The sequence below is a fragment of the Sorghum bicolor genome, chromosome 6 (genome assembly GCF_000003195.3).
Source record: "Sorghum bicolor cultivar BTx623 chromosome 6, Sorghum_bicolor_NCBIv3, whole genome shotgun sequence".
NCBI lineage: Eukaryota > Viridiplantae > Streptophyta > Magnoliopsida > Poales > Poaceae > Sorghum > Sorghum bicolor.
Window position 1 is genome coordinate 45,320,876 of NC_012875.2, and position 143,480 is coordinate 45,464,355.

Consider the following 143,480-nt stretch of genomic DNA (forward strand, 5'->3'; position numbering starts at 1 on the left):
TGATACCTCAAGTCTTCCCAAAAAGAAAAATCCATGGAGCCATGACCTAGTGATTTCGGGCCTGCTGGCCATGCTAGGCCTTGTTTAGTTCCGAAAAGTGAAAAGTTTTTAGTACTGTAGCACTTTTGTTTGTTTGTGACAAATATTATCTAATCATGGACTAACTAGAATCAAAAGATTCGTCTCGTGATTTCCAGCTAAACTGTGTAATTAGTTTTTGTTTTCGTCTATATTTAATGTTTCATGCATGTGCCACAAGATTCGATGTGACGGAGAATCTTGAAAACTTTTTGGTTTTCAGGGTGAACTAAACAAGGCCCTACTCTAGCGCGCTGTTGTTGGACATGATCAATCTAACCACATTCGTTTCTGTTTTTGGACGCAGGGAGTATTTATTTAGCTAGAATGTCCTTTAATCCTATGGAATCAGGTTGGGTGGCACAGGCGCTCTCCGCTGATAGTACGGCCTTTGTGAGAGCACAGGGTCTGGTTCCTATCCCTTGGAAATGCCACAATGCTCAGCCCGGCTTTTGTAGCCTTGATAAGGCCTTGTTTAGTTGGCAAAAATTTTGTATTTTGGATACTGTAGCACTTTCGTTTGTTTGTGGTAAATATTGTCCAATCATAGACTAATTAGGGTTAAAAGATTCATCTCGCGATTCACAGGCAAACTGTGTAATTACTTTTTGTTTTCGTCTAAATTCAATACTCCATACATATGCCGTAAGATTCTGACGTGGAATCTTGAAATTTTTTGAGAAGCCTAAGTTCAGCTCGTGCCTAGTACAGCCACCGGTCCGTCGTGTGGCGTGGAGGAACGACTGGTCTCCTACCAAGCAAACCAGGCCCGGCCTCGTCGCGTCCAAGCTGTGTGTGACATGCCAAGACTGCAGAGAGGAGGAGAGGAATCGACACGACCCAATGAGGGATCCGTGTCGGATCCTGCCCCGCACCGAAAGCCCCCAACGGCGCCGGCCGCTCTACTAGCCATCCATCATGACCCCCACGACATCAACATCGGCCGGGGCCGGACCGGAAACCGGACGGGGCGACAGGGAGACGCCGAAGTGACGTCTCACGCGCGCCGGGACGCGACGCATCTCCTGCGCTGCGCCACACGCCTCCACCCCCCGGCGTCCACCTCGGCCCCGCCCGGCCGTCGCACGAGCCGACGACCGCCGGTGAAGCAACGAACCGGAGTTGCTGGTGCGGGCGTGCGGCAGCCCCCGGCCTCTGCAACGGCAGGTCGTCCGGCTGGCGGCTGGCTCCCACCACCGCGTCCACCGGCACGGGCGCACGGCCGGGGCGGAGGGCGGCAGGGCGCAAATGGCAACAAAAATATCAGGCCACCCGCCGCTTTGGGACTCCACTCCACCCACCGATCCCAAACAAAGCCCACGCCACGCACGCACGCACGCGTTGTCGCTCGCGGCCACAAACAAATGTGGCCGCCGTTGTTGCAACCACAGAAGGCGAGCGGCAGCGGACCAGAACAAGGCGATTAGTTGTCGTATCAAGAGATGACACGAGCAGATCATAGCGAAATCGGGCGTCCATCCAAAGGAGATGATTTTCCAGGCACTGACTCCGAAGCTTCGTCTCAGGCAGTACGGACGAATACTGAAATCATCATTAAGTCACTGATAATAATAAAGGTAGTAGTACGAGATTAGTAGGAGACAGTAGTGCAGCTACAAGCTGAGCCTAATCATAAGACTGGAGAATGAAAATGACAGATATGACCCTCCGTGGCACGGCCGCGTCACGGGAGGCAAGGAGGTTAACATGGCAACAGAAGGTTCTACTTCTAGGAGCAGTAGTAGTACGTAGCTAGTGAAGGCCTGACGGTTACCTAGAGCTGATTAATTGCTACTAAACCCTACTAGTGATTAAAAGGAGGAGCGCATTAGCGCGCGGAGGAGACTGGAGAGTGGGGAAGTGCCTTGGGTCGGCGGCGGGGTGGTGGCTAGACGCTGATCGGGGACGGGGAGGGGGAGGAGACGGCGGCGCGGGGCGGGGAGTCGTCGGTGTCCTCGTCGTCTCCGTCGCCGGTGATGCCAACGCCGCCGGTTCCAGTGCCGGCAGCGGGGGTCATGCCGATGCCGATGCCCGCGGCGGCGGCCGCGGCAGCGGCAACGGCAACGGCGGAGGTGGGGGAGTTGGAGGCGAGCTGGTTCTTGTGGTTGTGCATCCACACCTTGAGCACCTGGCGCTTGACCCCGATCTCGTCGCAGAAGCGGTCCAGGGCGCCGTCGTCGTTCCGCTGGATGCGCCACCCTTGTTTCTCCGCGAACTCGCGCATCCGCTCCTTCTGCTCCGGGGTGAACTTGGTCCGGAACCGCTTCCGCCCGAAGCTGCCGCTGCCGGTGCCGCCGCCGCCCCCGCCGCTGCCAGGTACGAAGCCGACGCCGAAGTCGTCCAGCTGGCGCGGCGGCGTCTCGGAGCCGGAGCGCACGAGCCACGGTGGGGGCGCGGCGACGGCGGCGTTGGGCACGGCGTGGTACGGCAGCGCGAGGTGCGGCGGCGGCACCGGCACCGACGGGAACAAGGCCTGCAGCGCGGCGGCCGTGGCATGCTGCTGCTGGTGCTGGTGGTGGGGGTGGTGGTGGAAGTGCTGCTGCGGCGGGGACGGCGGCCCTGGTGGCGCGGGCAGCGCTAGCGGCGGCGGCGGCGGGCGGAAGAAGACGGGCGGCGCGCACGACGAGCCCGGTGGCGCGAACGCGGCGGCGCGGCGGTGGAAGCTGCGGTGGCACCCGCACGCGGCGCACTTGAGCGAGTCGGGGGAGGACGCCATGTACTCGCCGCAGCCGTCGAAGGCTTGGCCCCCCATGGCCGCGGCGTGGTTGCGCATGCACTCCTTGTACTTGCCACCGCCCCCCGCGTCGGCGCCCCCGCCGCCGCCGCTGCCGGCCCCATCGTAGTATGGCACCAGGCTCAGGTGATCCATCATGTCCTCCGTCTTCGCAACCCAACCGAGCCGCCCGGTGGTGGGGCTCGCCGTGGTGGCCCCTCGCGCGCGCGTGCCTGTGTTGTCCTCCCCCACACCACCCCGGCCTCCGCCTCCTCCACCTGGCTCTCTCTCTCGCGCTCGCAGTCGGCAGGCAGTGGGCGGGGGGCGGCAGGGGCAAAGGAATTTATCCGCGCGTGGCGTGGCGTGGCGTCGCGGGGGCCGGTCGATCGGTCGGTCGCTGTCTCTCTGGGCTGAGCATCCGCGTGCCCGGCACGAGCACAGCGATTAACCTTAACAGCCAAGCCACGAGCACTTGTGCGGTTATATTAATTTAATTAAATTAAACGCGACTAGGAGAAGGGCAGGACGATTAAGCGGCGGTGTGGCGCCACGTGGCGTGCGGGAGGGGCCCGCGGAGCCCTGCCCCTGCGCGCGCCACGTGAGGTCGGTTCGGGACACGGGACGAAGGGAAGGAGGACGGGACGTGTCGACCGCCCAGTGGTGGCGCGGTAACAGTAGCGGCCGTGCTGGGGTTTCGCTTCGCCGCCGGGGTGGGGGGTCCCGCCACGTTGGGTGCGGCGGCGAGCGGTGGTGCACGGTGTACCCGCGGTGGCGTCAGACGAGCGAGCGAGGCTTGCCGGACTGACGGACGGACGGACGGCGCTGCTGATACGATCGGACGATGGAGGAGGGCCCATGCTTGGCTATGTCATGTCCTGAGGATCCTCTGCGCCGTGCGTTGCCGGGCGTGGGGCGGTGACTGACCGTGCTCTCGTGGACGGACGGAGACGGACTCGTGATCAGTCAGTGATCAGGTTCTCTCAGCTGGCAGTGCAATTACGCGCGGCATGCAGGTGGATGGGATTCTGTGACGAGAAGCAAGCATGCGTGATGAAAGTGAAGAGAAGCTGGGTCTTCTCTCTCTCCCGGCGGCAGGCAGGGCGATGGATGGATACATAAATTGCAGTCTCTGGGTTCATTGATGGTGATCACACGACGCTTACACCTGCATTGATCGCGGGCTTACTATCCCCCACCGACGTGCACAGTACTAGTACTAGGGGATCGGGTATGCTCGCTGCTGCTGCGCTGCGTCCGTGAGAGATGGATCTCTTCGTCGTCGCCACCAGGGCCACTGCCCGTCTCGGCTCGGGTACTAGCAGGGCACTGTAGCACAGCGCTCCTGCTCTGGTCTAGCCATGCTCCATCGCTCTCTCGCGTACTACGCATGTTGGATGGATGTCTCGTCGCCTTCAGTGGATTTGAGAGGTGAAAGAGGCGCCGGAGCCGGATAGGAATAGGAATAGGATTCCTCCCCACGTGCACGTGGTGGCCGCCAGTTTTTGTGCTCGCTGCCGCTGCGTCCGGTCGATCGCGTCCGAGTGGAGTAGGGGCAGGAAGAGGAGTATAGGCAGTAGGCAGGCAGGTGGTGAGCAGAGCAATCATGCGATGCTTATCTCTCTCCAACGGATATTTGCCGCTCACGTGGTGACGCTGGTGATCCTCTGATCTGATCTGATCCTCTCAACCGAACTCCGCGTGGGTGGCGCCAGCGGCAGTTGATGGAATTGGGCCGCCAATTAATGGCCCGCCCATGCGTCGTCCTCCTGAAAACTCCTTCCTCCCCCCACCCCCCGGGGTTCCTCACGGAGGCAGAGGCAACGGCAATGCCTGAGTGAGAGAATGAAAACACGGTGCTCGCGAACGTGATCACTGCTTGCCTTGCCTAGAGATAATAACATCGCTACAGTGCTGAGCTTGGAGCTTGGAGACATAAGCAGCTTTTCGTGTACACTCCTGCCTACTGTACCGGCTAGAAAAACAAAACAAAAGAATACTCCTAGGCGTTCCGAAATCGGTATGGTAGCAGTTTCGTTTGTTTGTGACAAATATTATCCAATCATGGACTAACTAGGATCAAAAGATTCGTCTTGTGATTTACAGCTAAACTGTGTAATTAGTTTTTGTTTTCGTTTATATTTAATGTTTCATGTGTCATAAGATTCGATGTGACTGAGAATCTTGAATTTTTTTTTTTTTCAGCTGAACTAAACAAGGCCCTACTGCTAGTAGAATCCTGGATCAGCCAGACAGCAAAGGGAATCAACAAGCGCACGGACACATATAAAAGAGTGTGCTTGTTGCTGTCACTCTCCGGGGCCGGAGACGACACGGCGCTGCGGCGGACCATGCCGATCAACAGGCGGATGGAGACGGGGCAGAGGCAGAGGCAGCGGCAGTGCTACAGTGCTCAGTTCTTCTCGTCGTCCCGTCTACTCGACTCCCTCGGCACCCGTCTTGTCCGTCCTCGCTTTTTACCGGGTAGCTCACGGTTTTGTTTTTGCTTGTTGCGATCAAAAAGCTGCCGCGCGGCCATCATCTCGCCACCAGCACGGGCCTCCGGCGTGAATTCGCTTCCAACACTGACGGACAGCTTTTGCCCCCTCGCCCGCCTGGCTCGGCCCGGATAGTACGACGGATATTGATATAATATTTATTTTCATATTTATGGTTGAATTTAGATTTGAATATAAATAATATCAATCATATTACATATGATGGATATCGACATCATAAGTATACGATTTAAGTATTCGAATACAAATACAGTATCAGATATTGAATATTCAAACTCGGATACGGACCGTACTCTACAGCCGGCTGGAACTGAAGCTGCTGACTCGTCGCTGGGCACGTCTTGCAACTTGCAACGTCGCGCCCTCTTTGATCGATCTACATGTTTCACAATACGATTTTTAGAATTTTGTTTAGTTACACTTGAAATTTTTTAAAAAAAAAATTCCTATCACATTAAATTTTATAGTACATGCATGAAGCTTTAAATCTTTTAAGCTTAATTAGTCTACGATTTTATAGTACATACATGAATTTTATAGTACATGTACGAAGCTTTAAATCCTATCACCTAGCCCTCGATGCTGATGTGGCGACAATGCTGCCGCGCGCAGATCTTGGCGCGGTAGTGCCCCGCCACGGTCCATATCACGTCAAGCCCACGTAAGGGTCTCGCTCGGCCCTCCTTGTTTTAGACTTTGTCCACTCGCATTTCACATTAGACCTGTGTCGTCGTCACCGTTACCGTCACCCGTGCCCGTGTCGCCTGCCCCCGTGGCCCCCCTCATCCACCACCATTCGCACCTCCCCACCTTTTTCTCTCAGCATTCCCCTGCTAGAAAGGGTTAGGTCAGCCCCTTGTTTCCTTACACGCCCCCCTGGTGGCCGGCTGTTGGCCCGCCGCCGTTGGAGAGGGAGCTAGTCGCCCTTTGCGTCCTCATGGCTGACCCCGAGGACCTCTCCACTGTTGTTAAGGTAGTCCCCTCCTCTAAGACTTTTTTGTTGATTAGTTTTAGAATCAATTGATTATTGTTATTGATTTGGTATAGTGAAGTACTTATGATTTAGGGTATGGTTAGGTAGTTAGTTTAGTATTGTGTTAGTTAGGATTTAGTGTCTGGTTAGTAATTTATGGTTCAAGTTTTTGTTAGTTAGGATTACAAGTTTAGGATTTAGGTTATTGTTAGTAATTTATGATTTAGGGTAACCGGCTCAATGCTCTAATTGTGTCCATGTCCAAAGGAAGAAGAAAGAGGAAGAATAAAAAGATACTGACGAGTGGGTCCCTTCTGTCATTCTCTCTGGAATAGGTTTGGGGGCCCAAATTTGGATGCTATTGTTGGAGTTGAAGCAAAAAAGTTGAGCCCCAAGAAGTAGGGGGAGCACCCAAATTAAAAGTAGGGGCTTAGTTTTTGGGGCTACTGCTGGAGTTGCTCTTAGCAGCGTCTCAGAGGATTCTAATGATGAGCAAGGAGTTATAGATGTCATCCCAACATCAATTGCTCATATGCTAGTACTAGTTCATGCTAGGCCATAACGTGTTCCAGCTGAGGTACTTTATGCCATGCCGACTAAGGAGACACTAGTCCATGATCTACCAGAGGGTGATACTCCCTATGACTCATGGGGTAGGATTAGTGAAGCACAGTAGTATGTTGCACCACCACCTTAGAGCAACTCCAACCATTATGCAAATGGACTTGGCATTTACCAAAATGCATAAAACTCCAAAAAAAAACCCCTCCAATCGTTATGCATTTGGACTTTGCATTTTACATAGCTATGCATTTGGAGGGAGTGGCATATATGCCAAAGGAGTCTGGCTATGCAAATAGAGATCACGGGATTCTCGGTTCCACCTCGCGGGCTTTTTTTCTTCCCTTCGCGCAGTTTCCCTTCGCGCCGCCACCACTTCGCGCGTCCTCCTTCGCCAGCTTCGCGCGCGCGTTTGGACGAAGCAACGCACAATAGGACGACGCAGCGCGCGATAGGACGAATCTACGACGCCTTCCTCATCAACGCCGGCCAGGTACGCCTTCTTTATCAATGCGATATCTAGGGTTTTGCTGTTGGCGGCTTGGGGATTGGATCATGGTAAGCACAGTACGATCGGTACTGCGCGGCTGTTTGGCGCGGGATCGATTGGCCGCGCGGGAAGGAGTGCCACGAAACAAAATTTCCGGAAAAAAAAAGATGATGGACTTGGCATTTTGCATAACGGTTGGAGATCACTCGATTTTAGCCTTGCCATTTTCATTTAGAGGTTTGCAATTTGCCTAAAATGCATAACTTCAAATGCATAATGGTTGGAGATGCTCTACACAGCGACAAAGCTTATGCAACGGAGGGAGGGTAACCTGCCTTTCAGTGGCGTTCCGAACTACTAAGATGTGAGCACGATGATATGGACACCAGTCTGCACATGTGTAGGCACTCATACAAACAAGCATACTATAAAATTATATTTTATAAAAATATAATAATAATAATAATAATAATAATAATAATAATAATAATAATAATAATAATAATAATAATAATAATATGATATTTAAAATTATTTGACTTAGTACTGTAGTATTATTATCTTTTAAAATGAAAATACTGTACTTGAGTTCAATGCATGAGCAGTCCCCAAATTATCAAGGGGTATTATCCACAAACTTCTAAGGCCTTGTTTACTTCCATTTTTTTTGCAAAATAGGAATAGTAGCACTTTCGTTTGTATTTGACAAATATTGTCCAATTATAGACTAACTAGACTCAAAAGGTTCATCTCGTCAATTCCGACCAAACTGTGCAATTAGTTTTTATTTTCATCTATATTTAATACTCCATGCATACGTCTAAAGATTCGATGTGACGAGGAATCTGAAAAATTTTGCAAAATTTTCCGGGAACTAAACAAGGCCTAAAATATATTTGTGTCACTAAACTTGTTAAGTGATGCACTATGATCCATAACAGTCACATGAACATTTTATCCGATGTGACATTTGGCAAAGAGAGGAGGGAGATGAGGAGTGAAGAAGGGAGGATAGGTGAGGGCCAGATATAGTCAACGCCACAATGGTAATGCTACTTCGGATAAAATGTCCATGTGGTTGATATTAACTTGCTTTGTACCGCTTAACAAGTTTAATGATGTTAACATATATTTTTAAAATTCATGAACCAAGTGACACCTTTTGATAAGTTTGAAGGCCGCTCATACTTTTAGTTTAAATTAGAGTCACACATTGGAAACCAGTACTGATGTTTTTTTACCTCACTTAATGTAGGTTGCATGGGACAGATATTACAATGAGTTGTTCAAAGTTTACCATTGATTAGGGCCTTCTTGTTTCCCTGCTAAACTTGTATAAGGTGGCTTATAGTTGGTTGTAGGTAGCCATGAACAACAATGCTCTCAATTGTTAGTTGTGAATGGCAAAACCAAAAAAAGAGAGCACCTTTTGGCAGCATTCGTTTGTTTAACATATGAATATGAATTTATAGAAATCTAAGGGTAAAACAGGGCCTTAGGTACAACTTATAGTTATTGTGTTTAGAAAAAATTTAGCTAGAAAGATCGACTCTATTGTTTGGAAAAAGTATGTTTGGTAGGTCTCCATTTCAAGAGCTTGTGTGAAAAAGCCAGAGCCACTTTGGAGCGATGCTACTCTAGAACTGCTTCGATTTAGGTGTAAGCCGAAGATGAGCCCTACCGCACGCCAAAAACTTCTCAAATCTTACCTAGGCTGCCAGCCGAAGGCACCTGGTTTGGTGTCCCATCACTGCTCTTAATTAGGACTATAATGCTCATACAGACTGACGGCTATTATCATTGTCACGTATTTAGGCTATCTCCAACAGGACCAAATTCAAAATGAATACCTATAGCCTCCAACAGAGTACCCATACAGAAGACTCATTTTGGGTATCAGGAGAGGCATAACCCAAATTTAGGTATCCTCTCTCCTCGAGACTCATTTGCAGAGAGTGTTGTCTTTTAGGTCTTGTTGTTGGAGAAAACTAAAAATAAATATGGAACCTTTTACCTGTAGCGCTACCCAAATGACAAATAGGTCTTGTATTTTGGATGACGATTGTTGGAGATAGTCTTATAGGCTATGAGTGAGAGACTTGCTCCGCCAGGAGACCAATTCGGACGCTAAAGGTAAAGGTTGTTACTCTTAGTGGACATACGTAAGTCACGAGACTACGAACACATTCGCATCTATCGTTGAGGAATGAGGAGTGTGCTTTCGTCCCCTATGGTGGACGATACGTAGAGCCTGATAGTATCGTAGGGCAGCTGTGAAACCAGCAAGGATCATGGCCTCGTTTACTTCCACGCTAAAACCTAAAATTTTTCAAGATTTCTATGGACATCGAATCTTTAGACATATGCATGGAGTATTAAATATAAACAAAAATAAAAACTAATTACATAGTTTAGTCGAAATTTGCGAACGAATCTTTTGAGCCTAATTAGTCCATAGTTGAACAATAATTACACTAACAAACGAAAGTGCTACAATTTCATGAATTTTTTCTCTTAAAAAACTAAACACGGCCCATACGAGGAAATCGAGCTTTGGATTTATTAGTACTCTTTTTTTTATAGCAGAAGCATGGGATTTCTTTAACGCACCATTCCAAAGGCCAAAAGCACACGGACCTGGAAAAGGGACGTGGCACTGTAGCAAACAAAGACAGGACGGGCAGCTCCTAAAATCCAACCTTTAATTTGGCCCTTAGTATCTGACATGGGTCAAAGGTTACCAGCCACTAGTTGTCACGACAGCCATGATTAGCCGCTGCACTGAAGCTCAACCGGGATTCCCAATCGGCAGCCCGTGTCGTCAAATTGGAGAGCCCTTTTTCATCTTGTCCCGTTCCTGGCGAGTCTGGGACAGAATTATAATCCGCTCAGCCTTTCGTTCTTCTTTTTCTTTGAACGGATTGTTCATGTAGCTTCGACTTGCCTGCATTGCCATGTTGTAACCTGGTTTCATCGAACCAGTAACGGTGTACCAAGAGCTTCCAGGCTCCAGCAATGGCCGGGACCATGGACGCTACAGTTTGTACATGAAAGCTACAGTTACTCCTATAAGTACTCGTTATACAGGAGTAGGAGTACTCGTATAGCACGGAAAACTGCGCAGAAGATGGCCAGATTCCTATAAGTACTTCCATGTAAAGTCAAACCACGACGTCGTCCTCCAGCCGCAGGATTGGCCAGAGAAAAATCTTGTCGCCGGCGAGGACGACGTGCTCTGTACCCTGGTCAGGATCCACAGCAGCTGGGAGCAGTTTGTAATGGCGGAGATTCGGAGCACGGGAACGCAATCCCGTGGGACATTCGCAGTGACACACCACATGATAATCCGTAGCTTAATAATCGCAGATCCGTGTGGCAGCACACCGCTGCCGTGCTCCCGGCTGAAGTCAACCTTGCGATTCGGGCACGCACGGCGCCAGGTGCACGGCAGTCATGCATCACATCAACAGCAAGTTGCCAAAGCTACATCAGCGTCCGTTCGGGGTTTACTACGGTTTGTTTGGGCAGAGCACGGTCCAGGTACAACAGAAACACCATCTTCGGGTTTTCCCAGCTCCTATATTAGCAGTATAAATACAATCCGGTACTACTACTACAACAGTCCTACTGCTACTATCTTTAATAAGCTGTACAAGGAGGCGAGTATCTGCATGCTAACTAGTGATCATCAGCGCCTGCTATCTAACCGTATTTTGCTTCGTTTTCTGCCGGTTAAACGCAGGAATCAGTGTCCAAATGCGGGTTAATCAATAATGTTGCCCCGGTTGGGGTAGCAGCAACGATGTGAAATTGTGAGTGAAACATCAGAGCGACGGGCTTCAAGGGAGAACTGAGAAAGAAGCTCTAGCCTGCATGAAAGCGGCTTCTCGTCTCAGGCAAGGCTTTTGCTATAGCGCCTGACTTGCCATCTGCAGAGCACGATAGAGGTGTGTTAAGGGAAACACATAGCACGTTGGGAAAGAGTCAAAGCTTGTTGATTACTACAATATGTTCAAAAGATCCGAGCTTTTGATTAAACACATGTGGATGTGGGGCATGTCGTGTGCGTGTTCAAGTACGTGTACGTAAGGGTGTGGTCCGTGAGGCGTCGCAGGTGGAATGGCATACCTTCTCTTGGCAGATCCTTGACAGTGCTTCGACATGGAAATTTTGTAGCTCTTCAAGGACTTTAATATCTAGGCCCCTGAGGTCCTCACCCTAAAAGACAAAAATTCCTATCAGAAACATGGAAATACAAACTAAATAGCTAAATTTCAGTACATTCTGTCAAGTGACCCAAGGCAAGGCAACCAGCCAAAGAGAAATATTAGCCCACAAAGTGGATTCTAACAGGTAAATGTGGTAAATCCCTATAAAAAAAAGTGGTAAACCCTATCACATAGAGCTCTTCATTATTCTTTCCCCTTCTTTTTATTCAATTTTTTTCATTCTGCTTATTTGATTGTTTTTCATTCTGCTTTCTCAAGCTGCAAAAGCTAGTACAATTATAAATAGATTATAATCACCTTCAATCTGGACACGACGCTTTCCAATTCTTTGCAGCGCATTCTTTCATAATTGTATGCAGCTCTTGCTTCTTCAAAAGTACTGAGGCCATCCCAGCTCCCATTATCTGAAGCTTGCATTTCACTTGCCAGTCTGCCACTATCAGTCTTGGATGAGTGAAAGCCGTTTTGCTTTGCTTTGAATTCAAACACATCCTGTTGAGAGTTTTCTTTCTTTATCTTCGAAACAAGGGCCCACATGCTTGCCAGTTCGTTTTCCATCTCATGCTCACGGCATTTTGCATCATCAATAATCTTTAGAAGCTCAGTCTCTCTTCGGTCTTTTTTAGATAGTGTGTCCTCTAACACAGCCTCCCTTTGACAACTAGCAACCAACTCTTTCTGCAACTCCTCAACTAAAATTCCGCTCTCATGATCACGTCGCTTTGGATCAGGGTGAATGTTACTTCTTGACATTGATGCATTTAGCTCTTTTGCCGCAGCTAAGTCTGCATTCAGCTTTGCGTTTTCATAAGAAAGCCTAGTGACTTCTTCTGCCAAATTCTTTAGTTCAACTGCAGCAGCAGATGCCAATTCTTTAGCATAGGATGATTCCTCTGCCAGCTTATGACTATTAATTTCCAGTCCATCCTTCTCTTCCACCAACCTCAGATTTTCTTGCTTCAAACTTTCAATTTCTGAAGCCTGGAGCACCGCTTTTATGTTTCAATTGGCATATCAAAAGAAGATGAACTAAATAGGAAAGTGACAATTAGGGGCATACAATCTTTACCTGCTTGAGCACTTGAGATACAAATCCTGACTCATTTAAGTCAGTTGTTCTAGAAGGCATATTTGCACGGTTTGAGATTTCATTTGCTTGATCTTGATCCCTAGCATCAGTGCTAGCCGTTGATGGTTCACTAGACTGCACACTTGCAAAACTATCCTCACTTTTTGCAGCCTTCGATAAATTACTGATTTCTTGCCTCAAGTGTGCAACTTTTTCTTGGAGTTCTGCATTTTCTGTAACCTATTTGAACAAAAAAAATGGAGATCAGATTGATCTGTTGAGCATCAAAAGATTCATGCCCCACCCTTGCCCCACCCTTTGCTCACCTTTGCTTGTAGCTGGTCTTGAAGAATTCTATTATCAGCAGACATAATCTAGACAAGTCACAGTCAGATAGAAAACAGTAATTAGTATGGCATAAAAAATAGAATAGTACTCCCTCCATACCCATAAAGGAAGTCATTAAGGGCAACGACACGGTCTCTAAAGCCTAACTTTGACTCCTTATTTTTATAAAAATATTTATCAAAAAGCGGTATATGTATACTTTTATGAAAGTATTTTTCAAGACAAATCTATTCATATGCTTTTCACATTTCCAAATTCAACAACTTAAAAGTTATTCACGATTTATATTCCCAATGTTTGACCCAAACCTTATCCAAAACGACTTTCTTTATGGGTATGGAGGGAGTATCTGACAGAGTGACTATGGACCAACCTCCAGTTCAAATGTCTTCTCACTCAGCTGCGTGCTCAACTTTGAAAAGGTCTGTGAGAATATCAGATTGCATGAAAAATTCAGATCATTTATTTGTAAAAATGGCCATCAAAAGACAACATCTAGCATGTGACACTGGCTCATGCATTAGCAAGTAAAATACTAGAAAAGGTATATGATATTATAACAAATCAGGGAAGAATATAACTACAATAGGCCCAATGATAATTGGTAGAAAATTACAAGTAAACCAAGCTAAGATGACGTTACACTTCAGCTCGTCATTTCATAGCCTTATTACCTGGGACAACTCTGTCTTAATTGCTGGGTCTTCTGTAGTTTCCAGTGATTGCACCATCCGGTGCTCTAGCATATGTATATGTGATTTCTTTTCTGTGATTTCATCTTTCAACTTCTCAATTTGCTCCTGCAGAAGAAATAAAAGAGAAAAAAAAACTTCATAAAGAACATGACATCTCCGTAGTTGGTTACAGGACAAACAGAAAATTTACCTGAATTTGCAAATCATCAGGGTTGTTGGTTGCTTGCTCTGTCAATCTTTTGAGTGAGCTGGTACAAAGTGCAACTTCCCCAGCCAGCATTTTGACCTGCTCTTGTAGAAGATCTATTTGATCCACGATGGTCGTTCCACTCTGCAAATGCAACAAAGCTGTCAGTGTCAACGGATGTAGCAAATACCCACCAAAATAATACACAGGTAGAACAAGATGAGACTAACAAACTAACATGACTGGATGTTTTTAGCAAGGAAGGGATGCCATACTGTTCTTGGCCAGATGCAGTCAGGGAAAGAAAATTAAGGAATAAGGAATACCATCCAAATTTCAGAGCAAAAAACATGAATTCAAAGTCCATCAAAACTTCAATCTAGATCTGTGCCCCCCACCCTCCCAACCTAGTTTGTCATGCTAAGTTGCTTGTTGGGATAAAAGGAATGCTTGCACAGGGAGAAAAATGGAAAAGAGAGAGATGTACAATCAATAGAAAGCCAACTCACCGGCAGAGGGTGTCGTGCTCTGGGCGCAGCACTAAATAAATCACCAGCTTGAGTCCTTTCAAGAAAAGAATCGGCAAGTGCTGGGTCATCTCCTTTCCTAGTCATAGATTTCCTTCGACCATCCTTCAGGTCAAGCAGTAAGTGTTTTTGTTGTGATGATTTTGAGCATGAAGGTGAGCCGCTAGCAGTGCTATCACCATCCACACTGGATGATAGCCCTGATAATTGGTCAGACTTCTGCATAGGTTAACATATATTAGCATATATGATTTAATCATATATTCCCCATGTATAGCTAATGTCTTCATGATATCCACAATTCATTGTACAATAAAAATACCTTTAGTTTAAACCACCCAAGCATTCCACGTTTGCGGTTCCTTCTGCCAAACCTGGATGACTCATCTGGATTGTTCAGATCAAGTTTCCCTTCAAGCGAAAGCTCTGAATCAAGACTAACATCATCATCATCGTCTACAAAGTATTCCCGCTTTCGATCAGGCAAATACACAAGCTGCAATTGAAAACAGAATGTGAACAATAGGTATGTCTACAAAGTATTCCCGCTTTCGATCAGGCAAATACACAGGCTGCAATTGAAAACAGAATGTGAACAATAGGTACACTGCAACACACACAGGCTGGCCTAATCTTCAATGGTCAACACTAGCTAATATATATACATCACAGTAGGAATTTTTCATCTTCAATCAAGTTTGCTATACACCAATTTCAGGTGAAACAATCATACTGTGAATATCTTAGGCATTACATCATCATAAGCACTAAGCACTTCCACAAAGGATTCATAAGGTGCCCCAAAAACACCATAGCGCATCAGTACATGTACATTGCAAATCCAGTACCAAAAGTATCGACAAAAACTGAACACCTCCTTTGATGTGCAATTTTATAAACTTAGTGAACCAAGTACTATCATTATGCATATACCATATATGATATTTTATATTAGGTATATTTATATATATTACTATTTAAGTCTAAAACGGTACTTACAGGTTTTCGTTTATTCAAAACATGAAACATGTGACACAAGTTTTTTTTTACATGTGTATTGTGCAGCAGAAGTGTAATCTCAGGTAGTTGTCTCACTATGAAACATAGTTGGAAAGAAATCCTGAACTCGCTAAGAATTCGTCGGTGAACAAGAAAAGCAACATACTTAGCGTCCAAAAAAAAAACAACAGAAGAAAAGCAATCCTATGTGTTCTTGCACATTTGCATTATATTTCACTTTCTAGAACATGCTATTGAGAATTTCAGTCTACTGTTCTGGGTTGGACTAATAGAACAAAATGCGGCAACCAATCAAACAAAAAGAAGGTTCAAACCTCATCTTCCCCAAATGAATGCCGTCGACGGAAGTTAGTCTTTCCAGAAACATTTGAGGATATCGAACTTTTGGTTGATACCAATATTAATTTTGTTAGCCGCTGAATCCTACCCATCAGTGCTGCTTTTGCTTCCTCTTCCTGTTCTAGCCTCGATTGAAGTTTGACTTGCCCAGCTTCAAGCTATCACACAAAAAGAATAGAAAAGAAATAGTTTAATCTATTTGTATCAAAATATGACCAATAAGTAATGTCCAAAGGGGAAAGGTTCATTTAATCTACCAGGATGAGGATGTTATTACAAAAGAACATGGTGATATTACGTAGCTTTAAAGTATGCCAGATGAAAATGAAAACTAGTCATACAGCATTCTCATTGGCATGTTCTTACGGTTGTAAAAGTAAAATCCAGAGCTCAAGAAAGAATAATTTGCCAACTGTCGAATAAGATATATAGCAAACCTGAAGTTTTAAATTAACAAGATCCTCTTGATCCGTAGGGAGAATACCACCATTTCCCATCATACCACGCCTGAGTTGCTGTAGCTCTTCTTTTAGGCTGGATATCTCCTTTTGATACTTCTTTATTAAGGACTTCTCGTCTATTATCTGGAAACAAAATCTGTCAACACTAATAACAAGCACAGACAATACGGATTACAAATTTATTGGTTATTACCTTGTTTTGGGAAGCTTTTATCTCAATATGCTTGCTCCTGTGGGCAAATTTTAATGTATTATGTGTCTCCTCACTGTTGCTGGATGCAGGTGTAACTGTGCAAATGAGCTGCGAAAATGGTAGAACTTAGAACGTAGCGATACAGGCTGCCATATGCATTTAGTACGACATGTATACATGGGAATATTCTCCTCAAAGCAAGCAACATATAAAGATAACTTATAAGAGCTACTCACAGATATGCGTCCATGCCCACTCAGAGAAGACTGAAGTAAGCGTGTGAGCTTTGAGTCTCTATAAGGAATATGAGTGGCCTTACCATCTGTAAGTTTAGCAATTACCTGCAAGGAGAAATAACAATTTACCAAGAAAGGAAAAACCAAATAAATGAACAAGGAATGACCATTTTCCCAGTATTCCTTCCTACTGGACAGTCGTATTCGAGGGGTAGCAACTAAATCTAGGTCTGCCGAATCACTGATTAGGAGCAAGAAGTTGATCTGTTCCCCATCTAGGTCCTAGAGACAAGAGGAAGACTGGTTGCCAAGCTAATCATTTCTATATTTATCAATAAGTCATAGTAATAAGAAAAATTGTTAGCACTTAGCAATATAGGATACTCACGGTTCCAAGGGTGAGCAAACTCTTGTTTATATATGAACCTTCTTTGCGTCGTAAACCAGTTGTTTCAGTTTTGGAACTCTCAGATCCAGCAAGGTCAATCAAGTTCTGATAAAAGGATATAAAAGAATACCGTAAGTTAGGAGTCAAGAAATGATACCCATGTCCTGTACTTCTGTATGCCAATGCCCAAAGAATCAAAGATGCAATAGACTGAATGAGAAAAAAAATTGGGTATACTGGGGGAGAGTACTCACCAACTGAGACAACTTGACTTCTTCTTCTGCTTCATTTTCACCAGAGGGGCTGCTCTCGATGGTCTGCAGTATTGTTATGGAAGTGTAAGCTTAACAGGTTTAACTATTGTTATGAGTTTATTAACCTAGCATTTATCAAACAAGATTTCTTTTTTGAAAAATAACAACTGAGATCTGAGATGATTAACAGTAATCCAGACTTAACAAGCATTAGTTCCCGTACTTGTTATCTGGAGTGAGTAAATAACATGTCATAAAACTAGCATGGTGAATTCAAGTATGCCCATAAATCAGGCTGGGCACTTTTCCACCGAAAACCACAAACCGAACCGAACCGAATAGTCGGTTTATTCGGTCTTCGGTTGCGGTTGCGGTTTCTGTATTCAACCAATTCGGTCGGCTTCGGGTTCGGTTTCCTACCCCAAACGAACCGAAACACCGAATCAACCGAACCTGTGAGACATCCGCAGGATTCCAGCCTTCAGGAAGTCATCGCCACACCGCCTACCCAGTCATCTGGCCCACCAGGCATCAAGGCCCAACGCGAGGCTACGCCCTCAACCTCCCTACGCATCTGACTCCCCATCCCTCTCCCTGTCTCCATCCGACTCCCCCTCCCTCTCCCATCTGACTCCCCATCGGAAACCCTAAAATCAAGCGGCAGTGCAGGCGCGACTGATGCGAGCTGCAGCGGCGTGAGCGCGGCACGAGGCGGCGCGGGCGACTGCTGCCATGCTGCGAGCTGCGGTGGCGCGCCGCGATGCGAGGTGGCGCTGGCGGTGCTGCACGACTGGAAGGTGGCGCTGGTGGCGCATCTGCTGCTCAAGGGCCAAGGCAAAGTTCTGCATGTTGCAGATTCGAGCAGACTGCGAGGCAGTGGAGGTAGGTTCTGTTTCCTTGGTTTAAACCGAAAAACAGAAGTACAACCGAAACCGAAATGGTCAGTTTCACGTTCTCTGATTAACCAACCGAATTTTTGAGGAACCGAATAGACCGAACCGAAATGTCGGTTTAAACCGAATGCGCAGCCTGCCCCATAAACTTGTTTACGTGACTACCATACTTAAATCCTAACGAGAGGGAGGGGCATACCAGCGTGAAGATAGTGTGACTCCTGCTGCTGACAAGATTGAAGTTGTTTGATCCAACATGCCTGTGTTCTGCAAGAAAGCAATTGGGTCTTCAGAACAAATACTACTTTGATTCCACCATGGAAAAAGTAATAAAGGAACTGCCAAAACACATTCCACGACATGCTAGGACACAGGCACAAGCACTCTTGACTCTTCAAGTTTACATATACAAAAATATCAGACATGTGAAATGAGGTCTGCTATGACCTAGGGAAAAACACCAACCTCCATAATTGTAGACCTAGAAAGGGAAATAATCGAAAAAATAATACAACGTAGACCCAAAACATAAACATAATGCATGTACATTAATAAAGTCAACAGCACAGAAACTGGGAATCCTTTGATGCAGTTGGTGATAATTTGAGAGAGCATCGAGTTTCATGTACCAAATGGTGCATCCAAAAGCTTAGGCTATTGAGGAAACGGATAGTTTACTTCAAGACTCCCTATTATGTCTAGGATCAACATACATACAACATACAATCAAAGTACACCCCATGTTTATTCTTCAAACTACATCAGCCAAGGTTCTGACTTAGATCTCTTGGATTTATACAATATTGGGATTCATACACCAAACAGTGTCATTGACTCATTGTACTTGTACACCCGTCTTGCCCAATTGAACCAATGGTTAAAGCTACTGAAGCAAGGTGGGCAGATATAAAGGGTCTTCTCTAGATAGAAAGAAATACCTTCTCCAGATGCTATTAGAGAGAGCGCATGTGCAGGTGATAAAACAACCTCTTCTTTAATCCCTTCCACATAAGTTCCCTGAATGATTGAATCAATAGAAAAAATAAGGGTGCAATAATTTTATCAGTTAAGAAAGGAAGACATGATCGACACTAATGGACAAGATTATTTTTCTCTAGGATGATGAAAAAAAAGGATCTGGACAATAGGGAAAACAAACCAAGATAAGTAATGAATATGGAGAATTCATAACAAGTAGGTAAAACAAATCCAATGCAATTTAACTTTTTGAGCTATACAAAATTGAATGGGCATGAGTGAGTAATCACAAAATAAATTTCAATAAATAACACTGCACCAACCTGTGCGTCTTCTCGAATTCTGAGATTCTGCCCTGTTGGATCTAGTAAATCATTGATAACCTGCAAAGCGGTAAGATTAAAAAAAAGAAGTATGTGAACAATACTAAACAGCGAACAGTTGTTAAACTTTGCTTCCTTTTAAATAAAACTTTACAGTGGAGGCCTCCCTTGCTGTATTTTAGGGTAAAAAAACAATCCTAGACATTTTTACCATTGAGTTCTCAGTCAGTTCATTGAAACACATCTACCACTTTGAATCGGTCTAGATTTCATTACTAGTAAGCGGTTCATGTTAAATAATAACATCAGAAATCCTTTCATATCAATTGCATCATAATCAAGAGTAGCATGGAATCTAATCAAATGACAATATATGCATATGAGTAGGAAATAAACAGGCATCTGGAGGTACCCTGTGTATGCAATCAAAGAAGAGATGAAATTGTAATTGGTCTTGGTGTTGCTAAGCTGCAGCAAGCAAATGCATGGCTTGAAAAGAGATGTCACCTCATTGTAAATTTCAAGATACGAAACCCGCAGAAGAAACTCTCGTCCAGGTGTCTGTTGTCAACAAAAGAGACAAGAATGTCATGCTACTTTGTCTTCTTTTTGTATGTGCGACTGTGGGGGTTGGGGGGGGGGGGGGGGGGAGGGGGGGAGGGGAGCACAGTGGATAGGAAATGAGCTAATTACATCTTGAATAATGCTGAATACATCCTTCACTGCCAATGGAATGATTCCAGGTGACTTTTGTTCTCCCTACAACAATAACCCAAGTGTAACATAAAACGAAATTAAATGTTGAAAATTAATAAAAACTTCATGCCCATGCTTGTAGGGTGTGAAATCTCCATTTCTATAGCTTCATATCGACAACGATGGTGATGATAGACATAGATTAAATAATAAAGGGATGTTCTGTCTTGTGCTGAACAAACAAATCCACAACAGCACATAGCTAGAATCATTAAAGGCATTATGCATAGGCATAACACTGAAGCATAAACATACATGCATGGTGTGAGTTTTCCCACTGCTAGTTACACCATATGCAAAAACAGTTCCTGCAGGAACAGAGAAATATCAGCAAACTGAATAAATCTCAGAGTACACATTCTAGCTATAGTCAGGTTCACTTGTCATTTAGGGAATTGTTACTGTCTCTAACTCACAATCATTAATCTTTCTAAGTACAAGTTTAACAAACTTATGATGCCATAGAAGTTCTGATGGTGAATCAGAGCCATTTTCGATGTACCGAAGTTAATTACTTTTATATGTCATCATGGTAAATGTTTTCAAAGGTTGAACCTAAGCATTCTAGGCTTCTAGCACACAACTATTTTGGGCCAGATTAAAAGAAAGCATGCAGCACCATTGCACCAGAAACCAACAGTGAAGTCCTAATCAAAAGCAGAGATCGAAGTAACAAGAAACATGTCTCAAATTTTATATGATCAAAAGAACAGGTACTGATCGGAGGATATAAATCAAATAATCCCCCCCCCCCCCCCGCAACAAAAAAAAAGGTTCAATCAGAAGGGCTACTGACCCTACCAATCTGCACTCAACATACCTTTTCCGCATTGTCCATAGCCCACATCTGTTGTTTACAGAGGTCATCGGACATGTGGCTACTGGCTAGCATAGGAACTGACTACCAATAAGTAATACGATACTAGAATCCTGTCCCACTCAAACTTCTAATAGGCATGCAGTAACAATTCCTAGTCTCATAATTAGTTAACAGCACTTATTTTAAAATAAGTAAGAGAGCTTACATACCATTGATTCCTTGCATGGCACCACTCACAACATGCTGAGCAGCAACATCATATACATGGCGAGTTGTAGTAGCAGGGCCAAACACTTTATCTAATAGTTAAAAGGAAAACACAAACAAAAAGGATGCATATGGTTTAGTAAACTCTATGACTATGGTGAGTACCTCTGGAACTATAATGTATATAGCTTATCTCTGAGATAAGGTTCTTTGACTGGAATATTAATTCAGATTCAAAATAAGACCAGAACTAACCATCCGTAACAGGATTAATGACATTAATTTTTTACCATTGGCTGCTGCTTTTACTGAAAAGGATGAAGACGTCACCTTGCTCTTTCAAACAAATCACGTCTTATAATAAGAAGAAATCTTTCTCGGTATCAATCCCTTTACCCCTTGTTCTTTGAGAATCAGAAGGATCCTTTTCGATTGCATAATGCATACTATACATAAGTGGCAAATAGTACAAAGAAGATATCTGATTTTCTACATTCATTAGGAAGCTGAGCCTAGGTTAGGTAGTAGTTACTCTTAAGCCTCTATGCTCTATTCTGACAACGTGCCGACATTCTCATGCCCAGCAGCCCAGGTATACCATAGAAAAGGAATACAACTTTCTAATTCCACTCCATTCCCAAATATGCCATAACCAACACGCTTTTTCCTCAACAACCCGACAGGACTCGAGTCAACCAATTTTATCCCCTTTTTTGAACAAACAGGCATAACTCCTTCGTATCATCACCCGTTCCACAATGTACTATTGCACTGAAATGGGCTCAAGAGCACTCACCGAAAGCATAGGCAATGCTGAGGTTATACTCGTTGCGTACCATGTTGTCGCCGTCCGCATACCACGCCACCTCGTCCCCCTTGTTGATCTCTCTAGGACTGCAAAATGAACCACAAAAAAAAAAGCATGAGACAAACATCCAGCTCAAAGACCACGAAAATCCAACGCCTTGTCCCCTCCAAAGCCGGCACAAAGCGTACAAATAAGAGCGCAAATAAGAGTAGAAGCACACCTGAGGGGCCGGAAGCGGACGGTGACCATGATGTTCTCCTTGGCATTGGCCGGGTCCACGAGCGGCGCCCTCCCCGCGGCGCGCGAGGAGATCGACGAGGGCGTGGTGGGCCGCGCGGAAGCGGTAGAGGACGGCGTGGCGGGCCGCGCCGAGGACGATGAAGGGGTGGTGGGGCGCGCGAACGCGGCGGACGGGGTAGCGGGGCGGCCACCGGAGGAGGAGGGGGTGGTGGGTCGCGCAGAGGCGGTAGAGGAGGGGGTGGACGGGCGGCCTCCAGATGAGGTCCTCGCCGGCGGAGGAGGTCCCGCTGCCGACGCCGCCGGAGCCGAGCGGCGGGATCGGAATGGGGAGATACTGGAGCGCGCCGGCCTCGACGACGACATTGCGGCGCCGCGGCGGTGGAGATTGGGAGCGCAGCCGGACTTGGGGAGGGGGACTAGGGTTTTGGGGAGGAAGAGAGCACGAGCTCGTGGGGGGGGAGGTGGGGAGCTCTCGTGTGCTTGCTTTGGAGGGTCGTCGTCGTCTTCCTCCGAGGCGCCCGCTGCCGCCTTTTTGGTGTTTTTGGGCAAAGCTCTGAAGTTTTCTGGGGTTTGGGAACACCGGAGGTGAGCTCACCGCGGCCTTTTTGTCAGTGACTTGCGGAGCACTGTTTTTGTTGTGTGTGATCGGGTTCGCGGGTTCGGGCCTGCAAGGCGCGTACTCTCTTTTCCGTAATAATTGGGCAAAACTGGTTTGAACCACGGGAAACTGACGCGGAGCGCAAAACAAAAGCAAATAGCAAGAGGAAGAAAATGGAAGGTGAGGGTAGCAAGTTTAGAGCCAATTTGGATTATAGTCTAAGCTTATTTGAATTTATTAGCACTAAAAATTACTAGCTAAAACTAGTATTAGGGGATCTAATTAGATATGCTAATAAATCTACTAATTATTAGCTAGATGGCTGCTAACTATTACTTTTATTAGCAAGTTTAAAGTTGCTAATAAGTGCTATAGTTCATATCCAACCACCTATTAGCTGGTGGATCTCAAGCATCATCTTGACATCCTGGTAAAATTTGTTTAGCTAAAAAATAGCAGCTATTAGCTATTAGCTAGCTAATTTTTAGTACTCAAGCATCTCCAACCGTTATTTTGTTGTTTGTCAACTCTTAAAATAATATAGGAAGAAAAAAAAAGATCTTATCTCCAACAATTTGGTAAATTAAATTCCGTTTTCAAAAACATGATAACGAAATAAAAGTGCCCCGTTAAGCATGAGGAGAAAAACTGATGCTAAACATGGAGCCGCGCGTATATTTGCGCGCTAGACAGGAGATACGTCAAGTTGGAAAAATAGAGAATTAGGATGTCAAACTGTTGGAGAGAGTTTTTTTCATTTTGCTAAAAAAATTGTAGATGGGAGAGTCATTTGCTAAACTATTAAAGATGCTCTAATATATCCTAGCAAACCATAAGTAACCCAGACTAATCTGGCAACCACAATTTCCCTAGGTAGAGTTGTAATTTTAGTTATCCCGAGTCCTGACTTTGCCAATTACCCCATTTATCATAAATAAAATACACTTTCTTTTCTAATGATTTTGTTTAAGGCTAGGTTATCAATTTCTCTCGCTGCACCTTAGGGTTTGTTTAGTATCTTTTCTTACTGTACTATGTAACCTAGCTTGGCATGATTATTCATTTGGTAGCAAGCAATGACCTCATTTTGCTCAGCAATCTCGCTTGTCTCAACAAGGTTTTCTTTGCTTAGTGGAAAACATAATGTATTTTTTTTGCGAAAAACATAACGTATATTAACCGCGTAGAAAAACTATGAGATAGTTTTCCAATGGATGGTTTCTTGAAAATACATTGTTTCTCTAATAACATGTTTTCTCTTTACGGTCATCAACCTATCACATCTCCATCTATCTTTATTTTGTATATATAGATAAGATAGTATCTTGTATAAAAAGATATTTACTTAGGCCTTATTTAGTTCACACAAAAAACTAAAACTTGTCAAGATTCTCTATCACATCGAATCTTGCGGCACATGCATGAAGCATTTAATATATATAAAAACAAAAACTAATTACACAGTTTGTCTGTAAATCGCGATACGAATATTTTAAGTCTAGTTACTCCATGATTGGACAATATTTGTTAAATAAAAACGAAAGTGCTACAGTGTCAAAATCCAAAAACTTTTCGCATCTAAACAAGGTGAAATTTTTTTGAATTTCGCTACTGTAGCATTTTCGTTTGTTTGTGGCAAATATTATTCAATTATAAACTAACTAAGATTAAAAGATTCGTCTCGCGATTTACAGACAAACTGTATAATTAATTTTGTTTTCGTTTGTATTTAGTGCTTAATGCATGTGCCGCAAGATTCGATGTGACGGGGAATCTTGAAAACTTTTTGGATTTTGGTGGGAACTAAACAAGCCTTAATGAACAGAAATATAAGCCATTTTAAACTTTAGATCGGGACTTCCCTAGTACAGGAAACACGCACAAAAACAACGCAAAATGCCGAAGCATATAATAAGAAAGAAAAGGAGAAAAAGTTGCGGTGCATTTGGGCGGGAAGGCAGGGTAATAGACACTACGGTCACCGGTAAAGTGACCAGACGCAGACCTCTGCGGGCTCTTTGAAGTTTGTAAATTTGGCTAGTTGCGGAACGGGCCGCTGGTGCCCGGCACGTGGCGTGCACGTGACGCTGATCAGGGTTAATGCGCCTCGTCGCCGTGGCCTATCAGCAACATCTAGTGTCCGATGTGTGATGTGTCTCGGTACGCAGCTGTCCTAATGATGTCTCATTGTCCAGCCCTGTGCTTCTCTCCTAAAATGGTGGGCGCCCACCAGCCCAGACGGTCCAAACGGGCGATACATACAAAAATTACAAATCCAGGTCGCGGGCACGAGTTGGTGGACCGGGGGTCCATGGCGCCAAGTGGCCCATATACGGCTTTAAAGATTCCCCCTCTGCCTGTGACGACAAATCCGGGAGCATGGCCAGATGAAATTTACTCCTGGCTGTGTTGTGCTGGGAAGCACTCTGACCAGCTACCCCAGAGGTAGGGTCGAGATCGACACCCCCCGAGAGTTTTTAAGTGCTGCAGATCCGCTATGGCTAATGCATAAAGCCTAAGCGCAGGCGCGCAGCAGGAGGGAGGCAACAAGGTATAGCAACCAAAGAGGAACCAACCATGGGTGTTAATAGTAGAATATTGACAGCAGCGCAGAGCGTGAAAGGGATAAAATCAAATCTGATAGCAGTATCTTTTCTCAGTTGTCACAATGGCTCTGATATTTATGTAGTGTCACTGTGTCAGTTCTTTTATTTGCAAGCTCGATGGTTCCAAAATCTTGCTAAATTGGAAGACTCATATATAGCATCATGGAAAGCCGGTCCATCTTGTACGATGATGATATGAGAAGAGCAATGAATTGTATGTTTCCTCTTGAATCTTGATCCTGCAAGGGGCAGTAGTGGGGTGGTTTATCTTTGTAGAAAGCTAAATTAACTGCTTTATTTCACTATTTCTGTCAAGCCCCGTATGGAACTGAAGTGAGTTTAGAGATGGGAGCAGGAGGAATATACACCTGTTGAAGGACAGCATTTTCCTGTTTCACGGACTGGAGCTCTGGTGCTGCACTAATCATCCAAAGAGAATCCCTGCAGAATCAATATTAAAAAGGACGATAAGGTTGCCCCAACTTGTTTGAGAAAAAAGAAAAAAAAACAATGATTTTTGAGCAGCCAGTTTCCTTCCCAGAACCAATTAAATTGCCGTTTTAATGAAGAGCAAAGTGTACTTGTAAGAAAACTAAGGACAAAAATGTTAACACTAACCTGCGGTGGTTGGAACTTCGCACCCAAATTGCTCAGTTTAGCATGAGCCTCAGCGTAGTCACTGAAGAATGCGTCTTGGTCCTCTGCATATTTCTCCGCATAGACCTGGTTGTGTTGTGGATTCCCATACAGTAAGCTCAACGATTAATTTCATAGGATACCAACATCATACAGTTGATCATCAGAGATCACCTTGAAGTTTGGGTCCTCAAATAAAGCAGCATCTGTAGGTAGGACCAGAAGATCCTGATCTCGTTTCTCTTTGATATCCTGAAGTATTGGTACCAGATAAGAGATGATGAACTCGGATCGATTTTTCAGCATGTAGTATGTGGCAAAAGGCACGCACCTTGAAGTAACTGTTATCAAATCTCAGCCACTCAACTGTCCATGATTGCCCACCAGGTGCACCAGGACCATTTTTCTGTAAAGAGTAACAAGACATGGTAGATGAACTCACACGATTAACAAGACAAGCCCAATTTATATTCACATAATTCATGTCCCAATGTTTCAATGGTCTGGAGAGGATTTATATATAAGTCAAGCGAGCGAATTAAGAAGATGAAGAGACAATACATGATGCACAGAACTTAGTCGGTACATAAATATTGCACAAAAGCATCCCAGAAAGGTTAAAGACAATCCTTGGAGCTGTGCAGGTGCAATGTACCAAAGCATTAAGAAATTGCAATGTTCCTCTTATTGCAAAATTATAAATGCAATGCAATCCATGATCAAGACAAATTGGATGGAACAGATCATGCTCAAAACAGACTTCCTGCAGAAAAGAACAACTGATGTTCACATAAAGAAGATAAGAACATACAGTATATTTTGTTTCTGGTTTCCCCCAGCCACTCCGTTCAGGCCTGGACCTTCCAAGTGTATGTGCTCCAGACAAGGCAACAATTTCCTACAAACACAATAATTAGAATTCCAAACAGCTCAACAAAGTCAATTAGACACATATACTGCAATGGGTTAAGTGTTGCGATCTGCACACCTTGTCATCAAGGCCCATTCTGTAGAATACCTCCCTCAAGTGGTCAGCAGGTGAACTTGGGCCAGCATCTGTGAAACACAAGATAAATAAAACTTGAGATTTGGCAGGCATCAGATTAGTGGAATTGGCTTATATGCTGGTGCATCTATTCCCCTCTACACAGCAACAGTTTTCTGACACCAATGTGGCAGCGGAGGTATTCCCGTGATTTCTGAAAAAATGTGAAATACATTTAGGGCTCGTTTGGTTCGGGTCATTCCTGCTGGGAATGATTCCTGGTGAAGTCTGGCCTATACAAATTATATAAGTGTTCCTGGCCGGAACGGTTCCAGGACGTGATTCCCTGGGAACAGAACATAGCCTGTTGATATTCCCAGCAGATAAGGGAAATCTCTAAGTATATCTTTGGCATCTAAATTCTTCCCTGCAAACTAACAAAGGGCATTGGTACTGGATGAAGAACACTGCAAAGCCCATGGAATTCTACTAACCAGGAAGCTTCCCTTCAGGTGGGCACTGCTCAGGTCCTGTAACATCAACTCGTCCGTATTTCATCGGAATCTTTGGGCCACCAGCTTCCTGGAGTGAAATTGAGTCGTATTTAACATGGTAGCATATGATTAAAAATAACATAGCCTACTTCAATGAGGGAAAGGTCAGACCTCAATTGCTGTAGCACTTGCCAACTGAAATAGATCTGCATAAGTGATACTCGGGTACTTGTCCTTAATTGGTTGGATAAGCTTTAGAGCATTTATCAGACCTTATAAATTCCAATCAGAGATTGCAATTACTAATAGCACACTTTAGAAGAATAAAACAATGATACTGAGAGAAGTTGAGTAACAGTACCAGCATTGGCTCCATGTTTCAACTCAACATCAAATCTTAAGCTTCCATTAGCTCCACCTCGTTGTGGCCACTCCTCAATATTCTTGTCATATGTACCAGCATCATGCCATCCTAGACGTACCTTCATCCAATCAAACATATAACAATAAGTCATCTTGCATACAGAAACTGAAGACCAAAGGTAACCTGACTCCATACATATATGTCTTAGAAAATACTCCCTCTATTCCAAATTATAAGTCGCTTTGACTTTTCTGGTACATAAAATTTGTTATGTATCTAGACATATGTTATATCCAGATACATGGCAAAATCGATGTACAAAAAAGTCAAAGTGACTTATAATTTGGAACGGAGGGAGCATTGCATTTGTTAGCTGAATCGAAATACACAGAAATTCATTCAGCAGGAGTTTTGTAAAACAACTCCTTGTTTTAATATTTTAGCAAAAAAGAAAAAAAGTGTCTAACAGTTTGGTAAAAGAGGTCCTTAAAAGTAAAAAGTTGCCAAATATTCTCTCCAACTAGCAGTCGAGAAGAATTCCATATCAGCTCCCCACCCAGCTTTTTTCTCGGGAGATAGGAGTAAATTGGACGCATGCGTAAATTAAGAAAATAAAGGATTCCAGATGAGAAAGTGGTAAGACACACAAAAAGGGTTTTGTTAGTTAGAAATAGTTCAGGTTCCCAATGTGAAATCGTTTAGGAAGAGAATGTTGGAGATGGACAAAATTTAAGATTGCTATTCTTCTGTTAATTTGCTAGCTCTATTAGTTTAGCAAGTAAATTATACCAAACACCTGAAGATGCTCTTATCTCAACAAATGGCGGTCCTGTTGTATCTTTAACCTCTAAAACTTAAGACAAAAAGTCATATGATCATGCAAATGTAAAATGATTAAAAATGCAGCATAATAAATGAATAGACTCTGACATAACCCTGAAGCGTGCATTGGATGATGCCCTTCATCAACATAGTACCGTTAGTCATTACTACATCGTTAAGTTTGAACTGGCCAATTCCCTTTGAATTAGTTAATACCATCTTATGAGCAAACAAACTTCCCTAGCATACCACTAAGTCTTTTGAAATTCGTAATGGTAAATTTTCTCACACATTTCATACCATTTCACAACAAACCAACCACTCATGTCGAATCTTATTTGCTTGCCTATATGGGCTACAAAAGAGCCAGCTCCAGCATACACTCATTGGTGTCAAGTGAAACCATTCACTTTGTTGCAAGCGCTAATTAAATCTCTAAGCATAACTAGGGAAATCATTTATAACCGAGCAATGACCCATGTTCTAGTAGAAGTGGCCCTAGTAACATTTTTTTTCTGGATCCACCACTGCTCAACAGTGAATAGTGGATTACATGGTAACAGGCACAAAACGGGCACCCTGCTTGGTCTGCTCACAAACCATATGCTGCAGAGGCATATAAGAATGGACATCACTAACAGAGTTATTAAAAGTGATCACTACCACTATGTTCACCAACAGTGATCTTAGCATAGTAAGATCATAATTTAAAGCCTTGCATCTTCTACTGTAGCAGTGTGATTGTAATAAGTTTTCTACTCTATCTTTAGCTTTGTAGCTCAGCAAGGTGGCTGGCTGTCTTTTTTGTACTCGCTTTGGTAAACTGGTATCCCCAGTGTGTAAAACCTTATTGCTTTCTGAAAAGCAGAGTTAATTCTCCTTTTTTAAAAAAAATGTAGCAGTGTGATGGTAAGCTCGCAAAGGGGTTAGTCAAATCCTAAATCACCATCATGAATTCATAATTGACGAAGTTTATGAATAACGTAATTTAAAGCGCAGAACAAGGGTCACCGTACGCACCAGGATGGGGTGGCAGTGAGTCGTCCTGAGAAGCTCCCTGATGTCCTCGCGCGCGGCCTTCACCTGAGCCACGTCAGACGCCGCCGCCACAGCCGCGCACCTCACTGCCCTCGCCTTCTGCGATCACACAACACACGTAAACACGAGTCAACAGCCTGTATGCTGCTGCTGCTGCACCATTTCGATCTCAAGATCAAGGCGCACCCGCCCTATCAGATACGTAACGGAGGCGGTACACGGACCTGCGGGAGCGGAGACGGCGCGGCGCGGAGGCCAACGCGCGCGCGAGCCGACGACGCCGGCGAGGGCGGGAAGAACGCGCGGCTGGCCCGCGCCGCGCGGCGCGCGGACGGGGTGGCGGCGGCGGCGGCCGAGGCGCGGAGGGTGGCGGCGGATGCGGCGAGGCGCTCGGCCATGGCGGGTTTGGTTTGGTTGGTGAAGGTGGGAGCAGCGCGGCGGCCCTTGGAGCGAGGAGGGGCTGCGGGCCGCGGCTGCTTGTTGCGAGACAAGTGGTTGGTTCCACCACGGCGCCTCGCCTGGGTTTCGAGGGGTTTTGGGGTTGGTGCGCGGAGCGTGCTCTGCTCCTGCCCTCGTCGGCTTCTCGGGCCTGTGCGGCGTGGGCTTCTGGGGTTGGTTCGTTGATGGTTGGTGGTCGTTTTTTTTTTTGGTTGTTGATAAGATGCACGGTACTCAGTTTTTTTTTTTGAAAAGGGTCGCTAGTCAGTTTATTACGCGGCGGCCAATGAGCGACGCGCGCGTTTGGGGACTCCGGCGGACCGGCGGTGTTTGGTGGTCTGGTGAGTGCTGAGTGGTGACGGATGCGTCGGCGTCCCCGGCAGGTGGTGGTTTTACCTTAAGGCCCAACTGGTGCCTACAGCCCACCTGCCCAACTGGTATCTTAGGTTTCCAGCCCAATTAGTTCCACATCCTCAGGCTCATTAACGCGCAGGTAGTGGGCCTACCAGCCAGTGCCAAGGCGCGATAACGAGCGGCAGGTCAGGGGGTCAGGCAGAGGCCACAGCGCTAGCGGCACGGCATAGCCGGCGACAGAAACCAACCGATGCCACTCGTCGGCTGTCCCCGCCGCGGCCCGCCGCTTTCTCCCGCCTGCCGCCACCGCCGCAGCCTGTATCGGGCCCGAGCCGTCGCGCCCAAATGCGAGGCCTCCTCCTCCTCTCCTCCGCCGCTCCTGACCAGGAGACTGTCCGCTGCCTCGCTGCTTCTCGCTGTCCTCCCCGTCCCCGCGTCGTCGCCGCAACTCCCCGTCGCCTCCGCGTCGCAGGCGGAGGCGAAGGAGGCGGAAGGAGAAAGCGGAGCTTCCGAGGGGATAGAACTGGAGCGGTACACTGACCAGGAGCAGGGCTTCACCCTCCTCAAGCCGACCTCTTGGCCCAAGGTAAGGACTAATTTGAATGAACCTGGACGACGTCAATACTTCGTGACAACGTAATGTAGCCGTAGGAGCGTAGGATACTTTGGAATTCGATACTTTGTGTACTTTTGGGGGATTGTGGATTGCACATGTGAATTTGCTGTGCTGAAGTCGCGTGGTGGTTGGTGAAGGTGGAGAAGGCGGGCGCGACGGCGCTGTTTCAGCAGGAGGGCAAAGGGAGTAACAATATCGGGGTCGTCGTCAACCCCGTCCGGCTCAATTCGCTGACGGAGTTCGGGACGCCGCAGTTCGTCGCGGACAGACTTCTGCAAGCAGAGAAGAAAAAGGTAGAAATGCCTGAACAATGTTTTCTTGGCACTGCAAGTATTCTGAATCTGGTCAGGGTCACTTATGAACGCCTGACACTTGAAGTAGACTATTTGTATGGACAACTAATGTGCTGATCATGATTCGGGAGGTTCTCATTGATACCTGTATTCTCTGTACAATTGGCGAGATACTGAGATCTTCTGTACTAGTAGCTTCCTAGCATCTGATTGAATCATTTTGCTTAAAAAACAGGAAAGTACCAAGACTGCCGAGGTGATCTCAGTGGGAGAGAGATCAGGTCATGGTGGCCTGACAGTGTATGAAATCGAGTACACACTGGATAGCACTAGGGGAGGGATGAAACGGATCTTCTCGGGTGCATTTGTTGCTTCAAGGAAGCTCTATCTGCTCAACATAGCCTGTTCAGACACCCAGGAGAAGCCCTTGGACAGCGAGACAAGAATTGTTCTGGAAAAAGTTCTACATTCTTTTGATTCTGTATAGTTGATATTTTTTTACGACAGAGGTATGGCACTTTTTCTTGTTTTCGGATTTTCTCTCACTTGAAAATACAGTTGCAAGTAATTGTTTGTTTGTAAAATGAGTGCTAACCAAATAGTTGCAGTGTCCTTTTGTCCAATACCGTTTCACCTTTCTCAGTGATGTCAGGCTATAAGTAATTTCAGTTTTCAGTTTAGATAATGAACTTCGTCTTCCATAGGTAACATTTGTGTCACAGGCAGTAAAACGTTGTGATCTTAATTACTAGCCTGGCAGTGGCATTACTGCATTCGTAATATATCTTGGACAAAGCATTGGGCAGTGAGCCAGTGACAGTATTACTCCTTGAAAATCTGTAATGCCTCATGTCCTGAAATACAATCATTTGAGCATTAGATAGGATACAGGATGGCAAGAGTTAGAGGGAGAAAGACAAGGCCAAGTAGTATTCTGCCTAAAGTTTATCAGAATGCCAGGCTCAGTTCATTTAAATGCTCGTCTGTGCTGAGTGCTAACTTGAGCAAAATTTTTGAAGCAGCTGTGATATGCGGTTAGATGAAAATAAGGAGCAAGTTAGAACTTCTCTAATCATAGAAGTTGCAGGATTCGTTCCTGTTTTTATGGAATTAGGAGTAAATGGTTTCTTTTGTTATTTTGTAATTCATAAAATCATTATGATACAAACTTTATATGGACATGCTAGAGTGATTAGACAATGTTATAGCAGACTGTATGCGATGGGACTCTAGAGATTAGGCACATCATTATGTGTTCCCGTTTTTTTTTCTGCATTCCCTGATCAAGGTACCATCATGTTATATTTAGAAGCGAAAATCCTTCTTTCTCACGATATATGCTGGAAAATTTATATATTATCATAATAAAATGGAATGTTCAGATATAATTCTTGTGATTATCATTAAGATGTAAGAGGTTATTACACGAACATGTCTTATGTTGTAATCTTGCCATCTAAATCTAATGGTATAGCCATATAGGAATTATCACATTCCCCATCCTCAAACAATCAAACTCTGTAGAGAAATCAAGAACAATGCACACTTGCAGTAATTTCTTTCATATGGATAAAGTATATTCTCAGACTTGAATCGTTAACCATCTCATTGTTCTCGAAAAAGAGACATAAAATTTCTACATTCAAAGAAGCATTACACCTTTCAAAGGGCTCTTTTGGACATTCTGAAATAGGGTTGTTTTGGACCATTTCCTTGACTTTCTCCTTCAGATGACATATGAGGGAGAATATTCGCTGAAATAGAGACTTTTGATTCGGGCAACCGAGAGACTCTCTGGTCCCACCCTGTTGGGATGTGGATAGCATATGATGGTAACACAGGTGCCATGTTGTCAGCGGCTGGAGCTAGTGTCCTATTCTTAGGACTTTTTAGTTCCAAATTTTTTTATAAAATAGACACTATAGTACTTTCGTTGTATTTGACAAATATTATTCAATTATGGACTAACTAGGTTCAAAAGATTCGTCTCGCAAATTATAGGTGAACTCTGTAATTAGTTTTTATTTTCGTCTATATTTAATGCTTTATATATGCGTCTAAAGATTCGATGTGACGGGAAATCTGAAAAAAATTGCAAATTCTTTTGGGAACTAAACAAGACCTTAGGGATAGTACTATTTACTCCCTCCATCCTCACATTTCAAGAATTTTAGAGAGTCAAAGGAATTTATATGATAAGATAATAATATTTATGATACCAACCAAATATCATTAGATTCTTTATTAATTATTTTTTCACAATATGCCTACTTGATGTTATAAATCTTTGTAATTTTTACTATAATTTTGGTTAAACTTAAGATGCTTTGACTCTCCAAGATTCTTAGAATATCTTATAATTTAGAATAAAGGGAGTGTGGAAAGTTGCACTAGATTATTGTGGTTGTGCGAGATGAGTTGTGTTCTTTTTAAGATGGAGAAACGGTACTCGTCAAGAAACACTTTTGTGGCAAATGCATCCAAATTGTCAAGGTTGGTAGTGATTCTCCAATTATACTAGTGGAATACTCAACTATATGCCCTGGAATTGGGCTTTCGCAATAATACTATTGTACTTGGGATGTTGATGAACTGGTCAGAAGCCGTAATCTTTCGGCGATTCAGTCCAGCGAGATAGTCGCATGGGAATATCATCCACTATCCCAGCCGCAAAGTTGGGAGCTGGTCAAAGGAAAGGAGGAGGACTTGTCCTCGTCCCTTTTGCTTTTAAGAATTTTTACTTCGCTGTCACTTGAGAAAACGAAAACCCTGACTGATGATGGTGTCCGAAAAGATTGCGTGCATTGGCAGGTGCCAAGTTGTCCTGAAATCTTGCTGTTGATGGCCTGGCCGTTTCACAACAGCACCATCTGTGTTTGGTTTTATTGGTACAAGTTGCACCATCAATTCTGATTTCTGAATCACGCTCCATTTTGGATGCAACTTAGCATCAACAAACCTTTTGTGTCAATTCCTTGCTCTTCTGGCTGTCGAGAGTCGAGAACACGGGGTCGCATGTCTCAGGCATTGTTTAGTTCACGTATAGACAAAAATAAAAACTAACTACACAGTTTACCTGTAATTTGCGAGATGAATCTTTTGAGCCTAGTTACTCCGTGATTGGACAATGTTTGTCAAATAAAAACGAAATGCTACAGTACTCAAAAACAAAAAATTTTGCGAACTAAACAAGGCCTCAGCTTCTCATTCGTAACAGATTAACAGGCCGACAAACAAGGCCACATGTCAGTATGTCACGTGTGAATGAACCAAGATGTTCTGGACGTGAGCCTTTTGTTTGCAATCGTAGAAAATGATCCCATGCCGGTGCCACCTAAAGTCAGCGAGCGTTACGTGCAGCAAAGGAGACCGCGGGTTCTCTCCTCTGAACGTGGGATGGCTATGGTTTGTTCGCGCCTCGAGATGAAACCATGCCAAAATACCAGTCTAACTCACAATGTATTACATTCTGATTCTGATCCTGAGATCGCATACCTTCATATTCTAGCACCCAGATTCATTTGAGCGATTATTTCATTACTTTCCTTTGAATTATTTTAAGAAGTCGAACTGTTAATTGTCACCTACTGAGTAGTCAACTATTTTTAATTTAACTAAATATATATAAGAAAGTACTCCATATAAATATTTACGGTGCATAATTAATAATTTAGTATCATTGCACGAATAGCCAATTTTCTCATAAAATAAAAATAAAAATATTGCTAGTATTTTATATAAACCTGATAACACTTTTTTAAAAATCTGATCTATAACGATAACTTTTTTTTAGATGTAGGAAGTGCACACGTACACTGCCTTTGACCAACATAATTATTCCCTCTGTATAGAATTTAGAAATCATGTACGACAGCTACATGGTCTTCAAAATATAATTTTGGTCTCTTATTTTTATAAAAATATTTAGAAAAAGCTGGTATATAAATACTTTTATAATTTTCAAGATAAATTTATTCATATAATTTTTATATTTACAAACTCAATAATTTAAAAGTTATTGATAATTTATATTTTAAATATTTGATCCAAATGTTATCTAAATGACTTATAAATCCTATACAGAGTGAGTAATTATTGAGTACTTGAATTTGCATGTCAGTATTGATCACTCCGTATTCGGTGCAGTATAATTCTTTACGCTGAAAGACGCGTGCGTGCGTCTTTTTTTTTTCTTTCTAGAAAAAGGAAAAACTGCGTTCGTGGATTTCCTGTGTCTACAGTCTACGTCGGCATGCGGACCTTTCAAAGGCTCCACTTTTGGACGTTTGTGTAGGAAGGAACGTATGGCGTCGCGTGGGACCCCGCTTGCTAGCCGAGGGGGGAAGAAAGTTTGCTGCGACGTCGCGCCATTGGTCGCTTGGATCAAGTCAGTCAACGGGACGGCCGCTCCGGCTGGCCCGTCCCGTTTGAACACGACGGCAAGTGTGGTACAATGCAACGAGCAACTTGGGCAGCTGATGGCCGACAAATATGCAGCGTAGACTACGCTCGCGCATGAACCAAGTACGAATGAACAAGCATCCTTTCTTAATTTCGCATATATCGTGCACACAGCACACACAAGAAGTTACGTTGAAAAGCGTCACGCGCATGGACGCAATGTATTTGTTCTTGTTTTTAACAAAAATATATATGACGTTTGATGGATACTTATATAGGCCTTGTTTGGATCCTAAAAGTTTTTAGATTTTGACACTGTAGTATTTTCGTTTTTATTTGATAAATATTGTTTAATTATAGAGTAACTAGGTTTAAAAGATTCGTCTTCAAACTGTGTAATTGGTTTTTATTTTCATTTATATTTAATGCTTGTGTCGTGAGATTCGATTTGACGAGAAATCTTGAAAAGTTTTTAGTTTTTTAGTTGAAGTAAACAAGACCATAATAGCAAAAGCTTGCTATAGGAAGATGACACCATCGCCAGCACGTGTAAGGGAGAGGCAAGAAAACCTTGTCGTTCACGAGGTGTGCATGATAGTGTGGTCCTCCTAAAAGGCACACAAACCTGTCACCCAAAGCCTGTGAGGATTGTTTTTTTTTTAAAAAAAAAGCCTGTGAGGATTGCACATTTTTGTTATCTGAACAATTTAGATGTATTCTATTATTATTCACATGCAGCAGTATTAAAATGAGCCTCCACAATCAATCTAAAAAATTGTATAAACCATTAGATTTTTATGATGACCTATTAACCCAAAGAGTCAATAAAAATATGTTAACATTTAATTAAATTCAAAAATAAGATTATGAGAACTTTGTTGTTTGTTTTCCATACAAACAACGAAGCAAAACATCTAAATAAGAATGCATAACAATAGCCCTGAATCTGTGATTATCGTATTTGAGGACCATACTTTCCAAGTGATAATTGATTTCTTACTTCAATTTCATATATAGCATGCCGTGTATTTTTTTTTTGTCAGTTAAAACACACACACCCCAATTCATGGCGTGGCTTGGACAGGCGCAAAACAAGAATAAGGCCTTGTTTAGTTCCCAATTTTTTTTGGTTGGTGTACTGTAGCACTTTCGTTTTTTATTTGATAAATATTGTTTAATCATGGAGTGACTAGTTTTAGAAGATTCATCTCGTGATTTACAGACAAACTGTGTAATTAGTTTTTATTTTTATCTATATTTAATGCTTCATGCATGTGCCGTAAGATTCGATGTGATGGAGAATGTTGAAAACTTTTTGGTTTTGGGGTGAACTAAACAAGGCCTAACAAACTGTATTTCCAAAATTTCAATGCGAGCACCACTACGACAATGCTTCTGGTACACTTGAAGGTGCGCATGTCATTTGCCATGCTGGTACGGCAGTAGAGTCCCAGCTGCGCGAGACGAGCTGTCTCGAAGAAAAGAATCCCGTTAGTCAACCCCGGGGACGCGCGCAGTACACGCGGAGAAAAACCAAACCCAGGAAAATAATATACTCATCATACATATAAATTCCAGATCTCTCGCTGCACGTAAGACGTAACGCAACGAACGCCAACAAACAAACAGAGCCAGCGGCGCAACCGCCGCCGCTGAACCGCGCCGCAACCCGCAGGAGATCGAGCCCCTCCTCCATTCCTCGGCGCCGGCAGCTTCGGTTGTTCGTTCGCCATGGCCGGCGGGGAGAGGGACGACGCGGTGGCGATGGACTCCGGCGAGAAGCGCCTCAACGAGCTCGGCTACAAACAGGAGCTCCGCAGGGAGATGGTACTTTTCGGTTCCCACGCCATTTTTTCTTCTGTTTTCATGTTCTCCTGTTCTTCGTAGTATGGGTTTGTTTCCGGACTTGTGGGAGGAACACGATGCGATCAGGTTTGAATAAACCTGCTTGCAAGCCTGTTCTTTTTTTCCCCTTGATTGAAAAAAAAACGTCGGTAGAAAATGTGTTTGTGATCGGCTTTCTCTGCGGCTGAATTGAGTTTCTTCCTTCTCGGTTCTCAAGATTTTGATACACCCGTGTGCCTGCCTGCCTGCAGACGCTGTTCAAGACGCTGGCCATCTCCTTCTCGACGATGACGCTCTTCACGGGGATCACGCCGCTGTACGGGAGCAGCCTGCAGTACGCGGGGCCGGCGCCGCTCGTCTGGGGCTGGGTCGTCGTCTCCTTCTTCACCTGGTTCGTCGGCATCGCCATGGCCGAGATCTGCTCCTCCTTCCCGGTACGCGTCCATATAGTGGTGCACTCTGTCTGTCTGGGCCTTGCATGATCAGATTGATGCTAGTTGTAGTTGCCTTGCATGGTCAGATTTCCGTGTTGATACAGATTATGCCACCCATATTCGGCTCAAATGGTACCATAGAAATTACTTATGTTTTCTTGGGCAAAGGATTAAATGCCCTGTCATCAGTCATCACTTGCGTGTTCTTTTACTGTTGCCATATGTTAAGCAAGGTTATTATATCTTCTGTGAGTCTGTCATTACTCTGCACATAGTGAACCTTTGTTTTTTTTCTTGAAACATTTTTGCTTACTGATCCCAAAAGAAGACTGATAAATGTCGCACACCAAATCATACAGCTACTTCAATTTGTATTTGTACACAGGCCGGTGGTTAACCCATCGCTTCTCTTTTAAAAAAAAATCATACAAGCTAATTTGTATTGCTAATTTTCTTCAATCTGCGCAACCATCCTAGCGAAGTTGCAACATGGAATTTTACTGTCCTGACTTTGCAATGGCATGGTTGTAAGTTGTAACTGCAATGCGCATTCTTCCGAGGAAGGCGTGTTTGTCTGATTGTTTCTAATCACATATATTTGTAACTGAATACTGACGCGGTTTTCTTTTTTGTGAGCAGACCACTGGTTCTCTGTATTTCTGGGCTGCTCATTTGGCTGGTCCAGTCTGGGGTCCCTTGGCATCTTGGTGCTGTGCTTGGCTGGAGGCCATCGGCCTCATTGCCGGAATTGGCACACAGGTAACCTACTAACCTCCTCTGTTTATTACTAATCTTGCCACATGCTGGAACTGTCTATAGACTGCAGTGACCTTCCTCCATTCTGATGTACAATTTCATTTGATCCTTACATGGCAAAATGAAAACTGCTAGCTGCCCATTTCATTACTCTCAGTTTATAGCAGATCTCTCACATGCTCCAGTTTTCTGAAGTAATCTACCTCTCCTCTAGTGTGGAATTTCCATCTAATCATTACGCGGAAACAATGGAAACTATCAACTGTCAATTTCACTACTCATAGATAATAAATCATACACGCTATGTAGACAACTCATAATTACTCATAACGTACCAAATTAAATGTTCTATTCTACTCTGTAATCTCCTATTTGATCAGGTCTTTCAAAAATTTCAACTTGTGATCTAAACAATGGAAACTTACTGTGCACTTCAGTACTCACATGAACATAACCCCCTGCCTCTGTGTTGCAATTCCAGGCATATGCAGGATCCCAAGTATTGCAAAGCATCATCCTACTCTGCACCGGCACCAACACCGGCGGTGGCTACCTGGCCCCTCGCTGGCTGTTTCTGGTCATGTACATCGGGTTGACACTGATCTGGGCCGTGCTCAACACTTTTGCTCTTGAAGTCATCGCGTTCCTCGACGTGATCTCCATGTGGTGGCAGGTAATTACCTTACCTAACGGCTGCCACATTTGGAGAGGCCAGGCCATTCTTACTCATCTCGTGGCACGCCATGCTCCTGGTTTCTTGCCCGGCTTCAGCTGCTAATTTGCATCGCAGGTGATCGGTGGCACCGTGATCGTGATCATGCTCCCGCTGGTGGCCAAGACGACGCAGCCGGCGTCGTACGTGTTCACCCATTTCCAGACGTCGCCCGACGTGACGGGGATCAGCAGCAGCTCCTACGCCGTCGTCCTGTCCTTCCTCGTGAGCCAGTACTCGCTGTACGGGTACGACGCGGCGGCGCACCTGACGGAGGAGACCAAAGGCGCCGACAAGAACGGGCCCATCGCCATCCTCTCCAGCATCGGCATCATCTCCGTCTTCGGCTGGGCGTACATCCTGGCGCTCACCTTCAGCATCCAGGACTTCAGCTACCTGTACGACGCGAGCAACGAGACCGCCGGCGCGTTCGTGCCGGCGCAGATCCTGTACGACGCGTTCCACGGGCGGTACGGCAGCTCGGCGGGCGCCATCGTGCTGCTGCTCGTCATCTGGGGATCCTTCTTCTTCGGCGGGCTGTCCATCACGACGAGCGCGGCGCGGGTGGTGTACGCGCTGTCGCGGGACAGGGGCGTGCCGCTGTCGTCGGTGTGGCGCCGGATCCACCCGCGGCACAAGGTGCCGGCGAACGCGGTGTGGCTGTGCGCGGCGGTGTGCGCGCTGCTGGGCCTGCCCATCCTGCGCATCAACGTGGTGTTCACGGCCATCACCTCCATCGCCACCATCGGGTGGGTGGGCGGCTACGCGGTGCCCATCTTCGCGCGCATGGTGATGCGGGAGGACGACTTCCGCCCGGGGCCATTCTACCTCGGCCGCGCAAGCAGGCCCGTCTGCCTCGTCGCCTTCCTGTGGATCTGCTACACCTGCTCCGTGTTCCTGCTCCCCACAGTGTACCCGATCAAGATGGACACCTTCAACTACGCGCCCATCGCGCTCGGCGTCGTCCTCGGCCTCATCATGCTCTGGTGGCTGCTCGACGCGCGCAAGTGGTTCAAGGGCCCCGTCAGGAACATCGACGAACACAACAACGGCAGCAAGGTCTGACACACCACCAACGTCGTCGTCGTCAAGCTCAAGCAAAGCCTCGAGCCACTCACGCCATCCTCTCTTTTTGAACACCATGGGTGCTGATGAACACCATGCTCTCTCCGTCTGTGTGTATGATGCTGGATCAGTGGGGTTTAGTTAGTTTAGATTGTGGAGTGAGACCTCTGGGTGACATACAAGGAAACTAGAGGTTGACCCATTGTGGAGAACAGAGGAAAAATTGAGCAAACAGAAAAGGAATATGAATGACCAACAAAGTACAAGCATTGGGGACACTGATGTATGCTCCCTGTGTAACTATGTTATTTTAGGCTTGTTCTAAGACAAACTTCCCAAACAATTTAATTTTGATCAAGTTTTTAGATGTAAGCCAAAGAAGAGAAACGGATACTTTCTTTTTTTGTTGTTGTTGGAAATGAATCAAGCGAAGAGCTGCTAAAAGAAGACAAGGAAGAAACACACAGGAAGAACAAGTAACACATCGAGAAAACGCCGATGCCAAATCTCTATTCTAAACGGTAGTATGAAATTCAGTTCATGCTTTCTCTATGTCCCATTCCTAAAACTCTTAGACATTCTCTTTCTTCCTCTTCCCGGTCTAATGTCTAATCATGTACTCAATCCATCCAAAATTATAAGACGTTTGACTTTTTTTACAATAAATTTGACCACTTGTCTTTTTTAAAAATTTATGCAAAATATCACTTTTTTGTCGTGGCTTGGTTTATTAATAGAAGTTCTTGAAGAATGACTTAAATTTGACTGTATTTATATAAATTTTTTAAATAAGCAAGTATCAAATTTGGGGTCAAAAAAGTCAAACCTCTTATAATCTGAGATGGATGGAGTATATGTTGTGTACATATCTGTTACGCAGCTATGTATATGTTGTGTGTCGAATGGTGGCAGCCATTGCATACTTTATAGGATAGAGTTAAATAATTGATCAACAATGTCATCATTGTTATATAATAGCTAGTTTGACTATCAAGAATATGTAGTAAGAATATGGTGAACAAATATAGAGAGGATGAAAATGAGTTGTTTCCAATACATAAGCCCTCCAATATATAGTCATACATGTGAGGTGGAGTTACAAGAACTGATGCTAGGAGAGTTACATCATTGATGAGTAGTAGGAGTTTGTAGCTTTGATGGTATAGGGGTTATGGACATCCACATTAATATTTCATAACACTCACCCTTGGATGTCCATTAACAGGTGAATTGCATGCCTAGTTAAAAATCTTGCCAAGGAAAAACCCAGTGGGAAAAAACCATGGCCAAGTAAAAAAGAGTACACACGTATTCACTCCCCCTGATGACAACATCACTTGATGTCTTTCAACCGTCGCAATCCAATACAATGTGCCAATTTCTTGAACACTGAAGTAGGGAGTGCCTTTCTAAATAAGTCTGCTAGATTCTCACTTGAACGATTTTGTTGGACTGTTATAATACCATCCTTTTGAAGATCATGAGTGAAGAAAAACTTTGGCGAGATGTGTTTCACTCTATCTCCTTTTATGTACCCATCTTTCAATTGAGTTATGCAAGCCGCATTGTCTTCATGTATAACTGTTGGTTCTTTCTTTTCTGAAAATAAATTGCATACCTTGCGAATATGATGTGTCATATTTCTCAACCAGACACACTCTGCTGGCTTCATGGATAGCCAAAATTTCTGCATGGTTAGATGAAGTTGTTGCTATTGTTTGCTTCATTGAACGCCATGAAATAGATGCATCACCACACATAAATATGTATCCCGTTTGTGAACGACCGTTGTGTGGATCAGATAAATATCCTGCATCTGCAAAACAAACTAATCCCTCCATGCATTTGCTAGCAAAATATAGACCCATGTCTTTCATACCTTGCAAATAACGAAGTATATGTTTTATCCCATTCCAATGTCTTCTAGTAAGACAGGAGCTATATCTTGCTAATAAATTAATAGCAAATGCAATATCAGGTCGTGTATGAGTAGATAGATACATTAGTGCTCCTATAGCACTTAGATATGGCACCTCAAGACCAAGAATTTCACTATCACATTCTGGAGGTCGAAAAGGATCTTTGGTTACATCAAGGGATCTAACAACCATTGAGGTACTCAATGGATGTGCTTTGTTCATGTAAAATTGCTTTAGTATTTTCTCTTTGTAAGTTGCTTGATGCAAAAGAACTCCATCTTCAAGATGTTCTATTTGCACACCAAGGCAAAACTTTGTTTTCCCCAGATCCTTCATTTCAATTTTTTTTTTCTTCAAACAATCTTTGGCCTTGGTGATTCCTTGAGGAGTACCAATTAAGTTTAGATCATCAACATATACAACTATGATCACAAATTCGGTTTCAGATCTTTTTATGAATATACATGGACAAATAGAGTCATTCTTATACCAATTATGTATGGTTGCCTGTTTTTTTATTAATGTTTGATGAGGAAGTGTTGCATATTTCTTTCTTTTCCGGCCCGCCGGTAATGTTGCATGTGTTGCTTGTACTACAAGTAGTCGTTGTACTAGAAGAAATCCTCGGCCAGAGTGTTAAACGGGGACCCTTTATGATATATCAGTTCAATTGTAGTCACATGTAAATATATGGGTTGGTTTGCATGTTTTGATCATGGGTTTAAAGTATATTTTTTTGACTAAACTCGAACCACATCGAGTTCGAAGTATTGACTAGTCTATGGTCCTGTTGGTCCAGACATATTGGCTAGTGGCCAACTAAAATCAAAAAGATTTTAAGATTCTCCGTCACATCGAATCTTTCGATATATGCATTAAGCATTAAATATAAACGAAAATAAAAACTAATTGTACAGTTTATCTGTAAATCATGAGATGAATCTTTTAATCCTAGTCAGTCCATAATTAGACAATATTTGCTACAAACAAACGAAAATACTACAGTAGTGAAATTCAAAATCTTTTCGCATCTAAACAAGGCCCAAGCTCAAAATTCTCCGGATCAGAAGGCATTAAAGCAAGGCCCACGAAATCTGATAGGCCCACCGCCAGTCTCGCCGCGTCCGCTTCCAACCGCCGGCCACCGCCCACCTCCAGCTCCGAAACCGTGAAGCCGGAGGACCGAGACGGCAAGACGGAGACAGGGGAGCCCTCTCAGGTTCGGCGACCTAGAGCTCCGCTTGTGCATTCCTGGAGCGAGGGCAGAACGGGGCGGCAGCCGCTACAGCTCGCGCGAGAGGAGGGCGGGGATGTCGAGGCCTCGATGGTCCGCCGCCTCGGCTCCGGATAACCACATAGAGAAGGCGTATGCTGGGCTGGTTCCGTGAGTGTCCTCTCTTGCTCGTAGAACATGCAGTGACTACTTTATTTTTTGAGTCTTGAAATGTTTATCTCTGACGCCGGTTGCGGATCCAGAATTTATTGGCTGGGCATTCGAACACTGAGGTAGCACGAAGGTTTAATTGAAACATGTGAAATTCAGTCTAAATCTTTATTGTTAAGCTACATGTATATTTATTTTTATATTCCAACAATGGATGTACATAGTCCAAATTCCATAGGAGTTCAGTATTGCTACTACCAATTTTCATCGTTCACGAAGCTACTACGGGATAAATTCTTAGTACTGGTGAAGAGAATTAGGAGAGGGGAAAACTTTCTTCAGCGGATCAGTAGCATATGTTGAGTAATGTCCTGAAAAATTTTGTGGATGCAAATTGGCAGCAGATAAATTTCTATGTATCTGCCTTCGAGCTGCGCTGATCACATCCCGCACAGCACTTCCTCTTGCATGGTTGTGTGCCTGCAGCTCGTGTCCACAGCTGATGGAGCAAGGAGGTGGTGATGAAATCAAGTTTTAAGCAGCCTAGGTCATTGGTGGTTGGACACTGCATAAGACGGTGTAGGGTATGGAGGACAGGAAAAGAATCAAAATAAGCCTTCTTTAGGCGAACTGTGGCTCGGCATGCTGTATACTTATATATCTATCTAGCACATACATTATATGTTTGCTTATGTGCAATAATTTTTGGCATTAGATGAATGACCTTGAATCAAGGCAGGTCCATCCCTGTCTGACACTTTGGATTTCAGTTCACGATGGTCCTACTGGTCATCTTCATCAAGGATGTGGCTTAGGTTGAATCACCACACTGTTCTGCCAGTAGTGTTAAGTTTTTTTACCTAATTGGAATTAGGATGCCATTCTTGATTTCTTGGGCAATTTGATGTCTACATTAGTGAGCTATTGCACATTACTCATGACATATAAGCTTTACCTTGTGATTTTTTAAATGACTGGCATGATGTTGGCCAATTTCCTTAGATAGAGAAGAAATACCTTGTGTGAATTGCAAAGCCAAGATACCGCTACCAACCGGAGTGTGGATTATATTTTTGTTTTATTTTCCAACAATGATTGTGCTAATCCCATTGGAAAAACACTGAAAAAAAATCTCAACTCGACCCCTTTGTGTAGAAAGGATGATTGCACCGGCTTTCCTCAGTGCTTCCATGGACAATGTTCTTAGGTTTTTTGTTTCCTTCTCTTCAAAACATGTGTTCATGGATGCATGTGTTTTGTTTTATCTACTGAAACGGTCATGTAGGCCAAAAGGAAGGGGAAGGAGAAACTAACAACAATAGGCATGGGAGGCATTGGGAAAGAACAAATCTGAACCCCTAGTTCCAGAACTACAGAAGAGAAGAAAAATATGTGCCTTCCCTGATTTTCCTATGCCCAGTGCTCTTAGACACCCGTTTCTTCCCCTTCCCAACATACTTTTAAGACCCCAGCTCCTGAGCCTACACATGTGTATATATTTTGAGGCAACTACACATGTGTATATTTTTTTTCACTAGAACATGGTTTGAAGCCAACGGAAGAGGAAGGAGCACCTAAGAACAATAGGAATGGGAGGCACCAGGAAAGCAATGAGACAAATGCCCACTTCTAATTTTGGAGGTGCTACCAGCTCATAGCTCATGCTTTCCTCCATGTTCCCATTCCCACTGCTCTTAGACAGACTCTTTCTTCCTCTTCCTTGCTTGCATGGGTCTAAGACAACTCAATAAGAAGCTGAACTGTTGTATATTTATACAATGCCTATGCTATATATAATACCTGTGGTGCAGTGGTGTACTGTTCTTGTGACTTAAGATTGAAAGCAGTGGGTACACCTACTCCATGGCACATCAATGGAAGTGTATAGGACATCTTTTCCATATGCACATCTAATAGGTCAGCAGGCAAGTCCTGGTTTTTAGAAAGGCATTACAACATGGAAAGAAAAAGGGGACTATGGTTTAATTTAGTTTTTTTTAAAGAAGGTAGGTGTATGCAGCTGAACATTGCTAGAACCAAGAACAAAAAAATTTAGAATGAATGTTCTCGACTGTGCAATATATGTGGGCATGATATTATCCCATGGGCTTATGAATAGTCTAGGAACATGTAAGTTTAAACTGTAAGAGTTTGGGAATAGGAAGAATTTAAACTTTCTTGTTCTGTTTTTGTGTGTCAATGTGTGTTAACTCATTTGGTAATGTGTGTTAACAAGGGCTCTGTCAATGAAGAACTTAATTTTCATGCGCACCATGTTTGATGTATATAGCTTTATTGAATCTGGATGTTCTTTCTGTTCTCATTTTTGTTTTGTGGACGTATTATGCATACGTTGTTTGATCTACCTTGTATGAGATGGTAGACATCATACCAAACTATATGTGCGTGTTAGTTTTAAACTTCCCGGATTTGAGATATTTATCTAAGTACATGTCGCTGCCTTTGAATCCATCAGATGGGCATCAAATCTGACTATAGTCCACAAACCAATCTTCATATGAACCAAAGAGTCACAAACGCCAACTTGTATTAAAAGTATGAGATAACTTACATATAGAACAATAGGTATATTGATTGAACATTTGTTGATTCGACTTTTATCCCTATACTAGTGCATGTACCTTCGGCAGAATGCAACCGCCAAAGGTGCATACAACTATACAGCCTTACCTTTGACTTAGGTTGAATCTCTGAAAAATTCTAAAACTATTCTTAAATTAACTGACATAGTTAAACCAATTCCTAGCAAATTTGATGCCTACATCTAGTTGGTTATTTAATTTTACATTAGTCATATGCTGTAAATTTAACCATACCTTGACTAACTGAAACCATGTAGTTTATGTCTTGTGTTCTATTTGTCAACAATGAGCCAGAAGGTGGGGGGAAAACAGAGGAACACCTAAGAACACTAGTCATGATATGCATCTGAAAAGTACTGAAACAAATGTGGGCGTTATTGTAGTGAGAAAATATTGTTATAGGCTCCCCCCCCACTTTTCCAGTGCATGCGTTCTTAGGTTCTTTGTTCTTTTTTATCTGTGTTAATGAACACTGTATCTAAACCTCTGTATGCATTTGTTGTGTTAATCCACTAAAACAGTTGCGTAAGCCAAAAGGAAGGGGAAGGAGTAACTAAGAACAATAGGCATGGGAGGCATCGGGAAACACTAAACTAATCTTCACCCCTAGCTGTAGAGGTAAAGAAAAGTTTGGCTTTCCTCCATGTTCCCATGCCCACTGCTCTTAGACACTCGTTTCTTCCTCTTCCTGACTCACTCTCAAGGCCTCACAATCTAAACTTATATGTGTGTATACTGTTTTCTTCAGTAGCACTAATTTCACAGGCCAAAGGAAGAGGAAGGAGCACCTAAGAACCGTAGGAATGAGAGGCAACAGGAAAACATTCAGAAAAAAAACATAGTTCATGCTTTCCTTCATGTTCTCATTCCCACTGCTCTTAGACATTCTCTTTCTTCCACTTCCTTGGTTACCCACTCAACATCTCATCATCTAATCCTTCACTTGGCATTTGTTTCCTTGTCTGGAACAATTTTGCAGGCCAAAGGAAGAGGAAGGAGCACCTAAGAACTGTAGGAATGGGAGGCATCAGGAAAACACTGAGACAAATGTCTGTATCCAATAGTTTTCATGCTTTCCTCCATGTTCCCATTCCCACCGCTCTTAGGTATTCTCTTTCTTCCTCTTCCTGGCTTACTGGCCTAGTACAGCAAGAATAGAAAGACTGAACTGATGAAGGCTGTGGTATGGTATGCTGTGGTATATATAAGGTCTCAGTACTTTAGACCATACAAAATCCTTGTGAGGGGAAATATAAGTGTATGCATCTACTTGCTACAGCATGGTACACTGATGCACATTCTATTCAATGAAAGTGGGCCTGGAAGCATCTATTGGTAAAACGATAGGTGACACATTTGTAGACAGGGGATTATTACATCTTATTCCTTGATATTTCTAGAAGGCCAACAGCTAAGTCCTTGACACTAATCAATGCAACTACAGCACAGGGGAGAAACAAACTGTGATTCATTCATGTTTTCAAAGAATGAGAGATCAGTGCATGCGACTGAAGATCATTAGAAACAAGACATTACTAACTTAGCACTGATGGCGCTCTATGCGATATATGCCAGCTTGATATGACCCCATGAGGTCACAAATATTAGAGGAATTCACATATACTAGAAAACCACATTTATCATGTATTCATTAACTGTGCACCAAAATGATAGGCAGATTGAAATTTGTACAAAGTAACAAAGAAAAAGCAAAATTTGAACCAGATCATTAATTTCACAATTGGTGTGATAAACACAAATACGTTGTCACTAATTGATGATCACAATCTCCTAGAAGACTAATTTTCTACTCTTACATGTATTCTTGAATTCAATTTTAATGTTGATTTAGCATGAAGGTATTGATTTCATCCTGATGCGTGTATGTTAAGTCTCATTGTTATGCACTGCCTTGATATTGGTTCATATCATCAATGCCTGCCAATCAATAAAGTAACATGTACATCAGAATATGAGACAAACTGCATCCTGACCATTTTATATCAACTTAACTTTTCTTTTTGTTCTGTTTCTATCTGTCACTCAACAATTGTAGAAGGCGTGCGTCAAAATGGAGCCTGAGTAATAAAGGACTTAACTTTCATGTACACCTCACCATTTGTTATATCATTTTACGTGTTATTTCTGTTTTATTATCAACTCTCTTATGTATGCATTAGGATCAGGTGCTTCCCCTTGTATAAGATTGGGGGTATCATACTATCATCTCGAAGTATGTGTGTATGTCTGAAGCTTCCTGCTTTAATATCTGTGTCATAGTACATGTCAATGTTTTTTAATCCATCTGATCAACATCAAACCAGACTGTGGCACACCAATTTTCATATGGGACCAATAGTCAAACATTGACCTTACTTAGATATATATAAGAGAACATTGGGTAACTAACATTTAGTGTAGGTATCTTAATACAAAAATTGATTATTATTTATCTCTATGCTGAAGCAGGCATCTTTGTCAGAATGCAGGTCCCTCTACAAGTGGTACGAGCTTGTTTATTCCCACTTTTTCACCGTGATAAGGATCTTAATCCCAAAAGATATGAACAACATTTATATAAACTTGTGCTCATGCAGTTGTAGACTGTACAGTACTTCAGTGACAGGTTTATCTGAAATCTGAAATTTATGAACTATATACCTCATTTGAATTCATCTCAATACTCGTATATTTTATCTAATATGTTATCAATTAGAGTCACTTAATCCTTCAGCCGTTATACAAGCTTTGTTCACATTACGTGCAGATGAAAGCTAAGCATATTAACAACACTGAATAAGTCCGATGTTTGCGGGACTTGGAGATCGGCTATCCCTTCTAGTGTGATCCTTCTGGATGAGACAGAAGAGAAAGGATCCAGTTCTCCAAAAGAAGTAAAATAACTAGATGGTAGCAATCTGGCTCGTCAGTGAGTGCTTGTTCAGCTCTTGCTCTTCTTTTTATGCAATTTGTTTTAGATAAACTCTTCTTCTATTACAAACTGTGATATAGTCACTGTGGGGTACTTTCTTAATCTGTAGTATCATTTTGTGCTAATTAATGCTCAGTTCACAGAAAAATCATTGGCCACATTATAATTATCTAACTTCACTGAAACCATTTAATAATAGGCCATTGGAAATGGAAATTTCTCAGATCCCATTAACGATTTGACATGTGTATGAAGTTTAATTATTCGTATATGCTCTCAAGTTTGTACAACAATGTCCTAGTTCGGCCACTAAGATCCTACAAACCATACTAATTTTTTTGTCATTTATTTGTTTCCTTGATTGCAAGCATTTTGGCAAGTCCCAGGAAGAGGAAGGAACACCTAAGAACAATAGGCATGGGAGGCATTGGGAAAGAAAAAGAACTTGAATCCCCCTTATTGATCATAGCTCATTCTTTCCTCCATGTTCCCATGCCCAACGCCCTTAGATACTCTTTTTCTTCATCTTCCCAACTCACCCTCTAGCCCATGATCGTACTCTCCCTACGAACTCTCAAATCTGTATGTACTATTAAAAGAACTGAGTGAGCTAAATGGAAGAGGAAGGAGAACCTAAGAACGATAGGAATGGGAGGCATTGGGAAAGCAAGATACAACATTCACCTCCAGTTGTGGAAGTGCACATGCTTTCCTCCATGCTCCCATTCCCATTGCTCTTAGACTATCTCTTTCTTCCTCTTCCTGGTCCACCCTCACGGTCTAGGACTTGAAAAGTTTCATAATGAAATGGATGCATGCATTGCTATGAAGCACACATATATAATCCCAGGGAGCAAAAGCACTGTACAGTGAACAAAATCACCTACTACAGCATCTGCATGGTGCACAAAAGTACACTTCATTCAATGGCATTAATATATTGGGCTATGTGACATCTACTATTAATAATAAAGATCAAGTGTGGTGATGATGCCTGGAGATTTTTTTTCATGTGCCCATCAAACGCGAGGATATTGTACAGGTGACAGCTTGGCAAGTTAATGCTTGACTTAATAAGCGATGCAAAATTACTTCCTGGCCTTTTGAGTAGTACTTTTAGGGAAAGATAAGGAAATCACGTTCTCATCATAGGGTACATATGCAAACATGTACTCCCAGTTATGGGTCCAAATTCTTCCCAGTTTAACAGGAAATCAAAACTAAGACAAAAGCATTTAGTTGGTTTTATATATGGAGAATTCCATCAACTATTAGGTAATGATGGATCTGTAGAAGACCACACAATACAACATCAACTAAGTTCTGTTCATGCATAGTGCATTGGTGGTACCCTTTCTGTTGCTGCCCTTTCGGAGTTCCTTGATCTTTGGGATTTGTTGGCTGAGGTTACTTTGCATCTCGAAGATGAGCACAGTTTGAAGCATTTTGAACCTGGGCAGTATACGACCCGGGCATCATACCACCAAGCCTTGGTAACCTGTATGAATTCGTGGGCCCTTCAAGAAAATTAATGCCATTTTTTTCTGTGGCTAGCAGTAGCAGTTCATTGCTGATGTCTGACTGCAGATTGTTTGGCGAGAAGGGGACTGCCACATCTTTATGCAGTCAAGAAAAATAGAGTGTCCAGCACATATGGGCATCATGTGTATTCTCTGATCAAGGCAGGTTTGGTTCTTGTTATTTTGGAGATTGGCCTATATGATCCTTCATCTCAGCCTGATGACGTGTGGAGTTCAAAGTGTGGTACTGTGGTGGATGAGAATTAGCATTTTGGACGCCACACCATTGGAACGGGAGTATGCTCATTACTTTGGGGGCAGGGTTGATATGGAAAAAAAGGCTAATTAATATTCAAGCCTTTGAGGCGAAATTGCTTTTTGTTCTCTATGTTCATTGTCCTCTTTCCTTCATACCCTTTTTTAAGCGACTTCAGCAGCTTGTCTGAACTATTCCGGGCTGTGGCATCTCCTAGTGCTCCCACTGCACAGTTATTAAATGAGGCTTCAAGTCTGTATCTGAAGTTTCATGTCGCTGTAAAAGTAGCTTTCCAGTGTCCGTTTATGTGTGCAGTGCTCCCTCTGCAGCATTATTAAATGAGATATATGTCCTTATAAAAAGGAGAGAGATGTAGTCACTTTGTATATCGAACTTTCTTTGCCAATGAACCTTTTTCAGCTTTTAGAAATATATTATGTTTGGGTTTTCACATCCCATCATCATGATGTAACATCATACACCTTTTTGATAGATAAAAATCTTCTCCCTCTTTCAAACCAGTCGCAGCTTCATAAAATTCGTTCCAGCTAGTGGGTAATCCTTGTACATGCCATGAATATTACATCATTACATGATTAAGGTCAAAGCCTACCTTAACGTGCTTGAAACAAAAGAGTTTGTTGTCATATGTTATATGTTAAGGCTGAATATGCCTATAGATCATATAATTTATTTCACTGTTTTTTAAAATTATCTTCATGGTAGTTTACCATGTGTTTTCATACTAGTAAAAAAGCTAGAAAAAACTTAGTTATTATTCTGGCGGATTTTTAAACACGAACCACTTTTCTTTTCTCCTATAGAGACGCTTGGATATGATCAGTCTCCAAGGAAACACAACATGCCAAATGAAACTCTTACCAAGCCCACATCACAGGGACAGATGGCCCACTGAACCATCCGATAATCTTTTATGCACTCAACCAAAGAATTGTGCTAACCAAAAGTGAGAAGGATCACACAAGGAAAATAGGCATGAGAGGCAATGGGAGAATATCAAAAAGCAAATCTCTTCGTGACTCATTAGAAAAACTCATTTCTAAACATATCATCGAATATGCTTTTTTTCCAATAAAATCTCTTATGCAACCAAATGGAAAATGAAGAAGCATATATGAGAACAATAGGCATGGAAGGCATTATCGGAAAAACCATGGAAACAAATCTTGGACCCTAGCTCTAGGGTCAATGAAGAGTTTGGCTTTTTCGTTTTTCCACCAGGTTCCCATGGCCTTTGTTCTAAGACACTAATTTTCATCTTCCCAAATCACTGTTAAGTAGCTCTCTGAGTCTAACCTACATTTTTTTTCATTAAAGGTACTTGTGTGAGCTGAAAGAAAGGGGAAGGAGTTACCTAAGATCGACAGGAATAGGAGGCATCGGGAAAACACAAGCAAATTTCTACCTCCAATGCTAGAGGAGAAAATGAACCTATCGGTTTCCTCTATGTTCCTGTTCCCACTGTTCTTAGTTCCTCTTGCCTCACGCAATCCTGAAGCTGAACAACTTTCACAATCACAAATACGAATTATTTTCATTAGCTAGATTAGATATCTCTAGATGCTATAATGTCTTTCTTTGCCTTTGTATTTCTAAAATATATGGGAGATTATCTAAGTGGGGAACGAATGTAATTCCTCCTTCATGTATTATAGTGGTCTGTAGAGCGAGAATGCTGCAGAAATATTTATCTAAGATCAAATCATCATTTATCATAGATAGATCTCTAATTGTAACTTCATCTATAATATATTTGGTGCCATTTATATAGGCTTCAATATTATATGCTAATTGATTATGTATGAGGGAGATATGAATAGAATAATAACATATCTCCAGATTTAATGATGCCAGTAAAAGAATTTGCTAAGCTTTGGGTTTCAAACCAAAGGATATGAAGATTTTAGACTATCTCCAACAATCGTCACCCAAAATACAAGACCCATTTGTCCTTTAGGTAGCGCTACAGGTAAAAGGTTACATACCTATTTTTAGTCTTCTCCAACAACAAGACCTAAAAGACAACACTCTCTGCAAATAGGTCTCGAGAAGAGAGGATACCCAAATTTGGGTTATGCCTCTCATGATACCCAAAGTGGGTCTTCTGTATGGGTACTTTGTTGGAGGCTATAGGTATTGTGTTGGAGACCCATTTTGGGTTTGGGTTTCCAAATGGGTGTGCCGTTGGAGATAGCCTTAAAGGAACAAATCTCATGATACCCAAAGTGGGTCTTCTGTATGGGTACTTTGTTGGAGGCTATAGGTATTGTGTTGGAGACCCATTTTGGGTTTGGGTTTCCAAATGGGTGTGCCGTTGGAGATAGCCTTAAAGGAACAAATTTACTAGTAAGCATATAATTCATAGGTAGGTTTACTAATAAAACTAGCTCAAAATATAGAGTAAATGTAAATGATGTCATTGAAAGTATGCAATCTGAGGGTATTCTGAAATATCTCATGTTTATGTTTGCCTTTAATATTAGATATGTATGGCGAGGCTTGATGACTAGTGTGTTATCTAGATGGATTAACGGGAGAATATGAGTGCTGATTACTATTCGGGGATGCCTTTCAATTCCTTTAAAGAGCTTCATAAAGAAGTTATGGATATCTAGGAATATTTTTTTTTGTCTTTCAGCATATTTTTCCCATATGAGATTGGTAATATCTTGGGGGTAAGTATGATAATATTTGCTCTGTTTTGATGCTTCCTCTAGGAGTAAGAAACTCATAGGGTATATCATTATAGTGATAGATACCTTTGTCAATTATTATATATGGCTCATTATATATTATATTATTTTGAATCTCATATGATAAGGGCTGATTCTTAGACTTATCTTCACTGTTTTTGTTGTCCTTCAGACACGAAGAATAAGCTTGTTTTAAGCAAAGGTTACATGTAAGCTTTCCATCGAATATTACATATAAAGGCCTTTTCTTTGGTAACTCAGTGTTTTCAGATGATTTAGACATTTCATTTATCGTACTGAAATATTCAGCTAAACTATTGAATATTGACAACATACATCCTTTGTGTTTCATTTGTTATACTGGAACCAGAAAATATCCATTATGTGTCAAGGGCGTCGAACCCCTGACTGGCCGGACCACGGCTACGTAGTTCGTAGCCGTCGGCCGTCTTCTCCGGTGAGGTTATACCCCTCTACCGTAGGCTTAGATGAAGGAGAGAGAGAATAATTGTTCTTGCTTGCCTTGATCAATCTGATTACAAGGCTTATAAAGCCATAGTCCCAACTAAAACGAGTAACAAACTCCTAGAATCAAGGGACAGATAACAGGGAAGGAAACTAACAATATCTTTCCTTCTAACCTATCCTCCTAACCACCTGACGCGCCTGGGCCAGAGACCTGCGCGCCCCCTGCGTCCCAAGACGCCGTGCCTTTGGCTGCACGTTCAGCAGCCCGCCGTACGTCCCTGGCCCGACGCCTCCTGGTGTAGACCTTTCCCCACATGACATCTCCCCCTCCGTCGAAGCTCAGCTCGTCCTCGAGCTGGAAAGAGGGGTACTTGGCGCGGAACGCGTCGACATCTTCCCAAGTAGACGATGCCGCAGACTCGCATTTCCACTGGATCAAGACCTGGCGGACGCCCCGAGCCAGGCGAGAACGCACAACACGAGCTGGTTCGGGAGCAAGCGCGCCATGGTGCACCGCTGGTAGAGGTGGAGGCGCTGCTGGTGGAGTCCCCTGGAACTTCTTGAGAAGGCCGACGTGAAACACGTCATGCAGACGTGCTCCTGCGGGCAAATCGAGGCGGACAGCGACGTCGTTGATCAGCTCGGAGACGCGGTACGGCCCGAAGTAGCGGGGCTTGAGCTTGCCCGTCGACGCTTGGGGCAGAGAGGCAGCGGGGCGCTGGCGCAGTCGAAGGAGAGCCCAGTCGCCTACTTGATAGGTTACTGGACGGTGGGCTGCATCATAGTGGTGCTTCTGGACTTGCTGAGCTTGCTGCAGCCGAGCACGAATGTCCGCCAGGAACTCGTCACGCTCCTCCATGCTGCGGGCCACAGCAGCCACCCGCGTCTCGCCGGGTTCGTAGGAGCGAAGGGATGGCGGGTCGCGGCCGTACACGACACGGAACGGGGTGTCCCGCAGCGACGTCTGATAGGCAGTGTTGAAGATGAATTCTGCCCAAGGAAGCCACCGAAGCCATTGACGTGGTCTGTCACCTGTCAAACAGCGAAGGTACATAATAATGACCCGATTAGCCGCCTCCGAATAGCCATCGGACTGGGGATGGAACGCCGTCGTCATGTGCAGCTTCGTGCCCATCAAGCGCATGAGCTCTCGCCAAAACGTGGAGGTGAAGACCGGATCGCGATCCGACACCATGGACTGGGGAACGCCGTGTAGACGAACAATGTCGGCGAAGAAGGCTGCTGCTACAGACTCCGCGGAGTACGGGTGCGCCAGGGGTATGAAATGACAGTATTTGCTGAACCTGTCCACGACCGTCAAGATGACGGACTTGCCACGCACCTTGGGCAGCGCTTCAACGAAGTCCAGGGCGATGTCGGTCCAAACGCCGTGGGGAACGGGCAGAGGCATGAGCAGGCCTGCCGGGTGCAAGTGCTCAGCTTTATAACGTTGGCAGACACCGCAAACTTTGATGAAGTCCTGCACGAACTGTTTCATATTAGGAAAATGAAAGTCGCGGCGTAGTCGATGAAGCGTCCGTTGCACGCCCTCGTGGCCGTCCTCGTGCACGGCTTGCACGATCTCCCGAACAAGGGCTGAGTCGGGCGGAATGTAGAGCCGGCCCTTGTACTGGACCAGGCCGTCCACCAGGGACCAGGGAGCACCGCGTGCGCCGCTGGAGAGCTCCTGGAGCAGTGCCCCCAACGTCGGATCAGTACCATGAGCCTGCCGGAGGCGCGTGACGAAGTCGAACCGTGGAGCGGAGAGGGCGAGGATGGTGCTGCCCTCGCTGTCGTCTGTGTCACGGCGGGAGAGCGCGTCGGCGATCGTGTTTGCTGCGCCCGGCTTGTATTCCACGGTGAAATCGAAGCCCAGCAGCTTCGTCGAGAGCCGCTGGTCCAGAAAGAACTTCAGGCTGTAGTGGTCCGTCTTCACCAGGAAGCGACGACCCCAAAGGTACGGCCTCCAGTGCCGTACAGCCTGAACAAGGCCGATGAGTTCGCGCTCATATGCAGCGAGCGTGCGATGGCGAGGGGTGATCGGCCTGCCGAAAAAAGCAATTGGGTGACCCTCCTGGATGAGGACAGCACCGAAGCCGTGGGAGGACGCGTCACACTTGACGGTGAAAGGCTTGGCGAAGTCCGGCATGGCGAGGACGGGCGCTGAAGACACGGCGGACTTGAGGGCGTCAAATGCCGCAGCGGCGTCATCGCTCCAGGAGAACCCCTCCTTTTTGAGGAGAGCGGTGAGCGGGGCAGCGACGGCGCCGTAGTTGTGGACGAATTTGCGGTAGTAGCCCGCCAAGCCGAGGAAGCCCCGCACGGCGCAAGCGGACCGTGGAGCAGGCCAGTCGCGGATGGCCTGCACCTTGGCTGGGTCCATGGCGACGCTGGACGCAGAAATAATGTGACCGAGGTAGGAGACCGACGTTTCGCCGAATGCGCACTTGCTGCGCTTGACGAAAAGCTGATGGCGCCGAAGCTCAGCGAGCACGACCCGGAGATGACGCAGATGCTCCGCCCATGACCCGCTGTAGATAAGAATGTCATAAAAAAATACCAGAACGAACCGTCGCAGGAAAGGCCGCAAGATGTCGTTCATGAGCGCCTGGAACGTCGCCGGCGCGTTGCACAGCCCGAACGGCATCACCAGGAACTCGTAGAGCCCATCGTGAGTCCGGAACGCCGTCTTGTGGATGTCGGCGGGGCGCATGCGGACTTGGTGGTACCCCGACCGTAGGTCGAGCTTGGTGAAGAAACGAGCGCCGTGGAGCTCGTCGAGCAGCTCGTCGACGACGGGAATCGGGAACGCGTCCTTGACGGTGAGCGCGTTCAGCGCTCGGTAGTCGACGCAGAAACGCCACGCACCATCCGCCTTTTTGACGAGGAGGACTGGGGAGGAGAACGCCGAGTCGCTGCGACGGACGATGCCCTGCTCGATCATAGAAGTGCACTGCCGCTCCAGCTCGTCCTTGTGGGCAGCCGGGTAGCGGTAGGGGCGAACGGCTACCGGCTGTGCGTCGGGCTTGAGGATGATGGCGTGGTCGCGGGAGCGCTGGGGTGGCAGTCCGCTGGGTGCTGTGAACACGTCCCCGAAGCCAGTGAGGAGCTCGTCGAGGAGAGGCGCTGCTGTGGTGGACGCGCAGGGCTCCACCATCTCCTGAAGGGACACCCCGGTCCAGCAGGTCGGCTGGCCCTGGTGCATGAACATCACTGTGCCCGCGGCGAAGTCCCACGTGAGGCGGCCTAGGGATTCTATCCACTGCGTCCCGAGCACCAGGTCGTACCCAGCAAGGGCATGACGAACAGGTCCGCGGTGAAAGATAGATCGCCGATGACGAGGGGGGCCTGACGAAGCACACCAGGGCAGGGCACCTTGTCGCCGTTGGCGACAGTGGCTGTCAGCCGTGGGCGTGGCTGGATAGGCAGCCCCGAACGTCGCGCAGCTTCTTCCCCGATGAAGTTGTGGGTGGAACCGGTGTCGAGGAGCGCGATCAAAGACGTCACGCCCACTCCCACGCGGATCTGCATGGTCTTGCCCACGGCCACGCCGGCCACTGCGTGGAGAGAGAAGACGGGCGCCTCCGTCTCCGCGGCCTCGCGGCCGCTGCCCCGGCACCGTCCGCGTCGTCGATCTCGACGCCGTCGATAAAGAAGATGCGCCTGCAAAATCTATTGTGGCCACGAGAATATTTTTCATTGCAATTAAAACACAGCCCTTGACGACACCGTTCAGCCATCTCTTCCGGAGTCAGACGGTGTTGATTTCCCGCGCCGCGGCCCTGCTGGGCGGCTGCGGGGGGTGCAGGCAGCGCCAGCAACGGTGGAGGCGCTGGGAAGGCTGCGCAGGGCGGTGCCCGTGGCGGCGGCTGCACGGGGCGTTCGGCCTCCATGAGTTCGACTTGGCGAGCCAAACTCATTGCAGCGGCTAGGGTCTCCGGGTTGTGGATGCGGACGACGTGGCTGAGAGGTGGAAGAAGACCACCCGTGAAGAGTTGGACTCGCTGCGCTTCGTCAAGGCGGCCTGCGCGCGGCAGTAGGCCCTGGAAGCGGTTAGCGTAGTCCTCGACCGTCCCGGTCCGCCGGCATTCGGCGAGCTCGAACAGTGGAGCCGAGCGGAGGGGAGGCCCGAACCGTAGATGCAGGAGCTCCTTGAAGCGCCCCCATGGAGGTGCGCCCTCATCCTCCAGAAGCTGCGTGTACCACAGCTGTGCCACCTCGTCCAGATGGTAAGAGGCCATCCAGACCCGCTCCTCCGCCATGGTCCGGTGATGGCGAAAGTAAGATTCGCACTTGTTGAGGAAGAGTAGCGGATCAGTCATGCCGTCGTAGCGGGGGAAGTCCCACTTCTTGGGTTTGGGGGGGGGGGGGGGAAGTCGTTGTCGCGCGGCTCCTCCGACTTGCGACCGCCGGCGCTGTCGGAAGACGACGCGGACTTCTCCTTCATCGCGGCCAGATCGGCCTTCATGGTGGACATCTCGGTGGACAGGGTCTTGAGGGACGCCAGGACGTCGGCAAGGGTGGGCTCGGCCATGGCCGGTGACTGGTGGGAGGGTGCAGTAGAGGTGGGGGATATGGGCGGGGTAGGGTTTTGCTGGCCGGCGGCAGTGGAAGATTGGGCGGAGTGGGCAGGGGAGGATCGCCGGAATCCTGATACCAGGTTGTCAAGGGCGTCGAACCCCTGACTGGCCGGACCGCGGCTACGTAGTTCATAGCCGTCGACCGTCTTCTCCGGTGAGGTTATACCCCTCTACCGTAGGCTTAGATGAAAGAGAGAGAGAGAGAGGATAATTGTTCTTGCTTGCCTTGATCAATCTGATTACAAGGCTTATAAAACCATAGTTCCAACTAAAACGAGTAACAAACTCCTAGAATCAAGGGACAGATAACAGGGAAGGAAACTAACAATATCTTTCCTTCTAACCTATCCTCCTAACCACCTGACGCGCCTGGGCCAGAGACCTGCGCGCCCCCTGCGTCCCCAGACGCCGCGCCTTTGGCTGCGTGTTCAGCAGCCCGCCATACGTCCCTGGCCCGGCGCCTCCTGGTGTAGACCTTTCCCCACATGACATTATGCATTCTTGAACCTTCTAAAATAATATGGTTATTTTTAAGTTTAAACTTATAATCCCGTAGATTCCTCGCATGCAATTAGGAGAGCTCCTAATGCATACTTATGACGACGCTTCGTGATTATATTATAATACTAGTCAAGGGCGCGCGCCATCGCGCGCATGAGCAGCTATATGAAAAATTATAAATATGGAGAAAGTGCGTGGATGTTCAAAATACAGATTATGGGATTATTTGCAATTCAATTTGATGTTCAAAATGAATAATTCATAAGGAGATGTATATATTGATACTATTTATAAGATACATATATAATTCGTGTGGTAAATCATGAAGGTGGAGGAATATTATACAGGCATATAACATGAGTTCAAGCTAGACATCCTTAAATAAGTCAACACAATCGATGCTGATGCATGGATTGATATATATGTGCTCGTAGCGTGTTGCCCTTCCAATGTTTCAGTGCATATCAATGGTTGTTTCTGATCATTTCAGAACTGCAAGAATTGGAGTAATCCACGATATAATGGGAGGTCAATATCTGAAAGCAATGGGAATAATGCATGTCAGGTACCTTGAAAAAGGAGGTCAAAAGCCCCTAAATAAGAATATGGAAAAGAAGCATATAGAAACAATAAGGTGGGCAGAGAAGGTAACCTTGAACAGCACAATACAATAAGGATAATGAGTAAACAAAGTCCCTATCTTTGGAGAGCTATAATTGGTGTAATTTAAAGAATTTGGAAAAGGAATATATGTGGATCATGGCATGAAGTGGCAATATGTGGATAGCACGATGTTCTAAGCCTCTAAGCGCATCAGGAAAATACAACATGAAGACATCAAAAGTACAGCCTGTGTAGTAATAAAGGCCACTCCATGGCAGATATAGTTACCGCAGGAACACACAATTTGACCGTGTTAAACAGTAAAGCGTAGTGTGTGGAAATGAAATGTAAAATAATTTAATTTGAGTGATAAGGGCAAAGTATGGCATATATAATTTCAATGGAACACTAAGGAATCTCACCATTGTGACTACCCCAATGAGAGGTAACCTGTCGACAGCAGGAAGTCATCAGAGAAGCCTTTGAAGAAGCTTGAAATTGTTGGCATAGCATGATGATTCGTCAGATCCATCTATAGTGGTCAAAGTCATGGTGTATGGTAGCACAGCCAACTAAAATGCATAGAGCAAATATTTAGCTTAATATATATTTGGCTAGAACAATCCTAAGAACTAAGAATAGAATCTGTACATATGAGCGGCATTGCATCTATGAAAACTCTTTATCATGACTATGAAGTGGCATCAATAAATAGAGCAATGAATGATATAAAAATAATGGATCGCCAATAAGCACAAAAGCTAATTCCTGAAAGCCTAAATGGTCTGTGTAGGAACTAAAATGGCATCTTCATTCTTAAAGCATCAAAATATCTTAACTCAGGCTGCATATGGGGGCTAAATATAAAATATCGTATGTCTAAATGGCCTATTGTAGGAAGAAAAAAGGCTAAAAACATACATAAAACATATTTTAATTAAAATCCTATATGTACGATATATATAACTTGAAATGTGTGGTGAGTACATGGCTTCTGCAACAACTAAAAAGTTAAGAAGACATGAACTCTCTGTGCCAAAACTGTCCTTACATGTATGCCACTATTATAGTGGTGACCCTGATTGGCCAGAATCATAAAGAACCATTCAAGTATTTCAAATTTGGATGATGACAAATAGGTAGTGCTATACATTATGAGACAAGAAGGGTGGAAGTAATACTTGTTACAGGTATACCTAGGCCATCTCTGCCAACAATAGAGAAGAATATTCACTTTAAGGTAATAATTCTAGCTGAACTGTGTGGCGCCAGTAATTACCATAAGCGGCTATTGTAAATAGCCATTACACTAAAAGGCTACAAAAAAGAGGGATCATACATTAGTGTTATCCTGCAATGAATATGCTATTATCACACTGCAGTTGTATTAAAAAAAACTTTAGAATTAGATTGTTGCTAAAAGCTCACAAAAAGAGAAAGCCTTAAATAGGTGGCATGTTTTTGCAATATATGTTTCATGGGAACGTTGAAAGGGTAGTATGTAGATGTATAGCTGTCACTAATAATTAGGTATCCATGAAGTCTAGAATACATCTAGCTAAGTGACATAAGTACTTGTAGGATCAAGTGTATTGACTAAGATAATTCTCTCGAACTGATATGTAGTACTCCCTCCATCCCAATTGTAAGTCATTCGAAGAATCTTGGAGAGTCAAACTTTTCTAAGTTTGACTGAATTTATATAATAAAATAATTATTATTATGATATCAACTAAGTATCATTAAATTCTTTCTTAACTATATTTTCATAGTGTACTCATTTTACGTTACAATTCTTAGTATTTCTCTCTATAATTTTGGTGAAACGTAAAAATGCTTTGACTCTCCAAGATTCTTGGAATGACTTACAATTTGGGATGGAGGGAGTAATTAAGAATTCAGAATGTACCTTAACTTTTAATAAGTCTGAACATTGACATCAGATTATGGGCTGAATGTAATAGTATAATGGTCGTAAACCAAGCAAAGCAAGAACTATTTAATTTTTAATGTTGCTGTTGTCGCTATATGTATATGCATGGTTTTCTTAGCAATCTCTAAATTGGTAGCACCTTCTGCACAAAAGGAATTTTCACTCACCTACACACATAAATGTTGTCGAGTCAAATTGTTGAGAGCATAAAAGAAGTTTAGTTTTGCAAGAAGCATTGAAACTGTAAAAGCTTTATTGACTCAAAGCTTTACTGCTCCAGTTGTTGCATGTATATTCGATCCAAGAAGTGATTAAATGGTTCACCTTTAAATTTCTGAACTGCATGTATATTTGATCCGTAGGGAGTACTGTCAATTGCATGCATATTGATCCATAGGCAATAGCACGTATAACAGCTGAATTGAAACAACACTGAGATTAGTAAGCACAATACGTTGTAATTAGATCATATCAGAGATTGAAGAGGTAGGGTCTGGGTGCTCGGTTTCGAACAGCAGGAAGGGAAGAGAAAGGGTGGGCGTACCTGGAGGAAGAAACGCAGACTGACGCGGCGTCGAGGTGTGCCCATGGAGGGGCCGCCGCGCCTGCACAGCTGCGTGTGCTAGGGTTTCGTCGAGCACAGAAGCACATGCTGATGCTCCCCAGCGGGAGGAGGCGTTGAGGAGACCGCGTGGAGGCTGAGGGAGAGGGAGGGGCCGCCGGGCCACAGCCGCGTCGGAGCGCCGCCCGCGAGGGCCGCCGTCAGCCCGTCACCTCGCGCCCGCCGCCACCTCGGGAGGGAGGGAGAGAGAGATGAAGGGGAGGGAGGAACGGAGGTGCGAAGCAGGCGAGGAGGGAGGAACGGAGGAGGAGGAGGAGGAAGGTGGGCGCCGCCGTCGAGCCCCGGTCCCGGGAGCCGCCATCGCTCCTGCCAGCGTCGGGGAGAGACGCGAAGAGGAGAGAGGAAGGGGTGAGAAGCGGGTAGGAGAAGCCGAAGCTGGCCTATATATTTGATTATATGGATTCGGACGAGAAGCGGTGGAAGCAGGTAAGAAGCGAAAGAATCTGGCGAGAAGCAGCGGAATCGGCTTCCGGAACAATCTGCTTCGAAGAACCGTGGCCATCCGATGGGAAATCAGACGGACACGAGAATTCCAGGCGACGTGGCATCTGGTTCTGGCCGGGAAGCTGGCGGCTTATTTAGGGGAGAATTACTCGTGTGGCAAGGTTAGGTCATCCCATCCGCATGATTGATGCTTTATTATTAAGGCCCTATTTGGTTCCCTCTCTTGCTAAATTTTAGTCAGCTAAAATTATTTTAGTTGCTCTTAGGTGACTAATAGGACTAAACTATTTAACTCCTTTTTAGTCAATGTGTTTAGAATTTTAACTACTAAAATGAAGCTGGCTAAAATTTAGCAAGCTCTAAATCTCATAGTGTAGGGGTATGGTCCATACAAGACGCAATGCCGTAAGGTATAATAAAATATATTAACAGACGCTCGGCCGTGTGCGTATATTAAAGTTTGAATTGGATCTCTTAATCCAACAAATGAACTATGTATTTTTTTAGAAAAAAATGAACTTTTATTCTAGTCACTACAAGAGATTTGCATACAACCAAATAAACTCTGTATTTATGACAGTAGGGAAGCATATATCAGTAATTATTTAGCAAAGCAATATGGTTTTAAAAATCAGCTGTTATGAGAACTGTAAGTGCAATCAAGCCTATTGTGGGTTTTGGCGTTGATGACCACCGAATTAGGGAACTAATGAGTTTTGCTGAGATGACAAGCAGAGAATATAGCAAAGAGGTTGTTGAATACAGATCCCCCATTTCTAAAGAATGGCTTTCCTAGCTCCAAAGGAGGTTTAATTCATTTTCGGTTTGAATTTGAGTATAAGAAAAGCCGTACTATAAAGAGGGACTCCAAGTTTGTTGATCAAATTGTGAACCAAAGGCTCAAAACTCTTCAACATCCTCAGACCCAAACCTAGCCAGCATATCTTTCTCTCCACACTTTGGTGTTTTCAGGCTGGTTCAGGCAAGGGCGGCACTGCCGCCCTACCCTGTGACAGTTGGAGAGCTGGGTATAAATACCCTTTCAGACCGTCTCAAACGGTAACCTGCTCATCTTCCTCGCTCCCAACCGTTGCAAACTGACCAGAGCTCACTTCTCTCTCCCTCCATTGTTGCTCCTCAAGCCCCCAAGCCAATCCTTAATTCCAACCATCAAAACTTGAGGGAAAAGGCAGCAAACTTCGATTGGAGAGCAGATCCATTGATTCCCACTGTCAAAGAGAGCTTTTGGTTCACGTTTGGCCGGCAGCCTTGAGTTTGTTACTCTTGGAGCTTGCTCCTAGCCGGCTAGGCGTCGCCCTAGAGCTTGCCAACGTGTGTGGCAGCCAAGGGAAGGTTTGTAAGGTTACCCTTGCAGCTAATACATTCTTCACTCTTTGCAAGGGGTAAAATCCTTGCTTTGAGAACGAGGAGAAGGTAAGCCTGTGTGGCTAAGCCGGTCCTAGCACTGCTGCATGATCGGGCATTAGCACCGGTCGGGAAGGGCCTGTTGCCCCGGTTCCCGAGCCGGTGCTGCCCTTCCGGGACTAAAGGCCCACCCTTTAGTCCCGGTTCGGCCAACCGGTGTTAAAGGGTTTCTTTTTCTTTTTTTTAGTTCACTTCTTCGGTTCTGTTTATTGTTTATATATAATATATAATAATAGGTTTTTCAATACCGTTTTGCTGATACAATAATATATTTATATTACACGCATATTAAGCATATATAAATGAAAATTATAGGCTAAGCTTAATAGTTAAGCTTTGCCTATAATAAAATGAATAGACCACATCAAAAATTAAATAGATATGTAAAAAGCTTTATATATATATAGTTTTATATGTACAAAATTCGTAACACATATATACATAGAGTTTGTTCTCCCAATGTCTACAAACGATACAAATGATCATCGTTGTTTGGTATAAGAGTTTCGTTGCCGTTGAAGTGAAACTCGCCGTTTGGATTGATCACTTGGTCGCGGAGAAATCCTGCTATCGTCTCTTGGATAGCTTTGATTCGGTCTTGTTGTAGGACCTTTTCCCTCAGCCATTCCGTCTTTAATTTGAAATAAATAAAAAAGGTATTAGTTATCTAAGTTATTCAATATAATTCAGGAGATAATGAAAAGAGACATGTAACGTACTCTGAGCGTCTCTGTGGGTGTTTGATTGACTTGTGCCATCATGAATTTGCACACGTAATATGCACATAGATTGTTCCCTCCTTCTTGTCTTAAACACCACTGTACGATGTATATATATATAAAAATATTCATAACCACGACAATAAGAAGGCTAAAAGTTAGCGAAAGTTTGTTAGCTAGTAGAACTTACTTGTGGATGTATTATGTTAAGCGGCGCTTTACATCCACTGAGATGTTCACGGTCAATGAATCTTTCCCAAACCCTATACACAGCCATTGTGGATCGTGAACTAATAATTACAGAGTCATATTATGATATTTTTGTAGCTGAGATCGACATTACGTACCTTTGAATACTGTTTACCATTTGTTGATAATTTTCTTGTGGTTTTCTCATTGAGTCAAAGATTATCAATCGGTTCTTGGGAATTTCAATGACCATGAGTATCCAGTGAAAGCTGTTTACACACACATATATAGGGTCAGTCCTATAATGTAAAATAAAATATGCATGCACTTAATAACTATATAACTCACTCGAAGTTGAAGGGGAAGAGTATTTTTTGTTTTTCTTTTTGGTTTACAAAGAACCTCATAAGATTGGTGCAGATTTCTGTCTCATAATCTGCTGTCCACACTGCCTGCGGAGCCTTGAAAACAATATAAGGGTCAACGAACCCAATACTATTGTCATTTCTCATTCTGAGCTCTCTCATTTGGTGCCTGCATATATACATACAAATCCTAAGTGTGTAAGGATTATATACATGTAATTAAAGAAGTTAGAAGTATAATAAAAAGGAAAAATACTTACAGACAAAAGCAGCTGACAAGAGATTTGTCAAGAGCGTCGAGGTGGCATAATTGGTGCAATTCTTCGAACTGCACGTATATGAGGTCATCTCCACGGAAGTAGTGATGTTGTCTAATACGAACAGAAATCCAATTCTCTCCCCTTTTAGACGCCTCAATGCACCATTTGTTTATTGCAAACATTTGTGTGCCGAGCTCGTGTAAACGCTTAGGGTCGAATAGACTCCTGCCCGGTTCATATCTTGCCCTCCATTGATCAACTACCTCGGCTTTTTCAAATGTATGACATCCAAGAATGGCGGTAATTTCTTCTATATTTAAACCGCTCTGTCCAAAGTAACTCTCAAGCGAGTCTAGCTCAGACAACGCTAAGGATTTCTTTGGCATCAAGTCTTCATTTGAGCCGTATTGATTTGGCACAATCAAAGGGGGCACCGGTTTTGATACTTCTCCGAGCTGTGGGACCCCCTTTCCTACTCTCTTCTTAGTAGGCTGTGAAGACTTGACCAGAGACCGCTCATAGTCTGAAAGTGCTGGCTTTTTCTGAGCTTCGCGTTGCTTCTTTTGATGGTCCGCCACCTTCTGCCTCAGTTCCGATGGCTTCACATAAAAGTACGGCTTTTCTGGGTTAAGCCATTTTTTCCTTTCCTCCTTTATTTTATCAAAAAATTGTTGGACCTCAGCTTTAGATGTAGCAATTACCTCCTCTTCACTCTTTTCGTAAGGTAATTTTTCTGGCGTCTTAGCTCTCTTTGCTGAGGCAGCCTTCTTTGGAGGTGGGACCGATGACTTCGGTCCTTCTTGGACGGACCGCTTCTTACTACCTCGCTTTGGAGGCGAGGGGACCGACCGTGCACTCTTTGGAGAGGGCGGTGCAGGCGGTGGAGGGGGTGGGGCCGATCTTTTTGGCGTTGGAGAACGCGGTGGAGGAGTTGGAGAACGCGGTGGAGGAGTTGGAGACCTCGGTGGAGGAGGTGGAGACCGTGGTGGAGGCGGTGGCGGGGTCGGTGTGGCCGCCGCAGGTGTTGGAGGAGATCCAGCATTGTCACCGCCCGCAGCACTATGATGCGCTGGGGAGAGAACTGGACTTAGGTTGGAGGAGTCCCTGCAAAGAAAACAATTACAAGTTTTGTGAGTAAACTTTTTTTAAATTTCAATACATAATAAATAATATAAGAAGTAAAATCACACACAAACCTATGCTGAGGAATAATTATGAAGCGCTTGCGCCAACAAATAAATGTCTTCTCAGCTTCACCTAAGGTCTTCTCTCCGTCTCCCCCTTCTATGTCTAGTGGCACATTGCCACAACCTTTCTCAACCCTATCAACCGAGACGCTAGCATATCCACCAGGTACTGGTCGATTATGGATTCTTGGAGTGCCCGTTCGGTCGATAGGGTTGACAACAGCGATAGCCACCTTTTTGGTGGCATTCCCATCTGGTACATGCAGCTCACAGGTAGTAAAAGCCTCTGTGACATCATCCACGGGGAAGTGTAGCTTCGTGTCATCCTGAATGGTTGGTACTTCCGTGGATGCGCAGCTGCTTTTCAACTGGCCTGGGGGGCTAACATTGACCTCAGGCTGTGATGTACCTTGCCCTTTCGTCATTTGACTAAGTGCTGCTTGCACTTGCCTTTGAATCTCTGCCTGCATCCATTCTTCACGAGCTTTCTCGCGCTCTTGTGACTGCAGAACAAAAGCTTCCAGGCGGCGGATCCGCTCTGCCTCCTCATCCTTCTTTCTCTGGCGGCTTCTGTAGGTATCTTGATCGGCTTGGAATGATTGCAGCCACGGAACTGCCCCATAGCCTCTCGTACGCCCACCGTGCTCAGGATTTTCAAGCGCATAGGTGAGTTCATCCTTCTCCCTGTTAGGCCTGAACTCACCAGACTGAACCGCCTCACGTGCACGGACTAGTCTCTCTGCTGCTCTAGAGATTTCTTGGCCCCAAACTAGCGCCCCGGTGTCTGGGTCCACGCTTCCCCCATGACCGTAGAACCAATGCTTGGAGCGCTCGCTCCAATTCTTTGCTATTGTCTCGGGTGTGACCCCCCTAGCAAGCATCTCCTGTTCCATTCGGTCCCACTTGGGAGCAGCACTCTTATAACCACCTGATCCCATATGATGGTGGTATGCCTTTTTACTGGCATTCTCTTTGTTTCTATTGGCTCGTTCCTCGCCCTCTTCTGATGTTTTGTACTGCACAAAGTCATCCCAGAAGGCCCTCAGCTTTACATATTGCTTGAGGTTGAAATCTGGAGTCTCGTTTTTCTTGACATATTTATTGTACAAAGACTTCTTCCAATTCTGGAAGAGTACTGCCATCTTCTTCATAGTCCAGTCATAAATTCGCACCTTCAACTCTTCATCGTTGGTGTCGAAGGTGAAAACGTCTGTGACGGCTTTCCAAACTAACTCCTTGTCACGATCAGAGACAAAACTGATCTCAGGAGCACCTCGCTTCTCTCTCCATTCACGACAACTGATCGGTATTTGATCTCTCACAAGATATCCACAGTGATTAACATATTTATTTGCATGCTCACCAAGTGGTCTGCCTGTAGCTATCTCAAACTCAGAGATTACATAGCGGCCCTCCAACGGCTTCTTTGGTCCTCGTGGAGGTACGCTTCTCCCCGTAGAGGTCGATCCAGAAGGCTACACGTACATATAGAAACAAAAATACTAAATTAATAACCAAGTAATAAGTCTAAAACCTAATGTAAGAGATGCATTATTTATATATGTTTACATTTACATACCTCGCCAGTATTTTCTTCTTGTTGCACGACAAGTTGTTGCTCAGGGGCATTGCCCTCTTGTTGCTCAGGGGCATTGCCCTCTTGTTGCTCAGTACGATTGCCTTGCATGATGTCGTGGTAATCAACGAAGTACTAACTACCGTCGTCGATTATATTTTGAATGGCAGCTTCCATATAATCAGGATCATCATGAGGACGGTCCGCCATTTCTATGTCTGCAACCATACATATATATATATTCTATATAAGATAAGAAATACACTAATACTACTACAAATGAAAGTGTTGGAGTGCTCTAAAAATAATACTAGAATCTTTTAAGCCAAGTAATACATTAGAATAAAAAACAATACTAGAATAATACATACATACAAAAAATATTACATATATATATGTGTGTGTATATGTAAAAAAAATAAAACATACATACATAGTATATATAAAACATACATACATACTATATATATACTAGAATAATATATTAAAAAAATAATACATACATACATACATACATACATACATACATACATACATACATACATACATACATACATACATACATACATACATACATACATACATACATACATACATACATACATACATACATACATACATACATACATACATACATACATACATACATACAAACAATTATAATTCATACATACAAACTATATATATGTGTGTGTATATTTACAAAAAATAATATACATACATACAAAAAATATTACATATATACAAAAAAGTAAAACATACATACAAAAAAATTACATATATATAAAAAAAATATATACAAAAAATTACATATATACATACTATATATACTAGAAATATATACAAAAAATTACATATATATACAAAAAAATATATACATACTATATATAATACTACAAATCAAAACACCATATATATAATATACATATACACAAAAAAAATTACATATATATACATAAAAATATATAAAAAAATAATACTACAAATCAAAACACCATATATACATATATATATATATATATATGTATATATATGGTGTTTTGATTTGTAATATTATTTTTTGTATATATTTTTATGTATATATATGTAATATTTTTTGTGTGTATATATATATTTCTCTGGTCTAGTGTATATAAATACGCAATTAATCAATGGCGTCGTTCTCGATCTATACTTAGCACACAGCCGGCCGGAGAAGATCGCGAGTGGGGAAGATGATGTACTGTGCAGTGGCCCGCGCGCTCGATCTGGCCGTGGCCCGCTGCGGCGGCGTTGGCGGAGGGCCGCGGCGGCGCTGGTGGAGAGCCGCGGCGGCGCTGGTGGAGATGGTGGTCGCGGCGGCGAGGGAGTCGAAACGACGGCGGCGAAGATGAACCCGGCGGCGCTGGAACGAAGACGAAGACGATGAACTGCCGGATCCAGGGCTCCTGCGCATATTTATAGGGGCAGACCCTTTAGCACCGGTCCGTGGCTGGAACCGGTGCTAAAGGGTCTTTAACACCGGCTGGTAACACGAGCCGGTGTTAAAGGGTCACCCTTTAGCACCGGCTCGTGTTACCAGCCGGTGCTAAAGGGTCCCTTTAGCACCGGTTCCAGCCACGGACCGGTGCTAAAGGGTCCTAGGCGGGCTCGGGCGGGGTCCTGAAATTTTCAGGACCCTTTAGCACCGGTTCCCACTATGGGCCGGTGCTAAAGGCCCATTTTTTTAGTTTAGGGTTTTTCAATTGTTTTATATATACAGTTTATATTATAAATTGTATAGTAAATTAAATATTTTGCATAATGTTTTTTAAATAGTGACATATATTGTAATTTGTTTTAATGTACACATGAAAATTTTTAAACTTAAATATCTTATTGTATTTACAATGATTTTGTAAGAAATGTTTAGTATTTTGTTAATGCAAAAATATATTATTCCAATAAATTTACAAAAACTATATCCAATGAACTGGAAATTTATTTTCACATCATATTGACGTAAAACTTTTTATTTTTGTTATTTATTACTAGGAATGCTACTTGGGTATAATTTTCATCAAATAAAAAATCATATAAAAATATATATCTTGATGAACACACCCTTTGACCGAACCCTAGATTGTCCCAAATGGAACAGTCATGAATACAAAGTTTGCTACACTCATCAAGTTCTACATTTTGTCTAATGGTCAACTTTTCATTTGGAAAAGTTTGAACCACTGAATTTTGAATTTTCATGGAACTCATAGCCACGCAGCGGTTTCGGAACCCTACATGGTCTCGAATGGAAAAGTCATGAATACCAATATTGTTCCACTCATCAAAATCTACATTTCATATATAGACTATTTTTGCATTTGACAAAGTTTTGGGAAGGTGTAGTTGAAAATCCACAATTGACACATATAGTTTCATATAGTTTGTGTGAGAACTTAGAATTGGTGGGTATTGTTAACTTAGATTTTCTCAAATGGAAAAGTTGTGTATATAAAAAGTTTAGATCTTGAAGATATCTAACAACTTGGTATTCAAAATATTTTCATTTGAAGTAATTTAGTTTGTCATTTGACCAAGTTTGACCGAAACCCGTCTTGGATTTTATAGAAATGTAACTAGAATTGGCTCAAAATTATCCAAATGGAAAAATGGACAATATATAAAATATAGATTTTGATGATCTCTAACAACTTTGTATTCAAACTTTTTTCATTTCAAGTCATCAAATGGGCTATTTGACCAAGTTTGACCAAAGTCAAAGCATTGGTTTTTACAAACACACCCTTTGACCGAACCCTAGATTGTCCCAAATGGAACAGTCATGAATACAAAGTTTGCTACACTCATCAAGTTCTACATTTTGTCTAATGGTCAACTTTTCATTTGGAAAAGTTTGAAGCACTGAATTTTGAATTTTCATGGAACTCATAGCCACGCAGCGGTTTCGGAACCCTACATGGTCTCGAATGGAAAAGTCATGAATACCAATATTGTTCCACTCATCAAAATCTACATTTCATATATAGACTATTTTTGCATTTGACAAAGTTTTGGGAAGGTGTAGTTGAAAATCCACAATTGACACATATAGTTTCATATAGTTTGTGTGAGAACTTAGAATTGGTGGGTATTGTTAACTTAGATTTTCTCAAATGGAAAAGTTGTGTATATAAAAAGTTTAGATCTTGAAGATATCTAACAACTTGGTATTCAAAATATTTTCATTTGAAGTAATTTAGTTTGTCATTTGACCAAGTTTGACCGAAACCCGTCTTGGATTTTATAGAAATGTAACTAGAATTGGCTCAAAATTATCCAAATGGAAAAATGGACAATATATAAAATATAGATTTTGATGATCTCTAACAACTTTGTATTCAAACTTTTTTCATTTCAAGTCATCAAATGGGCTATTTGACCAAGTTTGACCAAAGTCAAAGCATTGGTTTTTACAAACACACCCTTTGACCGAACCCTAGATTGTCCCAAATGGAACAGTCAAGCCGACACAACAGTGAACTTCTTCTTGACGTATGACCCTTGGTTATGATCCTGCCGTAACCATGGAGTATCCTCATTGTTTAACAGAATGCTTGGGTCTTTGTTGACTATGAAGGGCGGAATTCGATCATCCCTTTCGTAATCGCCTGACATGTCTGACTTGTCCTCAATTCCGACAATGTTTCTTTTCCCAGAAAGGACAATGTGGCGCTTTGGCTCATTGATGATTGAGTGGTCATCATTTTTTCCTCTCTTTGGTTTCGTAGACATATCTTTGACATAGAACACCTGACTCACGTCTGCAGCAAGGACGAATGGTTCGTCTTTGAACCCACTATTGTTAAGGTCCACGGTTGTCATCCCATACTCCTTGTCGACTGTTACCCCACCTCCGGTCATCTTCACCCATTGGCACCGGAACAAAGGAACTTTAAAATTAGCTGCATAGACTAGTTCCCATATGTCTTCTATGCGTCCATAATATGTTTGCCTGTTCCCATTTGGATCCGTGGCATCCACGCGTACACCACTATTTTGGTTGGTGCTCCTTTTATCTTGGCCAACTGTGTAAAATGTGTTACCATTTATCTCGTACCCTTTGTATGTGAGGACATGCCATGATGGTTGCCTGGCCAACAAATAAAGCTGCTCATCAATGTTTTCATCACCTTGACATTTTTTGCGCAACCAATCGCCAAAAGTTTCCATGTGCTGACGCATTATCCAAGCTTCATTCTTCCCGGGCCACTGGGACCGTAGGTAATCTTTGTGTACCTCAACATATGGTTCCACCAATGAGGAGTTCTGGAGAACTGTGTAGTGTGCTTTATTGAAGTAATCGTTTCCCGTACCAATATATGTTTTCTTCCCAAGTGTTCCCTTTCCGCTGAGTCTGCCCTCGTGTCGAGATTCAGGAATGCCAATTGGGTCAAGGTCTGGAATAAAGTCAACACAGAACTCTATGACCTCCTCTGTTCCGTAGCCCTTGGCAATGCTTCCTTCTGGCCGGGAACGACTATGGACATATTTCTTTAGGACACCCATGAATCTCTCGAAGGGGAACATGTTGTGTAGGAACACAGGACCGAGAATACGAATCTCTTTGACCAGATGAACTAGGAGGTGTGTCATGATATCGAAGAAGGATGGAGGGAACACCAACTCAAAGCTGACGAGACATTGAACGACATCATTCTGCAGAGTAGCTAGTTGCTCTGGATTGATTGCCTTCTGAGAAATTGCATTGAGGAATGCACATAGCTTTACGGTGGCTAGACGTACGTGTGGAGGTAGAATTCCTCTTAAAACGACCGGCAGCAATTGCGTCATTAGAACGTGACAGTCATGGGACTTCAAGTTCAGGAATTTCTTCTCTGGCACATTAATTTTTCCCTTGATATTGGAGGAGAATCCAGATGGGACCTTGATGCTGCTAAGACATTCAAACATGCTTTCCTTCTCTTCTTTGCTCAGAGTGTAGCTAGCAGGGCTTAAGTAATGACGTCCATCATCTGTCTTTTCTGGATGCAGGTTGTCTCGTTCTTTCATGCGCTGCAAGTCTTGTCGTGCTTCAAGTGAATCCTTAGACTTCCCGTAGACACCCATGAATCCGAGCAAGTTCACACAAAGATTCTTTGTCAGGTGCATCACGTCGATCGCGTTGCGGACCTCTAGGACATTCCAGTAAGGTAGCTCCCAAAATATGCATTTCTTCTTCCACATGGGTACGTGTCCCTTAGCATCCTTGGGAATAGGTTCGCTGCCTCGTCCCTTTCCAAATACCACTTTTATATCCTTGACCATTTCGAGTACATCATCCCCGGTTCGATTGAGAGGTTTGGTCCGGTGGTCTGCCTTGCCTTTAAAATGCTTGCCTTTCTTTCGTACTGGGTGGTTCACAGGAAGAAACCGACGGTGGCCAAGGTACACGACCTTTCGACATTTTTTCAAAAATACACAGTCAAGGTCTTCATAACAATGTGTGCATGCATTATATCCCTTGTTTGACTGGCCTGAAAGATTACTCAGAGCTGGCCAATCATTGATTGTTACAAACAGCAATGCTCGTAGGTCAAAGTGCTCTTGTTTGTACTCATCCCACACGCGAACTCCTGGTTTGCTCCATAAAAGTTGAAGTTCCTCAACTAATGGCCTAAGGTAGACATCTATGTCATTGCCAGGTTGCTTCGGTCCTTGGATAAGCACCGGCATCATAATAAACTTCCGCTTCATGCATAGCCATGGAGGAAGGTTGTAGATACATAGAGTAACTGGCCAAGTGCTGTGACTACTGCTCTGCTCACCGAAAGGATTCATACCATCTGTACTTAAGGCGAACCGCAAGTTTCTAGCATCATTTGCAAAATCTGAGAATTCTCTGTCTATCGCTCTCCACTGGGATCCATCGGCAGGGTGTCTCAGCATATTGTCTATCTTACGGTCTTCTTTATGCCACCGCAACAACTTTGCATTGTCCTTATTTCTGAACAGACGTTTTAATCGTGGTATTATAGGAGCATACCACATAACCTTGGCTGGAATTTTCTTCCTATGACGTTCTTCACCCTCAACATCGCCAGGATCATCTCGTCTAATCTTATACCGTGATGCCTTACATACTGGACATGCATCCAAATTCTCGTATTCCTCCCCACGGTAGAGGATGCAGTCATTAGGACATGCGTGTATCTTCTGGATTTCTAATCCCAAAGGGCAGACAACCTGTTTTGCTTCATACGTAGTGGTGGGCAATTCGTTGCCTTTCGGAAGCATCTTTTTTATGATCTTCAATAACTGCCCAAATGCCTTGTCAGATGTACCATTCTTTGCCTTCCATTGCAGCATTCTAGTGTGGTACCCAGCTTTTTTTGCCCCTCTTCAGCGGTGGGATATAGCGATTTCCTGTGGTCCTCTAGCATGCGCTCGAACTTGGCTTTCTCTTTATCACTTTCACATTCTCTTTGTGCATCACGGATGGCATCACCAAAAGCATCATCGCCCCGATCGTCTTCTGCCGCCACCTCTTCTTCATTATCTCCCCCCATTGCAACATCATTGAAGCCACCGTACTGAGCAATAATATTGGCATGGTCCAATTCTTCTTCTTCTTCTTCTTCACCTTCATCCATTATAATCCCGCTTTCTCCATGTTTGGTCCAACAAATATAGTTTGGTACGAAACCAGACTTTAATAAGTGTGAATGAAGAGTTCTTGAGTTAGAATATTCCGTCAAATTCTTGCACACGGCACATGGACAACACATGAAACCGTCCCTCTTATTTGACTCGGCCACACTTAAGAAATAGTGCACGCCATTAATGAACTCTTCGGAGCGCCGATCGGCATTATACATCCAATTACGTGTTACCATCTGCATTAAAGATAACATATATATTATGAAAACCATGCACACATATAGTTTCTCATCTTATTGCACAACATGTCTAAGATACATAGTTGATTAATTTAGAAAAGCTTGGCTACAACAAATACAATCGCAACTAGCATTAAAAAAAATAAAACTAAAATGCACTTAAGCAACATAATTAGTTCGCGTCCGATCCCAACTATAATAGATAGATCATTCGCTTGATCAACTTCATTGAACTTCTTTCGTCGGCTCACTGCCTCACCACCTTCAGCCTCAACCACCTGTGCAAAAGATTTCTTAATGTGTTCAATGTATTCTTCCTCCCAGTACCAACCTGTACATCCGCCGGTACCGTCCCACTGAAATTAAAAGAGAGAATCAAAAGTTTAATTAATATCATTTAAAAAAATATGCACATATATAAGCAAATGTCTGGAAATAACTCACATTACGATCTGGACACTTGTAGAATATACGACCCTTGTTTACTCCCTCTTTCGACACTTTGTACTCCATCAAAATCTTCTGCCCACACTTGCCACAAGTAATGAGAGGGAGTTCCGGACGGTATCGCTTTTGAACCCGTTGAGAGACGGAAGACCCGGTCACGGTTGCCATCTACTATCCATACTCAATTTTAAAACAATTATAAATTCCACATTTACTAGTAAACATGTATGATACAATGGACATTATATGTAGTAATAAAAATAAATCAAGTGATATTAACAAACCAATTAATTTGAACTATCCTACTTTCTATGATCATAAAAATATACTATAATTCATTCTTGCAAAATATATTAAAACTAGGTCAACCATGAAATATGATATATATATATGGATACTAATTCATGTGAATGATTCAAAATAACAAAGTGGATTTGAGCTAAAAAATGATGGGAACATCACAAGCCAAAAACAACATGAAAAAGACAAGAAAGGCTGAAGTTAGTCACCTCTAAGCGCGAAGAGACGATGACGGAGTCGAAGAAGATCAACGATGGGCGTTGGAGATGAAGAACAAATGAAGAACAAGCAAGAAGAAGCTCCAAGAACAACAATGGTGCTCTCGGTTTCAAATGGGCAGAGGGGAGGAGGGAGCCGGCCTATAAACCGGACCTTTAGCACCGGTTCAGAGCAAAAACCGGTGCTAAAGGGTTACCTTTTAGCACCGGTTTGTAACACAAACCGGTGCTAAAGGGTTTGCCTCGGCCCGTGGCTCTGGCCGGTGCTAAAGGGACCCCTTTAGCACCGGTTCTTGTTAAAAACCGTTGCTAAAGGGTCCCTGCCCCGACAGCACATGTCAGTAGCCGTTGGGCAGGACCCTTTAGCACCGGTTTGTCACACGAACCGGTGCTAAAGGGGTCTTTAACCCCGGGCCGCAAAAAGGCCGAGGTTTTTGGCCATTTTGGGCATCGACCAATGCCTCATTCTGTAGTAGTGTAGTGTGGGCGCCTCAACAACGTGGAGTAGGCCAAGCCTTGTTGTGGCAACAGCTGAACCACGGTAAAAATCGTGTGTCTTGTGTGCTTTCACTTGTGTATGAGTTTGTGTTAGGATTTGAGGCCGATCTACTTGGTGGGGAGGCTCCAGCACATTCTAGCCACATACCTGTGCTCTAACATCTTGCAGGAAGCTTGGAAATTTAGTCGATCTAAATTTCTCTGGGTAAAGTTTGAATCAATTCAGTTAAGCTTCTGTCTGTTTTTCTGTTGAGGCCGGCAGTGCCGCCCTGGGAGGGCCTCACTGCCGCCCTTGCCTGTGTGACTGATAAACTTTGTTGAAAAAGTTTGAACAGGCCTATTCACCCCCCCCTCTAGGCCACTTCCTGTACGTCCAGAGATCCTACAAGAACGCATCATGAAGTGTCATTTTTCTCTCAAACACATAGGAGTGCTAGGTGTCATTATATTAAGGAATATAAGAAAGTTTTATTACACAAAGGCACCTGAGGTGCAAAAAAAAAAGATTCTGAAAAATAGACCAGCGCCACTGAATATAGCATGAACAACTGACAAACAACTCTAGGACTGCAGCCCAATCCTCGTGCCTCCGTCAGTCTGGAGCAGAAGCCGCGGCGCCATCGAACACGCTGGCGTTGTGGTGTTTCCAGATGGACCATGTGACCAGCATGAGTATATCTGTGTATGACACACAGGGATTGACCGATCCAATGAAAGATTAGAACACCATGTTATTTTCTTATCATGCAAGCAAGCACCACATCACCATATATGTCATTTCAGCATGTGCTGGTTTGATGCTTTCAGCTGTATATGAATATGTGAAAAGTTAGGCCTTGTTTAGTTCCAAAAACAATTGTAAAAAAATTCAGATTCTCCGTTACGTCGACTCCTGCGGCGTATGCATGGAGCATTAAATATAGATAAAAATAACAACTAATTGCACATTTTGTCTGTAATTTGCGAGACGAATCTTTTGAGCCTAGTTAGTCCATGATTAGACAATATTTGTCAAATACAAACGAAAGTGCTACATTGTTCATTTTGCAAAAACTTTTAGAACTAAACAGGCCCTAAGGAATCCTGATGTTCAATAACTATATGCCTTTGATTGATACTAGTGTATAGGAGATCATTAATCATATTTTGTTTCATTTAGAAAGTGTAATTGTGTAAACATATATACTTGCTCAGTTTTGTGGAGGCAGTAGGTTTCCAGGGACTAATCTATGTAGGATTTTAATTTTGTTACTGTGAGAAGCTAGGCATGGGAGCATCAACGTCTCATTGGATTCAATCATTCTACAAAATAATCTACATCATGTTCATCACCTTGAGGACCAAAATCAAACCTCCAAGGAAATTCTATTTTCCTTGCGGTGCAAGGGAGCCTCCAAGCTAAGGTATATCAATTATTTGAAGGTTTCTAGTAACCACCAAGTAATATGGAGATTTCAACTGTTACATTCAACCTCCAAGGAAATTACACATTTCTTGGGTGTTTTTTGAAGCCTTCAAGTAAATAATTAATATTCTTGAGTGTTGTTGCCAAATGTCAAGAAATTACACTTTTTCTTGGGTTTTCTTGCAAGCCTCCAAGGAAATGCTTAATATTCTTTAGTGTTATTGCCAAACCGCCAAAGTAAATTGCTAGTTTCCTTAGGGATTGGTCAAAATTTGAATATCAAAAGAAATCACTGTTTTCCTATACATATATTCCTTTAGTCCATCAATAGTAATATGCCACCAATTTGTACATTTCGACAACTATTTGCCTCAGTTAAATGTTGCATTGTGCAACCACACCAATTTGTACACTTCGACAACTATTTGGCTCACTTAAATGTTGCATTGTGCAACCACCAACCATCGACATTTCCTTGAAGATTTATAACCCTCAGGAAAATAAAATTAGTTTGTCGACCAACAGTCTCCAATGAAATATGGTAGTTTCCTTGGAGGTTTAAACCCTCAAGAAAATAGATATTACCTTGGCAGTTTATATTTGGCTGCCTCTAAGGAAAGCGATTTACTTGTCAATTGAAATATTTCCTTGTCGCTTAGCAAATTAGATGTCACCCTAATTTCCTTGACAGCCAACCTCCAAGGAAATGATCCTTGAGTGCCAAGACCACCAAGAAAAAGAATTTCCCTTATCCTCTATTTTTGGCGGATTTTGTTTGGCGGTTAATATTAGTCAAGGATTGTTGTATTGGTGGTTTAGCCATTTTATTTTGCAGTTTTGGCCCTCAAAGTAATTTGATTCTCTTGTAGTAGCACTTTGTTCCCTACTTTCTGCTTTCAAAGCCCAATTTCTTAGTTAAAGCATGTTACTGCTGAAGTTCTGATACATTATCTACGGTGACTCAAGGTAGAGGGCAAACTAGTGATGAATGTGTTCCATGTTGTCAATTAAAATTTTGTACTCATCCACTTATCTGAATGTTTTGATTTCTTACAACATATGATACCTGTAAAGTTTTCAGGTGATTTTTTTTTGAAAAGGAGCACCAGAGGGGTGAGAACCCCACCTGAACATTTTCCATTAATTCTGGCAATGCCGGTGTAACGGAGGGTGCCAGGCACCTTAAGGTTTTACAATTGTTTGCAAATGGCTTGCTTAATTAATTGCAAACAAATTACACCAGAAATCAGAAACGGAGCGCTGCTGTGGGCGCAGACGGCAGCTCCAGAGGTGGCATGCTTCCCTGCAGTTATGGAGTAGACGCGGAAGCGACGGCTGCAAGGACCTGAAGACGACATCATGTCGGTGGTTCCAGATTTGCCAGCAGCACAGGAGTATCATCATTGAGAACAGATCTGCCGGTATTTGGGGTGGCCAATGGAACTGCCAGAGTGCTGTCCCTTGAGGTAATAACCAATATTGTGATATAGCATGTACATGCTCAACATGTACTATCTACACCATCCAAAAGTGCTTTGAGATTCGTGCATTTGTACTCTCCCACTGCTACTTCACACTTCTTCACTGCTGCTTCACATTACTGATTTGGATTGCACACATCTCAATGCAATGTTGAACGGTGAGGATAGCAGATGTTGAACATGTATGCACCAAAAAACTGCGTTCGGTAATAACGTTGTTTCTCTCCAACCAATGTGTGTCCAAAATTGAGAGGTTACCTGGCAATGGAAGATCAGGTGGTCTGCTGTCCCTGAAGTTTCTCCACACAACTCACAAATATCATCATCTAGGATGTGTTTGAGGAGGAGATTGGAGTGACATTGGATGCGATTGTTGATAAGCAAACAGCCAAAGAAGCATAGCCGCTGATTTAAGGTTGTTGAGGGTATCAGTGAACTTGGACGTTCTGCTGTCCCGCTGACATCGCTGTCGTCATTGCCTCATTGGCTGAAACCAAACATGAAACATGGTTTCGCTTTCGCCGGTGGCACTGGCACTAACTCCATCAGCAGCCAAGCCGCCCAACCCTTGCACCAAATTAAACATGAAACATGCTGCACGACTGCACCACATTAATAATTCCCACTTGAATCACATCATTAGTTATGTCATTATATTAACTTGTCCATGGATTAAGGCATAGTAAAGAAGAAACACAAAGACCGGCAACACACAGTGCATCTCCTGAATGTTCTGCAAACCAAAAGGAGGAGGAAGGAGCACCGAAGAACACTAGGCATGAGAAGCATGCATTAGGGAAACTCCAAACAGTAGTCATCCTCCAGTAATTTATTAACATGGAGAATTGGAGCTGCTTGGGCTTTCCTGCTTGTTCCCATATGCCTACTGCTCTTACAGTAAGCCTTCTTATATATGCTTCCTTAGCTTTTACTAATTCACTATCAAGATTATCCATCATCCTCATATGGGAAAGAGATCATTATTTGGTTTTCGTGTATGAAGCAATAGTGTAAGCAAAAGGATGAGGAAGGAGTGCTTGAGAGTAATAGGAATGGGAGGCACCGGGAAAGACCAAACCACATCAAACACCCTCCATTGCTGGAGGAACAAATTTGGCTTTCCTCCATGTTCCCATTCCCACTGCTCTCAGGCCCTCTATTCTTCCTCTTCCTTGCTTGCAACCAACACAGTGTATCCCATCTAATAAATATCTCTCTTTTGATCTGTTTAACATTAATCTCGCAAGCCATAAGGAAAGGGAAGGAGAACCTAAGAGCCTTAGGAATAGGAGGCATCAGGAAAACATTAAACCAAATCTCCATATACAATAATGCTTTCCTTCATGTTCCTATCCCTAGTGCTCTTAGAAACATTTCTTCCTTTTCCTGGCTCACCCTCTAGGCCCCAATTTGTAACTTCATCTAACTCTACTCTCTCTAGGACTACGACACATGTATGTAGAGCAGTATATATATAGACCTCTGTGCCTAGTCCAGTGACTAGTGATGAACTCGCCATGTGCATGAAATACGAGCACTGCACCAGAGGACATATAGCAGTTGATTATAGTGGGACCAGGCTACATCGTCTATGGTACATGTAGCAGTAACGTATAGGAAAAGCACATGCAAGAACCAAGGGAGAGTACTAAAAAAAAGTGTGGTCGTCACCTTTTAATAATTATGGCACTCTTGTCTACCCTACATACATACTTTCCGGTATTGAAGTAGACAACATACAAAATCAGTAGGAAACAAAAGTACTTTGCCTCTCAAATTATTCACAAAAGCAAAGCTATATACAAACAAGTAGAAGCACTTCTGCCTGCTTGGTGTTTCAGAGTGGGTTAGAATTTTATTTGACAAGCAGTTGAAATTATCGGGAACCCTTTTTCATGTTGATATTTTAGAACTCAGAATACCAAAACTCAAAGGTAAAAATGACCGAGATTTTTCTTGTCAATCATAGACATATTCAATATAAAATTATAAATTCAAAGCACATGTTGATTTTAATTGTCATTTTAAAATAGTTCTGAGGACTTCTAAATGATCTTTTTGGTGTTTAAATGATTTTAATTGAAAAAAAGTCAATTACAACGATGTAGATGTCGTCAAGCTCTAAATTTTTATATAAAATTTATCTTCATATGACTTTCAATAATACGATAGTAAGAATGGCTAATAGGTCCATTTGTAACCACTATTACCACCTTAATCGTGGCCGTACACAATCTCCGAAATTGTCCATTTTGATAAAAGTTATTAATTTTATATACACATTTTAATAGTGTTCATATGAAAAAGTTATCAATTTCATAAACGTGTCATCTAGAAACAACTCTAGAATGTTCATTGAAAAAATAGAAACAAACTCCAAAAATGGATTTTTAGTGTTAGTCGTCTTAAAACAAATCTCTCTAAAAATAAAGGTATTTCTAGTGGCAGATTTCTTAAGCATCCACCACACCTCTTCCACCGAGCATTCAAAGACGAGCATCATTTGTGGTGTCCTGCAGGTGCTAAGGGCCTACATGCCCTTGGCCTTCGTCACGGTGACGAGCTTGGTTAGATTAGCCTTGCTTGTCATGTTCGGTCAAGGATCAGAGTGTTTTCTTCTCTAGTTATTAGTTCTTTAACATGTATTTCTTACCCTCACGGCTTGACCAGAGTGAGGTGGTGATCTTGTAGGGGTTCAGTTTCCCTCTCTTAATACAAAGATACACAGTTGTTTACGTATTTCAGAAAAAAATACCAACTTATAGTGACAGTTGCTCAATAAAACTGTTAGTACAAATAGTCTATTTATGTAGACGGTTGTCTTAAAATGTCTACCACTAGAAATTTAGGCGGCTGTTGGTTATGGGCCTTGTTGGCTCACAACGTGGGCAAAACCGATAAATTCTTTTTATAGTTGTGTAAGTGAACATGTATTCATTTCAACTATAGAAATATCTGTCCAAAGCTTCCCAAAGTAAAGATATTTCTCTGGTTAGCCCGCAGGCGCAGGCATTGGGCAACTGACAGAAGGAGAATGCACGGCCTAGAAGCCAGAGATCTTTGTTGTCTATGCGACCAAGAGGAGGAAACCATCGATCACATCTTAGTCACCTGCTCCTTATCTAGAGAGGTATGGTTCGCTGTCCTACACGCACTTGACATCCACCTGCCACCAGCCGCTCACTCCACCCTTAGCTGGTGGAGAAGGTTATGTGCCATGGTCACCACAGAACATTGGCAAGGAATGGATTCTCTGTTCACGCTCATATCCTAGCATATCTAGAAAGAGCGCAATGCATGTTGCTTCAGGGGTGCATCCACAACAATCAGCGGCGCCCTACGTGTCATCAAGGCCGAGGCAGATCGATGGATTGTTGCTGGTGCCACGGGTTTATAGGAGCTGGCCTTGGTTCACTAGCTCGGATGCTGAACCTGCACCCTCCCTTTAAAATGTCTTTTTTGAGTGTAATACCCTAGTTTGGTTCTTGTCGCCGGCAACGGCTTCTTGTACATAAACATTCTTCTTCTTTTAATACAACGATATGCACACTCGTGCGTATTGGAGAAAAAAAAAGCTTCCCAAAGTCAAAACCGATAAATTCTTTTTATAGATTGCGCAAGAAACCGTTAATGATATAATCATTTCATTGCAGGTAGATCTTCCCGGATACCATTACCTGTTTGACTGTTCCTAATATACAGATGGTTGCTGTGCTCCATCTCCACAATGTTTTGGCCACGTTTGTCTCAGTTCATCAGCTCAGTCATTTTACAGGCAACTTTCTATTTTTTCAAAGAAAAGGCCATGAATTATTGGTTCCCTAAAAAATGACATAGTTTTTGTACTGAGTGAAGTGTTCACGTTTTTGCATGCAGTTCATCTCTCTTCTGTCTATGATTTCTGGTACCAACTTAATGTCACAAAAGGTGCATGTTTTATGTGTTGTCTCTCATGACCATGGTTTCAGCCTTCGGCGTGACAGAAGCAGCGATGAATTAGCTGTGCCACTGTGTTCCCATCTAACTTTTTTGTGTTGCTTATTAAATTCAAATTGGTGTTTGATTCTTCCTTCACAACTTACTTCCCAGCACATACTCCGTACATCTTAGTGCAATATTGTTCAAACTTCTAGTTGCCATTATGCACTCATACTAGTAATACCAGTAGAATCTGTAGCAGAAAGGTGATCCAAAACCTTGTGATGGATGTCCCTAGTTTTTTTCTGCAAAACCATCACGCAAGCCAAAAGGAAGAGGAAGGAAGGCGCAAGAACTATAGGAATGAGAGGCATCGGGAAACACCAAACTAAATTCCCACCCCAAAACTAAGAGGAAATCAAGCGTGGCTTTCCTCAATATTCTCATTCCCACTGCTCTTATACCCTCTGTTTCTTCCTCTTCCTGACTTGCCAATTGCCATCAGGCTCTCATCTAACTATGTGCTTTGGAATGTATATTGTCTTCATCACTAAATCAATTGCGCTAGCGAAAGGAAGAGGAAGGAGCACCTAAGAACCATAGGAATGGGAGGCATCAGGAACACGACAAGTCTAAATGTCCATACCCAAACGATATAGAAGAACGAAATTAGGGCATTGCGTTCCTTCATGTTCCCATTCCTATTGCTCTTAGGACCTCTCTTTCTTCCTCTTCCGTGCTCACAGATTCTAAGATGAAGAAGGTTTTGCAGTGGAACCACTCATGCCTCAAGGATAGCACAAGCAATATATAGACACTTCCAGTCACCTAGCTTTGTGAGCAATATGAATGGACCAAGTGCAACGTGCACCAACAGACCATTAATTGGATGCAGCTTTGGATGACAGTGGGGCCATGTAAACTACAGCAGTCTACTAGCTATGAATGTGGTACCATGCAAGATATCGACATATCGGCAATAAAGAACACATGCAGGATGCATAAATCACGTTAGTTGTGCCATAGTATCATGAAAGAGAGGCATTCATGTTGTTAGTCAATTGGTCTAGGCCGTAAATTCAGAGAATGGAATCGTGGGGAAAAGAAAACTATTTACAGGTATTTACTTGTATTGTTAAATCCAGTTTGGATTTTAATCTATATCTCCTATAAGAAATCAACATTTGTTCAGATAGTTGCTAATTAATTCCAGGAATGGAAGACTCAAATTCTGTAGAAGTAAAACTGGAATTAATCTGGTTTTACTCAGGTAGTCGAGTTAGTACAATGCACCAAAGGACAAAGGAGGTCCCCAGCTCACTCCTTCAAAAATTAAATACTACAAACTGAAAATCAGTGACTCGACTATAAACTAGAATCAACTTTGAATCGAAAAGATTAAAAACAAAATCGACATTTCTTGGTCGAGTGCTCATCATGTGTCAGTCCCAGCTATGCTTACGTCTGTTCAATGGCATCAGGCATTCTCTGTTCATTTAAGACAGATTTTTGGATCTGAAGGCATATAATTCCAATCATGGTGTTCACTTCTTACTAACTCATTGTCCATCTATGCATGTATGAAGCCCCAAGGAACAGCTCGTTTATTTCAAATCATTTGTCAGGGCAGTTACCAGTTAATGTTTGTACTATAGATCGTGATCTGCAGGGTCAGATACAATGTTCACGTCATGTGTGTTGCATCTTTTGTTTTGTTTTGATTTGTTTTTCTTTTAATTTCTTTGCACTAAGTCATAGCTGAAAGTTGGTGGCGAATATATGGAGAATTCATTCCATTCCATGAGACAGTACCATTGTGTAGTAAATTTGAATATTTATAGCCATTGTCAACTAAATCGTTACGGATAACAAAGCCGTCATATTAAAGTGTGTACATAGCTAGGTTGAGATGATGCCATGTCCCAATGCCCTTTGCTCTCATGTTCTCTTCACATTCCCTTACCATCTCAGCTTCAATAACTCTATGTGTGTTTCACTGCTAAGACAATTCCACAAGCCAAAAGAAAAAGCAAGGAGCAACTAAGAACAATAGGAATGAGAGTCATCGAGAAACATCATAGCTTGCGTCGGGTTTTCACATGAACATGGCTTAGTGTCAAGCGGCTCCTATTCAGCATGGCAATGACAAGCTGATTGTGACTCGCTACTTGCCTTGTCAAGTGGTCCAGTTCCCATCCAGTACCTTGGCATTCTGTTGTCCGTGTTCAGCCGCGAAGTATGGTGCCTCGTTCTCATACACTCGGCGAGTGGATCTCGCCGTCAGAGTGGGAAATCCAGCCTGAGAATGACCTAGGACAAACTTGTACCGTAGAATTTTGATTAACCGACAACAACATACATGTTAAGAGCAAAAGAACAACCAATAAGATTCAAGATGTTACACTACCACTTGCCGAGTTTCTACTACTACTACTCCTACTAAAGAAGCTTTTCAAATCCACATAATTAATAAATTGAATCAGACAATCAGTAATCAAACTCTATGACAATTGACTACTAGTAATCAAATCAAATAATCAACAACACATTTGGCAATACCTAGTTTCTTATAGCGCTTCTTGCTTAGTGGAATTGAAGTTGCCTGCCTAATCCGGGTGGCAGTGCCGCTGTTTGAATCAATTCCATCTCTAGCTTCATTTAATCCACCACCCACAGCGGTTTCTTCTGCTACTCCATCCATCACCAAAATAAAAAGTCCTGCCATGCTAGGAACTCTGAGCACAGGGTAGGAGCTGGTAGACCGGAGGCCTGAGCTAGGCCGCTATGGGCTGGCCGCCTGAACGGCTAGCTGGTTGGGGCCTGCCGAGGGCCTTGGTGTGGGGTGGGGCGGTCATCTATGGGCCGTGGTAAGTGGGCGGATGGCTCCCGGTGGGAGCTCCGATTGGCTGGGGCTCTAGGCAGCAGGGGCGGGCATTGGGGGAACTGTGGCCGCTGGCGATGGCCAGATGGGATCCAGAGATGGCAAGGGTGACTCTGCGACTGGGCAAGTGCAAAGCTTGGAAATAGAAGCCGCAGTGGCACGTGGAGAGGGACAGCGGGTGTCGGGCGAGCGGTGCCACCTGGCGCCTGCCTTAAGGCCGCCTGTGTGACTGTGTTTGTTACTCTGTTGGGTCATCGAAAAAATGACCGTGGCCCAGTCTTAGGCATTTTGTTTGACAGTTAATAATCAAGGATTTGAAAACACAGTAGGCATTTTGTTTGACAGTTAATAACCAAGGATTCTTTTCTTTGCGGTTTTGCCATTTTCCTTAGTGGTTTTTAGCCCTCAAAGTAATAATAACTCTTGTAGTAGCATTATGTTTGTTCCCTACTATCTGCTCTGAGAGTCCAACTCTTAGTCAAAGCATGTTACTGTTGATACATTATCTATCGTAACTCAAGGTCCAGGACAAACTAGTGATGAATGTGTTCCATGTGGTCAATTAAAATTTTGATTTACTATAGATGCTACCTGCAAAGTTTTTAGAAGATATATGCAAGTGTTGGCCCAAAGTTATCTTTTGTATTGTTACAGTTATTCAATCAATCACCTTAGTCATTAAAAAAACTTGGCCATTGCAGAAAAGACCACCCAATAGATTTTAAACTATCGCTAGTAGAAGGGTCCAAACCAATCATAGGTGCCACAAGCCTCTTAAGGAAATACTTGAGTACATTGTGATTTGTGAGCCAAAAGGAAAAGGAAGGAGGACCGAAGAACAGTAGGCATGTGAGGCATTAGGAAAGCTTGAAGCATGCATGCCACCTCCATGAGTTAACCATAGCTTAAACTTTCCTGAATGTTCCCACGCCGGCTGCTCTTTGACCCTCATCTCTTCCTTTTCCCGCCTCACCAAGCATTGTTCTGTCTCATCGTGCAAATATGTATATGAAGAACTTTAGCTTAGCACCAAATGATTATGCGAGCCAAAAAGGAAGAGGAAGGAGTGCTTAAGAATAATAGGAATGGGAGGCATCGGAAAGCACATTAGACTCCATCATGGTTAGAGGAAACAAACATGTTGGCTTTCCATAATGTTCCCACTCCCACTACTCTTAGGCTCTCCTTTCTTCCTCTTCCTGACTCACTAAGCCTGCAACTACAAAACGATCAGAGAGGCCTGAGCTGTTGTGTATTGTAGACGTCGACGATCAGAGTATATGTAGATCTCTGTGGTAGTGCAGTGAACAAATTAATGCATCTCTTGGATGGTGGATTGTAAATAGCAGTAATGACAGCTGGGCCAGGAGACCTAGTATATACATTATTGTATCAATGTAAACACTAGACGATGGCATTTCTGTGCATAACTAGATAGCCAATGGCATTGACAGGACCTTAATTAAATTTCCATCCACCGGGGAAAAATAAAGAACTACGCCCTCGTTCTTTTTTACATGTCACATCAGCTTTGTCTTAAGTTAAATATTAATATCTTTGATCATCTATTTCTTTAGAAAAAAATCCTTATAGTTACACAATATATGAACTGTATATTATAGAAATATTCCTTATAGTGAATTTAAAAACATAAATCTTATATCATGAATATATTTTTTCTTAATCGAAATAAATGTTTGATTTAGGAAAAAGCTAATGCGATGTGTAAATAAAAATGTAGGGAGTATGAATTAATCTGATCTATTTAAGATTTTATTTTCCTTTGGTAGTGTCAGTTAGTTGTTCGGGGAGTGCATCTACCTGGAAAAACTCAACCCCTGGGGGTTTGACCTCTTGTTAGGTATTGCAACCTCCCAACCAAAGGACCTACCGTACCACCATGTTGTTGACGTGTTTGCAGTTGATGTCCCCTAGCTAGTTGTCGTAGTGAAGTCAATGTTGAGATGTTGTCCCAATGGAGTTGTGGAGGTGGTTTTGCCGATTATCTCTCACTAAAACTTGTGTTGTTTAGTTGAGCTATTTGTTGTACCGAAGTAGTTTGACAGAAACATGCATGGCAGGTCCCCCAGTTGTGTGTGTTTTGCCCAGATTCCTCATAAGTTGAGGCGTTGTTTAGTTCCCTTGCGAAAAATTTTCAGGCAATTGTAGCACTTTCGTTTGTATGTGACAATTGTTGTCCAATTATGAACTAATTGAGCTGTGTAATTAGTTATTTTTATCTATATTTAATGTTCCATGCATGTGCCGTAAGATTCGATGTGATGGAGAATCTTGAAAAAAAATGGCTTTTGGAAGGAAGCTTCAGTCAACCCTCTTCGACGTGGCAGGAGCAAAAGTTTTTGTCGTCCTTCTGAAAAAATACTAAACTTACATCATATAACAGTCCCATATATAACAAATGCATCTTGCGCCATATGTGATTCATGTGCTGAATAGTCTATAGTTAACACATTATTTCATAATTTGGTAGTAGATTTTCCATGTAGGAACATTTCATAACAATGCACAGGTTTCCTACTATCTACTTACATCGTCGTCGTCATTGCCTCTTTTTTTTTTCTTTTTCTTTTTTGCGAATGTCATTGCCTCATTGGTTGAAACCAAACATGAAACATGGTTTCGCCAGTGGCACTAACTCCACCAGTGGCAGCCGGCCAGCCCAACCCTTGCACCGTAGGCACCACCTGCAGAGCTGCACCACATTAATTCCCACTTGAATCACATCATTGTTTTTTTAGATAAATAATCACATCATTAGTTATGTTATTATATTAACCTATCCATGGATTAAGGCATACTAAAGAGAGAAACAAAGGGGCAGGAAGGAGCAACGAAGAACAATAGGCATGGGAAGCATTAGGAAATTCCAAACAGTATTCATCCTCCAGAAATTTATTAACATGGAGAATTGGAGCTGCTTAGGCTTTACTGCATGTTCCCATACATGCCCACTGCCACTATAGGATTCAGACGCTTTGCCGGGAGCCAAAAACACCCGACAAAGGCTACTTTGCACTCGGCAAAGCCTCGCTGGGTGCAGCACTCGGCAAAGAACTGCCGACAAAAAGTCAGTCGACAAAGATTTCTTTGCCGGGAGCTTTTTATCGGGCACCCGACAAAGACTTTGCTGAGAGCAAACCCGGTCCCCGGCAAAGAAAAGTGGCCATCACGGTGCCGGCTCCGTCAACCCTTGCTTTGTTGGGTGCCATGTCAGAGGCACTCGGTAAAGATTTTTTAATTTTTTTCCCAAATTTTCTTTGCCGATTGCGTGCCGGGGAGGCTCCCGGTAAGCCTTCTTATATATATGTTTCCTTTTCCTGGTGGCAAGATTATCCAAAGTTCATTTAGTTTTCATGTATGAAACACTGGTGTAAGCAAACGGATGAGGAAGGAGTGCTTGAGAGTAATAGGAATGGGAGGCACCGGGAAAGACCAAACCAGATCAAACCCTCTATATTGGTGGCTGAGATACAAACAAATTTGCCTTTCCTCCATGTTCCCATTCCCACTGCTCTCACGACCTCTCATTCTTCCTCTTCTTTGCTTGCAACCAACATAATGTATCCCATCTAATAAATATCTCTCTTTTTTAATCTGATTAACATTAATCTCGCAAGCCATATGGAAAGGGAAGGAGAACCTAAGAGCCTTAGGAATAGGAGGCATCAGGAAAACATTAAACCAAATGTCCATATACACAATAATGCTTTCCTTCATGTTCCTATTCCTAGTGCTCTTAGAAACTTTCTTCCTTTTCCTGGCTCACCCTTCTAGGCCTCAAATTTGTAGCTTCATCTCAGTCTACTCCTCTCTAGCTAGGACACATGTATATATAGAGCGGTATATTTAGACCTCTCCTTCAGTGTTGTAGAGTCCAGTGACTAGTGAACTCGCCATGTGCATGAATTACGAGCACTGCACCATAGGACATATAGCAGTTGATGACAGTGGGACCGTGTTACATCTATTGTACATGTGTCAGTTACGTATAGGTATAGCACATGGAAGAAGCAACGGAAAATACTAAGAAAAGTGTGGCCGTCACCTTGTAATTAACTAGAATATTAAATTCTCCTATAGCAAGGTGGAGTTTTAGTGTTTTTATTCAAAATTTAGTATAAATTTTCCCTACTCCATGCCTACTAGTGAGATTTTCATGTGCTATGACTAGTGATATTGTTTTATTATTGTTTAAAATGCTAAGAGAATTCCACCATTTTGGTAGTAATTGTACTCTTGTCTACACCGTTTTGTTTTTGAAATATCCAGATTGGTTACCGGCATATATTAATAAGCAAAGATTGGACAAGCGCAAGCTACACCAACGTTTCCTTGAGGTGGCAGACGGCCACATTAGGCTTAAAGGGGTATTGAAGTAGACACAGTTCAAACAGTGTGCAAAATCACTAGGAAACAAAACTATTTTGCCTCTGAAATTGTACACAAAAGCAAAGCTTTACACTCCCGTCTAGAAGCACTTCTCCCTGGCTTGGTGTTTCAGAGTGGGTGAGAATTTGATTCGACAAGCTTGAAATTATCGGGAACTATTTTCATATTGATTTTGCAGAACTCAGATTGCCAGAACTCAAAGGTAAAAATGAATGAGATTTTCTTGTCAATCATGGACAAGGTCAATATAATTTAAAAACACAATAACACATGTTGACTTTTAGTGGCGATTTTCTAAGCCAACCGTCTATAGTCTTTAAAATTTGTCGATTTAATAGCTCCGAGAACTTCTAACACATACTTAGGTGCCTAAATGATCTTAATTTTAAAAAAATCAACTAAAATATTGTAGATCTCGTCGAGCTCTACAATTTTGATATAAAGTTTATCTTCATATGATTTTCAATGATACCAGGATTGTAAGAATGGCCAATAAGTCAACTAGTAACCATATTCGTACTACCTTAATCATTCACAATCTTTGTGACCATCCATTGGTAAAAGTTATAAATTTTATATACACATTTAGTAGTGTTCATATAAAAAGTTATCAATTTTAATTTGTATGTGCATCATCTAGAAACAAACTCTAGGAATGGATTTTGTGTCGATCGGGCGTCATAAGACAAACGTCTTTAAAAATAGGGGTATTCTAGTGGCAGATTTCTTAAGGGTCCCCTTGTAGTAATGCCCATTATAGTGAAAGTTGCTTAATAAAACTGACACTAGGAATAGTATATTTATATATGCGGTTGCCTTTAGATGTCTACTCAGCGGTTGTTGGTTATGGGCCTGCTTGGCTCGCAGCACAGGTTTAACACTAATAAAATGATTTTTTATAGTTCGTGAGTCGACACATACTATTTCAGCTATATACAAACATCTGTTCAAAGCTTCCCCAGTGTCCAATAGAGATTGCGTGGGCAACCGTTGAGAGTATCCATTGCAGGTAGATCTTCCTGCTAACATTTTCTGTTTGACTGTTTCTAATATACATATGGTCTCTGTGCTCCATCCACAATGTTTTTGCCACAGTTGTGTCTCAATTCATCAGTTTAGTCATGTTTACAAGCAACTTGCTATTTTCTTTTAAAAAAAGGCTATGAATTATGTCCCTAAAAATTGAAATGACATACTAGTTTGTGTACTGAGTGAAGTGTTCATGTTTTGCATGCAGTTCATCTCCCTTCTGTCTATGATTTCTGGTTCCAACTCATGTTCCAACTCAATGTCACAAGAGAGGTGCATGGTTTCATCCGAATGACAAGAACAGCGATGAATCTGTGCCACTGAATTGCCATCTGACATTTTTGTGTTCCTTGTTAAATTCAAATAATTGTTTGTTTCTTCCTTCACAATTTACTACTGGCACATACATCTTAGTGCAATATTTTAATTTTGATTGTCAGAACAGCGAAAGTTCTAGCTGTCAAAGTGTGTACATGCATGTCTCTAACTTTCTCCATGAAACAATTTCACAAGCAAAAACAGAAGAGGAAGGAAGGCTTAAGAACAATAGGAATGAGAGGCATCGGGAAAGACCAAACCAAATTCCCACCCGACAGCTAGGAGGAAATCAGGCTTGGCTTTCCTCAATATTCTCATTCCCACTGCTCTTATACCCTCTGTTTCTTCCTCTTCCTGACTTGCCATCAGGCCCTCCTCATCTAAATATATGCTTTGGTATATATCTATACCTACTAATAAAGAGGCAAAATTTCAGTCTGCCTTTTTTTTCTTCTGCCTCGGACTGCTTCCGCGTACATCTCCTCGGTGAAAAAAAGCCGTCTGTTCTCCACGCTGTTAAACAAACCGGAAGTCGTGTCTTAAACGAACCGGACAATCTCCTACAACACGGCATCCCCAGCTCGCCCGCGCGGATGCGCGCCTGCCTGGTGGCAGGGCTGCTGCGCCTGTCCCGCATGTGGCCTTGCTGTTGCAGCCATATGTGTGGCCTCTCCCGTACGTATATATATATATATATATATATAGAGGGTTTAGGGTTTAGGGTAAACCCTAAAACCCTAAACCCTATTCTACACCCTAGGTGTAGAATACTATTCTACACCGAACTGTTATACTGAGCAAAGTTCAGTATTGTTCAGTATTCATATTTCAGTATTGTTCAGTATTTCGTGGTCCTGGGTGTTGGACAGGATGATACTGAACGCTCTCCAGTATTGCTCAGTATTTTTTGTCCTCAGTTTTAACTTGATATATATATATATATACAACACGGCATCCCCAGCTCGCCCGCGCGGATGCGCGCCTGCCTGGTGGCAGGGCTGCTGCGCCTGTCCCGCATGTGGCCTTGCTGTTGCAGCCATATGTGTGGCCTCTCCCGTACGTATATATATATATATATATATATATAGGGTTTAGGGTTTAGGGTAAACCCTAAAACCCTAAACCCTATTCTACACCCTAGGTGTAGAATACTATTCTACACCGAACTGTTATACTGAGCAAAGTTCAGTATTGTTCAGTATTCATATTTCAGTATTGTTCAGTATTTCGTGGTCCTGGGTGTTGGACAGGATGATACTGAACGCTCTCCAGTATTGCTCAGTATTTTTTGTCCTCAGTTTTAACTTGATATATATATATATATATATATATATATATATATATATATATATATATATATATATATAAACGCTATTCTACACCCTAGGTGTAGAATACTATTCTACACCAAACTGTTATACCGAGCAGAATTCAGTATCGTTCAGTATCCGCGTTTTAGTATTGTTCAGTATTTCGTGATCCTGAGTGTAGTATCAGTTCGATGTAGAATACTACACTCAGCACCATGAAATACTGAACAATACTGAAACGCGAATACTGAAAGATACTGAATTTTGCTCAGTATAACAGTTCGATGTAGAATAGTATTCTTCACCTAGGGTGTAGAATAGCAATATATATATATATATATATAGTAATTCATAGAAAAATCTAAAATTACAAAACAAATTTTGTTCAACTCCACATGTGTAGATCTATGCAGTACACAAAAAATATCACAAATTTTATTATATTTTCTTTGCTGGAGATGCTTGTATATACTTTTTAGTATAAAATTGATCAGCTGGAAATTGATAAATAAATCATAGAAAAATCTAAAAATTACAAAATAAATTTTTTTCAGCTCCATATATGTAGATCCATGCACTAAACAAAAAATATCACAAATTTTAGTATATTTATTTTTTGTTGAAGATGCTTGCCTATGCTTAGTGTAAAATTGAAATTGTAGTTATCTTGCTCCAATTATTATGAAAATTTTATGGCAGTCTATTTAATGTGATGCTTGATTTGTGATAAAAGTTTTAGCACCATTTCTACATATCTCACTATTTTACTAATTTATCTAAATGTATGCTTGAGGATGCTTACACTACATTTGCACGATATGTTGTTATGTTATATGAACACTTGATAAGCCCATATATTCATAATTACATACATTTAACTGATATATCATATTTCATAGGAATCCTAACCTAAATAAAAAAAAGCTACCAACAAACTTCTCATATTTTAATATAATACTAAGGTATATTAAGAGGTAATATTAGAGTAAGATAAGGTTTGTCTAATCTCTATTATTATTATTACTAAATAAATATGTCTCCAAGCTATATATTGTTGTAAATATTAACTATCTAATATCATAGATGTCATGGTTATCAATAAAATAAAATACAGACTTTAATGTTACAAAAAAGATAAATATAAATAGATATGTAACATTGTATCATCACTTTCTATGATCATTTAATGTTTTTCTCCCGTTGCAACGCACGGGCATATTTACTAGTATTATCTTCATCACCAAGTCAATTGCGCTAGTGAAAGGAAGAGGAAGGAGCACCTAAGAACCATAGGAATGGGAGGCATCAGGAACACGACGAGTGAAATGTCCATCTCCAAACTATAGAGAAGAACGAGACTAGGGCATTACGTTCCTTCATGTTCCCATTCCTATTGCGCTTAGGACCTCTCTTGCTTCCTCTTCCATGCTCACAGATTCTGGGATGGAACACCACTGATGCCTCAAGGCTACCTCAAGTAATATATAGACACCTCTAGTACTGCACCTAGTTTATGTTAACAATGAATAGACCATGTTTCAAAAAAAAACAATGAATAGACCAAGTGCAGGCTGTGCAGCGTGCACCAACAGGCCATTAATTGGATGACAGTGGGGCCATGTAAACTGTATTAGTTTGTGCATGTGGGACCATGCATGCAATCGATATTGGCAGTGAAGAACACATGCAGGAAGCCATAGTATCTAGTCAATTGGTCTAGGACGTGAATTCAATTCAGAGAATGGAATCGTGGGGAAATAAGTGAACACTTCAGGTAAGCGAGCACCTAAGAAGCAGATTGGATTTTAATCTATATCTCCCAAAAGAACTCAACATTTGTTCAGTTGAGATGTTTTACAATGGTTTTTTTTTAGCAGAACAGGAGAGCCCCGAGGAGCCTCTACTGGATTTGTATTGAAAGAAAAAAAATGTCCAAAGAATTGAGAAAGTACCATGGTACTTCCTGGTCCTTTCATCGTTCCCTAATTAAATGAGAAATATATCGCAGTGGGTATTCTAGTATGCATATCTCGACGAAACAATAAGGAAAAACAAGCCTTTGAAGCTCGACAGAACCTGTCGACACCCCACGGCACACAGGAATGATGTTCCTGGTGTAGCGTTGCGTGTGCGTAGGGACAGCATCGCTTGGAGCCATGGCGCCGCACTCCAGAGCCACGGGGTCGCGCCCGGACGTGGCCGCACCCGCCGGTGAAGAGGCTGCTGGCTGGCGAGAGGCAACCCCAGGCCCAGCAGCACTCTCGCCTGGCTTTGGCCGCGCCGGCTGGGACCGCACCTGCTGGGGCCGCACCCAGCACCCGTCGCCGCTCTCCGGCAACAGCACCGCTGTCGCGCCCCACCGGAACTTGCGTTCTAACGCCGCCACCGCGCCCTGTAGCCGATCGCGCCCAGCCGTCGTGCACCGGAGCCGCGCATGTCGGCGTCGCGCCTGGCCGTGGCAACGCCAGCTAGGACCGCACCCGTCAGGGCCGCGCCCAGCATCGGCCGCCGTGCTCCGTAGTCCTAGCCGCCCACCGTCGCTCTTCGGCCACCGTACCGCCGCCGCGCCCCAGCATAACTCGCGTCCCGATGCTGCCGACATGCCACGTAGCCCCCATGCCCATTGCCCAGCCGCCGTGCACCGGAGCCGCGCACGCTGGCGTTGTGCCTAGCTGTGGCCGCGCCGACTGGGACCGCACCTGTCGGAGCTGCGCCTGGCACCGTCCGCTGCGCTTTGAAAAAGCGGGCGCGGGCGGGAGTGCGCTCACCGGCAGAAGCAGCTCACGAGAGAGGCAACAACGCGAGAGGCAGGCCAACAACCCTTTCGCATAAAACAAAAAATGATATGAAAAATCTCATTTCTACCCTTCAATGACCACACTGAAATGACCGATTAACCCTTATTTGTAAAAAAATGCAAAATTAAAAAATAGATATGGTCCCACATATTTTGGTACCGGCCCCCCTAAATATGGTACTCTCTCCACCTATTTGGTACTTCCAAGTACTTTCACTTGGATTCTTCCTATTTTTTTTACCGTCCGATCTCAGCCAACGAACGGCCCATGTTTTTTCTAACCATTGTAAAATTTCTCTTGTTCAGGTAGTTGCTTAATTCTAGGAATGAAAGACTCAAATTCTGTGTAGTAATGGATATTAATCTGGTTTTACTCAAGTATAGTCGAGTTAGTACAATGCACAAAGGACAAAGGAGGTTCCCAGCTTCTTCAAAAGTTAAATATTACAAACTGATAATCAGTGTCTCTAGAATCAACTTTGAATCGAAAAGATTAAAAACAAAATCAACATTTTTTGGTCGAGCACGCATGCATAGATTCAGCCAAAAGCCTGAGTAGAGACTAGAGAGTATGGTGTCGGCTCATCATGTGTCAGTTGCAGCTGTGCTTGCATCTGTTCAAAGGCATCAGGCATTCTCTGTTCATTTGAGACAGATTTTTGGAGCTAAAGACATATCTTTCAATTGTCATGCATGTTCGCTTCTTACTAGGCCTAGGCCTTGTTTAGTTCACGAAAATTTTTTAGTTCGGGCTACTGTAGGACTTTCATTTGTATTTGATAATTATTATCCAACCATATACTAACTACGCTTAAAAGATTCGTCTCACAAATTACAGACAAACTATGCGATTAGTTATTTTTTATTTATATGTAATGCTCTATGCATGTGTCCAAAGATTCAATGTGATAGGAAATCTTGAAAATTTTTAGAACTAAACAAGGCTTAACATCAGGAGCATTTGTCCATCTAACTATGTATGTATGAATCCCCAACGGCGTTCCCAGCTTACTTCTTCAAAAATTAAATATTACAAACTGACAATCAGTGACTCGACTACAAACTAGAATCAACTTTGAATCGAAAAGATTAAACCAAAATCAGCATTTCTTGGTCGAGCGCTCATCAATCATGTGTCACTCCCAGTTATTCTTGCATCTGTTCAAAGGAATCAGGCATTATCTGTTCATTTGAGACAGATTTTTGGAGCTGCAGCCTGCAGGCATATCTTTCAACTGCAATGTTCGCTTCTTACTTTTTTTTTTGGAAGGGGTCGGCAGGGAAGCTCCCTACCTTTTTTTGTATTTTCCACTAAATGTGCGAAAAAATACAATATTTACAGTTACAGAGATCTCAGAGCCAAAAAGCAAAAAGAAATACATTAAGGCCTTGTTTGATGTTGTCGGATTCACTTCAATCCATGTGTATTGGTGTGGATTGGGGTGGAATTTAGTTCAAGTTCCACTCCAATCCACCTCAACACATGTGGATTGATGTGTGAATCCGACTACATCCAAACAAAGCCTAAGGGAAATTCTCACACCAACTAGTAAGACCATCTCTAATCCTCTGCTTGGATTTGATGCAAACGAATCTAAGTTCAATTTTTTTTCACGATTGGGTCTTCACCCGTGTTTCGTTAAGAAGAAAAACCCACACAAGATACAAACCGCGGAAGGCGAGGAGCTCTTTTTTTTGAACGCAATGGCAGGAGCTCTGCCTTTCAATTAAGAGAGGAAAAAAGAGTTTATGTACACGAAGGTCTTGGAGGGTAAAAAGTAACAGTTACAGATTTTGTTTATATACTACCCCTCCAAATTAGTGCTCTCTTCCTTTGCTCGATATCCTCTTTGGTCCTTGTAGCCACTTGCATTGCCGATTCATGGACGTTGTTGAAATTTCTTCTGTTCCTCTCCTTCCAGATATTCCAGAAAGTGAAGATCACCATACCGTTGAAACGATTTCTTTCCCCCTTAGTTATCTTGGTTTCGGCCTCTTCCCACCATGAGCTTAAAGGGGCTGGATCCTGAGATGGTAGGATCAATCGGACATCGAAGTGCTCCCATTGTAGAATAAGGCTCCATACTGCTTTGGCGAATGGGCAGAGAAGTGCCATGTGCAGCCCTGTCTCAAGTGGGCCACCGCACAAAGCGCAGTGGTCTTGATGTGGCCATCCTCTCTTTCGCAGGTTATCCGCCGTGAGGATTTTTCCTCTCACCAGAATCCAAACGAACACTTTACACTTGTTTTCTGCGTGAGCCTTCCAGATGAGGTTGCTCCGGAAGCCCCCATAGGAACCTTTGAATTGTATCTTGTAAGCTGATCTGGTGGAGTAAGTGCCATCAGCTGTCCATCTCCAAATAATGGAATCCCGAACGCCCGGTGTGAGGTGGATGTTTTGGATTCTGACCCATAGGGAGACAAATTCTTCAACTTGGACAACGGTGGTGATTCGGCCGCTTAGAGATCGAAGCCAGTTATTGTTTTGAAGTTCAAGCTTGACCGACCTGTTTTTCCTTTTGACTAGCTCGAACAAGTGGGGCGCTAGATGTCTTGGGGCCTCGCCGTCCAACCAACTGTTGTGCCAGAAGCGGGCCTTTTCACCATCACCAATTGTGATTTTTGTTGATGCATTGAAGAGCAGCCGATCAAGGTCATTGCAAGGTAATTCCGCACCCGCCCAAGGTTTGGACTCTTCCACCCAATCTTGCCATAGCCAGCGTAGACGGAGAGCTCTTCCAAACCTCTCTAAGTCTAGTATCCCTAGCCCGCCCAGGTCTTTGGGCCTTGATACTGTCGGCCAATTGACCAAGCAATGTCCTCCATTTGTGTTTTCTTCTCCTTTCCAAAGAAAAGATCTCCTTATTTTATCTATTTTTTTCCTTGCCCAAGCCGCGAGCGGGAACACCGTGAGGTGGTAAGTGGGCATGGATGAGAGGACTGACGAGACTAAGGTGAGGCGGCCCGCTTTGTTTAGCCATCTTCCTTTCCATGTAGGAAGTCTTTGACCGATGCGTTCGATGAGGGGCTGTACATGGACCTTCCGAAGCGCACGCGTGTGGAGCAGCAAACCCAGATAACGGCAAGGGAAGGTGCCTCTGATCCCTGCAAAGGAGGAGAGCACGTGATCCAGGTTGACCTCCTCGCATCTAATTGGGTGGATGGAGCTTTTTTCAAGATTTATGTGGAGGCCTGAGAAATTTCCAAAAGCGTGGAGGATCGCCTTGACTGTCTCTAGATCTTCTTTTCGTGGATTTATAAAGATGGCCGCATCATCTGCATATAGAGAGGTCCTCCATCTAGTGGCAGTCAGGGGTAGCGGTGAGAGAGTCCCATGTTGGGTTGCCAGGTCGAGAAGACGCTGCAAGGGGTCCATGGCCAGGATGAATAACATGGGCGATAGAGGGTCGCCTTGTCGTACTCCTCTGGCATGATCAATAGTAGGTCCATGCTGCCCATTGAGAAGCACCCTCGAGGTGGCCGTGCGAAAGAGTATGGACACCCATTCCCGCCAGCGCGGTCCAAAACCTAAGGCCTGAAGCACCTCCAGCAGGTAGCTCCAATTGATTGTGTCAAAAGCTTTATGGATGTCAAGCTTCATGAAGAGGGCTGGCGTCTTTTGTTTATGCAATTTTCTAACTGTGGACTGCACATATAGGAAATTGTCATGGATGCTTCTCCTCTTAATGAACGCACTCTGACAATTTGATACCAAGGAGTTGAGATGTGGGGCGAGCCTGTTGGCTAGAAGCTTTGCGAACAGCTTTGCAAAGCTGTGAATGAGGCTGATGGGCCTGTAGTCAGTGATTCGCAATGCGTCTTCTTTTTTTGGGAGAAGGACAATATTTGCCGAGTTCATCAACTCGAATCCTTGTGAGTTCATTTGAAATAGACTGTTAACGGCGGCTGTGACGTCCTCTTTGATAGTTTCCCAGCAAGCTTTGAAAAAAATTCCGGTGAAACCATCTGGGCCCGGAGCTTTGTCCGAAGGCATCATGCTGATCGTGGCCCGGATTTCCTTCTCTGTGAAGGGCAGCTCGAGGTCCCCAAGGTTTCGCAGGGTGTACCCAAGGGTCTGCCAGTCCAAGGTTCTGGCTCTTGCGGTCGGTTTGCCCAAATGATTTCTGAAATAGTCCGCAATCACTTGTTCTTTATCATCATGTGTGAGTGCCATCCCTCCATCTTTGTGCAGGCAATGAATATAATTTTTTCTTCGGCGTGCGTTTGCTTTGGTGTGGAAAAATTTGGTGTTGGCATCTCCACAACGGATATAGGTGAGCCTCGATCTTTGCCTGATCCTAGATTTTTCTATGGTTGCTAGGCCGATGCAACGAATTTTGAGGCGACGTCTAAGTTCAGCCTCCTGGCTTGTGAGAGCTCTGGACTCCTGTGCAGCTTCCAATTGCAGGATGACTTCTTTGATTATGGCCAATTGCAGCTTTGTGTCTCCCACCTTTTCTTTACGCCATTTTTTGATGCTTTTAGCTACTCTGGCCAACTTGATGTGCAGACGTTTGATGGGCAGCTCGGTATTAACCGGCCTGCTCCAAGCCTCTTGGACCACTTCCTGGAAGCCGTGCATATTGATCCAGAAATTCTCAAAGCGGAAGGACGGGTTACAGTAGTGGTCAAGTTCTCCTTGCAGCAAGAGTGGCGTATGATCCGACATGAGCGATGGCAAGGAGTGGAGGAAACATGACGGGAATAGCAGCTCCCATTCGGCAGTGCATAATAGTCGGTCGATTCTTGTTAGTGTTGGATTGGACTGCTGGTTACTCCAAGTGAACCGGCGTCCGTTTAACTTAATCTCCTTCAGTCGCAGGTCATCTATTGTCGCCTTGAAAGAATTCATTAGTCGTCGATTGAGGTTTGAATTATTTTTATCTTCCGCTTGGTAGATTAGGTTGAAGTCGCCTAAGATGAGCCATCTGTCATGGTTTGGGGGGGGGGAATGTTCTTCAGTTCATGAAGGAACTGAATCTTGTCATCGTCCCTTTGTGGTCCATAGACTACAGTGATTTGCCATTCTGTCCCATCAGCCCTCATGGCAATCGACGCGGTGATCGTATTTGTGGACAGGTGTATGTTAGACAAATCGAAGAAATCTTCATTGACGGCAAGAAGGATGCCACCTCTAGTTTGCGCCGCCGGTAGGACGGCGAAAGAATTAGTAAATTTTGGGCCTAGAGTCCGGGTTATCTTGTGTTGGTCCACAAATTGGAGTTTTGTTTCTTGCAGACAAACAATCGTGGCGCCTGTGTCTCTCACAAGCTCACTCACTGTGTCTTGCCTGGAGCCGTCGTTCAGTCCCCTCACATTCCAGTTGAGAAGTCGACAATTACGTTGTGCCATTCTGTAACAGACTGGAAAACCCCAATGTGGTAATGTGTGCAGCAACTGGGCACAGACAACTTAACGGGAGATCACGGAGCAGCCAAAATAGACGGACAGGCGAAATAACGCTGAACCGGAAGCAAAGCAATATAAGGGTGCTGTTCAGTGCTGGCCCGGATGAAAGGCCAAAAATTTCTGGCATGACGACTCGCTGCAGCAGTAGTACAAAGCACGTAGAACAACGACGACCGACAATTTGGCAAGCTGGTTCACTGGGTTGCAGCAGCGGTGACTTGAGGCCCCTGGCTGTCACCCTGCATGCGTCCAGTGAGCAGAGTCTGCATTTGGCGAGCAGAGGCTTGCAGGAAGCTAAACGATGCGACACAGCAGTGCAGGAAGCAAAATAATGCATGGCGACTAACATGGATGAATTACTGGACCCTGGAGCATGGACGCATTGCATCTACTCACGAACAGTAGTTGTTGCCATGGTGTCGTCGAGGCCGCATAAGGCTGTCAAGGCCATGACCGCTGAGTCGTTGAGCGGTCCCTGGAAGAGGTTGATGTAGCGGAGGAACTGATCATCAGGGGTGAGGCCATCTTCTTCCAGGACTCCAAGGCGCTTCATGAGGACCTGCCTTGCACGTTCAGTGGTGTCTCCTTTGGGCCAGCACTTGGCCGCGATGCGGACGCTTTTCCGCACTGGGGGAGGTGGGCACCTCCTATGTCCCTGTTGACGGCCGATCCTGGCTGCTGGTAGCTGTAGTAGAGCAGGAGGTAGGGGACGTGAGATTGTGTCAAGGAACGTCGCTGTCGCAGACTCCACATTGTGCTCGCGGTCGGATGCTGTGGGGGTATAAACCCCTATACCCTTACGGCTAGACTTCGGCCAGGAGGCTTGGCCCATTACGAGACGAGTTCAAGGCTTGATCCGACAACCTGGAGTTTCGCGCAAGGAAACAAGATGTGGAGATCGAGCAGGATTCTAGTCGGTTAGAATAGGATCTGATATCGAATTATCCATGGCAATTGTAACCGACTAGGATTAGTTTCCCGATCTGTAACCCTGCCCTCCAGACTATATAAGGAGGGGCAAGGGACCCCCCTAGGACACATCATATTCTCTCAACACAAATCAATACAACCAGACGCAGGACGTAGGTATTACGCCAACTCGGCGGCCGAACCTGGATAAAAAGCTTGTCCGTGTCTTGCGTCACCATCGAGTTCGTAGTTTGCGCACCGTCTACCGACAAACTACTACCGTGGGTATACCCCAAGGTAGACTGCCGACCAGCTTTCGTCGACAGTGGCGCGCCAGGTAGGGGGTGTGCGTGCAACTTTTTCGGCGAACAAGATGGTCACGATCCCAGCTTCCGCGACCGTGCCCGAAGGCCTCACGTTCACCGTCGGCCAGATCACGTGGACGACGTGCAGCGGTGGTTTCGCGACCACGGTTTCGAAAGAGATCCAGATCCAATCTGAGATCACGCCGTCTCCGACCACACGCATGACGGCACCAAGCGCCCGACCACCGTTCCCACTCTACAAGGGAAGGGAGATCGACTGCTCGGACCTTCTCCAAGCGCTTGATCGCGCTGACTCCAAGCTACTCGAAGTTTCCCAACTAATAGATGGAGTTCTGCGTTGGCCCGACCAAGCCGCTCCAATGGATTTTTTCAAATCCCGCCGGCCAACTCGTGTCGCCACACACGAACGGCTGGAAACGTCTCTGACGATAACCTCAACCTCCTCAGGACGATCCGTCGAGCTCAAGAAGGAAGACTATCCTTGCGGCCTGAACAACTCGGCCTCTGTTTACTCACAGCACACCCAATCCGTTTTCAGCAAGGCGGGTTGGTCGCCGACAAGGAACAATCGTCACCACGTCAACATGGTGACAATCCGAGAACTACGGGACGGCCAGGTTTCCAGCACCAACTCAAGCACCGGCTCCGTCCCCACCGAGGTTATAAACACCGAAGACGAGGACTACGACCTGGATTTTCCTTCACACCCTCCGGGTTTCGACCGATTCCCGATATTCCCCCCGGCGAGGGGATATTGTGTTCAATGTCAGCGCCGACGAACCGGTCGTTGATGGAGAAACAGATGACCAGAGGCAACTCCGCGAACAGCGTAACGCCGATCGCGCCCGACGACGTGCGGATGAGCAACAACAAATGCCACCAAATAATCTCAACGATGCCTTTGATATGGTCGGGGACCAGCCAGTCTACAAAACGCCAAGCGCCAACGTGGCTGTCGCCATGGCTAACCTGGATCGGCTTCCTGACACCCCCGAATGCCAGGGAGTCCGGACCAGCATCCGAGCACACCTGATCGCCGCAATGGGACAGACAGCCACTCTGCTCAAGAGAGTCCAGGACGTCTCTTATACGGAAGCCACCTCCGACCAGACTAATCGTAGCCGGGCCTCACCCAGCAGGCGTCACCACAGCCGCTCCCCCGACAACCGTCGAGGGGACTCACGGCGTGACGATGGTGGTCGGGACGCCGATGGCCGCCGCAAGCAGAACCGCGTACGCGGCCAAGAAGAAGATCAACACTGGGATCTCCGCCACAACATCCCTCCCAAAGATGCCCGGGACCGCATCAACAGGCGCGCCGCAGAGAGAGCAGTCCACGAAAACCTGCGCCGCATCGAGTACGATGCAACGCACGGGCCTCCGGGCCTAAGACAGTTCTCCTCACACCTCCGCCAGGTCGTGTGGCCCCGCAATTTCAAGCTCGAAAAACTTAAAAAATACGACGGCAAGGAAAATCCAGAGAACTGGATCACCCTCTATGAAATCGCCGTCCGATCAGCGGCAGGGGATGAGCACGTCATGGCCAACTACTTCCCCGTAGTCCTCGACCAGGCTGGTCATCAGTGGCTTCTCGGCTTGCCCGAGGACTCCTTCGACTCTTGGGAAGAGCTACGCCAGGCTTTCATCGACAACTTCATCGCCACATGCGAGCAGCCTGGAAATAAGTATGATCTTGAAAGGATAAGGGACAGGAAGAACGAACCTCTGCGCGATTACATCCGACGATTCTCGGATATGCGCCTCAAAATCCCGAAGATTTCCCATGACAAGGCCATCTTAGCCTTCATCAAGGGCCTGCGTTTCCACGAAGCGCTGAGGAACAAGCTGTTGCGCAAGCGCCCAACAACGGTAGCAGAGCTCCTCGCCACGGCCAAAAATTACGCCGATGCCGATGACGTAGAAAAACTAATCCGAGACGATGCGAGAGGTCCCGACCAGCCTCCCCGGCGAGATGACGGTCGTGGTCGCTACGACAGCAGAAGCCACCGCCGCTCCGACAACCGCGATCACCGAGAGGGTTGGGATCGGCGGCGCGACAGCCGCGACAACTTCAGAGGAAAGCGCCCTCGTGACTACGACCACGAAGTAAATACGGTCAAACGTCCCAATGGACGACGGGATTACCAAGAAGACTACAACAAAACGTTGAAGGGACCATGCCAACTACACCCAAAGTCCAATCATACCATGGAAGAGTGCCGCGTCCTCAAAAGTATCTATACACGGCGGGCCGCCCAAGACGACTCCGCCAAGAAAAATAACAAGCGCGACGGGCACGACCATGAAGATGAGGATGAGGACCAAGATAGGGACCCCCGACACCAATACGTCAGCCCCACTGACGTGGTCCACTCCATTTTCGGGGGCAAGGTCTCCACCGAGTCCAAGCGGGAAAGAAAGCTGTTAAAGAGAGCCTGCCTCAACATAGACAGCACGGACGGGCTGATCGCAGACCCAAAATTTCCCACGTGGTCCCACAGGGAGATCTCGTTCAGCAGGAAGGACCAGTGGGCCGCTATCCCAGAGCCGGGTCGTTTCCCCCTGATTCTTGACCCCTGCATCAACAGCATCAGATTCGAGCGCGTGCTCGTGGACGGGGGAAGCTCCATCGACATCCTCTTCCGCAACAGCCTGCCCGCCCTCAAGATATCCCCGGCACAACTAAAACCTTACGACGCCCAATTCTGGGGGGTTTTGCCAGGTCAAAGTTCCGTGCCTCTCGGACAGATAACATTGCCTGTCCAATTCGGCACACCCGACCACTTCCGGACGGAGTTCATCAACTTCGTAGTCGCGGATTTCGACGGGACCTATCACGCCATACTGGGCCGCCCATCGCTGACAAAGTTCATGGCAGTCCCGCACTACTCATACCTAGTCCTTAAGATGCCCACGGAGAAGGGTGTCCTAACCGTCAAAGGCAACGTCTACACTGCGTACACCTGCGAAGAAGAAAGCTTCAAGATCACCGAGGCAATTGACATCTCAATCCGCATGGCGGAAACAGCAAACCAAGCCGCACAGCTGCCTCCCGACCAGCTCCGATTACCCGAACAGACGACAGCCAGGAAGAACTCGAAATCCAAGGAGTACAAAGAAGTGCAGCTGGTCGAAGGCAACCCCGAGAAGACAGCCCTCATCGGGGCCAACCTGGATCCAAAATAGGAAGACGCGCTCGTCAGGTTTCTAAGGGACAACGTGAGCGTTTTCGCATGGAAACCCGCAGACATGCCCGGTGTCCCACGAAACCTGATCGAGCACTCCTTAAATGTCTCGAAGACCGCAAGACCAATCAAGCAAAAACTGCGACGGTTCGCTCGCGACAAAAAGGAGGCTATTAGGACAGAAATAACACGGCTTCTAGCAGCCGGATTCATAAAAGAAGTGTATCACCCCGATTGGCTCGCCAATCCGGTTCTTGTACGCAAAAAGAATAATGAATGGAGAATGTGCGTTGATTACACTGATCTCAACAAACACTGTCCTAAAGATCCTTTTGGTCTCCCTCGCATCGACGAGGTGGTCGACTCAACGGCCGGATGCGAACTCCTCTCCTTTCTAGACTGCTACTCTGGTTATCACCAGATCTCGCTAAAGGAAGAAGATCAGATCAAAACATCCTTTATCACACCCTTCGGCGCATACTGCTACAGGACCATGTCTTTCGGACTCAAAAACGCCGGAGCCACTTATCAAAGGGCCATCCAGCAATGCCTCCACGACGAGATTCGTGATGACCTCGTCGAGGCCTATGTGGACGATGTGGTCGTAAAAACAAGGGACGCGAGCACCCTAATCGACAACTTAGACCGAACCTTCAAGGCACTTAATAGGTACAAGTGGAAGCTCAACCCCAAAAAATGCATTTTCGGTGTTCCTTCTGGTCTACTGCTCGGCAACGTTGTCAGTCGCGACGGCATACGACCAAACCCTTCAAAAGTAAAGGCGGTACTTGACATGCGACCACCAAAGAACGTAAAGGATATCCAAAAGCTAACAAGATGTATGGCCGCCCTCAGTCGCTTCATCTCAAGGCTAGGAGAAAAAGGCCTCCCTTTCTTCAAACTGTTAAAAGCGTCGGAAAAGTTTTCTTGGACAGAAGAAGCCGACACCGCATTCAACCAGCTTAAGACCTTCCTCACTTCACCACCTGTCCTTACAGCGCCTCAGCCCAATGAAGACCTACTCCTTTACATTGCTGCAACCGACAGGGTTGTCTCCACGGCAATAGTGGTCGAGCGAGGTGAACCAGGTCACGCCTACAAGGTCCAGAGACCGGTTTACTTCATAAGTGAAGTCTTAAACGAGTCCAAGGCCAGGTATCCTCAAATACAGAAGCTCATATACGCCATTCTAATAACGTCAAGAAAGCTGAAGCACTACTTCGACGGCCATCGAGTCCTGGTGACAACCAGTTTCCCTCTCGGGGACATCCTGCGCAATAAAGACGCCAATGGCAGAATCGTGAAATGGGCAATGGAATTATGTCCATTTTCCCTGGAGTTCCAGAGTCGCACCACTGTCAAGTCTCAGGCCCTGGTCGATTTCATTGCTGAATGGACGGATCTCAACGAGCCTTCCGTTCCCGATGCCTCAGACCACTGGTCAATGTTCTTTGACGGGTCCTTGAACATCAACGGTGCCGGCGCTGGGATACTGTTCGTATCACCCAACAAGGACAAACTGCGTTACGTCCTTCGGATCCTTTTTCCGGCGTCAAACAACGTCGCCGAATACGAAGCATGCTTGCATGGCATAAGACTAGCCGTAGAGCTGGGAGTCAAGCGCCTCTATGTTTATGGCAACTCCGCTTTGGTCATCAACCAGCTCAACAAGGAGTGGGACGCAACCCACGAGAAGATGGATCTCTACTGCAAAGAAATTCGCAAATGGGAAACCAACTTCTACGACATGGAGTACATCCACGTGGTCCGGGATAAGAACCAAGCAGCAGATGCGTTGTCGAAGTTAGGCTCATCTCGGGCCCAGATCCCGCGGGGTATTTTCGTCCAGGACATCCACGAGCCGAGCGTAGGCTCCTCCCTGGTCGACAAGCAGCCCACCGAGGCAATGCTCATAGACGACGCCACTCCGACAACCGGTGGGCCTGACTGGCGTACCCCGTTCATCAAATACATATCAGACGGGATAGGCCTCCAGGACAAAACAGAGAACGAGCGCCTCATTCGACGATCAAAGAACTACGTCCTGGTCGACGGCAAACTCATGCGGAAAAACGCAAGCTCCGAAGTACTGCTCAAGTGCGTACCCCAAGATGATGGTATCAAGCTCTTAGAGGACATACATGCTGGATCCTGCGGCAATCACACCGCATCCAGAACGCTGGTCGGAAAGGCTTTCCGAGCAGGTTTTTATTGGCCAACCGCGGTCGGCGACGCAGAAAAACTGGTTCGACATTGTGAAGGATGCCAGTTTTTCGCTAAGAGGACCCACGTACCTGCCCACGAAATTCAAACCATCCCGTCGTCTTGGCCCTTTGCTTGCTGGGGGCTTGACATGATCGGGCCATTTAAACCAGCCCCGGGCAATTTCAAGTTTGTTTTCGTGTTAATCGACAAGTTCTCCAAGTGGATTGAATACATGCCTCTGGTCAAGGCAACCTCCGAGAAGGCTGTGGAGTTCCTCAATCAAATCATACACAGATTCGGCATCCCGAACAGCATAATCACCGACCTGGGCACTCAGTTTACTGGCACCACTTTTTGGGACTTCTGCGATGACAGAGGCATAGTCATAAAATACGTGTCAGTGGCACATCCACGTGCCAACGGTCAAGTGGAACGTGCTAACGGAATGATCGTTGACGCCCTAAAGAAAAGGTTGTACACCGAAAACGACAGAGCGCCCGGTCGATGGATGAAAGAATTGCCGGCAGTGGTCTGGGGCCTCCGAACTCAGACCAGTCGAAACACAGGGGTGTCTCCCTACTTCATGGTGTACGGTGCAGAGGCGGTCCTGCCGTCTGACATACACTTCGGATCTCCTAGAATCGAACACTTCGACCAGGCGACCGCCGACAACGCCAGAGAACTCGAAATCAATTGCATGGAGGAAAAGCGTTTAGATTCCTGTCTCCGAACAGCAAAATATCTCGCGGCAGTCAGGCGATACTACAACAGGAATGTCAAGGACCGTTCCTTCGTGGTCGGCGATCTGGTACTTCGATGGAAAACAAGCCAGGAGGGAATGCACAAGCTATCCACTCCCTGGGAAGGACCCTTCGTGGTGACCGAGGTCACACGACCTACGTCCTACAGATTGGCATACCCAGATGGAACGCGAGTGCCTAACTCTTTGCACATCGACAAGCTGCGACGTTTCTATCCATAAAGTTTTGATAACTTTCCTTCGTAAGTATCTTATAATTGTTGATAATGAAATTCTCTATTTTTTTGCCTGTACCTTGTCGCACACAGCACTCGGCAAAACTCCTGCAATGGATGCTCTTAACGACTACCAAGACGAATACGGTGACACGTCACTCAGATATTCTTACAACGCTCAAAATAACAGTCATGACAAAAAAGACCAACTTTATTACAAACTTTACATACAAAGTTTACAATAAATACCCTGACGGGCAGACACTAGTCTATTTCTACAGACTACTGGCCTAGCTGCTCGGGCTGATCACCCGCCTGGCCCTGCTGCCCGGACGAAGGGGTCGGGGCCACCGGCGCCTGGCTGGTCGAGACCGCAGGCGTCGACCGCCCATCTCCCGCAACGGACGCGCCCGACAACTCCCTGGCCGACCTATCTGAACTCGGCTGGTCGGGGGGAGTGGCCGTTCCGCACAGATTGATGTCGCCGATCACTGTCGACGACAAGTCCAGCAGACTACCCCGAAGCTCGTCTGCTTCCAGTGGACCGACTTCCTTCGGGTACCCCTTCTCCAGTCGGCTCAAGTCGACCAGGGGGTAGTGGGCGCGCACCATGCTGAGGACGTGCGCGCCGGCAAACTCCCCGGCGTCCTTCACGAACTGCTGGAGCCAGTCCCACGCCCGTTGCGCCTTCTCGACCGGGGTCAACTGCGGCGCGCGGGGCTGGCTCTCCGGGAGCTCGGGACTGATCAGGTCTAGGACCGGGGACACTCCTTTCCAGATCCTGCAACAGTTGACCTTCCAGGAGTCCCGGTCCTTGATCAGATCATCCAGGTGCTTCTTGGCGTTCACCTTGAGCACTGCAAACGAAACAAAGCGTTATTTTCGGCATACCAAACAAACAAAGGGGCAACAAGCAGCAGCACCCATTACCAGATAATTCCCGGTCCTTTCGACCCAATTCCTCTTCCACTCGCCGCCCGGACTCCAGCGCACCGGCGAGCTGTTGGCTGAGCTGCTCCTTCTCTTGTCGGAGGCGCGCCACCTCCTCCTCCAAGTCTGCGTGAATCATAAACTGGTCAGTAAAGCAAACTACACAAGTACGCAAAGCTGCTCAGAGCGTGTGACTAACCTTCTCGGTGCCGGTACTGATCGGCCAAGCGACGAGTGAGGTCGAGACGACGCTCCTCTTGGGCACTCATCTCGGCCACCTTCTCCCCGACTTCCGACCGCAGCCGGTCTACCTCTGCGGCAAGGGCCTTGTTCTCGGCCACGACGCCTTCTATTTGGTCAAAGCACCGTTTCCGGTATTTTGCCGTTTTCATTACGACCTGCAAAGCAAGCGTATAACGACCATGCAAGGCAAGGCATACAATGTACAGCAGTACAAAAAGCCGCTTACCTTGACTTCGTCGACGAGGCGCTTGGCCGCGCGCTCCACCCTGGCGGCCTCCTCGGTCTCGGCGAGCTCCTCATGCCCGATAAAGTGATCCCCGCGTTGGCACCACACATAAACGTGTTGGCGGCCATCACGGGGACGACCCTCAATCTCTTCCACCTCGTCATCGGAGGCCGCCCGGGTCTCCTCCTCCTGCGCTGCGCCACCCCCGGTGGTGGTCCCAGGTATTACTGGCCCTCGAATCAGACCTGGGGAGCCTGCAGCCGAAGAGGGTCCTGCTCGGGGTGGCATGGGGACTTCACTCCTCCCGGCAGGAGGAGCGGTCGGGGATCTTCCCTCCTCTTCTGTGGAGCCAGCTGAGGGAGCCTCTTCAGCCCTGGTCGGGCTGCCTGTCGTAGTCAGTGCTGCGGTCGGGAGCCCCTCGGTGCTCCCAGGCGCGACTGCAGCTGTAGGCTGCTCTGTGGTCTGGGGAGCCGTATCTTCAGCAGCGCGGACAGGCTCGCCCGTCCCCTGGCTGGCAGCCTGGCCGGGGTCGACATCCGACGCCGCACTACAGGAACAAAAGTGTAATTTCAAAAAAAAAAGACAAAGAGAAGTCCAAAATACGTAAGTCGAACACTTACAGGTCTGATCGGCGGTGGGTCGCGGTGAACCTCCTCCTCGCCCGGCCGGTCGGCACCTGCGCCCCCATCTCGACAACTTGCGGTGCAGGGGGGTCGCTGGCCACTCGATCAGTAGCGGCCGGCGCATTATCTGGGCGGCTCCGAACCCGTCGGACTAACGACGGCGCAGCCTCCTCGTCGTCGTCGTCGTCGTCAACGATTCGCACGAGCCGACGACGCTTCGGTGCTTGGCTGCTCTCCGCCGGTAGATCTGCTGGCAGCTCCGGTGTCGGCAAGGGATCTGCCGGCAATGGCCTCTTCCCCGCTACCCTCTCCTCGGAGGTCGGGACGGGGCGGGCTTGGTCCTCCTCACTGCTGGTGTAATGAGTACACCGAGCAGCGTCCTCCTCTGGCGGGTCTTCTCCCGCAGGATTTTCCATCCCCGGTGCCAGTGATACATACACTGTGCACCGGTCAACATCGCCGATCTGCAAAAGCAACAGAGATGAGTCAGGTGCAGACGATATACGAATGCTAAAACAAAATAATCTGCTACATACCTTTGGTGCTGGTCGTCCTAACTTGAAGGCTTGCACCCGGTCACTGCCACGGATGAAGCCTCCGTCCGCGAAGTTAAACAGCTCGTTCAACAGCTGTTGTACCTCCGCTTTCTCCAAGATCTCCGATCGCATCCTGGTCGGGTCCACGCTTCCGGCATACTCGTACGCCGAGTGCACCCTCTTCTGGCAGGGCATCACCCGACGACAAATGAAGTTGCCGACCACGCCAAGCCCGTCCAGGCGCGACCAGTCGATCAGCTTCATGAGATCCGCCACTGGACCGTCGAACTCCGGGCGGTCGGTCCAGCTCATCCTCTTCTCAGGAATGTATCCCACGTCGCAGAAAGTGGAGCTACCCAGTTCCTCCCTGATGTAGAACCACTTCCTGTACCATTCGGTCAAGGAAGTGTTCCATGGACAGTGCAGGTAGCGATTCTTCATTCCATCACGAAGGTTGAGGTATACTCCAACTGCTCCCTTCTTCCTCAAGCAGAAAAGATACCGAAAAAGATCGAAGTGCGGCTCTATGCCAACATAGGCCTCGCACAAGTGGATAAAAGTGGAAATGAGGAGAATTGAGTTCGGGTGCAGATTGCAAATCCCGATCTCATAATACAAAAGAAGACCTTGAAGAAAAGGATGAACAGGAACACCAAAGCCCCTCTTAATGAAATCTTCAAATACGACGATCTCACCGGCGCGGGGGTCGGGGTAGCTCTCCCCCTCCGGTGCCCTCCAGCCACCGAGCTCCGGGCTGTGCAGAAGCCCCATATCGACGAGGTCACCAAGAGATTTCGCGGTGCTGCGGGACTTTTTTCACTCCTTGCCATCAGTTCGGTCCTCTTCTTGGAGTCGCTCTTCGCCATTGGAGGTGCGAAGGTGGGCTTGAGTTAGGAAGATGCAGGTGGTTGAAGGAGGCGAGAGCGGAAGGCTTGAAGGCAATGGCAGGGTAAGCAGTATAGGCGGAACTGTCAGGCTCTTATAACCCGCAACTCCACCTCTCCCACATCCCGTAATCTCGGGAAGTGGGCGGGCCATGCGGCGGATGCGGCGTTTCGGTTTACAATGATTATAGACAATTAATGCGGCGGAACTTTCGTACCAATTGATGGTTTCCTTTTCTCAAATCATGCAAAGGGCGGCTGCACAGTTGCCAGGCGCAATTTTTCATGCATCCATCTGACACCCTGTCAGGAGGTCTCGTCACGTCAACTTTAACTGGAAAGATCTTTTCAAAAACAAGAAGACACATATGCCAGAGGGTCAACAATCCAAGGATTGCACCGACCTCCGAGCACTCAACGCTCGGGGACTGGTCGCCCAGTCTATCAGCTCGGAACTTCAAGGACTGCACCGACCACCGAGCACTCGACGCTCGGGGACTGGTCGCCCAGTCTATCAGCTCGGAACTTCAAGGACTGCACCGACCACCGAGCACTCGACGCTCGGGGACTGGTCGCCCAGTCTATCAGCTCGGAACTTCAAGGACTGCACCGACCACCGAGCACTCGATGCTCGGGGACTGGTCGTACAGTACAGCAACACAGAATTCTAAGGAGCGCACTTGGTGCTTGGGGACTGGTCGATTGGTCTATTCCATTGCAGACGGACTGGTAAATTCAATTTTTTAGACCTTGCTACAAGGCTCATACTTCGCCTTCCAGCAAGCTCGGGGACTACATCGGTACGATGCATCTGGCGATGCATCTCAGTTACAGAATTTCTTTGAGGACTTTTATTTTGACCCTGGCACCACGTGCCTACGTCACCTACTACCAGGCTCGGGGACTAAGTGGGCACACTTCACCTTGCGGTGAATATGCTTGCTTTTTTTTGATGTTTATACCTTTCAAAAAAGTAAAGTGGGCACACTTCACCAGGAAAGAAATCTTTTTTAATTTAGAGCACCATGCATTCTTCGAACAACTCGCTTCTTCGATGTCAATGTTGATCAACTGTCTTTTGAGTTGGTCAAAGAACCGTTGCAACTGTTTGGGCGACCTTCCCACTTATTGAAGACGTCAAGTTTCACTGATCGAAGAAGCTCAAGACGGCGTGTTACATCACAATACATGGTGCTCGGGGACTAGCTGTGGGGGTATAAACCCCTATACCCTTACGGCTAGACTTCGGCCAGGAGGCTTGGCCCATTACGAGACGAGTTCAAGGCTTGATCCGACAACCTAGAGTTTCGCGCAAGGAAACAAGATGTGGAGATCGAGCAGGATTCTAGTCGGTTAGAATAGGATCTGATATCGAATTATCCATGGCAATTGTAACCGACTAGGATTAGTTTCCCGATCTGTAACCCTGCCCTCCAGACTATATAAGGAGGGGCAAGGGACCCCCCTAGGACACATCATATTCTCTCAACACAAATCAATACAACCAGACGCAGGACGTAGGTATTACGCCAACTCGGCGGCCGAACCTGGATAAAAAGCTTGTCCGTGTCTTGCGTCACCATCGAGTTCGTAGTTTGCGCACCGTCTACCGACAAACTACTACCGTGGGTATACCCCAAGGTAGACTGCCGACCAGCTTTCGTCGACAGATGCTGGTGATGTTGTGACAGGCGCTGTCGCCGTCATCGGTGACGCGCAGCTCGGACGCCATCTTGTGTGACCCGGCCCGCGGATCCTGCGCCTGGAGTAGAAGTAGCCTGGCTTGAAGCAGTTCGCCCATGTGGGCGCGGCAGATGCTGGAGGTGCTGCGTCCTGGGGGTTAGGCGCCTGGTTGAGCTGACTTGGTGCCGGGCGCTGCATGTCCTCTGCTCCAACCTGTGGAAGGCTCCTGCACGACAGAGGAGGGTCAGGGGAAGCAGAGGCCTGCTGAAACATTGGTCGTGACGCTGTCGGCGGGCTTGGGGAGCAGTCGTCGTTGTCATGTTCATTGTCAGATTGGCACCTTGTGTTGCAGCGTCGAGGAGTATCTGGGGTTGGCTGTCGAGGTGCAGGTCGAGTCGGCGAACGTTGCTTGCCACCGCTGCGGCGCCGGCTGCCGCGTTCACGGCTACGCCCACGGGTCTTCCTTGCCGGTGGCGTCATGATCTCCGGCTGACCTTCAATGGGGCTGGTGCCCCTACCGCGCTCCTCCGAAGCAGGGCCAGCACCGATGACGGCCGCCGAAGAGCAGGGCGTGACGTAGTTGCTGGTCTCGCTGGGTGCAGACATGTGCCGTGGAGGAGTCCTGAGCGAGGCAGCGTGGTGTCGCCCGCAAAGCGGTGGACGACTCTCGGAGGAGTGCCGGCGGTGACCCCCGGCTGCGGATGAGGAGCCGTTCCGACGACCACGACGCGATTCCGATCTCTCGCGCTCCCGTTCTCTGGCCGGGGCGCGGGAGAGGCTGCACACCAGCCTGGAGCCCCAGCTTCTCCTCTTGTCATGACGGCGTCCGCGGCGATCATCGTCGTCGTCGTCGTCTCTGCGTCTGTCGTGCCTGGGGACGGGCGGTGGTGGTTCGTGCCGCTCCCGCGGTCCACGCTCGCCGTCGATGATGCCGTAGTCCCAGTCAAGTTTTCTTGACGACGAGCGGCCGTACTCGTCCGGCGGCGACTCAACGATGTCGAGGTGGACTAACACCTTGAAGGTGAGCCCTCGGCGTCCTCTGGGTGGAGCTGCGCCTTCCTGCACTGTCACCATGTTCCCTGTCAATGTTAGCCATGTTACCTTGGGGATGTCGGATGGATTGTGCGTCCAGGCCCAGAGGCAGAAAGCTCTGGTGTCGTCACGGCTCCGGGTACGTGCATCAACGTAGTCGATGTCGCAGGTTCTGGCAATTGCCCTCTTCGCGATGCTTTCGTTCCAGGCATGAGCCGGGATCCCCTCGAGGCAGATGCAGACATGGTGGCGGAGGTCGATGAGGTCGCTGTAGGGGAGGATGCGCCAAGGCATGATCCGGATGTTGATGCGGCCTACTGGAAGTCGCCCCATGTCCAGCGCCGCGTCGTGATGGTGCTGGTGCTCGAAGATGATGAGGAAGTCCTCCGGCCGGTGGCGTGACACCTTGATGTCCTTCTCCAGGATGCCGAGCTCGGTGCAGAAAGCCCTCTTGATGGCCTCCGGTCCGACATCGTCGCGGTCCCCGCGGTCCCTGCACAGGCATGCCACCACGGCACACGTTGACAGCCGCCTGAGCTCTTTCTCCATTGCCTCGTTGGCAGCCGCCACTGCAGCGGTCTCCGCCGGGCGCAGAGCTGGGTCCCCCGGAAGCGACATGGTGGTTCGGGGCAGCTTGGGGAAGTTGGCGAGGTCGAGCGGTGGTGGACGCGGCTGCTCCGGGGTTGGGGCTTGGCTCCGTGGGAGGGGATGTGCTGCTCGTGGTCGACACTCTCGAGCTTTATGGCCAATCCGGCCGCATTGAAGGCAACGAACTGGGTCCCTGCAATCAGCGGCGGAGTGTCCACGAGAGAGGCAGCGGAAGCATTTACCTCGGTGCTGAGCGCCAAAAGCGGGGCGATGCAGAGGCGTGCGCCATGAAGACTCTCTGTCCTTGAAGTCGACACGACGCCACCAACGCCTACGACGGACCAGAGACCAGCCATCGCCGTCGCGGGCGGCGCCCTGCCCACCCGTCTTGTCGCCGGAGCCTTGGGAAGGAACGTCGCCATAAGAGAAGGCAATGTCGCCATAAGTGAGGGCGGCGCGGCGTCCAGAGGCACCGAGGTGCGCGGCCGAACCGGATCCAGGGGCTGCCGAAATGAAGGATCTACAGGACCAGTAGTTGGTGGGCGGGGGGAGTAATGGCGGTGGCAGGAAGGACGAGGAGCAGGGGAGCGGGATTTGGGAGGAGTGCTGAGCGGGAGGGAGAAGCTGACGCGCTTCGGGGCTCTGTCCGCCGCTCGGGGGGCAGCTGTGTCCTCACCGGGTAGGACATGCGACCCCACGACGATGGATTTGAGGACGGGGCGCTGAGCCGGCGACGCGCCGGTCGCCGGAGTAACGCAGCGGACAGCGGTCTTGATCTGCGGCTCTGGAGCAGCATTTGCGGTGGTTGCTGGGTGGGGCAGACGGGCGCGAGAAGGGGAATAAGCTCCGGAAGGCCGCTGCGGCGGGACGCGGCCGTCGGCGCCGGATCTGGGCTCGCACGCCATGGGGGCAGCGCGAGGGTCGGGCCGTCGGGGACGGGCGGGGGATGGAAATCTCACTTGGCGAGGAGCTCTCAAACGGAACAACAGGCCCTAGCTACTATATTCTCAAAGATGCAGCCTTCCAACTCATGATATGATACAGTGGTGAAGCTGCAGTGTTCCTAGGGGGTGTAGATGCACCCCTCAAATTTTCGAAAATCATAATCACTAAATTTTCACCATGTATATCCTCCACAACAAAAGCATATGCACCCTCAAAAATCCATGTTCGCTTCTTACTAACTCATCAGATCATTTGTCCATCTAACTATATGCATGTATGAACCCCCAAGGAACAGCTCGTTTATTTCAAATCATTTGTCAGGGCAGTTACCGGTTAATGTTGTACTATAGATGGTGGTCTGCAGGGTCAGATACAATGTTCACGTCACGTGTGTTGCATCTTTGTCCTCTTTTTTTTTTCTTTTTTACTTTCTTTGCACTAAATCATAGCTGAAAGTTGGTGGCGAATATATGGAGAATTCATCCCATTCCATGGGACAGTAGCATTGTGTTGTTAATAAGTTTGAATATATATAGCCATCGTGTAACTTATAAGTTTGAAATTGTTGCGGATATATAACAAAGCCATCATCTTAAACCGTGAGCACATATGGATTGAGATAATGCCATGTCCGGATCTCCGAATGCCCTTTGCTCTCATGTTCTCTTTACATTCCTTTACCATCTCAGCTTCAAGAACTCTGTGCTTCTCTGCTAAGACAATTGCATAGGCCACTTACCAAAATGAAAAGGAAGGAGCGACTAAAAACAATAGGCATGAGAGTCATCAGGAAACACTGAGGTCTTCGCACGAGCATGGCTCCTATTCAATTTGGCGATGACGAGCTAACCGTCTTGAGGTGCTACCTCCCTTTTCCAGGTGGTCAATTTCCCCATGAAGTACCTCGGCATTTTGCTGTCTGTCTTTGGGTTGCACAGCGTAACTCCATGGTCGTCCATTCCTCTCTATGGCTCTATTGCAATCAAGGCCTTGTTTACTTTTCGAAAGCTTTGCAAAATTTTTCAAGATTCTTGTCATATCGAAACTTGCTGCACATGCATAGAGCATTAAATATAAATTAAAAAATAACTAATTACATAGTTTGTCTGTAATTTGCGACACAAATCTTTTGAGCCTAGTTAGTCTATGGTTGGATAATATTTATCAAACACAAACAAAAATGCTATTATGTCCATTTTGCAAAAAAAAAAAATTGCAACTAAACAAGGCCTTAACACTTGTCCATGAATTCTTTGTATGATCGAATAAAAAATGGCGAGCATTCTTATGGCACAGCATGAACATGGTTGGTTACGCCGAATAGATGAGGAAAGGATACGGTTTCACCTATCTGACACTTCCCAACACGCTATACAGGCAATGTTTGAGGTGAACCTTGATCATTAAGAACAGGGATGATCGCAAAACGAAGTTCTGGACAAATAGATGGATTGATGGGAAATCCATATACAAGGAGCTCAGGCCAAATCTTTTCATGGATGTAAGGAACAGCTTGTTTGTTTCAGATCATTTTGGCAGGGCAGTTGCCATTCAGTGTTTCCTGTAGATAGACTGATAGAGTGATCTGAACAGTGAGATAAATGTTCACGTCATGCGTCCCGAATCTTTCTCAGATGCTACATTACATCATTAGTTTTTGTATACGGGAGGTTCCTACTTGCACTCTGCTGGCAAGTCTTGTTGTGAGAAGCAGTAATGGCAGAACAGTCAATACGTTAAGTAGTTGCATCATTGTGCTTTTATGCATTTTGAAACTCTAAAAACGTTCAAGTTTTTCTAAAAAAACTCTCATCTTGGACCGGCACTTTGTATTTTGTTTTTTCTTTATTCTAATAAAATTTACAGTGAACTTTTGCTGTCGTTAGGGGGGAGGGGGCATCATCCTAGACTATGCGTGGATTGAGACATGCCATATTCCCATAACCATTGTTCTTAAACTCTCTGTATTTCTTCTTACTGCACCACATTCAGGATTATCAATGTCTAAAGTCTGTGTGAGCTCTCAAGTCTGTGTAAACATATCTCCGCTAAGACAAATCATGCGAGCCAAAGGAAAAGGAAGGAGCGCGTAAAAACAATAGGAATGAGAGGCATCAGGAAACACCTCACTAAATTTCCACCCTTTACGGGTGGAAACCAGTGAACTAGTCTTTCCTCGATGTTTTCATTCCCACTGCTCTTACACGGTCTTTTCTTCCTCTTCCCGAGTCGCCATTAGAGCCTCCATATCTAAAATATATGTATTTGACTATTGTTTTCCATCCCCGAACCAAAAATAACATAAGCAATGAAGCATAAGGAAAAGGAAGGAGAACCTAAGAACCATAGGAATGAGAGACACCAGGAACACGATATTGAAAATGCAAATGTTGTCAAGTGCTAGAGGAGAAATAATTTAGAGCACTCGCGTTCCTTCGTGTTCTCATTCCTACTGCCCTTAGGACCTCTCTTTCCTCCTCTTCCCTGCTCACAAATTCTCAATGGCGAGAAGCTCTTGCCATGGAACCACCCACATCAGGTGTGCATATATATAGGGACCTTAGTGTACCTGGCTTTGTGAAAAATGAAAGCACACCAAACAAGGTGTACTGTAGGACATTGCATTGGCGTAGCAGCGGATGACAGGGGGGCCTATAGCAATTGAAGAATGTGGGGGCCATGGAGTCTGTATTGGCAATGAAGAGCACATGCACGAAGTCCAGATGATGATCTTCTGGGTGTGCCATATCTGATGGCAGACATGCAACGGCCTGATGTGAATTCACAAAAATGAAGTAGGGAGAAAAAGGAGCCTTAACTTGAAGTGCATTTCATGGATAAAAATAGCATGAATGATTCTGACAAAAAAAACCTTTGAATTCTCTCTTTTCATGAGTTTAAAATCTTGCTTCTCGCTTTTCTATTAAAAAAAGGTGTTGCGGACGAGACACCAAACTCGTGACAAGAAAACTGCATATTTAGAACTCCAAACAATGCGCTTCACAAATATAGGACTGAGGCGCTCATCGACGCGCCCGGCCTTCCTGTCCAAGCTCTGCACGCTCGCCCCCGTGCTATGGTCCCGCGTCCGTCTCGGCCCCGGCGACGTCGTGTTCGTGCTCGCGCCCACGGGTGTCCGTGTTCTACTGCACGCTCATGTTCATCGGCGCTGTCGTGGCCCCCACCAACCCGTCCCTCACCGTCGCCGAGGTCTTCCACCTGCTGGCGCTCTCCAACCCCTGCGTCACATTTGCCGTCGAGGACACCAGAGGCAAGAAAACTTTTCGGGCAATCCCACCCGCACCCGCCGGCGGCCGCTCCGGCCCCACCGGCCACCAACCCTAACAACGCCGGTAGCCATCCCCGGCGCCGCCGTCCAGACTACTCTCCGCCGCTAGACGGTTGACTGAGTGCCCTTCGACCGCCCCTGCGGGGGAACCTCGGTGACGCCGGGCGCCTCCGCCCTCGCCGTGGCCGTCGTGGACGGCGGCCCTCTCCACCTTCGCGTTGGCTTCCTCTTCTCGTCTCGTCGCCTGCTCCCCGTTGCCGGCGCCATCCCCTCCGTCCTCGCCGCAGTCTCGGTGGAGGACTGTGATCGCTGAAGAAAAGCTTTTCTCTTGTCCTCATCGCCGAGATCTGACTTCTCTGAGGAGCATCAGGCAAGATCTTCGGCCTCTTCGCCGCCGGTGCGTCCTCATCAATCTTCTGGTGCTGCGCGTCTCCCTCGATCTTGAGATCATGGATGCAGGTCAGTTGTCTCGACACAATGGTTCTTTTACATCCTTGTTCCTACCTGGTCTAAACTTTAGGCCAGGTCGGGTGATTGAAGCTGAGATTAAGCGTAAATTTGGCACTTCCATTACCCCTGAATCCCACCATTCCAAACATTTTTTGCTTGATGTTTCTTTTGGGAGATGTCGTTTTCGTCTCTCCCCCCAATCCGTTAGTCTCATTCTTCACGCAGTTTTAGGTGGTTCGCCTTCTGGCTTCTGTGTATCTACCCTTTCTGATCGAGTGTTTAGTTTCAAGGTCTCCACTCCAGAAATTGGATTTCATATTTACAATTTAAAGAACTTTGAATGTGAACAATTTAAACTCTTCTTTAATCTCTGGAGTGGTGGCGGACCAAATTATTTGCTTGAATATCAAAATTGGCTTAAAGAGGAATCAAACTCTGGGAATCTGGTTTCCCGCAACGCCAAACTGAAACCTCCGGTGATCCCGCTCTCAGGAGCAAATTCCGTGCCTTTGAATTTTTCAAAAACTTCTCCTTTCAAATCAGCTTCCAGATCGCGCCCTGAATCCCGCCAACAAACCTTTTCAAAATTCAAGTCACTGGCCACTTCTCGCTTGGCACAACCCAATGCTCCTCAATTTCGAATAGGCCATTTGCCTAAATCAATGTTACCTTTTGGGCCGGGATTACTGGGCAAAGGGCCAGCCCAACATGCCTCTGGTTTGGACGTCCAAACGCGCACGCTTCAATCGGGCAGAGTTATTTCTAAACCTACCAGCCGACCCGCGAATCTTCCGCCTCGGCCATCGCACCGGCCTGATCCTGCCCCTGCCCCAATTAGCTCTTGTGCCCCTTCCAATTCTGCCCTTCCTACGTCGCTGCAACATAGGACCGAGCACTTGATCTTTCCCTCTTTCGGTGCTATGTTCCAATTCTTTACCAATTTGGCCCCGCCGACCCCAGATCCCCTGGGCCCTCCCCTGGAGACTCAAAGCCCCTGACTTTGAAGACGACGAGCTCGAGGAGTCAACCTCGACGGTGTCGCATGCCCCAGTGCCACCTCCTCCCTCCATTGTCATGGCCCTAGACTCCTCCTCAACCTCGGTGAAAATCCCTTTCCAACAAGGCCTCGGTGAGTACGCCTCAGCTTGTCTCCTAAAACCCTAGCCTCGACTCCCATCTTTGCACGTTCCTTGGCAACAGATTACTAATCCATTCGTCCCATCGATTTCGCAGCCGGGAATGGCTTTTCGACTGGTGGACCCGGCCCCTTTCATGCCTCCTGGGGCTTAGAGGATGATGGTCAATGGGAGACCGACTATGCGTCGAGTGGTCACTGGACATGTTCAAGAACACAACAATAACCTGGCCATTGCTAACTTCCTTCCAGCCCCGCAGGAGCCAATCAACTTCATGATGATTAGAGATTTGATCGAGGGGTTTCTCAACCAGCGAAACATTGGCTTCCTATCCATCCAGCCTTGTCCTTTTGGTCAAGCATACGTGCGACTTGCTTCTATTTTTGAGAAGGATCTGTTGGTTCATTGGGGGCCCCAACTAATGCCAAATAGAGATTCCATCTTCTTCACTCCCCACAACAGAGCATGGAATAACCGCACTGCTGTAATGACTCACGAGGTTTGGTTAATGCTCCTGGGATTGAACCTGGACTTCTGGTCAGAACAATTGCTGGATAAAGTAGTTTCCTCCTTTGCTCGCCTTCTTTTGTGGCAAGAAGATATGTTCCACATGTCTAGAGTTGTGATCAAGGTCAGAGTTTCCAATCTTGAGGACATCCCTTGGTTTTTTGTCTTCTCAGAGGGCACACAGTTTGAGTCAAACAGTTGGTGTGTGCAATGTGAAATTCTACAAACTACTATGTTAGGTATTCCTCCTCAAGATGAAGACCTGCCCCCTAATGATGGTGATTTCAATCCCAATAATTTTCACTTTCAAGGCTTTGGTCAGCCAGTTAACCAGATGCCCCCACCAGCTCCGATAGTTCATCAGTTTAATCCAAACCAAGGTCTCCTGAATCACCCTGGTTTCCAAGCATTGACCCAGGATGGAGAAGATGATCACATCCCTCTTTTAATTCCTCTTCAAGATGAAGTTTTGGACAACAATCTGGTTGAACCCCAAGAAGAAATTCTTCAAGCCCAAGCTCAGAATTTGGTACAACCCCCCCCAATCCCGGACCAGCAGGAACATGTCCTGGCTATGGATGATTTGACAGACTCTTCAAATGAAATGCCTCCTCTAATTGATATCATTGAAAATGAGGTGGAAGTGGAAATGCCACCACTTCCAAATCTGCAGAATGTACAGCCCTTATTGGCTGATGAAGTTCAGTTTGAAGATTTAGTCTCCTTTGAGAACTTGGTGCCCAATCCCAATCAAAATCAAGACTTTGGCCCAGCAGACATCAATTTAGGAATGGTGCATACCTTTTTTAATAATCCAGATCCCAGCCATTTCTTTAACTTTAACACCCCTGATCAGTTCCTTCACCCTTTCTGGGAACAACCCAACACTGCAGATACTGGACTGGTTCAAAGCTTAATGGATAAGCAAAAGCAGTCCTCTCCTCATTTCAGTTTGGGCCCAGTTTTGCATGACAAGAATTGCTGCTCTCCAACTCAACAATACCATAGTGGGCCGTCTCCAACACAGGACAACTTAAATTCTAGTACAAACCCATAAGCAATCAGACTTTGGGCCAAATTCTTTAGGGGAATGGATCAATCACAGCCCAATGTCTTAGTACCAACTCAGTGGATGAACTTTTTCAACCTGCTGTTACTTAAACAGTCATCTTTTGATTGGGCTAAAGACCTTCTTCAATCACCTGCCTGGCAACTGATTTCCGGAGACTCCCTTAATGAAGGTTATTGCTTCTCTCTCCCCTCTTCCAAACCCTCCATCTCAATTTCTGAAATAGCCTGCTCTGATTGCGAAGTGCATGATAACCTACAAAGTGCTTCAACAATGTTGACAGGTCCCCAGGATGATGTCACCTTGGAAGTTACCCCCCATCTAGAAGACGTCCACTTTGAACAGACAGCTTATCAAAGCCCTTCATCTGCCCAGGACCCTTCCAATACCCCTACAAGGGACAATAAAGGTAAACAACTTTATATTTCTGAAGAAGGCCTGAGAAGAAGTAATAGAATTCATAATCTCAATAGAGGTTTCAAGTCCCCTTCAAAAAAAGAGAAAAAATGTTGTCTTGGCTGTGATTGTCAACCTCCAACTCTTTCCTTTGTTGTTGTGCGCAATCTAGGTGTCACCTTTTGCAATCTGAAGCCTGACCAAATAGACCAGGAGATTCTGATGGACAAGCCTTCACCCAAGAAAAGAGCAGTGGGCCAGCCCAGGAAGACAAAAGGAAAAGAAGCTCCCCCCAAAGACCAGCCTGACAATGGGGGTAAAGGGAAAGGGCCCAAGAAGTAGTTCGACTCCTCTCTCTCTTTTGCTCTTTGGTTATCTAAAGTAGCCTTCTAATCTTTTTTCTACCAAACTTAGTTTTATGGCTGTTAAACAAAATTCTTAGTTGGAATATCAGGGGTATCAACTCAGAGAAAAAATGGAATGCTATTAAGGATAGAGTTTTGGAGTCAAATTGTGATGTAGTCTGTCTTCAAGAGACAAAACGTGAAGCTTTTGATCAAAACTATCTTAGACTTGTCTGCCCCCCTTCTTTTGACTCTTTTGTTTCTCTTCCATCCATTGGAGCCTCTAGGGGATCTATTATTTGTTGGAAAAGCTCCATCTTTCATGGACATTGTATTTTCCAGAATGCTTATGCTTCTTCTGCCCTCTTCACTTCCACGATCAATAATTCTTGTTGGATTTTAACTAATGTGTACGCACCATGCACTGATCAAGGGAAAGCTGACTTTGTCCACTGGTTTAAACACATTTCCATGCCTGATACTATTGACTGGTTAATAGTTGGAGATTTCAACCTTTATCGCAATCCTGAGGATAGAAACCGAGATGGAGCCAACTTCCCTGCAATGCTCATGTTCAATGATGCTATCAGTTCTTTAGGTCTCATAGAGCTTCCTCTTAAAGGACAACGTTTTACTTGGTCTAACAAGCTGCATCCTCCCCTTCTTGAACGTTTAGATTGGTTTTTCACTTCTGTTAGTTGGACTATCTCCTACCCCAACACCTCTGTCAATACTATTCCCATGGAAACCTCATACCACGTTCCTTGTCTCATATCGATTTCCACTGCCATTCCTAAAGGTTCCATCTTTCGTTTTGAGAATTATTGGCTAAACCATGATGACTTCTTTGCCCAAGTCCAAGATGGCTGGTTCACCAACATTCTACATCCTGATGCAGCCAAAAATATTACTGCAAGATTCAAAAACTTGCGAAGTGTTCTTAAAGCTTGGAAACAAACTCTCTCTAACTTAAGCACTACCATCAGTAATGTCAAACTCATCCTTTCCCTTCTCAACTTCCTGGAAGAGCATAGAGATTTTTAAGCATCATTGAATGGAACTTCAGAAAACTTCTTGAACAAAAGCTTATCTCCCTCCTTCAGCAACAAAAAACCTATTGGAAGGAGCATGGTGCCATAAAGTGGATCACCCTAGGTGATGCCAACACCAAATTCTTCCATGCCCATGCCACCATCAAATTCAGGAAAAATTTCATCTCTCATCTTCAGGATGATAATGGTTTGATCTGGACTGAACACCAAGATAAGGCTAATCTCATTTGGACCTCCTTTAAAGAAAGACTAGGTTCTTCTAACTTCACTTCTATTGGCTTTGACCTCTCCTCCTTTTTATCCCCCAACCCTCAGTTAGAATCTTTATCTTGTCCCTTTACTAAGGAAGAAATTGACTCTGTCGTCAAAGCCCTCCCTTCTAATAAATCTCCTGGCCCTGAAGGCTTTAATACTGACTTCGTTAAAAAATGTTGGCCAATCATTAGTACTGACTTCTATAATCTTTGCTCTGATTTTCACTCTAATCCTGAATCAATCTGTCTAAAAAGTATTAACGGGTCCTACATAACCCTAATCCCTAAGAAAGATGATGCTTCAAAAGTTAACGACTTTAGACCCATTTCTCTTCTAAATACTTCTGTAAAAATCCTTATTAAACTGTTGGCTAATAGACTTCAAACTGTTTTGCCTTCTCCCCTCCATAAGAATCAGTATGGTTTCATTAAAAATAGATCAATTCAAGATTGTATAGCCTGGGCCCTTGAATATCTCCACTCTTGTCATCAATCAAAAAAAGAGCTTCTCATCCTCAAACTTGATTTTGAAAAGGCCTTTGATAAGGTGGAACATGAATTCATGATCCAAATTATGACTCACAAGGGCCTTCCCCCAAAATGGATCCAGTGGATGACTGCTATCTTTAATTCTGGTACTTCATCTGTCATCCTAAATGGGCTTCCTGGGAAAGTCTTTCACTGTAAAAGAGGGGTCAGGCAAGGGGATCCCCTTTCTCCTCTCCTCTTTGTCTTAGCAGCTGACTTCTTACAAACCCTTCTCAACCATGCAGTCTCTTCTGGAACTCTTTCTCTTCCCATCCCCATTACTGATCAAGATTTCCCTATTCTACAATATGCTGACGACACCCTTATCTTTATCAAAGCCTGTCCCACTGAACTTGCTCATTTAAAAGACATCCTCACCTCCTTTGCTGAATCCTCAGGGCTTAAAGTTAATTATTCTAAGTCCATGATGGTTCCCCTTAATCTGCACCAAGATGCAACCCAACCTCTTGCTCAAATTCTAGGTTGCCCTATTGGTGACCTCCCTTTTACCTACTTAGGTCTCCCCCTTTCCCTTTCTAAACCATCAGTAGCAGACTTCTGGCCACTAACCACTAAATGTGAAAGAAGGCTTGCTGCTTTCTCATCCTTTCTCAATGAAGCAGGCAGATTGCAGCTCACTAACTCAATTTTAACTGCCCTACCAATGTTCGCTATGAGCAGCTATCTGCTCCCTAAGATCATAGTGGATCAAATTGATAGGTTCAGAAGACATTGTCTTTGGAGGGGTTCTGATATTAGTAGCAGAAAACCTCCTAAAGCCGCTTGGCCCAAATGCTGCCTACCAAAAAATGAAGGAGGTTTGGGCATTCTTGACATCAACAAACAAAATGAAAGTCTTCTTCTAAAACATCTTCACAAATTCTTTAATAAAGATAACACTCCCTGGGTTCAGCTTGTTTGGGACAAATACTACTCAGGAGCTAAACTCCCTTTCTTAAATGTCTATTTTAGGGGATCCTTTTGGTGGCGTGATATCTTAAAATCTCTTAATTCTTTCAAGAACCTTTCCAGAATCACAATCAAAAATGGATCTACTTGTCTCCTTTGGTTTGATCACTGGACCAATGCTCCTCTAAATCAACAATACCCTGAGCTCTTTTCTTTTGCCCGAAACCCAAGAATTTCGTTGGCCACTGCTTGCTCCTCTACTGATCTTCATTCCCTTTTCCATCTTCCCCTAACCTCTGAAGCCTATCTGCAGTTCCTTAACCTATCTACTCTCCTTCAAAACTTGCAACTAACAAATGAATGTGACATTTGGACTTACAACAATGGCCACAAAACCTTTTCTTCCCATAATGCATACCTTCACCTTGTTGGACAGCACAACCCTCATTCTGCCTTTCGCTGGCTCTGGCAATCGTTTTCCCAAAACAAGAGGAAAATCTTCTTTTGGCTCCTTCTTAATGATCGCCTTAATACTACATCCCTCCTTCACAGGAAAAACATGCACTTACCTTCCTACTGTTGTGTTCTTTGTCAAAGCAATATTGATGAAGACCTTACCCACCTCTTCTTTCATTGTCCTTTTTCAATTTCTTACTGGTGGAGTCTTCAGGTAATAGTGCCAAATAGTATGAGCGTTTGCCAAATTGTGGAAATTCTTAAATCTCAGCTTCTTGCACCTTTTTTCATGGATGTAATAGTAACAATGTGTTGGGCAATTTGGTCCTCGCGAAATGATAAGATCTTCAGAGGCATTGACAACTCTATCCGTCGCTGTAAGGAGATCTTCAAACAAGAATAGCCTTTCAAAAAGCAAGCATATTCACTGCAAGGTGAAGTGTGCCCACTTAGTCCCCGAGCCTGGTAGTAGGTGACATAGGCACGTGGTGCCAGGGTCAAAAGAAAAGTCCTCAAAGAAATTCTGAAACTGAGATGCATCGCCAGATGCATCGTACCGATGTAGTCCCCGAGCTTGCTGGAAGGCGAAGTATGAGCCTTGTAGCAAGGTCTAAAAAATTAAAATTATCCAGTCCCCGAGAATCTCATGCTCGTTTGCCAGACTTATCAACCAGTCCCCGAGCGTGTAGTGATTGGTAATTGATGCATACCTAGATTTCTAAACTTGCAGACTGGTCGACCAGTCTCCGAGCATACGGTGCTAGGTGGTCGGTGCAGTCCCCGATCTCCAAACTGGCAGACTGGTCGACCAGTCCCCGAGCATACGGTACTCGGTGGTCGGTGCAGTCCCTAGATCTCCAAACTGGCAGACTGGTTGACCAGTCCCCGAGCATACAGTACTCGGTGGTGGATGCAGTCCCCGGATCTCCAAACTGGCAGACTGGTCGACCAGTCCCCGAGCATACGGTACTCGGTGGTCGATGCAGTCCCTAGGGACGTTGGTCATCCACCAATTTGTGTCTGTTATTTTGAAAAAAAGCATCTTATCACGGAAATGGGTGATGTGACGAGACCTCCTGACGCATTGTCAGATGGCTGCATGAAAAGGTGCGCCCGGTAACTGTACAGCCGCTCTTTGCGCGGTTCAAGATAAGGAAAGCATTAATTAAACAAAAAAGGCCGCCGTATTAACTGCCGGTAATTATTGAAAACCGAAACGCCGCATCCGCCGTTGGGTCTGCCCATTTCCCAAGAATGCAGGAAGTGGGAGGGGTGGAGTTGTTGGTTATAAAAGCTTGACCTCACCCCCCGTATTGCTTACCCTGCCATTGCCTTCAAGCTTTCCACTCATGCCTTCTGCAACCTTCATCAGTCCGCCCAGCTCGCACCCATTTCTGCAGCGTCAATGGCGAAGAGCGACTCCAAGAAGAGGGCCGAACTGATGGCTAAGGAGTGGAAGAAGTCCCGGAGCAGCGTGAGGTCCCTCAACGACCTCGTCGGCATGGGGCTACTGCACAGCCAAGAGCTCGGCGGCTGGAGGGCGCCAGAGGGGGAGAGCTACCCCGACCCCCGCCGGTGAGATAGTGGTTTTCGAAGATTTTTTCAAGAGGGGTTTTAGGGTTCTCATCCATCCTTTTCTTCAGGGGCTTCTTCTTTACTATGAGATCGGGATCTGCAATCTGCATCCGAACTCGATTCTTCTTATTTCCACTTTTATCCATCTGTGCGAGGCCTATGTTGGGATAGAGCCGCACTTCGATCTTTTCTGCTACCTTTTCTGTTTGAGGAAGAAGGGAGCGGTTGGAGGCTCCAAGATTGCAGGTGGAGTATACCTCAATCTTCGCGACGGGATGAAGAATCGGTATCTCAGCTGCCTGTGGAACACTTCTCTCACTGAATGGTACACGAAGTGGTTCTACGTCAGGGAGGAGCCGGGCAGCTCCATGTTCTGCGATGTGGGGTACATTCCCGAGAAGAGGGTCAGTTGGACAGACCGCCCAGAGTTCGTCGGCCAGGTAGAAGACCTGATGAAGCTGATCGACTGGTCGCGTTTAGATGGACTAGGGGTGGTCGGCAACTTCGTCTGTCGTCGGGTGATGCCCTGCCAGATGAGGGTGCACTCGGCATACGAGTATGCTAGAAGCCAGGACCCGACCAGGATGAGCCCTGAAGTCCTGGAGAAGGCGGAAGTGCAACAGCTGCTGAACGAGCTGTTCAACTTTTCGGACGGCAGCTTCGTTCGCAGTAGTGATCGGGTGCAGGCCTTCAAGCTGGGGCGACCAGCTCCCAAGGTAATGTTGCGAACTGATTTTGCTTTCCGAGTACTAGTTCTCCTAGTTGTTGATTTGTCTTTTATTTTTGCTGTAGATTGGAGACGTTGACCGGTGCGCGGTGTTCGTATCACTGGCGCCCGGCATGGAGAACCCTGGGGGGGTAGACCCGTCGGAAGAGGACGCTGCTCGGTGTGCTCGGTACACCAACAGTGAGGAGGAGCAGAACCATCCTGCCCCGACCACCGAAGACAGAGTGGCGGGGAAAAGGCCACTAGCAGCAGACCCCTCCCCTACGGAAGTGCTGCTGGCGGAGAGCAGTCAGGCGCCAAAGCGCCGTCGACTCGTCCGGATCACCGATGACGACGACAAGGAGGAGGAGGCTGCGCCTTCCCTGGTCCGGAGGCCGCGCAGTCGTTCGGACGTAGCGCCGGCCACCACTGATCGTGTGACCAGCGACCCTCCTGCACCGCGCGTCGTAGAGACGGGGGCGCAGGCACCATTCGGTAGGACCAGGAGGAGGTTCACCGCAACACACAGGCGATCTGACCTGTAAGTGCTTAATCTTACTTTCGTACTGCGACGTTCTGCTTTTTGTTGCTATTTTTGACATTGTTTAAATGTTGTTTCGTTGTCTAGCTTGGCGTTGGATGTCAACCCCGACTAGGTCGCTAAACAGAGGACAGCTGAGCCTGCAGCCGCCGTTGGAGACGCCGTGCCGCAAGCCACGGAGTAGCCTGCGGTGACAACCGCTGCTACGAGCGCCGAGGAACAACCGGCCCCGGCGAGTGCCGCGGCGAGCACCCCGACGAGGGATGAAGAGGCAGCGAGGACCCCTCCCCCGAGTAATGTTGTGGGGGAGGAAGACAGAGTCCCGACTCCTCCAGCCGGAGAAAGGGGGTCCCAACACCGCCCCGAGCAGAGGCCTCTTCGCCCGTAGGCTCACCTGGCCTGGACCAGGGGCCAGTGATGCCTGCGACCACGGCCGGTGGCGGTGCGGCGAACGAGGAGCCCCGGGCGGCCTCTGACGACGACGTGGAGGAGATCTAGGGTCGTCCCCGTGACGGCCGCCAGCACGTCTACGTGTGGCGCCAACGCGGGGACCACTTCATTGGACACGAGGAGCTCGCGGAGACGGAAGAGGCCTCGAGGGTGGAGCGCGCGGCCAAGTGTCTCGTGGACGAGGTTAAGGTAAGTGATCCTTTGTGCTACTCGACACTTATATGCTGTGTTCCTGGGTTCGACATATGTTCTTCTTGCAGGGTGCGATGAAAACGGCGAAGTACCAGAAGAGGTGCTTCGACCAAATCGAGGGGATTGTGGCCGAGAACAAGGCCCTGTCCGTGGAGGTGGACCGGCTTCGGTCAGAAGTTAGGGAGAAGGTGGCCGAGATGAGTGCTCAGGAAGAGCACCGTCTCGAGCTTACTCGGCGTTTAGCCGACTAGTATCGGCAGAGGACAGGTCAGTCGCGCACTCCGAGCAGCTGTATATAGCCGCGTGGTTAGTTTTGTTGACCAGGGGATTGTTCTTGTAGAATTAGAGGAAGAGGTTGCGCGCCTCTGACAAGATAAGGAGTAGCTTGGCCAAGAGCTTGCCGGGGTGCTGGAGGCCGGGCGCTGTCTGGTAATAACCGTGGCACCCCTTTTTTATTTGGTTGATCAACGTTCCTTTTCTTGTTCTTGAACTGACCTCCTGCTTGGTTTGTAGTGCTCAAGGTGAATACCAAGCAGCACTTAGACGAGCTGGTCAAGGATCGGGACTCCTGGAAGACTAACTGTATTAGGCTTTGGAAAGGAGTAGCCCCGGGTTCGGGACTTGATCAGCCCCGAGCTTCCTGAAGACCAGCCCCGCGCGCCGAAACTGACGCCAGTCGAGAAAGCGCAACGGGCGTGGGACTGGCTCCAGCAGTTCGTCAAGGACGCCGGGGAGTTCGCCGGCGCGCATGTCCTCAACATGGTGCGCACCCAGTATCCCCTGGTCGACCTGTCCAGGATGGAGAGGGGGTACCCCAAGGAAGTTGGCCCGCAGGAGGCAGACGACCTTCGAGCTGGCCTGCTAGACTTGTCGTCGACGGTGATCGGCGACATTAACCTATGCGGGACGGCCACTCCCCCCGACCAACCGGGGTCTGACAGATCGGCCAGGGAGTTGTCGGGGGCGTCTATTGCTGGAGATGGGCGGTCGACGCCTGCGGTCTCGACCTGCCAGGCGCCGGTGGCCCCGACCCCTTCGTCTGGGCAGCAAGGCCAAGCGGGTGATCAGCCCGAGCAGTAGGCCTGTAGGATAGTCTGTAGGAGTAGACTAGTAGCCGCCTGGTGGGGTGTTTATTGTAAACTCTGTATTTAAAGTTTGTAATAAAGTTTGAATTTTGTCATGACCATGAATTTGAGCGTTGTAATGTTATCTGAGTGACGTATCACTGTGTTTGATTGATAGTCGTTAAGAATCTTTAGCGCAGAGGAAGACTGTTGTACTCGTCGGAAGCTCTGCGTGTAAACAATACATAGCGAAAAAGAAAAACTTTTATTATTGCTAATTATAAGAAACTTACAAGCAAAAGGTACTGGAACTTATGGATAAAAACGGCGCAGTTTGTCTATGTGCCAAGAATTAGGCACGCGTGTTCCATCTGGATACGCCAGTCTGTAGGATGTAGGGCGTGTGACTTCCGCGACCACAAAGGGTCCTTCCCAAGGCGTGGATAACTTGTGCATTCCTTCCTGGCTTGTTTTCCACTTGAGTACCAGGTCACCGACCACGAAAGAACGGTCTTTGACGTTCCTGTTGTGATACCGCCTGATGGCTTCGAGATATTTTGCTGTTCGAAGACATGAAATTAGACGCCTTTCCTCCATGCAGTTGATTTCGAGCTCCCTGGCGTTGTCAACCGTCGATTGGTCGAAGTTTTCAACTCTTGGAGATCTGAAGGTTATATCGGACGGAAGTACTGCCTCGGAGTCATAAACCATGAAGTAGGGTGATACACCTGTATTGCGACTGGCTTGTGTTCGGAGACCCCAGACCACGGCCGGCAATTCTTTCATCCATCGACCAGGCGCTCTGTCGTTCTCGGTGTACAACCTTTTCTTTAGGGCATCAATGATCATTCCGTTTGCGCGTTCGACTTGACCGTTTGCTCGTAGGTGAGCTACTGACACGTATTTTACGACTATGCCTCTGTCATCGCAGAAGTCCCAGAACGTAGTGCCAGTGAACTGAGTGCCCAGGTCGGTGATTATACTGTTGGGGATCTCGAATCTGTGTATGATTTGATTGAGGAACTCCATAGCCTTCTCGGAGGTTGCTTTGACCAGTGGCATGTATTCGATCCACTTCGAGAATTTGTCGATTAACACGAAGACGAACTTGAAGTTGCCGGGAGCCGGTTTGAATGGCCCGATCATGTCGAGGCCCCAGCAGGCGAAAGGCCAGGATGACGGAATAGTTTGAATCTCATGAGCAGGTACGTGGGTCCTTTTGGCGAAGAACTGACATCCTTCGCAATGTCGGACCAGTTTTTCTGCGTCGGTGACCGCGGTTGGCCAGTAAAAACCTGCTCGGAAAGCCTTCCCGACCAGTGTTCTGAAGGCTGCGTGGTTGGCGCAGGATCCGGCGTGTATGTCGTCTAGGAGCTTGATGCCATCCTCTTGGGATATGCATTTGAGCAGCACTTCAGAACTTGCATTTTTTCGCATAAGTTTACCGTCCACCAGTATGTAATTCTTTGATCGTCGAATGAGGCGCTCGTTCTCCGTTTTATCCTGAAAGCCTGACCCGTCCGATATATACCTGATGAACGGGGTGCGCCAATCACGGATGCTGGTTGTCAGAGTAGTGTTGTCTATGAGCATTGCCTCAATAGGTTGCTTTTTGACCAGGTTTGTGCCCACACTTGGCTCATGGATGTCCTGGACGAAAACACCTCGCGGGATCTAGGCCCGAGATGACCCTAACTTTGACAGCGCATCCGCTGCCTGGTTCTTGTCCCGGACCACGTGGATGTAGTCTATGCCATAGAAGTTGGATTCCCATTTGCGGATTTCTTTGCAGTAGAGATCCATCTTCTCGTGGGTTGCGTCCCATTCCTTGTTGAGCTGGTTGATAACTAAAGCGGAGTTGTTGACATCGTTTTTGGGCACGTGTCCATGATTGGTAAAGTATAGGCCGGCAAGATAAGACGGTGGTGTTTTGATCTACAGGATGAGTTGCCGATGAAGGTGGTTGCCGATAGAGGAAGGGTTGAACGTGACTAAGTCCATAGGTGGTGATGTGTCTGTGCTGATGGCTATGACAAGGGAGTCTGCCGATGATATGGATGGAGAGTGTGGAAGCTGCCGATCGGTTTGTGGAGGTGTCCCAGTTTGTCACGGAGGACTAGTTTTATGTTTTCCTTAGTTATTTAAATCGTTTTGTATACGGATTCTGTGTAATTTAGAATTCGAGTTCTAGTCATATCTGGTTGTAGCTCTTCGAGCAGGGTATAAATATGGACCTTAGGGCTTTGTAATCGATATCTATCAATCAATCAAACACACATTTTTACTCATATTCCAAGCATCTACTTTTTCGACGACTTCGTCATACTTTTTCCTTTTCACTACGAGTTCTTAGGAATTCGTCGACTTAAGCTCGGCGTGTTCTCAAGTTTCGTGTGAATACCTCTTGGCCATGACATCCGGGCGCATCGCTGTTGTCAGGACCAAAGTATTCGAGTTACCAACTTTGCCGATAGTAAGGTCAAATCGGCTGGCACGCCTTAACGTTTGAATCGGGTATTAGCCCTTTGTGTTTGCAGATCAGTTTTTGCATCAACACATCTTTTGGCATGCCATGTGGGACAGATTCAAGATCAAGATCAACATGTCGACTTCTGAGTTTGATCAGGAGAACGTCATCCCCGTGACGGAAGCCAATCTCAAGGATGAGCAGAAGCAAGCTATTGCTAGAGCCAAGGAGGATTACAAGCAGCAATGCCTGAGGTCCTTCAGCATGAATAGGAGCGGCGAAGTGATCCAGAAAGATGCACTGCCGGCACGTCGGCAGGTTACTTTTGAAGCTAATCCTGGTAAACTTCAAGAGATGGTTGATAGTGCTATCAACCGTGCTTTGATCAACCAAGCTGGTGTGCTGTCCAATACGGTTTTTTCAACGCCGTGGCTAGAACTTTCAAGGAAGGATAGTTGCCACCAGATTACGTGGGCCCCTCTCATCATCAGCCAGGGTCACCGGTGGTCACAGCTCCATCGGCTGCTGCAGCCACTTCGGGTACACAGACTACTGTTCCTCCAAGTACGTTGGGAGTTACTAATGCGCAATCCACACCGATGACAACTAATCCACCGAGTTTAGATGAGCAGATCAAGCTTGCTACAGATCTATTGGCATCGGCAATGTCAGGACCAGTTCCTCCTCCCAACTGGTGGGGTTATGGTATGCCCCCGAAATACTTGAAGACACCTGGCACATCTTAGGCAACCAATATAAGAGGCAAGGCTCCTATGGCATCGGCACCCCAAACATGCCGATGAATCAGAGTCCCCAGTATACTACAACTACTACTGCAAGACCTTACACTGGGAATTCTCAAGCTCCAACGTTCCAGATGCCTAACGCATCGGCAGACTCAATGCTGATGCAACAGAGGTTTATGACTCAACCTGGGTATGTCAATTCAATGATGATGCCCAATTACCAGTCATCGGCACGACCTATGCCGATGAATGCTAATAATGGATGGCTTGGACAGCAAGTTTTTCCGCAAACGCCCCAACAAAATCATCAGGTAACAGGGTTCCAGCAAGGCCAGATCTATCCTGGGTTTCAGAATCAGGGGATTCCCAACCAGCCAATGAATCTTGGGCACCAGGTCGGTGGACAACAGATTGGCGAGCAACAACTTGGTGGCCCATAGATTTTGGGCCAGATGATTAACCCGATGTTCCATGAAGATCGTGCGCCGCATCGACACGTGGAAGCTTACCAGCAGGCGCCCGATCTGCAACCGCCTCATCAGCCAGATGCCGATGCATATTGGGCCGATAAGGTCGCTGAAGTGATGAGGGACCAATTTGGGATAAAACCCAAAGTCAACACTTACTCTTATCGGACACCGTATCCTCCCGCATATGATTTGATCCCACTTCCAAATCGGTACAAGGTACCGGATTTTACTAAGTTTTTTGGGCAGGATGACACGTCAACCATGGAGCACGTCAACAGGTTCATCATCCAATGCGGGGAAGCTGGTAACAGGGATGAGTTAAAGGTTCGTTTATTCTCATCTTCATTTTCTGGATCGGCTTTTACCTGGTTTATATCATTACCTCCCAACTCAGTGATTACTTGGGCCGATCTGGAGAAACAATTCCACAAATACTTCTTCTCTGGTGTCCATGAGAATAAGATCACCGATTTGGTTAAATTGAGGCAACGCAATGATGAATCGGTTGAAAGTTTTGTGCAGAGAATACGGGAGGTCAAGAACAAATGCAATAGCCTGGTTCTGGATGATCGGCAGCTAGCCGATTTGGCTTTCCAGGGTTTGTTGCCACACATCAGGGACAAGTATGCATCTCAGGAGATTGAAAGCTTAAGTCATTTGGTGCAGAGAATTTCTGATCAAGATATCAAGCCTTTCGAGCCCAAGAGAGCATGGAACAAAAAGGTGTCATTCGTTGATGAAGCAACAAGTTCAGATTCTGATGAAGAAACAGTCATCGGCTTGGCAGAATGAGTGAAAAATAAGAAGCCGATGTCTTGCCCTTTTGGGCACAAGGAACCAGAAAAGTTCGCATTCGACACCACTAAGGCCGATAGGATATTTGACTTTCTACTCCAGGAAGGTCAGATCAAGTTGTCACCTAATCATGTGATCCCATCGGCTGAAGAATTAAAGAGGATGAAATATTGTAAGTGGCACAATGCGACTTCTCACGACACTAATGAGTGCAAGGTTTTCAGACAGCAGCTGCAATCGGCTATAGATTCTGGAAGGATCAAATTTGACAGCTCCAAGACCCAGAAGCCGATGAAGATTGACCAACATCCTTTCCCGACAAACATGCTAGATGCTAAGGGAAAGGCTAAGGTCTTGACATCAGAAGCGGCTGAAAGAAGTGCATCGGTGGATCCTCAGCATCAAGTTACTACTGCCGATGTGAAGGGAAAAGGTTTAATTCAGGAAGGAGCTAACTCAGGAAGGCCTCCCCGATCTGGCATTGTGATAACTCATAGGAGGCCTCGTGAGACTTGGCAGCAACGTGAAGATCGATATCGGCGCCAGCAAGAGGATCATCGTCGGGAAGAGGAAAGACGCCGACAGGAGTGGAATCGGCATAGGGATCACTGGAATTGCCCGTTCTTCATTCATTGTTGGGAGGAAAACATCAAACTTCCCACTGTCAGAGATTGTCCCGAGTGCAACGGTTATGACCGGTATGACAGGTCCGATCGGTACTACCACGATGATGATCGGCGATTTAATGGGCCGATTAGGGGGAGAGCATCCGTTCATGATCGGCTGGGGGGCAGGCTCAGTGTGCATGACAGGCTTGGGGATCGTGTCGAATATTTTCCCAGGAACCAAGAAGGACTTGAAGAAATGGCTAATGCACGGGTTCCCGATGAGTTCATATTTTGCAGGGATGCTAATACTTATCGGATGGAGTCAAGGGAAAATCGTCGCCCAGCAGTAAGGTAGCAACAACTTCCTCTATGGTGTCCAGAGGGGTTGACCAGGACTCAGAAGAGAAGACTGCAGCGCGAAAGGAGAGAAGAGTTGAACAAGGGGGAGAACTCTGGACAGTCTGGGGATCAGCAACAACCAGATCCTAAGGGGAAAGGTCCATCGGCAGATGTCAACATGGTCTTTATGTTGCTCATGGAGTTCCTCGCGCCATCCAGTGATGATGGGGTAGAATTCTCCGACCAAATAGCTCAACTGGCTCTGGATCCAATGACAGCTATTTTCGAGAAGCCTGCCGATGTTGAAAGGCAACATCTTAAGGCTCTGTTTGTCAAAGGAAGGGTTGATGGTCAGCCGATAACTAAGATTTTAGTTGATGGTGGGGCTGCTATCAACATCATGCCGTATGCAGTGTATCGGAAGCTTGGAAAAGGAGATCAGGACCTGACCAAGACCGATATGATGCTCAAAGACTTTGAAGGGACCGTGTCTCCAGTCAAGGGGGCGATATGCGTAGAGTTGACCATCGGCAGTAAAACCTTGCCGACAACCTTCTTTGTGATCAGTGGAAAGGGTGCTTACAATTTGCTGTTGGGGAGAGATTGGATTCATGCTAATTGTTGCATCCCGTCTACAATGCACCAATGCTTGGTCCAGTGGGTAGGTGACAAGATTGAGATTGTCCCAGGAGATTCTTCTTATGTCATCGCATCGGCAGAGGCAGACACCTATGAAAGGACTAGGTGTATTTCAGGAGAAGCTTGGGAAAAGGATTTTCTCAAAGTTGCCGATTACGAAATTCCACCGATCCAAGCAGTCGGTTCTGAAGATGGTTTTTAATGGATAGGTTCGCCGATGATGGAAAATTAGGCCAGGGGTTCACATCGGCCGATGATTTGGTAGAAGTAGATATAGATAGTGGTGATAAACCTAGACCTACTTTTATTAGTGTTAAGTTAAGTCCTGAGTGTAAACAACAATTGACTGATTCGTTAAAGGAATATAAAGATTGCTTTGCTTGGGATTATACTGAGATGCCTGGTTTGGACCGATCGATTGTTGAACATTGGTTGCCTATCAAGTCTGGATTTCGGCCACATCAGCAGCCAGCTCGCCGATGTAATCCTAATATTCTTCATGACATCAAGGCCGAAATAACCAAACTTATTGAAGCCAAATTTATTCGGCAGTGTCGGTATGCCGAGTGGATTTCCAATGTTGTTCCGGTTTACAAGAAGAACGGGAAACTTCAGGTCTGCATTGATTTCAGGAACCTTAACAGAGCTACACCGATGGATGGCTACCCAATGCCAGTTGCCGATCTGCTAGTTGATGCTGCAGCTGGGCATCGGATCATTAGCTTTATGGATGGCAATGCAGGGTACAATCAAATATTCATGGCGGAAGAGGATATTCCAAAAACTGCATTTAGATGTCCTGGTCATGTTGGGTTATTTGAATGGATAGTCATGACCTTTGGCTTAAAAAATGCTGGCGCTACTTATCAAAGGGCCATGAATTTCATATTCCACGAGTTCATCGGTAAGCTGGTGGAAATTTATATTGATGATGTGGTGGTTAAGTCTGGGGACTTCACAAAGTATCTTGCCGATCTACGAAAGGTGTTGGAATGCATGAGGAAGCATGGTTTCAAGATGAATCCCAATAAGTGTGCATTTGGTGTATCGGCAGGGCAGTTTCTTGGTTTCATGGTGCATCAAAGGGGGATTGAAATCAGTCGAAGATCTATCGAGGCTATCAACAAAATAGTTGCCCCTACCAACAAGACTGAGCTCCAGTCCTTGATCGGCAAGGTAAATTTTATCAGGAGATTTATATCTAATTTGTCTGGTAAAATTCGTGCTTTCAGTCCTCTTCTTAAGCTAAAAGCCGACCAAGAATTTATTTGGGGGAAAGAACAACAGCTAGCTCTGGATGAAATCAAGAATTATTTAGTGAATCCTCCAGTTCTAATTCCACCTCAGCAAGGGAAACCCTTCAGATTGTATTTGTCTACCGATGAGATGGTCATCGGTTCGGCTTTAATTCAAGAATTTGAAGGGAAAGAGCGTGTAATTTATTACTTAAGCAGGAGGTTGATTGATGCTGAGACCAGGTATTCGACTATTGAGAAACTATGCTTGTGCCTGTATTTCTCTTGTATCAAGTTAAGACACTACTTGCTATCGGCCGAATGCACTGTTATTTGCAAGGATGATGTGGTCCGGTACATGCTATCTATGCCGATTTTGAGTGGCAGGATCGGTAAATGGATTTTGGCACTATCGGAATTTGATCTGCGTTATGAATCGGCTAAGGCAGTTAAGGGACAGGTTATGGCCGATTTTGTAACTCAACATTGCGGTGAAGTGGAAGCTTTGGAAATTGTACCTTGGACGCTCTTCTTTGATGGATCCACATGTGACCGGGGGGCAGGGATCGGCATAGTATTGATTTCCCCTCGGGGAAGGAAATATGAATTTTCCTTGCCGATTGTTGCCACGTCAACGAATAATCAGGCTGAGTATCAAGCTTTGATAAAAGGATTAGAGTTATTGAGAGAAGTTCATGCTGATGCTGTTGAAGTCTTCGGGGATTCTATGCTGGTTATAAATCAATTGGCGGGGAGCTATGAATGCCGAAGTGAAGTCCTCGTAACTTATTACGAAAGGAGTATGCGATTGTTAAAGGAATTTAAAGATTTCCGATTAGAGCATGTTCCTCGATTGCATAATGAAGAGGCCAATCGGTTGGCTCTGCATGCCTTAGGATATCAGCCTATGATTAATACAATATCGGCAGTTGGTGCCGATGATTGGAGAAAAGGAATCATTGATTATTTAAAAGATCCAACTAAGAAAGTCGAAAGACGAGTTCAGTTTCAAGCCACCAAGTATGTGCTCCTCGAAGATGAATTGTATTACCGAACTATTGATGGGATTCTTCTCCGATGCTTGGGTGATGATGAAGCTAGAAGTTTGATAGGAGAAATCCATGAAGGGGTATGTGGAGCACATCAGTCGGCTTTCAAGATGAAGTGGATGATTAGGAGGAATGGATATTACTGGCTGACTATACTTGAAGATTGCTTTAAGTATTTCAAAGGGTGTCAAGGATGTCAAAAGTTTGGTAATATTCAAAGGGCGCCTGCATCGGCTATGAATCCTATTATAAAGCCTTGGCCGTTCCGAGGATGGGCTATCGATTTGATCGGCCAGATTTACCCACCATCTAGCAAAGGACATAAGTTTATTCTAGTTGCCACTGATTATTTTACCAAGTGGGTTGAAGCTATTCCTTTGAAAAAAGTCACATCGGCCGATATGATTGATTTTGTAAAAGAGCATATTATTTACCGATTTGGGATTCCTCAAACAATTACTACCGATCAAGGCACTATGTTTACATCAGGGGAGTTTGATGAATTCGCAATCGGCATGGGGATTAAAGTATTGAATTCTTCTCCTTACTATGCTCAAGCCAACGGGCAGGCCGAGGCGTCTAACAAAGGAATTATTAAGCTTATTAAATGGAAGATTGAAGAAAATCCTATAAGGTGGCACATGTTGTTAAATGAGGCTTTATGGTCATACTGGATGGTTTGTCATGGATCGACCAAGGTTTCACCCTATCAGTTGGTGTATGGGCATGATGCAGTATTACCTTGGGAGATTAAGCCTGGGTCTAGGCGAATGTCTTTTCAAGATCAGTTGGCTGCCGATGATTATGCTACTTTGATGACAAACGAGTTGGATGATCTAGCAGGACATCGGCTGAGGGCTTTGATGAGTATAGAAGAGAATAAGAAAAGAGTTGCCAGATGGTATGATAAGAAGGTAAAGGCTAAAGAATTTGCCAATGGAGACTTAGTATGGAAGTTGATCTTACCGATCGGGACTAAAAGTTCAAAGTTTGGGAAGTGGTCTCCCAATTGGGAAGGTCCCTATCGGATAAGTCGATCGGCTCCTGGCAATGCTTACGTTTTAGAAACTCTCGAAGGAGTTGAATTTCCCAGAGCATTAAATGGAAAATATCTGAAAAAGTATTACCCAAGTATATGGGTCGATGCATAAGAGTTTAAATGCCGATAACACTCCTATCGGCTGGACTGAAATGTATCTGGGACCGGGCTTAATGTTTCAAAAGGATGCCGATAACAGTCCTATCGGCTAGACTAAATATCAAGAAGATTGGGAAGCAGAGAGAGGCGAGAATCTTGCCGATGAAGGGCTCACATGTTTAGCAACGCTTGGATAGCCGATATGGCATGTAGGCGGATTTGGTTCGCTGCTTCTATCTCTTTGACGTCCTCATTGGCAGAACCTTCTATCGACTTCAACTTCTTCTTCAGCTGCAGTGCTTTGCAACCATGGGCATTTCGCTCTTGCTCAAGGAGCTTGATGGTCCCTGGCAGTTGACTCTCTTCCTGTTGGGCTCGGGATAGGCCATCCTCCACTTGCTCGAGTTCTGCCAACAGGGCTTCTCTTTTTGCCGATAGATCAGAGATCTGCTTCAGTATGGCTCCTGAGGACTTCAAGATGTCGACGTTCTTGTGCTTCTCATCGGTCAGGATCTTTTCTTTCATCATCTCCTCGGAAAGACGAGTCTGAGCGGCTCTGTCGGCAAGGCGCTGGGCAGCCCTCTGGTATTGCAGTTCACGGCTCTCCAGGTGTGCCGCTTGGAAAAGAACTTCTTCAGCATCGGCGGGGATTTGGCCTCTCAGAGTCTTGAATAAAGCTTTGGCCAGATCAGAATCATCGACTAGCTGGGCTGTGTCTTGGTGGAGGAGAGCCGATAATTCTTCCAGTTTCGCCCTGATTTCTGTCGATGTGATCATAACTGCCCGAGAAGAACTTGCTTCTTCACCCTCATCTTCGGAGATGTCGATGGCGAAAGAGAACAAGCTGTCGGGAGAGTCCTGCTCCTGAAAAAGAAATAAAACGGGTTATTCTGTGGCCAAGTATTGATAAATGATGCAAACAGAGGTTGGATAACTTACTTGCTTCAGGGCAATCTCTTGCCTCTGACTCGAAGATGCCGATGGAGTCGCGGATTGATCGGCTGGAGTTGCCGATGGAACTACGTCAACTGAAAAATTAACAGAAGTGGTTATAAAGTAGAAAAAATAAGTTCATCAGCAACAATATTATAAGAGCGTGTTACCTTGAGGAGGAGCAATGCTTGTCTGGATGGAAGAGACCACCGATGCTATAATGGAACCTGCTGGATCGGTGGTTTGTTCTTGCACATCAGCCGATATGACTTCTGGCTGAGGGACTTCTGGTTGAGGTTCTTCTGGTTGGGGTTCTTCTACTTGCGGTGCTTCTTGCACTGGAGGAGGAGATGGCACTTGTTGCATCTGGGCTTCTGGAGAAGAAGGAGAAGATTCCACCGGAATTGGAGAAACCGGAGGAGGAGGGGGAGTTGCCACTTTCTGGCGCTTTGTTTGTGCCCTGGTACTCTTGGCGCCTTTTCTCTTTTGCTGGCTGGGCTGGGGGGCATCGGCACCTTTACCTTTAGTCCTTGCCGATGCACTGGTTTGCTGATACAGAAAGGAGGATTTGTGAGTACCAGTGCGGCAGATGCAAAAGTAAAATTGGTATGAATGAAAA

At 45.4% G+C, this 143,480-nt stretch overlaps 6 protein-coding genes and 2 long non-coding RNA genes across 14 annotated transcripts; 3 read left to right on the forward strand and 5 right to left on the reverse strand.

The window, feature by feature from the left end:
• On the reverse strand, positions 1,617-3,412 carry LOC8075825 (zinc-finger homeodomain protein 8). The gene has a single exon (XM_021462684.1). It carries the CDS (start codon positions 2,948-2,950, stop codon positions 1,967-1,969), a length of 984 nt encoding a protein of 327 aa, XP_021318359.1. The 5' UTR covers positions 2,951-3,412; the 3' UTR covers positions 1,617-1,966.
• LOC8080309 (kinesin-like protein KIN-7E, chloroplastic) lies at positions 10,659-22,871 on the reverse strand. The gene is made up of 25 exons (XM_021463694.1): positions 22,283-22,871; positions 22,051-22,148; positions 21,257-21,346; positions 20,483-20,535; positions 20,165-20,230; positions 19,979-20,032; positions 19,472-19,531; positions 19,109-19,187; positions 18,370-18,437; positions 17,278-17,340; positions 17,024-17,128; positions 16,636-16,740; positions 16,400-16,507; positions 16,183-16,329; positions 15,721-15,903; positions 14,709-14,882; positions 14,369-14,605; positions 13,863-14,003; positions 13,652-13,777; positions 13,351-13,401; positions 12,956-13,003; positions 12,630-12,869; positions 11,858-12,541; positions 11,460-11,549; positions 10,659-11,260 (listed from the first exon to the last, which is right to left on the reverse strand). Exons 1-25 carry the CDS (start codon positions 22,663-22,665, stop codon positions 11,240-11,242), a joined length of 3,474 nt encoding a protein of 1,157 aa, XP_021319369.1. The 5' UTR covers positions 22,666-22,871; the 3' UTR covers positions 10,659-11,239.
• Positions 25,469-30,367, reverse strand: LOC8080310 (probable L-ascorbate peroxidase 7, chloroplastic). Of its 3 annotated transcripts, XR_002454406.1 has the most exons (12): positions 30,070-30,361; positions 29,828-29,944; positions 27,983-28,103; positions 27,793-27,893; positions 27,622-27,709; positions 27,131-27,198; positions 26,954-27,040; positions 26,474-26,548; positions 26,317-26,394; positions 26,125-26,229; positions 25,875-25,947; positions 25,469-25,745 (listed from the first exon to the last, which is right to left on the reverse strand). XR_002454406.1 is itself a non-coding variant. In XM_021463981.1 (11 exons), the coding sequence occupies exons 1-11, from the start codon at positions 30,241-30,243 to the stop codon at positions 25,927-25,929; spliced, it is 1,035 nt and encodes a 344-aa protein (XP_021319656.1). In that variant the 5' UTR covers positions 30,244-30,362; the 3' UTR covers positions 25,874-25,926. The 3 variants fall into 3 exon arrangements, 1 of the variants encoding a protein (XP_021319656.1); XR_002454405.1 differs by having other exon boundaries at positions 25,875-26,229; positions 30,070-30,367; XM_021463981.1 differs by lacking the exon at positions 25,469-25,745 and having other exon boundaries at positions 25,874-25,947; positions 30,070-30,362.
• On the forward strand, positions 30,718-32,328 carry LOC8080311 (psbP domain-containing protein 2, chloroplastic). The gene is made up of 3 exons (XM_002446460.2): positions 30,718-31,223; positions 31,391-31,546; positions 31,782-32,328. Exons 1-3 carry the CDS (start codon positions 30,888-30,890, stop codon positions 32,031-32,033), a joined length of 744 nt encoding a protein of 247 aa, XP_002446505.1. The 5' UTR covers positions 30,718-30,887; the 3' UTR covers positions 32,034-32,328.
• On the forward strand, positions 37,531-41,163 carry LOC8075826 (amino-acid permease BAT1 homolog). The gene is made up of 5 exons (XM_002446461.2): positions 37,531-37,774; positions 38,044-38,226; positions 38,866-38,985; positions 39,464-39,655; positions 39,773-41,163. The coding sequence occupies exons 1-5, from the start codon at positions 37,679-37,681 to the stop codon at positions 40,757-40,759; spliced, it is 1,578 nt and encodes a 525-aa protein (XP_002446506.1). The 5' UTR covers positions 37,531-37,678; the 3' UTR covers positions 40,760-41,163.
• On the forward strand, positions 43,763-51,503 carry LOC110436653. 3 transcript variants are annotated; one of them, XR_002454471.1, is made up of 4 exons: positions 43,763-44,062; positions 47,645-49,291; positions 49,433-51,097; positions 51,185-51,503. It is a non-coding gene; the product is annotated as an uncharacterized LOC110436653 (long non-coding RNA). The 3 variants fall into 3 exon arrangements; XR_002454470.1 differs by having other exon boundaries at positions 49,433-51,503; XR_002454472.1 differs by having other exon boundaries at positions 49,148-49,291; positions 49,433-51,503.
• Positions 59,856-62,998, reverse strand: LOC110436129. 3 transcript variants are annotated; one of them, XR_002453810.1, is made up of 5 exons: positions 62,717-62,982; positions 62,497-62,588; positions 61,436-61,556; positions 60,662-60,811; positions 59,856-60,172 (listed from the first exon to the last, which is right to left on the reverse strand). It is a non-coding gene; the product is annotated as an uncharacterized LOC110436129 (long non-coding RNA). The 3 variants fall into 3 exon arrangements; XR_002453809.1 differs by having other exon boundaries at positions 60,662-61,556; positions 62,717-62,998; XR_002453811.1 differs by lacking the exon at positions 61,436-61,556 and having other exon boundaries at positions 62,717-62,981.
• LOC110436142 lies at positions 102,321-116,858 on the reverse strand. Its single transcript, XM_021462403.1, has 3 exons — positions 115,300-116,858; positions 114,947-115,185; positions 102,321-103,002 (listed from the first exon to the last, which is right to left on the reverse strand). Exons 1-3 carry the CDS (start codon positions 116,607-116,609, stop codon positions 102,623-102,625), a joined length of 1,929 nt encoding a protein of 642 aa, XP_021318078.1. The 5' UTR covers positions 116,610-116,858; the 3' UTR covers positions 102,321-102,622.

Bases quoted from the DNA above. Each gene is read 5' to 3' on its own strand.
- LOC8075825 (XM_021462684.1), bottom strand. From the start codon at position 2,950: ATGATGGATCACCTGAGCCTGGTGCCATACTACGATGGGGCCGGCAGC.
- LOC8080309 (XM_021463694.1), bottom strand. From the start codon at position 22,665: ATGTCGTCGTCGAGGCCGGCGCGCTCCAGTATCTCCCCATTCCGATCC. The intron at 20,536-21,256 runs GTATGTAAGCTC...CTGTTCCTGCAG, and splicing joins TGCCATGCAAGGAATCAATG to GAACTGTTTTTGCATATGGT. The intron at 12,870-12,955 runs GTGAGCAAAGGG...TTGTTCAAATAG, and splicing joins AAGACCAGCTACAAGCAAAG to GTTACAGAAAATGCAGAACT.
- LOC8080310 (XM_021463981.1), bottom strand. From the start codon at position 30,243: ATGGCCGAGCGCCTCGCCGCATCCGCCGCCACCCTCCGCGCCTCGGCC. The intron at 27,894-27,982 runs GTACTGTTACTC...GGAATTTATAAG, and splicing joins GAAACATGGAGCCAATGCTG to GTCTGATAAATGCTCTAAAG. The intron at 27,710-27,792 runs GTCTGACCTTTC...ATTTCACTCCAG, and splicing joins CAAGTGCTACAGCAATTGAG to GAAGCTGGTGGCCCAAAGAT.
- LOC8080311 (XM_002446460.2), top strand. From the start codon at position 30,888: ATGCCACTCGTCGGCTGTCCCCGCCGCGGCCCGCCGCTTTCTCCCGCC. The intron at 31,224-31,390 runs GTAAGGACTAAT...TGGTTGGTGAAG, and splicing joins AGCCGACCTCTTGGCCCAAG to GTGGAGAAGGCGGGCGCGAC. The intron at 31,547-31,781 runs GTAGAAATGCCT...CTTAAAAAACAG, and splicing joins TGCAAGCAGAGAAGAAAAAG to GAAAGTACCAAGACTGCCGA.
- LOC8075826 (XM_002446461.2), top strand. From the start codon at position 37,679: ATGGCCGGCGGGGAGAGGGACGACGCGGTGGCGATGGACTCCGGCGAG. The intron at 37,775-38,043 runs GTACTTTTCGGT...GCCTGCCTGCAG, and splicing joins AGGAGCTCCGCAGGGAGATG to ACGCTGTTCAAGACGCTGGC. The intron at 38,227-38,865 runs GTACGCGTCCAT...TTTTGTGAGCAG, and splicing joins AGATCTGCTCCTCCTTCCCG to ACCACTGGTTCTCTGTATTT.
- LOC110436142 (XM_021462403.1), bottom strand. From the start codon at position 116,609: ATGTCGCTTCCGGGGGACCCAGCTCTGCGCCCGGCGGAGACCGCTGCA. The intron at 115,186-115,299 runs GTGCCAATCTGA...TCTGTCGTGCAG, and splicing joins CCTCGACGCTGCAACACAAG to GAGCCTTCCACAGGTTGGAG. The intron at 103,003-114,946 runs CTGTCGACGAAA...CCCCCACAGCAT, and splicing joins TGTCACAACATCACCAGCAT to CCGACCGCGAGCACAATGTG.